Genomic DNA, 144,179 nt, shown 5'->3' on the forward strand with positions numbered 1-144,179 from the left:
AAGTGTTTTTCCAAAGTTATCAACACTTTTATGTTTGGCGTTCCGAAACCCACCTTATCTCAGGCTGAAAAGCGTTTTTGTGCATTGTGCCATAACTTTTCAGGGAAGCTTCAGAACATGAAATTTTAACCTCCCACTATAGCAGAAAGGGTCTTTCTAGTAGGTGCACATCAAATCTAAGCTGTCTGAAGTGTTTTTCAAAAGTTATCAACACTTTTATGTTTGGCGTTCCGAAACCCACCTTATCTCAGGCTGAAAAGCGTTTTTGTGCATTGTGCCATAACTTTTCAGGAAAGCTTCAGAACATGAAATTTTAACCTCCCACTATAGCAGAAAGGGTCTTTCTAGTAGGTGCACATCAAATCTAAGCTCTCTGAAGTGTTTTTCGAAAGTTATCAACACTTTAAAGTTTGGCGTTCCGAAACCCACCTTATCTCAGGCTGAAAAGCGTTTTTGTGCATTGTGCCATAACTTTTCAGGGAAGCTTCAGAACATGAAATTTTAACCTCCCACTATAGCAGAAAGGGTCTTTCTAGTAGTTGCACATCAAATCTAAACTGTCTGAAGTGTTTTTCCAAAGTTATTAACACTTTTATGTTTGGCGTTCCGAAACCCACCTTATCTCAGGCTGAAAAGCGTTTTTGTGCATTGTGCCATAACTTTTCAGGGAAGCTTCAGAACATGAAATTTTAACCTCCCACTATAGCAGAAAGGGTCTTTCTAGTAGTTGCACATCAAATCTAAACTGTCTGAAGTGTTTTTCCAAAGTTATCAACACTTTTATGTTTGGCGTTCCGAAACCCACCTTATCTCAGGCTGAAAAGCGTTTTTGTGCATTGTGCCATAACTTTTCAGGGAAGCTTCAGAACATGAAATTTTAACCTCCCACTATAGCAGAAAGGGTCTTTCTAGTAGTTGCACATCAAATCTAAACTGTCTGAAGTGTTTTTCCAAAGTTATCAACACTTTTATGTTTGGCGTTCCGAAACCCACCTTATCTCAGGCTGAAAAGCGTTTTTGTGCATTGTGCCATAACTTTTCAGGGAAGCTTCAGAACATGAAATTTTAACCTCCCACTATAGCAGAAAGGGTCTTTCTAGTAGTTGCACATCAAATCTAAGCTGTCTGAAGTGTTTTTCAAAAGTTATCAACACTTTTATGTTTGGCGTTCCGAAACCCACCTTATCTCAGGCTGAAAAGCGTTTTTGTGCATTGTGCCATAACTTTTCAGGAAAGCTTCAGAACATGAAATTTTAACCTCCCACTATAGCAGAAAGGGTCTTTCTAGTAGTTGCACATCAAATCTAAACTGTCTGAAGTGTTTTTCCAAAGTTATCAACACTTTTATGTTTGGCGTTCCGAAACCCACCTTATCTCAGGCTGAAAAGCGTTTTTACGCATTGTGCCATAACTTTTCAGGGAAGCTTCAGAACATGAAATTTTAACCTCCCACTATAGCAGAAAGGGTCTTTCTAGTAGGTGCACATCAAATCTAAGCTCTCTGAAGTGTTTTTCGAAAGTTATCAACACTTTTATGTTTGGCGTTCCGAAACCCACCTTATCTCAGGCTGAAAAGCGTTTTTGTGCATTGTGCCATAACTTTTCAGGGAAGCTTCAGAACATGAAATTTTAACCTCCCACTATAGCAGAAAGGGTCTTTCTAGTAGTTGCACATCAAATCTAAACTGTCTGAAGTGTTTTTCCAAAGTTATCAACACTTTTATGTTTGGCGTTCCGAAACCCACCTTATCTCAGGCTGAAAAGCGTTTTTGTGCATTGTGCCATAACTTTTCAGGGAAGCTTCAGAACATGAAATTTTAACCTCCCACTATAGCAGAAAGGGTCTTTCTAGTAGGTGCACATCAAATCTAAGCTCTCTGAAGTGTTTTTCGAAAGTTATCAACACTTTTATGTTTGGCGTTCCGAAACCCACCTTATCTCAGGCTGAAAAGCGTTTTTGTGCATTGTGCCATAACTTTTCAGGGAAGCTTCAGAACATGAAATTTTAACCTCCCACTATAGCAGAAAGGGTCTTTCTAGTAGTTGCACATCAAATCTAAACTCTCTGAAGTGTTTTTCCAAAGTTATCAACACTTTTATGTTTGGCGTTCCGAAACCCACCTTATCTCAGGCTGAAAAGCGTTTTTGTGCATTGTGCCATAACTTTTCAGGGAAGCTTCAGAACATGAAATTTTAACCTCCCACTATAGCAGAAAGGGTCTTTCTAGTAGTTGCACATCAAATCTAAACTGTCTGAAGTGTTTTTCCAAAGTTATCAACACTTTTATGTTTGGCGTTCCGAAACCCACCTTATCTCAGGCTGAAAAGCGTTTTTGTGCATTGTGCCATAACTTTTCAGGGAAGCTTCAGAACATGAAATTTTAACCTCCCACTATAGCAGAAAGGGTCTTTCTAGTAGTTGCACATCAAATCTAAACTGTCTGAAGTGTTTTTCCAAAGTTATCAACACTTTTATGTTTGGCGTTCCGAAACCCACCTTATCTCAGGCTGAAAAGCGTTTTTGTGCATTGTGCCATAACTTTTCAGGGAAGCTTCAGAACATGAAATTTTAACCTCCCACTATAGCAGAAAGGGTCTTTCTAGTAGTTGCACATCAAATCTAAGCTGTCTGAAGTGTTTTTCAAAAGTTATCAACACTTTTATGTTTGGCGTTCCGAAACCCACCTTATCTCAGGCTGAAAAGCGTTTTTGTGCATTGTGCCATAACTTTTCAGGAAAGCTTCAGAACATGAAATTTTAACCTCCCACTATAGCAGAAAGGGTCTTTCTAGTAGTTGCACATCAAATCTAAACTGTCTGAAGTGTTTTTCCAAAGTTATCAACACTTTTATGTTTGGCGTTCCGAAACCCACCTTATCTCAGGCTGAAAAGCGTTTTTACGCATTGTGCCATAACTTTTCAGGGAAGCTTCAGAACATGAAATTTTAACCTCCCACTATAGCAGAAAGGGTCTTTCTAGTAGGTGCACATCAAATCTAAGCTCTCTGAAGTGTTTTTCGAAAGTTATCAACACTTTTATGTTTGGCGTTCCGAAACCCACCTTATCTCAGGCTGAAAAGCGTTTTTGTGCATTGTGCCATAACTTTTCAGGGAAGCTTCAGAACATGAAATTTTAACCTCCCACTATAGCAGAAAGGGTCTTTCTAGTAGGTGCACATCAAATCTAAGCTGTCTGAAGTGTTTTTCGAAAGTTATCAACACTTTTATGTTTGGCGTTCCGAAACCCACCTTATCTCAGGCTGAAAAGCGTTTTTGTGCATTGTGCCATAACTTTTCAGGGAAGCTTCAGAACATGAAATTTTAACCTCCCACTATAGCAGAAAGGGTCTTTCTAGTAGTTGCACATCAAATCTAAGCTGTCTGAAGTGTTTTTCCAAAGTTATCAACACTTTTATGTTTGGCGTTCCGAAACCCACCTTATCTCAGGCTGAAAAGCGTTTTTACGCATTGTGCCATAACTTTTCAGGGAAGCTTCAGAACATGAAATTTTAACCTCCCACTATAGCAGAAAGGGGCTTTCTAGTAGGTGCACATCAAATCTAAGCTCTCTGAAGTGTTTTTCGAAAGTTATCAACACTTTTATGTTTGGCGTTCCGAAACCCACCTTATCTCAGGCTGAAAAGCGTTTTTGTGCATTGTGCCATAACTTTTCAGGAAAGCTTCAGAACATGAAATTTTAACCTCCCACTATAGCAGAAAGGGTCTTTCTAGTAGGTGCACATCAAATCTAAGCTCTCTGAAGTGTTTTTCGAAAGTTATCAACACTTTTATGTTTGGCGTTCCGAAACCCACCTTATCTCAGGCTGAAAAGCGTTTTTGTGCATTGTGCCATAACTTTTCAGGGAAGCTTCAGAACATGAAATTTTAACCTCCCACTATAGCAGAAAGGGTCTTTCTAGTAGTTGCACATCAAATCTAAACTGTCTGAAGTGTTTTTCCAAAGTTATCAACACTTTTATGTTTGGCGTTCCGAAACCCACCTTATCTCAGGCTGAAAAGCGTTTTTGTGCATTGTGCCATAACTTTTCAGGGAAGCTTCAGAACATGAAATTTTAACGTCCCACTATAGCAGAAAGGGTCTTTCTAGTAGTTGCACATCAAATCTAAACTGTCTGAAGTGTTTTTCCAAAGTTATCAACACTTTTATGTTTGGCGTTCCGAAACCCACCTTATCTCAGGCTGAAAAGCGTTTTTACGCATTGTGCCATAACTTTTCAGGGAAGCTTCAGAACATGAAATTTTAACCTCCCACTATAGCAGAAAGGGTCTTTCTAGTAGGTGCACATCAAATCTAAGCTCTCTGAAGTGTTTTTCGAAAGTTATCAACACTTTTATGTTTGGCGTTCCGAAACCCACCTTATCTCAGGCTGAAAAGCGTTTTTGTGCATTGTGCCATAACTTTTCAGGGAAGCTTCAGAACATGAAATTTTAACCTCCCACTATAGCAGAAAGAGTCTTTCTAGTAGTTGCACATCAAATCTAAACTGTCTGAAGTGTTTTTCCAAAGTTATTAACACTTTTATGTTTGGCGTTCCGAAACCCACCTTATCTCAGGCTGAAAAGCGTTTTTGTGCATTGTGCCATAACTTTTCAGGGAAGCTTCAGAACATGAAATTTTAACCTCCCACTATAGCAGAAAGGGTCTTTCTAGTAGTTGCACATCAAATCTAAACTGTCTGAAGTGTTTTTCCAAAGTTATCAACACTTTTATGTTTGGCGTTCCGAAACCCACCTTATCTCAGGCTGAAAAGCGTTTTTGTGCATTGTGCCATAACTTTTCAGGGAAGCTTCAGAACATGAAATTTTAACCTCCCACTATAGCAGAAAGGGTCTTTCTAGTAGTTGCACATCAAATCTAAACTGTCTGAAGTGTTTTTCCAAAGTTATCAACACTTTTATGTTTGGCGTTCCGAAACCCACCTTATCTCAGGCTGAAAAGCGTTTTTGTGCATTGTGCCATAACTTTTCAGGGAAGCTTCAGAACATGAAATTTTAACCTCCCACTATAGCAGAAAGGGTCTTTCTAGTAGTTGCACATCAAATCTAAACTGTCTGAAGTGTTTTTCCAAAGTTATCAACACTTTTATGTTTGGCGTTCCGAAACCCACCTTATCTCAGGCTGAAAAGCGTTTTTGTGCATTGTGCCATAACTTTTCAGGGAAGCTTCAGAACATGAAATTTTAACCTCCCACTATAGCAGAAAGGGTCTTTCTAGTAGTTGCACATCAAATCTAAGCTGTCTGAAGTGTTTTTCAAAAGTTATCAACACTTTTATGTTTGGCGTTCCGAAACCCACCTTATCTCAGGCTGAAAAGCGTTTTTGTGCATTGTGCCATAACTTTTCAGGAAAGCTTCAGAACATGAAATTTTAACCTCCCACTATAGCAGAAAGGGTCTTTCTAGTAGTTGCACATCAAATCTAAACTGTCTGAAGTGTTTTTCCAAAGTTATCAACACTTTTATGTTTGGCGTTCCGAAACCCACCTTATCTCAGGCTGAAAAGCGTTTTTGTGCATTGTGCCATAACTTTTCAGGGAAGCTTCAGAACATGAAATTTTAACCTCCCACTATAGCAGAAAGGGTCTTTCTAGTAGTTGCACATCAAATCTAAGCTGTCTGAAGTGTTTTTCAAAAGTTATCAACACTTTTATGTTTGGCGTTCCGAAACCCACCTTATCTCAGGCTGAAAAGCGTTTTTGTGCATTGTGCCATAACTTTTCAGGAAAGCTTCAGAACATGAAATTTTAACCTCCCACTATAGCAGAAAGGGTCTTTCTAGTAGTTGCACATCAAATCTAAACTGTCTGAAGTGTTTTTCCAAAGTTATCAACACTTTTATGTTTGGCGTTCCGAAACCCACCTTATCTCAGGCTGAAAAGCGTTTTTACGCATTGTGCCATAACGTTTCAGGGAAGCTTCAGAACATGAAATTTTAACCTCCCACTATAGCAGAAAGGGTCTTTCTAGTAGGTGCACATCAAATCTAAGCTCTCTGAAGTGTTTTTCGAAAGTTATCAACACTTTTATGTTTGGCGTTCCGAAACCCACCTTATCTCAGGCTGAAAAGCGTTTTTGTGCATTGTGCCATAACTTTTCAGGGAAGCTTCAGAACATGAAATTTTAACTTCCCACTATAGCAGAAAGGGTCTTTCTAGTAGTTGCACATCAAATCTAAACTGTCTGAAGTGTTTTTCCAAAGTTATTAACACTTTTATGTTTGGCGTTCCGAAACCCACCTTATCTCAGGCTGAAAAGCGTTTTTGTGCATTGTGCCATAACTTTTCAGGGAAGCTTCAGAACATGAAATTTTAACCTCCCACTATAGCAGAAAGGGTCTTTCTAGTAGTTGCACATCAAATCTAAACTGTCTGAAGTGTTTTTCCAAAGTTATCAACACTTTTATGTTTGGCGTTCCGAAACCCACCTTATCTCAGGCTGAAAAGCGTTTTTGTGCATTGTGCCATAACTTTTCAGGGAAGCTTCAGAACATGAAATTTTAACCTCCCACTATAGCAGAAAGGGTCTTTCTAGTAGGTGCACATCAAATCTAAGCTGTCTGAAGTGTTTTTCGAAAGTTATCAACACTTTTATGTTTGGCGTTCCGAAACCCACCTTATCTCAGGCTGAAAAGCGTTTTTGTGCATTGTGCCATAACTTTTCAGGGAAGCTTCAGAACATGAAATTTTAACCTCCCACTATAGCAGAAAGGGACTTTCTAGTAGTTGCACATCAAATCTAAGCTGTCTGAAGTGTTTTTCCAAAGTTATCAACACTTTTATGTTTGGCGTTCCGAAACCCACCTTATCTCAGGCTGAAAAGCGTTTTTACGCATTGTGCCATAACTTTTCAGGGAAGCTTCAGAACATGAAATTTTAACCTCCCACTATAGCAGAAAGGGTCTTTCTAGTAGGTGCACATCAAATCTAAGCTCTCTGAAGTGTTTTTCGAAAGTTATCAACACTTTTATGTTTGGCGTTCCGAAACCCACCTTATCTCAGGCTGAAAAGCGTTTTTGTGCATTGTGCCATAACTTTTCAGGAAAGCTTCAGAACATGAAATTTTAACCTCCCACTATAGCAGAAAGGGTCTTTCTAGTAGGTGCACATCAAATCTAAGCTCTCTGAAGTGTTTTTCGAAAGTTATCAACACTTTTATGTTTGGCGTTCCGAAACCCACCTTATCTCAGGCTGAAAAGCGTTCTTGTGCATTGTGCCATAACTTTTCAGGAAAGCTTCAGAACATGAAATTTTAACCTCCCACTATAGCAGAAAGGGTCTTTCTAGTAGGTGCACATCAAATCTAAGCTCTCTGAAGTGTTTTTCGAAAGTTATCAACACTTTTATGTTTGGCGTTCCGAAACCCACCTTATCTCAGGCTGAAAAGCGTTTTTGTGCATTGTGCCATAACTTTTCAGGGAAGCTTCAGAACATGAAATTTTAACCTCCCACTATAGCAGAAAGGGTCTTTCTAGTAGGTGCACATCAAATCTAAGCTGTCTGAAGTGTTTTTCGAAAGTTATCAACACTTTTATGTTTGGCGTTCCGAAACCCACCTTATCTCAGGCTGAAAAGCGTTTTTGTGCATTGTGCCATAACTTTTCAGGGAAGCTTCAGAACATGAAATTTTAACCTCCCACTATAGCAGAAAGGGTCTTTCTAGTAGTTGCACATCAAATCTAAGCTGTCTGAAGTGTTTTTCCAAAGTTATCAACACTTTTATGTTTGGCGTTCCGAAACCCACCTTATCTCAGGCTGAAAAGCGTTTTTACGCATTGTGCCATAACTTTTCAGGGAAGCTTCAGAACATGAAATTTTAACCTCCGACTATAGCAGAAAGGGGCTTTCTAGTAGGTGCACATCAAATCTAAGCTCTCTGAAGTGTTTTTCGAAAGTTATCAACACTTTTATGTTTGGCGTTCCGAAACCCACCTTATCTCAGGCTGAAAAGCGTTTTTGTGCATTGTGCCATAACTTTTCAGGGAAGCTTCAGAACATGAAATTTTAACCTCCCACTATAGCAGAAAGGGTCTTTCTAGTAGTTGCACATCAAATCTAAGCTGTCTGAAGTGTTTTTCAAAAGTTATCAACACTTTTATGTTTGGCGTTCCGAAACCCACCTTATCTCAGGCTGAAAAGCGTTTTTGTGCATTGTGCCATAACTTTTCAGGAAAGCTTCAGAACATGAAATTTTAACCTCCCACTATAGCAGAAAGGGTCTTTCTAGTAGTTGCACATCAAATCTAAACTGTCTGAAGTGTTTTTCCAAAGTTATCAACACTTTTATGTTTGGCGTTCCGAAACCCACCTTATCTCAGGCTGAAAAGCGTTTTTACGCATTGTGCCATAACTTTTCAGGGAAGCTTCAGAACATGAAATTTTAACCTCCCACTATAGCAGAAAGGGTCTTTCTAGTAGGTGCACATCAAATCTAAGCTCTCTGAAGTGTTTTTCGAAAGTTATCAACACTTTTATGTTTGGCGTTCCGAAACCCACCTTATCTCAGGCTGAAAAGCGTTTTTGTGCATTGTGCCATAACTTTTCAGGGAAGCTTCAGAACATGAAATTTTAACCTCCCACTATAGCAGAAAGGGTCTTTCTAGTAGTTGCACATCAAATCTAAACTGTCTGAAGTGTTTTTCCAAAGTTATTAACACTTTTATGTTTGGCGTTCCGAAACCCACCTTATCTCAGGCTGAAAAGCGTTTTTGTGCATTGTGCCATAACTTTTCAGGGAAGCTTCAGAACATGAAATTTTAACCTCCCACTATAGCAGAAAGGGTCTTTCTAGTAGTTGCACATCAAATCTAAACTGTCTGAAGTGTTTTTCCAAAGTTATCAACACTTTTATGTTTGGCGTTCCGAAACCCACCTTATCTCAGGCTGAAAAGCGTTTTTACGCATTGTGCCATAACTTTTCAGGGAAGCTTCAGAACATGAAATTTTAACCTCCCACTATAGCAGAAAGGGTCTTTCTAGTAGGTGCACATCAAATCTAAGCTGTCTGAAGTGTTTTTCGAAAGTTATCAACACTTTTATGTTTGGCGTTCCGAAACCCACCTTATCTCAGGCTGAAAAGCGTTTTTGTGCATTGTGCCATAACTTTTCAGGGAAGCTTCAGAACATGAAATTTTAACCTCCCACTATAGCAGAAAGGGTCTTTCTAGTAGTTGCACATCAAATCTAAACTGTCTGAAGTGTTTTTCCAAAGTTATTAACACTTTTATGTTTGGCGTTCCGAAACCCACCTTATCTCAGGCTGAAAAGCGTTTTTGTGCATTGTGCCATAACTTTTCAGGGAAGCTTCAGAACATGAAATTTTAACCTCCCACGATAGCAGAAAGGGTCTTTCTAGTAGTTGCACATCAAATCTAAACTGTCTGAAGTGTTTTTCCAAAGTTATCAACACTTTTATGTTTGGCGTTCCGAAACCCACCTTATCTCAGGCTGAAAAGCGTTTTTACGCATTGTGCCATAACTTTTCAGGGAAGCTTCAGAACATGAAATTTTAACCTCCCACTATAGCAGAAAGGGTCTTTCTAGTAGTTGCACATCAAATCTAAACTGTCTGAAGTGTTTTTCCAAAGTTATCAACACTTTTATGTTTGGCGTTCCGAAACCCACCTTATCTCAGGCTGAAAAGCGTTTTTGTGCATTGTGCCATAACTTTTCAGGGAAGCTTCAGAACATGAAATTTTAACCTCCCACTATAGCAGAAAGGGTCTTTCTAGTAGTTGCACATCAAATCTAAACTGTCTGAAGTGTTTTTCCAAAGTTATCAACACTTTTATGTTTGGCGTTCCGAAACCCACCTTATCTCAGGCTGAAAAGCGTTTTTGTGCATTGTGCCATAACTTTTCAGGAAAGCTTCAGAACATGAAATTTTAACCTCCCACTATAGCAGAAAGGGTCTTTCTAGTAGTTGCACATCAAATCTAAACTGTCTGAAGTGTTTTTCCAAAGTTATCAACACTTTTATGTTTGGCGTTCCGAAACCCACCTTATCTCAGGCTGAAAAGCGTTTTTACGCATTGTGCCATAACTTTTCAGGGAAGCTTCAGAACATGAAATTTTAACCTCCCACTATAGCAGAAAGGGTCTTTCTAGTAGGTGCACATCAAATCTAAGCTCTCTGAAGTGTTTTTCGAAAGTTATCAACACTTTTATGTTTGGCGTTCCGAAACCCACCTTATCTCAGGCTGAAAAGCGTTTTTGTGCATTGTGCCATAACTTTTCAGGGAAGCTTCAGAACATGAAATTTTAACCTCCCACTATAGCAGAAAGGGTCTTTCTAGTAGTTGCACATCAAATCTAAACTGTCTGAAGTGTTTTTCCAAAGTTATCAACACTTTTATGTTTGGCGTTCCGAAACCCACCTTATCTCAGGCTGAAAAGCGTTTTTGTGCATTGTGCCATAACTTTTCAGGGAAGCTTCAGAACATGAAATTTTAACCTCCCACTATAGCAGAAAGGGTCTTTCTAGTAGTTGCACATCAAATCTAAACTGTCTGAAGTGTTTTTCCAAAGTTATTAACACTTTTATGTTTGGCGTTCCGAAACCCACCTTATCTCAGGCTGAAAAGCGTTTTTGTGCATTGTGCCATAACTTTTCAGGGAAGCTTCAGAACATGAAATTTTAACCTCCCACTATAGCAGAAAGGGTCTTTCTAGTAGTTGCACATCAAATCTAAACTGTCTGAAGTGTTTTTCCAAAGTTATCAACACTTTTATGTTTGGCGTTCCGAAACCCACCTTATCTCAGGCTGAAAAGCGTTTTTACGCATTGTGCCATAACTTTTCAGGGAAGCTTCAGAACATGAAATTTTAACCTCCCACTATAGCAGAAAGGGTCTTTCTAGTAGTTGCACATCAAATCTAAACTGTCTGAAGTGTTTTTCCAAAGTTATCAACACTTTTATGTTTGGCGTTCCGAAACCCACCTTATCTCAGGCTGAAAAGCGTTTTTGTGCATTGTGCCATAACTTTTCAGGGAAGCTTCAGAACATGAAATTTTAACCTCCCACTATAGCAGAAAGGGTCTTTCTAGTAGTTGCACATCAAATCTAAACTGTCTGAAGTGTTTTTCCAAAGTTATCAACACTTTTATGTTTGGCGTTCCGAAACCCACCTTATCTCAGGCTGAAAAGCGTTTTTGTGCATTGTGCCATAACTTTTCAGGAAAGCTTCAGAACATGAAATTTTAACCTCCCACTATAGCAGAAAGGGTCTTTCTAGTAGTTGCACATCAAATCTAAACTGTCTGAAGTGTTTTTCCAAAGTTATCAACACTTTTATGTTTGGCGTTCCGAAACCCACCTTATCTCAGGCTGAAAAGCGTTTTTACGCATTGTGCCATAACTTTTCAGGGAAGCTTCAGAACATGAAATTTTAACCTCCCACTATAGCAGAAAGGGTCTTTCTAGTAGGTGCACATCAAATCTAAGCTCTCTGAAGTGTTTTTCGAAAGTTATCAACACTTTTATGTTTGGCGTTCCGAAACCCACCTTATCTCAGGCTGAAAAGCGTTTTTGTGCATTGTGCCATAACTTTTCAGGGAAGCTTCAGAACATGAAATTTTAACCTCCCACTATAGCAGAAAGGGTCTTTCTAGTAGTTGCACATCAAATCTAAACTGTCTGAAGTGTTTTTCCAAAGTTATCAACACTTTTATGTTTGGCGTTCCGAAACCCACCTTATCTAAGGCTGAAAAGCGTTTTTGTGCATTGTGCCATAACTTTTCAGGGAAGCTTCAGAACATGAAATTTTAACCTCCCACTATAGCAGAAAGGGTCTTTCTAGTAGTTGCACATCAAATCTAAACTGTCTGAAGTGTTTTTCCAAAGTTATCAACACTTTTATGTTTGGCGTTCCGAAACCCACCTTATCTCAGGCTGAAAAGCGTTTTTGTGCATTGTGCCATAACTTTTCAGGGAAGCTTCAGAACATGAAATTTTAACCTCCCACTATAGCAGAAAGGGTCTTTCTAGTAGTTGCACATCAAATCTAAGCTGTCTGAAGTGTTTTTCAAAAGTTATCAACACTTTTATGTTTGGCGTTCCGAAACCCACCTTATCTCAGGCTGAAAAGCGTTTTTGTGCATTGTGCCATAACTTTTCAGGGAAGCTTCAGAACATGAAATTTTAACCTCCCACTATAGCAGAAAGGGTCTTTCTAGTAGTTGCACATCAAATCTAAGCTGTCTGAAGTGTTTTTCAAAAGTTATCAACACTTTTATGTTTGGCGTTCCGAAACCCACCTTATCTCAGGCTGAAAAGCGTTTTTGTGCATTGTGCCATAACTTTTCAGGAAAGCTTCAGAACATGAAATTTTAACCTCCCACTATAGCAGAAAGGGTCTTTCTAGTAGTTGCACATCAAATCTAAACTGTCTGAAGTGTTTTTCCAAAGTTATCAACACTTTTATGTTTGGCGTTCCGAAACCCACCTTATCTCAGGCTGAAAAGCGTTTTTACGCATTGTGCCATAACTTTTCAGGGAAGCTTCAGAACATGAAATTTTAACCTCCCACTATAGCAGAAAGGGTCTTTCTAGTAGGTGCACATCAAATCTAAGCTCTCTGAAGTGTTTTTTCGAAAGTTATCAACACTTTTATGTTTGGCGTTCCGAAACCCACCTTATCTCAGGCTGAAAAGCGTTTTTGTGCATTGTGCCATAACTTTTCAGGGAAGCTTCAGAACATGAAATTTTAACCTCCCACTATAGCAGAAAGGGTCTTTCTAGTAGTTGCACATCAAATCTAAACTGTCTGAAGTGTTTTTCCAAAGTTATTAACACTTTTATGTTTGGCGTTCCGAAACCCACCTTATCTCAGGCTGAAAAGCGTTTTTGTGCATTGTGCCATAACTTTTCAGGGAAGCTTCAGAACATGAAATTTTAACCTCCCACTATAGCAGAAAGGGTCTTTCTAGTAGTTGCACATCAAATCTAAACTGTCTGAAGTGTTTTTCCAAAGTTATCAACACTTTTATGTTTGGCGTTCCGAAACCCACCTTATCTCAGGCTGAAAAGCGTTTTTACGCATTGTGCCATAACTTTTCAGGGAAGCTTCAGAACATGAAATTTTAACCTCCCACTATAGCAGAAAGGGTCTTTCTAGTAGGTGCACATCAAATCTAAGCTGTCTGCAGTGTTTTTCGAAAGTTATCAACACTTTTATGTTTGGCGTTCCGAAACCCACCTTATCTCAGGCTGAAAAGCGTTTTTGTGCATTGTGCCATAACTTTTCAGGGAAGCTTCAGAACATGAAATTTTAACCTCCCACTATAGCAGAAAGGGTCTTTCTAGTAGGTGCACATCAAATCTAAGCTCTCTGAAGTGTTTTTCGAAAGTTATCAACACTTTTATGTTTGGCGTTCCGAAACCCACCTTATCTCAGGCTGAAAAGCGTTTTTGTGCATTGTGCCATAACTTTTCAGGAAAGCTTCAGAACATGAAATTTTAACCTCCCACGATAGCAGAAAGGGTCTTTCTAGTAGGTGCACATCAAATCTAAGCTCTCTGAAGTGTTTTTCGAAAGTTATCAACACTTTTATGTTTGGCGTTCCGAAACCCACCTTATCTCAGGCTGAAAAGCGTTTTTGTGCATTGTGCCATAACTTTTCAGGGAAGCTTCAGAACATGAAATTTTAACCTCCCACTATAGCAGAAAGGGTCTTTCTAGTAGTTGCACATCAAATCTAAACTGTCTGAAGTGTTTTTCCAAAGTTATCAACACTTTTATGTTTGGCGTTCCGAAACCCACCTTATCTCAGGCTGAAAAGCGTTTTTGTGCATTGTGCCATAACTTTTCAGGGAAGCTTCAGAACATGAAATTTTAACCTCCCACTATAGCAGAAAGGGTCTTTCTAGTAGTTGCACATCAAATCTAAACTGTCTGAAGTGTTTTTCCAAAGTTATTAACACTTTTATGTTTGGCGTTCCGAAACCCACCTTATCTCAGGCTGAAAAGCGTTTTTGTGCATTGTGCCATAACTTTTCAGGGAAGCTTCAGAACATGAAATTTTAACCTCCCACTATAGCAGAAAGGGTCTTTCTAGTAGTTGCACATCAAATCTAAACTGTCTGAAGTGTTTTTCCAAAGTTATCAACACTTTTATGTTTGGCGTTCCGAAACCCACCTTATCTCAGGCTGAAAAGCGTTTTTACGCATTGTGCCATAACTTTTCAGGGAAGCTTCAGAACATGAAATTTTAACCTCCCACTATAGCAGAAAGGGTCTTTCTAGTAGTTGCACATCAAATCTAAACTGTCTGAAGTGTTTTTCCAAAGTTATCAACACTTTTATGTTTGGCGTTCCGAAACCCACCTTATCTCAGGCTGAAAAGCGTTTTTGTGCATTGTGCCATAACTTTTCAGGGAAGCTTCAGAACATGAAATTTTAACCTCCCACTATAGCAGAAAGGGTCTTTCTAGTAGTTGCACATCAAATCTAAACTGTCTGAAGTGTTTTTCCAAAGTTATCAACACTTTTATGTTTGGCGTTCCGAAACCCACCTTATCTCAGGCTGAAAAGCGTTTTTGTGCATTGTGCCATAACTTTTCAGGAAAGCTTCAGAACATGAAATTTTAACCTCCCACTATAGCAGAAAGGGTCTTTCTAGTAGTTGCACATCAAATCTAAACTGTCTGAAGTGTTTTTCCAAAGTTATCAACACTTTTATGTTTGGCGTTCCGAAACCCACCTTATCTCAGGCTGAAAAGCGTTTTTACGCATTGTGCCATAACTTTTCAGGGAAGCTTCAGAACATGAAATTTTAACCTCCCACTATAGCAGAAAGGGTCTTTCTAGTAGGTGCACATCAAATCTAAGCTCTCTGAAGTGTTTTTCGAAAGTTATCAACACTTTTATGTTTGGCGTTCCGAAACCCACCTTATCTCAGGCTGAAAAGCGTTTTTGTGCATTGTGCCATAACTTTTCAGGGAAGCTTCAGAACATGAAATTTTAACCTCCCACTATAGCAGAAAGGGTCTTTCTAGTAGTTGCACATCAAATCTAAACTGTCTGAAGTGTTTTTCCAAAGTTATCAACACTTTTATGTTTGGCGTTCCGAAACCCACCTTATCTCAGGCTGAAAAGCGTTTTTGTGCATTGTGCCATAACTTTTCAGGGAAGCTTCAGAACATGAAATTTTAACCTCCCACTATAGCAGAAAGGGTCTTTCTAGTAGTTGCACATCAAATCTAAACTGTCTGAAGTGTTTTTCCAAAGTTATCAACACTTTTATGTTTGGCGTTCCGAAACCCACCTTATCTCAGGCTGAAAAGCGTTTTTGTGCATTGTGCCATAACTTTTCAGGGAAGCTTCAGAACATGAAATTTTAACCTCCCACTATAGCAGAAAGGGTCTTTCTAGTAGTTGCACATCAAATCTAAGCTGTCTGAAGTGTTTTTCAAAAGTTATCAACACTTTTATGTTTGGCGTTCCGAAACCCACCTTATCTCAGGCTGAAAAGCGTTTTTGTGCATTGTGCCATAACTTTACAGGGAAGCTTCAGAACATGAAATTTTAACCTCCCACTATAGCAGAAAGGGTCTTTCTAGTAGTTGCACATCAAATCTAAGCTGTCTGAAGTGTTTTTCAAAAGTTATCAACACTTTTATGTTTGGCGTTCCGAAACCCACCTTATCTCAGGCTGAAAAGCGTTTTTGTGCATTGTGCCATAACTTTTCAGGAAAGCTTCAGAACATGAAATTTTAACCTCCCACTATAGCAGAAAGGGTCTTTCTAGTAGTTGCACATCAAATCTAAACTGTCTGAAGTGTTTTTCCAAAGTTATCAACACTTTTATGTTTGGCGTTCCGAAACCCACCTTATCTCAGGCTGAAAAGCGTTTTTACGCATTGTGCCATAACTTTTCAGGGAAGCTTCAGAACATGAAATTTTAACCTCCCACTATAGCAGAAAGGGTCTTTCTAGTAGGTGCACATCAAATCTAAGCTCTCTGAAGTGTTTTTCGAAAGTTATCAACACTTTTATGTTTGGCGTTCCGAAACCCACCTTATCTCAGGCTGAAAAGCGTTTTTGTGCATTGTGCCATAACTTTTCAGGGAAGCTTCAGAACATGAAATTTTAACCTCCCACTATAGCAGAAAGGGTCTTTCTAGTAGTTGCACATCAAATCTAAACTGTCTGAAGTGTTTTTCCAAAGTTATTAACACTTTTATGTTTGGCGTTCCGAAACCCACCTTATCTCAGGCTGAAAAGCGTTTTTGTGCATTGTGCCATAACTTTTCAGGGAAGCTTCAGAACATGAAATTTTAACCTCCCACTATAGCAGAAAGGGTCTTTCTAGTAGTTGCACATCAAATCTAAACTGTCTGAAGTGTTTTTCCAAAGTTATCAACACTTTTATGTTTGGCGTTCCGAAACCCACCTTATCTCAGGCTGAAAAGCGTTTTTACGCATTGTGCCATAACTTTTCAGGGAAGCTTCAGAACATGAAATTTTAACCTCCCACTATAGCAGAAAGGGTCTTTCTAGTAGGTGCACATCAAATCTAAGCTGTCTGCAGTGTTTTTCGAAAGTTATCAACACTTTTATGTTTGGCGTTCCGAAACCCACCTTATCTCAGGCTGAAAAGCGTTTTTGTGCATTGTGCCATAACTTTTCAGGGAAGCTTCAGAACATGAAATTTTAACCTCCCACTATAGCAGAAAGGGTCTTTCTAGTAGGTGCACATCAAATCTAAGCTCTCTGAAGTGTTTTTCGAAAGTTATCAACACTTTTATGTTTGGCGTTCCGAAACCCACCTTATCTCAGGCTGAAAAGCGTTTTTGTGCATTGTGCCATAACTTTTCAGGAAAGCTTCAGAACATGAAATTTTAACCTCCCACGATAGCAGAAAGGGTCTTTCTAGTAGTTGCACATCAAATCTAAGCTCTCTGAAGTGTTTTTCGAAAGTTATCAACACTTTTATGTTTGGCGTTCCGAAACCCACCTTATCTCAGGCTGAAAAGCGTTTTTGTGCATTGTGCCATAACTTTTCAGGGAAGCTTCAGAACATGAAATTTTAACCTCCCACTATAGCAGAAAGGGTCTTTCTAGTAGTTGCACATCAAATCTAAACTGTCTGAAGTGTTTTTCCAAAGTTATCAACACTTTTATGTTTGGCGTTCCGAAACCCACCTTATCTCAGGCTGAAAAGCGTTTTTGTGCATTGTGCCATAACTTTTCAGGGAAGCTTCAGAACATGAAATTTTAACCTCCCACTATAGCAGAAAGGGTCTTTCTAGTAGTTGCACATCAAATCTAAACTGTCTGAAGTGTTTTTCCAAAGTTATCAACACTTTTATGTTTGGCGTTCCGAAACCCACCTTATCTCAGGCTGAAAAGCGTTTTTGTGCATTGTGCCATAACTTTTCAGGGAAGCTTCAGAACATGAAATTTTAACCTCCCACTATAGCAGAAAGGGTCTTTCTAGTAGTTGCACATCAAATCTAAACTGTCTGAAGTGTTTTTCCAAAGTTATTAACACTTTTATGTTTGGCGTTCCGAAACCCACCTTATCTCAGGCTGAAAAGCGTTTTTGTGCATTGTGCCATAACTTTTCAGGGAAGCTTCAGAACATGAAATTTTAACCTCCCACTATAGCAGAAAGGGTCTTTCTAGTAGTTGCACATCAAATCTAAACTGTCTGAAGTGTTTTTCCAAAGTTATCAACACTTTTATGTTTGGCGTTCCGAAACCCACCTTATCTCAGGCTGAAAAGCGTTTTTACGCATTGTGCCATAACTTTTCAGGGAAGCTTCAGAACATGAAATTTTAACCTCCCACTATAGCAGAAAGGGTCTTTCTAGTAGTTGCACATCAAATCTAAACTGTCTGAAGTGTTTTTCCAAAGTTATCAACACTTTTATGTTTGGCGTTCCGAAACCCACCTTATCTCAGGCTGAAAAGCGTTTTTGTGCATTGTGCCATAACTTTTCAGGGAAGCTTCAGAACATGAAATTTTAACCTCCCACTATAGCAGAAAGGGTCTTTCTAGTAGTTGCACATCAAATCTAAACTGTCTGAAGTGTTTTTCCAAAGTTATCAACACTTTTATGTTTGGCGTTCCGAAACCCACCTTATCTCAGGCTGAAAAGCGTTTTTGTGCATTGTGCCATAACTTTTCAGGAAAGCTTCAGAACATGAAATTTTAACCTCCCACTATAGCAGAAAGGGTCTTTCTAGTAGTTGCACATCAAATCTAAACTGTCTGAAGTGTTTTTCCAAAGTTATCAACACTTTTATGTTTGGCGTTCCGAAACCCACCTTATCTCAGGCTGAAAAGCGTTTTTACGCATTGTGCCATAACTTTTCAGGGAAGCTTCAGAACATGAAATTTTAACCTCCCACTATAGCAGAAAGGGTCTTTCTAGTAGGTGCACATCAAATCTAAGCTCTCTGAAGTGTTTTTCGAAAGTTATCAACACTTTTATGTTTGGCGTTCCGAAACCCACCTTATCTCAGGCTGAAAAGCGTTTTTGTGCATTGTGCCATAACTTTTCAGGGAAGCTTCAGAACATGAAATTTTAACCTCCCACTATAGCAGAAAGGGTCTTTCTAGTAGTTGCACATCAAATCTAAACTGTCTGAAGTGTTTTTCCAAAGTTATCAACACTTTTATGTTTGGCGTTCCGAAACCCACCTTATCTCAGGCTGAAAAGCGTTTTTGTGCATTGTGCCATAACTTTTCAGGGAAGCTTCAGAACATGAAATTTTAACCTCCCACTATAGCAGAAAGGGTCTTTCTAGTAGTTGCACATCAAATCTAAACTGTCTGAAGTGTTTTTCCAAAGTTATCAACACTTTTATGTTTGGCGTTCCGAAACCCACCTTATCTCAGGCTGAAAAGCGTTTTTGTGCATTGTGCCATAACTTTTCAGGGAAGCTTCAGAACATGAAATTTTAACCTCCCACTATAGCAGAAAGGGTCTTTCTAGTAGTTGCACATCAAATCTAAGCTGTCTGAAGTGTTTTTCAAAAGTTATCAACACTTTTATGTTTGGCGTTCCGAAACCCACCTTATCTCAGGCTGAAAAGCGTTTTTGTGCATTGTGCCATAACTTTTCAGGGAAGCTTCAGAACATGAAATTTTAACCTCCCACTATAGCAGAAAGGGTCTTTCTAGTAGTTGCACATCAAATCTAAGCTGTCTGAAGTGTTTTTCAAAAGTTATCAACACTTTTATGTTTGGCGTTCCGAAACCCACCTTATCTCAGGCTGAAAAGCGTTTTTGTGCATTGTGCCATAACTTTTCAGGAAAGCTTCAGAACATGAAATTTTAACCTCCCACTATAGCAGAAAGGGTCTTTCTAGTAGTTGCACATCAAATCTAAACTGTCTGAAGTGTTTTTCCAAAGTTATCAACACTTTTATGTTTGGCGTTCCGAAACCCACCTTATCTCAGGCTGAAAAGCGTTTTTACGCATTGTGCCATAACTTTTCAGGGAAGCTTCAGAACATGAAATTTTAACCTCCCACTATAGCAGAAAGGGTCTTTCTAGTAGGTGCACATCAAATCTAAGCTCTCTGAAGTGTTTTTCGAAAGTTATCAACACTTTTATGTTTGGCGTTCCGAAACCCACCTTATCTCAGGCTGAAAAGCGTTTTTGTGCATTGTGCCATAACTTTTCAGGGAAGCTTCAGAACATGAAATTTTAACCTCCCACTATAGCAGAAAGGGTCTTTCTAGTAGTTGCACATCAAATCTAAACTGTCTGAAGTGTTTTTCCAAAGTTATCAACACTTTTATGTTTGGCGTTCCGAAACCCACCTTATCTCAGGCTGAAAAGCGTTTTTGTGCATTGTGCCATAACTTTTCAGGGAAGCTTCAGAACATGAAATTTTAACCTCCCACTATAGCAGAAAGGGTCTTTCTAGTAGGTGCACATCAAATCTAAGCTCTCTGAAGTGTTTTTCGAAAGTTATCAACACTTTTATGTTTGGCGTTCCGAAACCCACCTTATCTCAGGCTGAAAAGCGTTTTTGTGCATTGTGCCATAACTTTTCAGGGAAGCTTCAGAACATGAAATTTTAACCTCCCACTATAGCAGAAAGGGTCTTTCTAGTAGTTGCACATCAAATCTAAACTCTCTGAAGTGTTTTTCCAAAGTTATCAACACTTTTATGTTTGGCGTTCCGAAACCCACCTTATCTCAGGCTGAAAAGCGTTTTTGTGCATTGTGCCATAACTTTTCAGGGAAGCTTCAGAACATGAAATTTTAACCTCCCACTATAGCAGAAAGGGTCTTTCTAGTAGTTGCACATCAAATCTAAACTGTCTGAAGTGTTTTTCCAAAGTTATCAACACTTTTATGTTTGGCGTTCCGAAACCCACCTTATCTCAGGCTGAAAAGCGTTTTTGTGCATTGTGCCATAACTTTTCAGGGAAGCTTCAGAACATGAAATTTTAACCTCCCACTATAGCAGAAAGGGTCTTTCTAGTAGTTGCACATCAAATCTAAGCTGTCTGAAGTGTTTTTCAAAAGTTATCAACACTTTTATGTTTGGCGTTCCGAAACCCACCTTATCTCAGGCTGAAAAGCGTTTTTGTGCATTGTGCCATAACTTTTCAGGGAAGCTTCAGAACATGAAATTTTAACCTCCCACTATAGCAGAAAGGGTCTTTCTAGTAGTTGCACATCAAATCTAAGCTGTCTGAAGTGTTTTTCAAAAGTTATCAACACTTTTATGTTTGGCGTTCCGAAACCCACCTTATCTCAGGCTGAAAAGCGTTTTTGTGCATTGTGCCATAACTTTTCAGGAAAGCTTCAGAACATGAAATTTTAACCTCCCACTATAGCAGAAAGGGTCTTTCTAGTAGTTGCACATCAAATCTAAACTGTCTGAAGTGTTTTTCCAAAGTTATCAACACTTTTATGTTTGGCGTTCCGAAACCCACCTTATCTCAGGCTGAAAAGCGTTTTTACGCATTGTGCCATAACTTTTCAGGGAAGCTTCAGAACATGAAATTTTAACCTCCCACTATAGCAGAAAGGGTCTTTCTAGTAGGTGCACATCAAATCTAAGCTCTCTGAAGTGTTTTTCGAAAGTTATCAACACTTTTATGTTTGGCGTTCCGAAACCCACCTTATCTCAGGCTGAAAAGCGTTTTTGTGCATTGTGCCATAACTTTTCAGGGAAGCTTCAGAACATGAAATTTTAACCTCCCACTATAGCAGAAAGGGTCTTTCTAGTAGTTGCACATCAAATCTAAACTGTCTGAAGTGTTTTTCCAAAGTTATCAACACTTTTATGTTTGGCGTTCCGAAACCCACCTTATCTCAGGCTGAAAAGCGTTTTTGTGCATTGTGCCATAACTTTTCAGGGAAGCTTCAGAACATGAAATTTTAACCTCCCACTATAGCAGAAAGGGTCTTTCTAGTAGTTGCACATCAAATCTAAACTGTCTGAAGTGTTTTTCCAAAGTTATCAACACTTTTATGTTTGGCGTTCCGAAACCCACCTTATCTCAGGCTGAAAAGCGTTTTTGTGCATTGTGCCATAACTTTTCAGGGAAGCTTCAGAACATGAAATTTTAACCTCCCACTATAGCAGAAAGGGTCTTTCTAGTAGTTGCACATCAAATCTAAGCTGTCTGAAGTGTTTTTCAAAAGTTATCAACACTTTTATGTTTGGCGTTCCGAAACCCACCTTATCTCAGGCTGAAAAGCGTTTTTGTGCATTGTGCCATAACTTTTCAGGAAAGCTTCAGAACATGAAATTTTAACCTCCCACTATAGCAGAAAGGGTCTTTCTAGTAGTTGCACATCAAATCTAAACTGTCTGAAGTGTTTTTCCAAAGTTATCAACACTTTTATGTTTGGCGTTCCGAAACCCACCTTATCTCAGGCTGAAAAGCGTTTTTACGCATTGTGCCATAACTTTTCAGGGAAGCTTCAGAACATGAAATTTTAACCTCCCACTATAGCAGAAAGGGTCTTTCTAGTAGGTGCACATCAAATCTAAGCTCTCTGAAGTGTTTTTCGAAAGTTATCAACACTTTTATGTTTGGCGTTCCGAAACCCACCTTATCTCAGGCTGAAAAGCGTTTTTGTGCATTGTGCCATAACTTTTCAGGGAAGCTTCAGAACATGAAATTTTAACCTCCCACTATAGCAGAAAGGGTCTTTCTAGTAGTTGCACATCAAATCTAAACTGTCTGAAGTGTTTTTCCAAAGTTATCAACACTTTTATGTTTGGCGTTCCGAAACCCACCTTATCTCAGGCTGAAAAGCGTTTTTGTGCATTGTGCCATAACTTTTCAGGGAAGCTTCAGAACATGAAATTTTAACCTCCCACTATAGCAGAAAGGGTCTTTCTAGTAGTTGCACATCAAATCTAAGCTGTCTGAAGTGTTTTTCAAAAGTTATCAACACTTTTATGTTTGGCGTTCCGAAACCCACCTTATCTCAGGCTGAAAAGCGTTTTTGTGCATTGTGCCATAACTTTTCAGGAAAGCTTCAGAACATGAAATTTTAACCTCCCACTATAGCAGAAAGGGTCTTTCTAGTAGTTGCACATCAAATCTAAACTGTCTGAAGTGTTTTTCCAAAGTTATCAACACTTTTATGTTTGGCGTTCCGAAACCCACCTTATCTCAGGCTGAAAAGCGTTTTTACGCATTGTGCCATAACTTTTCAGGGAAGCTTCAGAACATGAAATTTTAACCTCCCACTATAGCAGAAAGGGTCTTTCTAGTAGGTGCACATCAAATCTAAGCTCTCTGAAGTGTTTTTCGAAAGTTATCAACACTTTTATGTTTGGCGTTCCGAAACCCACCTTATCTCAGGCTGAAAAGCGTTTTTGTGCATTGTGCCATAACTTTTCAGGGAAGCTTCAGAACATGAAATTTTAACCTCCCACTATAGCAGAAAGGGTCTTTCTAGTAGTTGCACATCAAATCTAAACTGTCTGAAGTGTTTTTCCAAAGTTATTAACACTTTTATGTTTGGCGTTCCGAAACCCACCTTATCTCAGGCTGAAAAGCGTTTTTGTGCATTGTGCCATAACTTTTCAGGGAAGCTTCAGAACATGAAATTTTAACCTCCCACTATAGCAGAAAGGGTCTTTCTAGTAGTTGCACATCAAATCTAAACTGTCTGAAGTGTTTTTCCAAAGTTATCAACACTTTTATGTTTGGCGTTCCGAAACCCACCTTATCTCAGGCTGAAAAGCGTTTTTACGCATTGTGCCATAACTTTTCAGGGAAGCTTCAGAACATGAAATTTTAACCTCCCACTATAGCAGAAAGGGTCTTTCTAGTAGGTGCACATCAAATCTAAGCTGTCTGAAGTGTTTTTCGAAAGTTATCAACACTTTTATGTTTGGCGTTCCGAAACCCACCTTATCTCAGGCTGAAAAGCGTTTTTGTGCATTGTGCCATAACTTTTCAGGGAAGCTTCAGAACATGAAATTTTAACCTCCCACTATAGCAGAAAGGGTCTTTCTAGTAGTTGCACATCAAATCTAAACTGTCTGAAGTGTTTTTCCAAAGTTATTAACACTTTTATGTTTGGCGTTCCGAAACCCACCTTATCTCAGGCTGAAAAGCGTTTTTGTGCATTGTGCCATAACTTTTCAGGGAAGCTTCAGAACATGAAATTTTAACCTCCCACTATAGCAGAAAGGGTCTTTCTAGTAGTTGCACATCAAATCTAAACTGTCTGAAGTGTTTTTCCAAAGTTATCAACACTTTTATGTTTGGCGTTCCGAAACCCACCTTATCTCAGGCTGAAAAGCGTTTTTACGCATTGTGCCATAACTTTTCAGGGAAGCTTCAGAACATGAAATTTTAACCTCCCACTATAGCAGAAAGGGACTTTCTAGTAGTTGCACATCAAATCTAAACTGTCTGAAGTGTTTTTCCAAAGTTATCAACACTTTTATGTTTGGCGTTCCGAAACCCACCTTATCTCAGGCTGAAAAGCGTTTTTACGCATTGTGCCATAACTTTTCAGGGAAGCTTCAGAACATGAAATTTTAACCTCCCACTATAGCAGAAAGGGTCTTTCTAGTAGGTGCACATCAAATCTAAGCTCTCTGAAGTGTTTTTCGAAAGTTATCAACACTTTTATGTTTGGCGTTCCGAAACCCACCTTATCTCAGGCTGAAAAGCGTTTTTGTGCATTGTGCCATAACTTTTCAGGGAAGCTTCAGAACATGAAATTTTAACCTCCCATTATAGCAGAAAGGGTCTTTCTAGTAGTTGCACATCAAATCTAAACTGTCTGAAGTGTTTTTCCAAAGTTATTAACACTTTTATGTTTGGCGTTCCGAAACCCACCTTATCTCAGGCTGAAAAGCGTTTTTGTGCATTGTGCCATAACTTTTCAGGGAAGCTTCAGAACATGAAATTTTAACCTCCCACTATAGCAGAAAGGGTCTTTCTAGTAGTTGCACATCAAATCTAAACTGTCTGAAGTGTTTTTCGAAAGTTATCAACACTTTTATGTTTGGCGTTCCGAAACCCACCTTATCTCAGGCTGAAAAGCGTTTTTACGCATTGTGCCATAACTTTTCAGGGAAGCTTCAGAACATGAAATTTTAACCTCCCACTATAGCAGAAAGGGTCTTTCTAGTAGGTGCACATCAAATCTAAGCTGTCTGAAGTGTTTTTCCAAAGTTATCAACACTTTTATGTTTGGCGTTCCGAAACCCACCTTATCTCAGGCTGAAAAGCGTTTTTGTGCATTGTGCCATAACTTTTCAGGGAAGCTTCAGAACATGAAATTTTAACCTCCCACTATAGCAGAAAGGGTCTTTCTAGTAGTTGCACATCAAATCTAAGCTGTCTGAAGTGTTTTTCAAAAGTTATCAACACTTTTATGTTTGGCGTTCCGAAACCCACCTTATCTCAGGCTGAAAAGCGTTTTTGTGCATTGTGCCATAACTTTTCAGGAAAGCTTCAGAACATGAAATTTTAACCTCCCACTATAGCAGAAAGGGTCTTTCTAGTAGGTGCACATCAAATCTAAGCTCTCTGAAGTGTTTTTCGAAAGTTATCAACACTTTAAAGTTTGGCGTTCCGAAACCCACCTTATCTCAGGCTGAAAAGCGTTTTTGTGCATTGTGCCATAACTTTTCAGGGAAGCTTCAGAACATGAAATTTTAACCTCCCACTATAGCAGAAAGGGTCTTTCTAGTAGTTGCACATCAAATCTAAACTGTCTGAAGTGTTTTTCCAAAGTTATTAACACTTTTATGTTTGGCGTTCCGAAACCCACCTTATCTCAGGCTGAAAAGCGTTTTTGTGCATTGTGCCATAACTTTTCAGGGAAGCTTCAGAACATGAAATTTTAACCTCCCACTATAGCAGAAAGGGTCTTTCTAGTAGTTGCACATCAAATCTAAACTGTCTGAAGTGTTTTTCCAAAGTTATCAACACTTTTATGTTTGGCGTTCCGAAACCCACCTTATCTCAGGCTGAAAAGCGTTTTTGTGCATTGTGCCATAACTTTTCAGGGAAGCTTCAGAACATGAAATTTTAACCTCCCACTATAGCAGAAAGGGTCTTTCTAGTAGTTGCACATCAAATCTAAACTGTCTGAAGTGTTTTTCCAAAGTTATCAACACTTTTATGTTTGGCGTTCCGAAACCCACCTTATCTCAGGCTGAAAAGCGTTTTTGTGCATTGTGCCATAACTTTTCAGGGAAGCTTCAGAACATGAAATTTTAACCTCCCACTATAGCAGAAAGGGTCTTTCTAGTAGTTGCACATCAAATCTAAGCTGTCTGAAGTGTTTTTCAAAAGTTATCAACACTTTTATGTTTGGCGTTCCGAAACCCACCTTATCTCAGGCTGAAAAGCGTTTTAGTGCATTGTGCCATAACTTTTCAGGAAAGCTTCAGAACATGAAATTTTAACCTCCCACTATAGCAGAAAGGGTCTTTCTAGTAGTTGCACATCAAATCTAAACTGTCTGAAGTGTTTTTCCAAAGTTATCAACACTTTTATGTTTGGCGTTCCGAAACCCACCTTATCTCAGGCTGAAAAGCGTTTTTACGCATTGTGCCATAACTTTTCAGAGAAGCTTCAGAACATGAAATTTTAACCTCCCACTATAGCAGAAAGGGTCTTTCTAGTAGGTGCACATCAAATCTAAGCTCTCTGAAGTGTTTTTCGAAAGTTATCAACACTTTTATGTTTGGCGTTCCGAAACCCACCTTATCTCAGGCTGAAAAGCGTTTTTGTGCATTGTGCCATAACTTTTCAGGGAAGCTTCAGAACATGAAATTTTAACCTCCCACTATAGCAGAAAGGGTCTTTCTAGTAGTTGCACATCAAATCTAAACTGTCTGAAGTGTTTTTCCAAAGTTATCAACACTTTTATGTTTGGCGTTCCGAAACCCACCTTATCTCAGGCTGAAAAGCGTTTTTGTGCATTGTGCCATAACTTTTCAGGGAAGCTTCAGAACATGAAATTTTAACCTCCCACTATAGCAGAAAGGGTCTTTCTAGTAGTTGCACATCAAATCTAAGCTGTCTGAAGTGTTTTTCAAAAGTTATCAACACTTTTATGTTTGGCGTTCCGAAACCCACCTTATCTCAGGCTGAAAAGCGTTTTTGTGCATTGTGCCATAACTTTTCAGGAAAGCTTCAGAACATGAAATTTTAACCTCCCACTATAGCAGAAAGGGTCTTTCTAGTAGTTGCACATCAAATATAAACTGTCTGAAGTGTTTTTCCAAAGTTATCAACACTTTTATGTTTGGCGTTCCGAAACCCACCTTATCTCAGGCTGAAAAGCGTTTTTACGCATTGTGCCATAACTTTTCAGGGAAGCTTCAGAACATGAAATTTTAACCTCCCACTATAGCAGAAAGGGTCTTTCTAGTAGGTGCACATCAAATCTAAGCTCTCTGAAGTGTTTTTCGAAAGTTATCAACACTTTTATGTTTGGCGTTCCGAAACCCACCTTATCTCAGGCTGAAAAGCGTTTTTGTGCATTGTGCCATAACTTTTCAGGGAAGCTTCAGAACATGAAATTTTAACCTCCCACTATAGCAGAAAGGGTCTTTCTAGTAGTTGCACATCAAATCTAAACTGTCTGAAGTGTTTTTCCAAAGTTATTAACACTTTTATGTTTGGCGTTCCGAAACCCACCTTATCTCAGGCTGAAAAGCGTTTTTGTGCATTGTGCCATAACTTTTCAGGGAAGCTTCAGAACATGAAATTTTAACCTCCCACTATAGCAGAAAGGGTCTTTCTAGTAGTTGCACATCAAATCTAAACTGTCTGAAGTGTTTTTCCAAAGTTATCAACACTTTTATGTTTGGCGTTCCGAAACCCACCTTATCTCAGGCTGAAAAGCGTTTTTACGCATTGTGCCATAACTTTTCAGGGAAGCTTCAGAACATGAAATTTTAACCTCCCACTATAGCAGAAAGGGTCTTTCTAGTAGGTGCACATCAAATCTAAGCTGTCTGAAGTGTTTTTCGAAAGTTATCAACACTTTTATGTTTGGCGTTCCGAAACCCACCTTATCTCAGGCTGAAAAGCGTTTTTGTGCATTGTGCCATAACTTTTCAGGGAAGCTTCAGAACATGAAATTTTAACCTCCCACTATAGCAGAAAGGGTCTTTCTAGTAGTTGCACATCAAATCTAAGCTGTCTGAAGTGTTTTTCCAAAGTTATCAACACTTTTATGTTTGGCGTTCCGAAACCCACCTTATCTCAGGCTGAAAAGCGTTTTTACGCATTGTGCCATAACTTTTCAGGGAAGCTTCAGAACATGAAATTTTAACCTCCCACTATAGCAGAAAGGGTCTTTCTAGTAGGTGCACATCAAATCTAAGCTCTCTGAAGTGTTTTTCGAAAGTTATCAACACTTTTATGTTTGGCGTTCCGAAACCCACCTTATCTCAGGCTGAAAAGCGTTTTTGTGCATTGTGCCATAACTTTTCAGGAAAGCTTCAGAACATGAAATTTTAACCTCCCACTATAGCAGAAAGGGTCTTTCTAGTAGGTGCACATCAAATCTAAGCTCTCTGAAGTGTTTTTCGAAAGTTATCAACACTTTTATGTTTGGCGTTCCGAAACCCACCTTATCTCAGGCTGAAAAGCGTTCTTGTGCATTGTGCCATAACTTTTCAGGAAAGCTTCAGAACATGAAATTTTAACCTCCCACTATAGCAGAAAGGGTCTTTCTAGTAGGTGCACATCAAATCTAAGCTCTCTGAAGTGTTTTTCGAAAGTTATCAACACTTTTATGTTTGGCGTTCCGAAACCCACCTTATCTCAGGCTGAAAAGCGTTTTTGTGCATTGTGCCATAACTTTTCAGGGAAGCTTCAGAACATGAAATTTTAACCTCCCACTATAGCAGAAAGGGTCTTTCTAGTAGGTGCACATCAAATCTAAGCTGTCTGAAGTGTTTTTCGAAAGTTATCAACACTTTTATGTTTGGCGTTCCGAAACCCACCTTATCTCAGGCTGAAAAGCGTTTTTGTGCATTGTGCCATAACTTTTCAGGGAAGCTTCAGAACATGAAATTTTAACCTCCCACTATAGCAGAAAGGGTCTTTCTAGTAGTTGCACATCAAATCTAAGCTGTCTGAAGTGTTTTTCCAAAGTTATCAACACTTTTATGTTTGGCGTTCCGAAACCCACCTTATCTCAGGCTGAAAAGCGTTTTTACGCATTGTGCCATAACTTTTCAGGGAAGCTTCAGAACATGAAATTTTAACCTCCCACTATAGCAGAAAGGGGCTTTCTAGTAGGTGCACATCAAATCTAAGCTCTCTGAAGTGTTTTTCGAAAGTTATCAACACTTTTATGTTTGGCGTTCCGAAACCCACCTTATCTCAGGCTGAAAAGCGTTTTTGTGCATTGTGCCATAACTTTTCAGGAAAGCTTCAGAACATGAAATTTTAACCTCCCACTATAGCAGAAAGGGTCTTTCTAGTAGGTGCACATCAAATCTAAGCTCTCTGAAGTGTTTTTCGAAAGTTATCAACACTTTTATGTTTGGCGTTCCGAAACCCACCTTATCTCAGGCTGAAAAGCGTTTTTGTGCATTGTGCCATAACTTTTCAGGGAAGCTTCAGAACATGAAATTTTAACCTCCCACTATAGCAGAAAGGGTCTTTCTAGTAGTTGCACATCAAATCTAAACTGTCTGAAGTGTTTTTCCAAAGTTATCAACACTTTTATGTTTGGCGTTCCGAAACCCACCTTATCTCAGGCTGAAAAGCGTTTTTGTGCATTGTGCCATAACTTTTCAGGGAAGCTTCAGAACATGAAATTTTAACGTCCCACTATAGCAGAAAGGGTCTTTCTAGTAGTTGCACATCAAATCTAAACTGTCTGAAGTGTTTTTCCAAAGTTATCAACACTTTTATGTTTGGCGTTCCGAAACCCACCTTATCTCAGGCTGAAAAGCGTTTTTACGCATTGTGCCATAACTTTTCAGGGAAGCTTCAGAACATGAAATTTTAACCTCCCACTATAGCAGAAAGGGTCTTTCTAGTAGGTGCACATCAAATCTAAGCTCTCTGAAGTGTTTTTCGAAAGTTATCAACACTTTTATGTTTGGCGTTCCGAAACCCACCTTATCTCAGGCTGAAAAGCGTTTTTGTGCATTGTGCCATAACTTTTCAGGGAAGCTTCAGAACATGAAATTTTAACCTCCCACTATAGCAGAAAGAGTCTTTCTAGTAGTTGCACATCAAATCTAAACTGTCTGAAGTGTTTTTCCAAAGTTATTAACACTTTTATGTTTGGCGTTCCGAAACCCACCTTATCTCAGGCTGAAAAGCGTTTTTGTGCATTGTGCCATAACTTTTCAGGGAAGCTTCAGAACATGAAATTTTAACCTCCCACTATAGCAGAAAGGGTCTTTCTAGTAGTTGCACATCAAATCTAAACTGTCTGAAGTGTTTTTCCAAAGTTATCAACACTTTTATGTTTGGCGTTCCGAAACCCACCTTATCTCAGGCTGAAAAGCGTTTTTGTGCATTGTGCCATAACTTTTCAGGGAAGCTTCAGAACATGAAATTTTAACCTCCCACTATAGCAGAAAGGGTCTTTCTAGTAGTTGCACATCAAATCTAAACTGTCTGAAGTGTTTTTCCAAAGTTATCAACACTTTTATGTTTGGCGTTCCGAAACCCACCTTATCTCAGGCTGAAAAGCGTTTTTGTGCATTGTGCCATAACTTTTCAGGGAAGCTTCAGAACATGAAATTTTAACCTCCCACTATAGCAGAAAGGGTCTTTCTAGTAGTTGCACATCAAATCTAAACTGTCTGAAGTGTTTTTCCAAAGTTATCAACACTTTTATGTTTGGCGTTCCGAAACCCACCTTATCTCAGGCTGAAAAGCGTTTTTGTGCATTGTGCCATAACTTTTCAGGGAAGCTTCAGAACATGAAATTTTAACCTCCCACTATAGCAGAAAGGGTCTTTCTAGTAGTTGCACATCAAATCTAAGCTGTCTGAAGTGTTTTTCAAAAGTTATCAACACTTTTATGTTTGGCGTTCCGAAACCCACCTTATCTCAGGCTGAAAAGCGTTTTTGTGCATTGTGCCATAACTTTTCAGGAAAGCTTCAGAACATGAAATTTTAACCTCCCACTATAGCAGAAAGGGTCTTTCTAGTAGTTGCACATCAAATCTAAACTGTCTGAAGTGTTTTTCCAAAGTTATCAACACTTTTATGTTTGGCGTTCCGAAACCCACCTTATCTCAGGCTGAAAAGCGTTTTTGTGCATTGTGCCATAACTTTTCAGGGAAGCTTCAGAACATGAAATTTTAACCTCCCACTATAGCAGAAAGGGTCTTTCTAGTAGTTGCACATCAAATCTAAGCTGTCTGAAGTGTTTTTCAAAAGTTATCAACACTTTTATGTTTGGCGTTCCGAAACCCACCTTATCTCAGGCTGAAAAGCGTTTTTGTGCATTGTGCCATAACTTTTCAGGAAAGCTTCAGAACATGAAATTTTAACCTCCCACTATAGCAGAAAGGGTCTTTCTAGTAGTTGCACATCAAATCTAAACTGTCTGAAGTGTTTTTCCAAAGTTATCAACACTTTTATGTTTGGCGTTCCGAAACCCACCTTATCTCAGGCTGAAAAGCGTTTTTACGCATTGTGCCATAACGTTTCAGGGAAGCTTCAGAACATGAAATTTTAACCTCCCACTATAGCAGAAAGGGTCTTTCTAGTAGGTGCACATCAAATCTAAGCTCTCTGAAGTGTTTTTCGAAAGTTATCAACACTTTTATGTTTGGCGTTCCGAAACCCACCTTATCTCAGGCTGAAAAGCGTTTTTGTGCATTGTGCCATAACTTTTCAGGGAAGCTTCAGAACATGAAATTTTAACTTCCCACTATAGCAGAAAGGGTCTTTCTAGTAGTTGCACATCAAATCTAAACTGTCTGAAGTGTTTTTCCAAAGTTATTAACACTTTTATGTTTGGCGTTCCGAAACCCACCTTATCTCAGGCTGAAAAGCGTTTTTGTGCATTGTGCCATAACTTTTCAGGGAAGCTTCAGAACATGAAATTTTAACCTCCCACTATAGCAGAAAGGGTCTTTCTAGTAGTTGCACATCAAATCTAAACTGTCTGAAGTGTTTTTCCAAAGTTATCAACACTTTTATGTTTGGCGTTCCGAAACCCACCTTATCTCAGGCTGAAAAGCGTTTTTGTGCATTGTGCCATAACTTTTCAGGGAAGCTTCAGAACATGAAATTTTAACCTCCCACTATAGCAGAAAGGGTCTTTCTAGTAGGTGCACATCAAATCTAAGCTGTCTGAAGTGTTTTTCGAAAGTTATCAACACTTTTATGTTTGGCGTTCCGAAACCCACCTTATCTCAGGCTGAAAAGCGTTTTTGTGCATTGTGCCATAACTTTTCAGGGAAGCTTCAGAACATGAAATTTTAACCTCCCACTATAGCAGAAAGGGACTTTCTAGTAGTTGCACATCAAATCTAAGCTGTCTGAAGTGTTTTTCCAAAGTTATCAACACTTTTATGTTTGGCGTTCCGAAACCCACCTTATCTCAGGCTGAAAAGCGTTTTTACGCATTGTGCCATAACTTTTCAGGGAAGCTTCAGAACATGAAATTTTAACCTCCCACTATAGCAGAAAGGGTCTTTCTAGTAGGTGCACATCAAATCTAAGCTCTCTGAAGTGTTTTTCGAAAGTTATCAACACTTTTATGTTTGGCGTTCCGAAACCCACCTTATCTCAGGCTGAAAAGCGTTTTTGTGCATTGTGCCATAACTTTTCAGGAAAGCTTCAGAACATGAAATTTTAACCTCCCACTATAGCAGAAAGGGTCTTTCTAGTAGGTGCACATCAAATCTAAGCTCTCTGAAGTGTTTTTCGAAAGTTATCAACACTTTTATGTTTGGCGTTCCGAAACCCACCTTATCTCAGGCTGAAAAGCGTTCTTGTGCATTGTGCCATAACTTTTCAGGAAAGCTTCAGAACATGAAATTTTAACCTCCCACTATAGCAGAAAGGGTCTTTCTAGTAGGTGCACATCAAATCTAAGCTCTCTGAAGTGTTTTTCGAAAGTTATCAACACTTTTATGTTTGGCGTTCCGAAACCCACCTTATCTCAGGCTGAAAAGCGTTTTTGTGCATTGTGCCATAACTTTTCAGGGAAGCTTCAGAACATGAAATTTTAACCTCCCACTATAGCAGAAAGGGTCTTTCTAGTAGGTGCACATCAAATCTAAGCTGTCTGAAGTGTTTTTCGAAAGTTATCAACACTTTTATGTTTGGCGTTCCGAAACCCACCTTATCTCAGGCTGAAAAGCGTTTTTGTGCATTGTGCCATAACTTTTCAGGGAAGCTTCAGAACATGAAATTTTAACCTCCCACTATAGCAGAAAGGGTCTTTCTAGTAGTTGCACATCAAATCTAAGCTGTCTGAAGTGTTTTTCCAAAGTTATCAACACTTTTATGTTTGGCGTTCCGAAACCCACCTTATCTCAGGCTGAAAAGCGTTTTTACGCATTGTGCCATAACTTTTCAGGGAAGCTTCAGAACATGAAATTTTAACCTCCGACTATAGCAGAAAGGGGCTTTCTAGTAGGTGCACATCAAATCTAAGCTCTCTGAAGTGTTTTTCGAAAGTTATCAACACTTTTATGTTTGGCGTTCCGAAACCCACCTTATCTCAGGCTGAAAAGCGTTTTTGTGCATTGTGCCATAACTTTTCAGGGAAGCTTCAGAACATGAAATTTTAACCTCCCACTATAGCAGAAAGGGTCTTTCTAGTAGTTGCACATCAAATCTAAGCTGTCTGAAGTGTTTTTCAAAAGTTATCAACACTTTTATGTTTGGCGTTCCGAAACCCACCTTATCTCAGGCTGAAAAGCGTTTTTGTGCATTGTGCCATAACTTTTCAGGAAAGCTTCAGAACATGAAATTTTAACCTCCCACTATAGCAGAAAGGGTCTTTCTAGTAGTTGCACATCAAATCTAAACTGTCTGAAGTGTTTTTCCAAAGTTATCAACACTTTTATGTTTGGCGTTCCGAAACCCACCTTATCTCAGGCTGAAAAGCGTTTTTACGCATTGTGCCATAACTTTTCAGGGAAGCTTCAGAACATGAAATTTTAACCTCCCACTATAGCAGAAAGGGTCTTTCTAGTAGGTGCACATCAAATCTAAGCTCTCTGAAGTGTTTTTCGAAAGTTATCAACACTTTTATGTTTGGCGTTCCGAAACCCACCTTATCTCAGGCTGAAAAGCGTTTTTGTGCATTGTGCCATAACTTTTCAGGGAAGCTTCAGAACATGAAATTTTAACCTCCCACTATAGCAGAAAGGGTCTTTCTAGTAGTTGCACATCAAATCTAAACTGTCTGAAGTGTTTTTCCAAAGTTATTAACACTTTTATGTTTGGCGTTCCGAAACCCACCTTATCTCAGGCTGAAAAGCGTTTTTGTGCATTGTGCCATAACTTTTCAGGGAAGCTTCAGAACATGAAATTTTAACCTCCCACTATAGCAGAAAGGGTCTTTCTAGTAGTTGCACATCAAATCTAAACTGTCTGAAGTGTTTTTCCAAAGTTATCAACACTTTTATGTTTGGCGTTCCGAAACCCACCTTATCTCAGGCTGAAAAGCGTTTTTGTGCATTGTGACATAACTTTTCAGGAAAGCTTCAGAACATGAAATTTTAACCTCCCACTATAGCAGAAAGGGTCTTTCTAGTAGTTGCACATCAAATCTAAACTGTCTGAAGTGTTTTTCCAAAGTTATCAACACTTTTATGTTTGGCGTTCCGAAACCCACCTTATCTCAGGCTGAAAAGCGTTTTTACGCATTGTGCCATAACTTTTCAGGGAAGCTTCAGAACATGAAATTTTAACCTCCCACTATAGCAGAAAGGGTCTTTCTAGTAGGTGCACATCAAATCTAAGCTCTCTGAAGTGTTTTTCGAAAGTTATCAACACTTTTATGTTTGGCGTTCCGAAACCCACCTTATCTCAGGCTGAAAAGCGTTTTTGTGCATTGTGCCATAACTTTTCAGGGAAGCTTCAGAACATGAAATTTTAACCTCCCACTATAGCAGAAAGGGTCTTTCTAGTAGTTGCACATCAAATCTAAACTGTCTGAAGTGTTTTTCCAAAGTTATCAACACTTTTATGTTTGGCGTTCCGAAACCCACCTTATCTCAGGCTGAAAAGCGTTTTTGTGCATTGTGCCATAACTTTTCAGGGAAGCTTCAGAACATGAAATTTTAACCTCCCACTATAGCAGAAAGGGTCTTTCTAGTAGTTGCACATCAAATCTAAACTGTCTGAAGTGTTTTTCCAAAGTTATCAACACTTTTATGTTTGGCGTTCCGAAACCCACCTTATCTCAGGCTGAAAAGCGTTTTTACGCATTGTGCCATAACTTTTCAGGGAAGCTTCAGAACATGAAATATTAACCTCCCACTATAGCAGAAAGGGTCTTTCTAGTAGGTGCACATCAAATCTAAACTGTCTGAAGTGTTTTTCAAAAGTTATCAACACTTTTATGTTTGGCGTTCCGAAACCCACCTTATCTCAGGCTGAAAAGCGTTTTTGTGCATTGTGCCATAACTTTTCAGGAAAGCTTCAGAACATGAAATTTTAACCTCCCACTATAGCAGAAAGGGTCTTTCTAGTAGTTGCACATCAAATCTAAACTGTCTGAAGTGTTTTTCCAAAGTTATTAACACTTTTATGTTTGGCGTTCCGAAACCCACCTTATCTCAGGCTGAAAAGCGTTTTTGTGCATTGTGCCATAACTTTTCAGGGAAGCTTCAGAACATGAAATTTTAACCTCCCACTATAGCAGAACGGGTCTTTCTAGTAGTTGCCCATCAAATCTAAACTGTCTGAAGTGTTTTTCCAAAGTTATCAACACTTTTATGTTTGGCGTTCCGAAACCCACCTTATCTCAGGCTGAAAAGCGTTTTTGTGCATTGTGCCATAACTTTTCAGGGAAGCTTCAGAACATGAAATTTTAACCTCCCACTATAGCAGAAAGGGTCTTTCTAGTAGGTGCACATCAAATCTAAGCTCTCTGAAGTGTTTTTCGAAAGTTATCAACACTTTTATGTTTGGCGTTCCGAAACCCACCTTATCTCAGGCTGAAAAGCGTTTTTGTGCATTGTGCCATAACTTTTCAGGGAAGCTTCAGAACATGAAATTTTAACCTCCCACTATAGCAGAAAGGGTCTTTCTAGTAGTTGCACATCAAATCTAAACTGTCTGAAGTGTTTTTCCAAAGTTATCAACACTTTTATGTTTGGCGTTCCGAAACCCACCTTATCTCAGGCTGAAAAGCGTTTTTGTGCATTGTGCCATAACTTTTCAGGGAAGCTTCAGAACATGAAATTTTAACCTCCCACTATAGCAGAAAGGGTCTTTCTAGTAGTTGCACATCAAATCTAAACTGTCTGAAGTGTTTTTCCAAAGTTATCAACACTTTTATGTTTGGCGTTCCGAAACCCACCTTATCTCAGGCTGAAAAGCGTTTTTGTGCATTGTGCCATAACTTTTCAGGGAAGCTTCAGAACATGAAATTTTAACCTCCCACTATAGCAGAAAGGGTCTTTCTAGTAGTTGCACATCAAATCTAAGCTGTCTGAAGTGTTTTTCAAAAGTTATCAACACTTTTATGTTTGGCGTTCCGAAACCCACCTTATCTCAGGCTGAAAAGCGTTTTTGTGCATTGTGACATAACTTTTCAGGAAAGCTTCAGAACATGAAATTTTAACCTCCCACTATAGCAGAAAGGGTCTTTCTAGTAGTTGCACATCAAATCTAAACTGTCTGAAGTGTTTTTCCAAAGTTATCAACACTTTTATGTTTGGCGTTCCGAAACCCACCTTATCTCAGGCTGAAAAGCGTTTTTACGCATTGTGCCATAACTTTTCAGGGAAGCTTCAGAACATGAAATTTTAACCTCCCACTATAGCAGAAAGGGTCTTTCTAGTAGGTGCACATCAAATCTAAGCTCTCTGAAGTGTTTTTCGAAAGTTATCAACACTTTTATGTTTGGCGTTCCGAAACCCACCTTATCTCAGGCTGAAAAGCGTTTTTGTGCATTGTGCCATAACTTTTCAGGAAAGCTTCAGAACATGAAATTTTAACCTCCCACTATAGCAGAAAGGGTCTTTCTAGTAGTTGCACATCAAATCTAAACTGTCTGAAGTGTTTTTCCAAAGTTATTAACACTTTTATGTTTGGCGTTCCGAAACCCACCTTATCTCAGGCTGAAAAGCGTTTTTGTGCATTGTGCCATAACTTTTCAGGGAAGCTTCAGAACATGAAATTTTAACCTCCCACTATAGCAGAAAGGGTCTTTCTAGTAGTTGCCCATCAAATCTAAACTGTCTGAAGTGTTTTTCCAAAGTTATCAACACTTTTATGTTTGGCGTTCCGAAACCCACCTTATCTCAGGCTGAAAAGCGTTTTTGTGCATTGTGCCATAACTTTTCAGGGAAGCTTCAGAACATGAAATTTTAACCTCCCACTATAGCAGAAAGGGTCTTTCTAGTAGTTGCACATCAAATCTAAGCTGTCTGAAGTGTTTTTCAAAAGTTATCAACACTTTTATGTTTGGCGTTCCGAAACCCACCTTATCTCAGGCTGAAAAGCGTTTTTGTGCATTGTGCCATAACTTTTCAGGAAAGCTTCAGAACATGAAATTTTAACCTCCCACTATAGCAGAAAGGGTCTTTCTAGTAGTTGCACATCAAATCTAAACTGTCTGAAGTGTTTTTCCAAAGTTATCAACACTTTTATGTTTGGCGTTCCGAAACCCACCTTATCTCAGGCTGAAAAGCGTTTTTACGCATTGTGCCATAACTTTTCAGGGAAGCTTCAGAACATGAAATTTTAACCTCCCACTATAGCAGAAAGGGTCTTTCTAGTAGGTGCACATCAAATCTAAGCTCTCTGAAGTGTTTTTCGAAAGTTATCAACACTTTTATGTTTGGCGTTCCGAAACCCACCTTATCTCAGGCTGAAAAGCGTTTTTGTGCATTGTGCCATAACTTTTCAGGGAAGCTTCAGAACATGAAATTTTAACCTCCCACTATAGCAGAAAGGGTCTTTCTAGTAGTTGCACATCAAATCTAAGCTGTCTGAAGTGTTTTTCCAAAGTTATCAACACTTTTATGTTTGGCGTTCCGAAACCCACCTTATCTCAGGCTGAAAAGCGTTTTTACGCATTGTGCCATAACTTTTCAGGGAAGCTTCAGAACATGAAATTTTAACCTCCCACTATAGCAGAAAGGGTCTTTCTAGTAGGTGCACATCAAATCTAAGCTCTCTGAAGTGTTTTTCGAAAGTTATCAACACTTTTATGTTTGGCGTTCCGAAACCCACCTTATCTCAGGCTGAAAAGCGTTTTTGTGCATTGTGCCATAACTTTTCAGGAAAGCTTCAGAACATGAAATTTTAACCTCCCACTATAGCAGAAAGGGTCTTTCTAGTAGGTGCACATCAAATCTAAGCTCTCTGAAGTGTTTTTCGAAAGTTATCAACACTTTTATGTTTGGCGTTCCGAAACCCACCTTATCTCAGGCTGAAAAGCGTTTTTGTGCATTGTGCCATAACTTTTCAGGGAAGCTTCAGAACATGAAATTTTAACCTCCCACTATAGTAGAAAGGGTCTTTCTAGTAGTTGCACATCAAATCTAAACTGTCTGAAGTGTTTTTCCAAAGTTATCAACACTTTTATGTTTGGCGTTCCGAAACCCACCTTATCTCAGGCTGAAAAGCGTTTTTGTGCATTGTGCCATAACTTTTCAGGGAAGCTTCAGAACATGAAATTTTAACCTCCCACTATAGCAGAAAGGGTCTTTCTAGTAGTTGCACATCAAATCTAAACTGTCTGAAGTGTTTTTCCTAAGTTATCAACACTTTTATGTTTGGCGTTCCGAAACCCACCTTATCTCAGGCTGAAAAGCGTTTTTGTGCATTGTGCCATAACTTTTCAGGGAAGCTTCAGAACATGAAATTTTAACCTCCCACTATAGCAGAAAGGGTCTTTCTAGTAGTTGCACATCAAATCTAAGCTGTCTGAAGTGTTTTTCAAAAGTTATCAACACTTTTATGTTTGGCGTTCCGAAACCCACCTTATCTCAGGCTGAAAAGCGTTTTTGTGCATTGTGCCATAACTTTTCAGGAAAGCTTCAGAACATGAAATTTTAACCTCCCACTATAGCAGAAAGGGTCTTTCTAGTAGTTGCACATCAAATCTAAACTGTCTGAAGTGTTTTTCCAAAGTTATCAACACTTTTATGTTTGGCGTTCCGAAACCCACCTTATCTCAGGCTGAAAAGCGTTTTTACGCATTGTGCCATAACTTTTCAGGGAAGCTTCAGAACATGAAATTTTAACCTCCCACTATAGCAGAAAGGGTCTTTCTAGTAGGTGCACATCAAATCTAAGCTCTCTGAAGTGTTTTTCGAAAGTTATCAACACTTTTATGTTTGGCGTTCCGAAACCCACCTTATCTCAGGCTGAAAAGCGTTTTTGTGCATTGTGCCATAACTTTTCAGGGAAGCTTCAGAACATGAAATTTTAACCTCCCACTATAGCAGAAAGGGTCTTTCTAGTAGTTGCACATCAAATCTAAACTGTCTGAAGTGTTTTTCCAAAGTTATCAACACTTTTATGTTTGGCGTTCCGAAACCCACCTTATCTCAGGCTGAAAAGCGTTTTTGTGCATTGTGCCATAACTTTTCAGGGAAGCTTCAGAACATGAAATTTTAACCTCGCACTATAGCAGAAAGGGTCTTTCTAGTAGTTGCACATCAAATCTAAGCTGTCTGAAGTGTTTTTCAAAAGTTATCAACACTTTTATGTTTGGCGTTCCGAAACCCACCTTATCTCAGGCTGAAAAGCGTTTTTGTGCATTGTGCCATAACTTTTCAGGAAAGCTTCAGAACATGAAATTTTAACCTCCCACTATAGCAGAAAGGGTCTTTCTAGTAGTTGCACATCAAATCTAAACTGTCTGAAGTGTTTTTCCAAAGTTATCAACACTTTTATGTTTGGCGTTCCGAAACCCACCTTATCTCAGGCTGAAAAGCGTTTTTACGCATTGTGCCATAACGTTTCAGGGAAGCTTCAGAACATGAAATTTTAACCTCCCACTATAGCAGAAAGGGTCTTTCTAGTAGGTGCACATCAAATCTAAGCTCTCTGAAGTGTTTTTCAAAAGTTATCAACACTTTTATGTTTGGCGTTCCGAAACCCACCTTATCTCAGGCTGAAAAGCGTTTTTGTGCATTGTGCCATAACTTTTCAGGGAAGCTTCAGAACATGAAATTTTAACCTCCCACTATAGCAGAAAGGGTCTTTCTAGTAGTTGCACATCAAATCTAAACTGTCTGAAGTGTTTTTCCAAAGTTATTAACACTTTTATGTTTGGCGTTCCGAAACCCACCTTATCTCAGGCTGAAAAGCGTTTTTGTGCATTGTGCCATAACTTTTCAGGGAAGCTTCAGAACATGAAATTTTAACCTCCCACTATAGCAGAAAGGGTCTTTCTAGTAGTTGCACATCAAATCTAAACTGTCTGAAGTGTTTTTCCAAAGTTATCAACACTTTTATGTTTGGCGTTCCGAAACCCACCTTATCTCAGGCTGAAAAGCGTTTTTACGCATTGTGCCATAACTTTTCAGGGAAGCTTCAGAACATGAAATTTTAACCTCCCACTATAGCAGAAAGGGTCTTTCTAGTAGGTGCACATCAAATCTAAGCTGTCTGAAGTGTTTTTCGAAAGTTATCAACACTTTTATGTTTGGCGTTCCGAAACCCACCTTATCTCAGGCTGAAAAGCGTTTTTGTGCATTGTGCCATAACTTTTCAGGGAAGCTTCAGAACATGAAATTTTAACCTCCCACTATAGCAGAAAGGGTCTTTCTAGTAGTTGCACATCAAATCTAAACTGTCTGAAGTGTTTTTCCAAAGTTATTAACACTTTTATGTTTGGCGTTCCGAAACCCACCTTATCTCAGGCTGAAAAGCGTTTTTGTGCATTGTGACATAACTTTTCAGGAAAGCTTCAGAACATGAAATTTTAACCTCCCACTATAGCAGAAAGGGTCTTTCTAGTAGTTGCACATCAAATCTAAACTGTCTGAAGTGTTTTTCCAAAGTTATCAACACTTTTATGTTTGGCGTTCCGAAACCCACCTTATCTCAGGCTGAAAAGCGTTTTTACGCATTGTGCCATAACTTTTCAGGGAAGCTTCAGAACATGAAATTTTAACCTCCCACTATAGCAGAAAGGGTCTTTCTAGTAGGTGCACATCAAATCTAAGCTCTCTGAAGTGTTTTTCGAAAGTTATCAACACTTTTATGTTTGGCGTTCCGAAACCCACCTTATCTCAGGCTGAAAAGCGTTTTTGTGCATTGTGCCATAACTTTTCAGGAAAGCTTCAGAACATGAAATTTTAACCTCCCACTATAGCAGAAAGGGTCTTTCTAGTAGTTGCACATCAAATCTAAACTGTCTGAAGTGTTTTTCCAAAGTTATTAACACTTTTATGTTTGGCGTTCCGAAACCCACCTTATCTCAGGCTGAAAAGCGTTTTTGTGCATTGTGCCATAACTTTTCAGGGAAGCTTCAGAACATGAAATTTTAACCTCCCACTATAGCAGAAAGGGTCTTTCTAGTAGTTGCCCATCAAATCTAAACTGTCTGAAGTGTTTTTCCAAAGTTATCAACACTTTTATGTTTGGCGTTCCGAAACCCACCTTATCTCAGGCTGAAAAGCGTTTTTGTGCATTGTGCCAAAACTTTTCAGGGAAGCTTCAGAACATGAAATTTTAACCTCCCACTATAGCAGAAAGGGTCTTTCTAGTAGTTGCACATCAAATCTAAGCTGTCTGAAGTGTTTTTCAAAAGTTATCAACACTTTTATGTTTGGCGTTCCGAAACCCACCTTATCTCAGGCTGAAAAGCGTTTTTGTGCATTGTGCCATAACTTTTCAGGAAAGCTTCAGAACATGAAATTTTAACCTCCCACTATAGCAGAAAGGGTCTTTCTAGTAGTTGCACATCAAATCTAAACTGTCTGAAGTGTTTTTCCAAAGTTATCAACACTTTTATGTTTGGCGTTCCGAAACCCACCTTATCTCAGGCTGAAAAGCGTTTTTACGCATTGTGCCATAACTTTTCAGGGAAGCTTCAGAACATGAAATTTTAACCTCCCACTATAGCAGAAAGGGTCTTTCTAGTAGGTGCACATCAAATCTAAGCTCTCTGAAGTGTTTTTCGAAAGTTATCAACACTTTTATGTTTGGCGTTCCGAAACCCACCTTATCTCAGGCTGAAAAGCGTTTTTGTGCATTGTGCCATAACTTTTCAGGGAAGCTTCAGAACATGAAATTTTAACCTCCCACTATAGCAGAAAGGGTCTTTCTAGTAGTTGCACATCAAATCTAAGCTGTCTGAAGTGTTTTTCCAAAGTTATCAACACTTTTATGTTTGGCGTTCCGAAACCCACCTTATCTCAGGCTGAAAAGCGTTTTTACGCATTGTGCCATAACTTTTCAGGGAAGCTTCAGAACATGAAATTTTAACCTCCCACTATAGCAGAAAGGGTCTTTCTAGTAGGTGCACATCAAATCTAAGCTCTCTGAAGTGTTTTTCGAAAGTTATCAACACTTTTATGTTTGGCGTTCCGAAACCCACCTTTTCTCAGGCTGAAAAGCGTTTTTGTGCATTGTGCCATAACTTTTCAGGAAAGCTTCAGAACATGAAATTTTAACCTCCCACTATAGCAGAAAGGGTCTTTCTAGTAGGTGCACATCAAATCTAAGCTCTCTGAAGTGTTTTTCGAAAGTTATCAACACTTTTATGTTTGGCGTTCCGAAACCCACCTTATCTCAGGCTGAAAAGCGTTTTTGTGCATTGTGCCATAACTTTTCAGGGAAGCTTCAGAACATGAAATTTTAACCTCCCACTATAGTAGAAAGGGTCTTTCTAGTAGTTGCACATCAAATCTAAACTGTCTGAAGTGTTTTTCCAAAGTTATCAACACTTTTATGTTTGGCGTTCCGAAACCCACCTTATCTCAGGCTGAAAAGCGTTTTTGTGCATTGTGCCATAACTTTTCAGGGAAGCTTCAGAACATGAAATTTTAACCTCCCACTATAGCAGAAAGGGTCTTTCTAGTAGTTGCACATCAAATCTAAACTGTCTGAAGTGTTTTTCCAAAGTTATCAACACTTTTATGTTTGGCGTTCCGAAACCCACCTTATCTCAGGCTGAAAAGCGTTTTTGTGCATTGTGCCATAACTTTTCAGGGAAGCTTCAGAACATGAAATTTTAACCTCCCACTATAGCAGAAAGGGTCTTTCTAGTAGTTGCACATCAAATCTAAGCTGTCTGAAGTGTTTTTCAAAAGTTATCAACACTTTTATGTTTGGCGTTCCGAAACCCACCTTATCTCAGGCTGAAAAGCGTTTTTGTGCATTGTGCCATAACTTTTCAGGAAAGCTTCAGAACATGAAATTTTAACCTCCCACTATAGCAGAAAGGGTCTTTCTAGTAGTTGCACATCAAATCTAAACTGTCTGAAGTGTTTTTCCAAAGTTATCAACACTTTTATGTTTGGCGTTCCGAAACCCACCTTATCTCAGGCTGAAAAGCGTTTTTACGCATTGTGCCATAACTTTTCAGGGAAGCTTCAGAACATGAAATTTTAACCTCCCACTATAGCAGAAAGGGTCTTTCTAGTAGGTGCACATCAAATCTAAGCTCTCTGAAGTGTTTTTCGAAAGTTATCAACACTTTTATGTTTGGCGTTCCGAAACCCACCTTATCTCAGGCTGAAAAGCGTTTTTGTGCATTGTGCCATAACTTTTCAGGGAAGCTTCAGAACATGAAATTTTAACCTCCCACTATAGCAGAAAGGGTCTTTCTAGTAGTTGCACATCAAATCTAAACTGTCTGAAGTGTTTTTCCAAAGTTATCAACACTTTTATGTTTGGCGTTCCGAAACCCACCTTATCTCAGGCTGAAAAGCGTTTTTGTGCATTGTGCCATAACTTTTCAGGGAAGCTTCAGAACATGAAATTTTAACCTCCCACTATAGCAGAAAGGGTCTTTCTAGTAGTTGCACATCAAATCTAAGCTGTCTGAAGTGTTTTTCAAAAGTTATCAACACTTTTATGTTTGGCGTTCCGAAACCCACCTTATCTCAGGCTGAAAAGCGTTTTTGTGCATTGTGCCATAACTTTTCAGGAAAGCTTCAGAACATGAAATTTTAACCTCCCACTATAGCAGAAAGGGTCTTTCTAGTAGTTGCACATCAAATCTAAACTGTCTGAAGTGTTTTTCCAAAGTTATCAACACTTTTATGTTTGGCGTTCCGAAACCCACCTTATCTCAGGCTGAAAAGCGTTTTTACGCATTGTGCCATAACGTTTCAGGGAAGCTTCAGAACATGAAATTTTAACCTCCCACTATAGCAGAAAGGGTCTTTCTAGTAGGTGCACATCAAATCTAAGCTCTCTGAAGTGTTTTTCAAAAGTTATCAACACTTTTATGTTTGGCGTTCCGAAACCCACCTTATCTCAGGCTGAAAAGCGTTTTTGTGCATTGTGCCATAACTTTTCAGGGAAGCTTCAGAACATGAAATTTTAACCTCTCACTATAGCAGAAAGGGTCTTTCTAGTAGTTGCACATCAAATCTAAACTGTCTGAAGTGTTTTTCCAAAGTTATTAACACTTTTATGTTTGGCGTTCCGAAACCCACCTTATCTCAGGCTGAAAAGCGTTTTTGTGCATTGTGCCATAACTTTTCAGGGAAGCTTCAGAACATGAAATTTTAACCTCCCACTATAGCAGAAAGGGTCTTTCTAGTAGTTGCACATCAAATCTAAACTGTCTGAAGTGTTTTTCCAAAGTTATCAACACTTTTATGTTTGGCGTTCCGAAACCCACCTTATCTCAGGCTGAAAAGCGTTTTTACGCATTGTGCCATAACTTTTCAGGGAAGCTTCAGAACATGAAATTTTAACCTCCCACTATAGCAGAAAGGGTCTTTCTAGTAGGTGCACATCAAATCTAAGCTGTCTGAAGTGTTTTTCGAAAGTTATCAACACTTTTATGTTTGGCGTTCCGAAACCCACCTTATCTCAGGCTGAAAAGCGTTTTTGTGCATTGTGCCATAACTTTTCAGGGAAGCTTCAGAACATGAAATTTTAACCTCCCACTATAGCAGAAAGGGTCTTTCTAGTAGTTGCACATCAAATCTAAACTGTCTGAAGTGTTTTTCCAAAGTTATTAACACTTTTATGTTTGGCGTTCCGAAACCCACCTTATCTCAGGCTGAAAAGCGTTTTTGTGCATTGTGCCATAACTTTTCAGGGAAGCTTCAGAACATGAAATTTTAACCTCCCACTATAGCAAAAAGGGTCTTTCTAGTAGTTGCACATCAAATCTAAACTGTCTGAAGTGTTTTTCCAAAGTTATCAACACTTTTATGTTTGGCGTTCCGAAACCCACCTTATCTCAGGCTGAAAAGCGTTTTTACGCATTGTGCCATAACTTTTCAGGGAAGCCTCAGAACATGAAATTTTAACCTCCCACTATAGCAGAAAGGGTCTTTCTAGTAGTTGCACATCAAATCTAAACTGTCTGAAGTGTTTTTCCAAAGTTATCAACACTTTTATGTTTGGCGTTCCGAAACCCACCTTATCTCAGGCTGAAAAGCGTTTTTGTGCATTGTGCCATAACTTTTCAGGGAAGCTTCAGAACATGAAATTTTAACCTCCCACTATAGCAGAAAGGGTCTTTCTAGTAGTTGCACATCAAATCTAAGCTGTCTGAAGTGTTTTTCAAAAGTTATCAACACTTTTATGTTTGGCGTTCCGAAACCCACCTTATCTCAGGCTGAAAAGCGTTTTTGTGCATTGTGCCATAACTTTTCAGGAAAGCTTCAGAACATGAAATTTTAACCTCCCACTATAGCAGAAAGGGTCTTTCTAGTAGTTGCACATCAAATCTAAACTGTCTGAAGTGTTTTTCCAAAGTGATCAACACTTTTATGTTTGGCGTTCCGAAACCCACCTTATCTCAGGCTGAAAAGCGTTTTTGTGCATTGTGCCATAACTTTTCAGGAAAGCTTCAGAACATGAAATTTTAACCTCCCACTATAGCAGAAAGGGTCTTTCTAGTAGTTGCACATCAAATCTAAACTGTCTGAAGTGTTTTTCCAAAGTTATCAACACTTTTATGTTTGGCGTTCCGAAACCCACCTTATCTCAGGCTGAAAAGCGTTTTTACGCATTGTGCCATAACTTTTCAGGGAAGCTTCAGAACATGAAATTTTAACCTCCCACTATAGCAGAAAGGGTCTTTCTAGTAGGTGCACATCAAATCTAAGCTCTCTGAAGTGTTTTTCGAAAGCCATCAACACTTTTATGTTTGGCGTTCCGAAACCCACCTTATCTCAGGCTGAAAAGCGTTTTTGTGCATTGTGCCATAACTTTTCAGGGAAGCTTCAGAACATGAAATTTTAACCTCCCACTATAGCAGAAAGGGTCTTTCTAGTAGTTGCACATCAAATCTAAACTGTCTGAAGTGTTTTTCCAAAGTTATCAACACTTTTATGTTTGGCGTTCCGAAACCCACCTTATCTCAGGCTGAAAAGCGTTTTTGTGCATTGTGCCATAACTTTTCAGGGAAGCTTCAGAACATGAAATTTTAACCTCCCACTATAGCAGAAAGGGTCTTTCTAGTAGTTGCACATCAAATCTAAACTGTCTGAAGTGTTTTTCCAAAGTTATCAACACTTTTATGTTTGGCGTTCCGAAACCCACCTTATCTCAGGCTGAAAAGCGTTTTTGTGCATTGTGCCATAACTTTTCAGGGAAGCTTCAGAACATGAAATTTTAACCTCCCACTATAGCAGAAAGGGTCTTTCTAGTAGTTGCACATCAAATCTAAGCTGTCTGAAGTGTTTTTCAAAAGTTATCAACACTTTTATGTTTGGCGTTCCGAAACCCACCTTATCTCAGGCTGAAAAGCGTTTTTGTGCATTGTGCCATAACTTTTCAGGAAAGCTTCAGAACATGAAATTTTAACCTCCCACTATAGCAGAAAGGGTCTTTCTAGTAGTTGCACATCAAATCTAAACTGTCTGAAGTGTTTTTCCAAAGTTATCAACACTTTTATGTTTGGCGTTCCGAAACCCACCTTATCTCAGGCTGAAAAGCGTTTTTACGCATTGTGCCATAACTTTTCAGGGAAGCTTCAGAACATGAAATTTTAACCTCCCACTATAGCAGAAAGGGTCTTTCTAGTAGTTGCACATCAAATGTAAGCTGTCTGAAGTGTTTTTCAAAAGTTATCAACACTTTTATGTTTGGCGTTCCGAAACCCACCTTATCTCAGGCTGAAAAGCGTTTTTGTGCATTGTGCCATAACTTTTCAGGAAAGCTTCAGAACATGAAATTTTAACCTCCCACTATAGCAGAAAGGGTCTTTCTAGTAGGTGCACATCAAATCTAAGCTCTCTGAAGTGTTTTTCGAAAGTTATCAACACTTTTATGTTTGGCGTTCCGAAACCCACCTTATCTCAGGCTGAAAAGCGTTTTTGTGCATTGTGCCATAACTTTTCAGGGAAGCTTCAGAACATGAAATTTTAACCTCCCACTATAGCAGAAAGGGTCTTTCTAGTAGTTGCACATCAAATCTAAGCTGTCTGAAGTGTTTCTCAAAAGTTATCAACACTTTTATGTTTGGCGTTCCGAAACCCACCTTATCTCAGGCTGAAAAGCGTTTTTGTGCATTGTGACATAACTTTTCAGGAAAGCTTCAGAACATGAAATTTTAACCTCCCACTATAGCAGAAAGGGTCTTTCTAGTAGTTGCACATCAAATCTAAACTGTCTGAAGTGTTTTTCCAAAGTTATCAACACTTTTATGTTTGGCGTTCCGAAACCCACCTTATCTCAGGCTGAAAAGCGTTTTTACGCATTGTGCCATAACTTTTCAGGGAAGCTTCAGAACATGAAATTTTAACCTCCCACTATAGCAGAAAGGGTCTTTCTAGTAGGTGCACATCAAATCTAAGCTCTCTGAAGTGTTTTTCGAAAGTTATCAACACTTTTATGTTTGGCGTTCCGAAACCCACCTTATCTCAGGCTGAAAAGCGTTTTTGTGCATTGTGCCATAACTTTTCAGGAAAGCTTCAGAACATGAAATTTTAACCTCCCACTATAGCAGAAAGGGTCTTTCTAGTAGTTGCACATCAAATCTAAACTGTCTGAAGTGTTTTTCCAAAGTTATTAACACTTTTATGTTTGGCGTTCCGAAACCCACCTTATCTCAGGCTGAAAAGCGTTTTTGTGCATTGTGCCATAACTTTTCAGGGAAGCTTCAGAACATGAAATTTTAACCTCCCACTATAGCAGAAAGGGTCTTTCTAGTAGTTGCACATCAAATCTAAACTGTCTGAAGTGTTTTTCCAAAGTTATCAACACTTTTATGTTTGGCGTTCCGAAACCCACCTTATCTCAGGATGAAAAGCGTTTTTACGCATTGTGCCATAACTTTTCAGGGAAGCTTCAGAACATGAAATTTTAACCTCCCACTATAGCAGAAAGGGTCTTTCTAGTAGTTGCACATCAAATCTAAACTGTCTGAAGTGTTTTTCCAAAGTTATCAACACTTTTATGTTTGGCGTTCCGAAACCCACCTTATCTCAGGCTGAAAAGCGTTTTTGTGCATTGTGCCATAACTTTTCAGGAAAGCTTCAGAACATGAAATTTTAACCTCCCACTATAGCAGAAAGGGTCTTTCTAGTAGTTGCACATCAAATCTAAACTGTCTGAAGTGTTTTTCCAAAGTTATCAACACTTTTATGTTTGGCGTTCCGAAACCCACCTTATCTCAGGCTGAAAAGCGTTTTTGTGCATTGTGCCATAACTTTTCAGGGAAGCTTCAGAACATGAAATTTTAACCTCCCACTAAAGCAGAAAGGGTCTTTCTAGTAGTTGCACATCAAATCTAAACTGTCTGAAGTGTTTTTCCAAAGTTATCAACACTTTTATGTTTGGCGTTCCGAAACCCACCTTATCTCAGGCTGAAAAGCGTTTTTGTGCATTGTGCCATAACTTTTCAGGGAAGCTTCAGAACATGAAATTTTAACCTCCCACTATAGCAGAAAGGGTCTTTCTAGTAGTTGCACATCAAATCTAAACTGTCTGAAGTGTTTTTCCAAAGTTATCAACACTTTTATGTTTGGCGTTCCGAAACCCACCTTATCTCAGGCTGAAAAGCGTTTTTGTGCATTGTGCCATAACTTTTCAGGGAAGCTTCAGAACATGAAATTTTAACCTCCCACTATAGCAGAAAGGGTCTTTCTAGTAGTTGCACATCAAATCTAAGCTGTCTGAAGTGTTTTTCAAAAGTTATTAACACTTTTATGTTTGGCGTTCCGAAACCCACCTTATCTCAGGCTGAAAAGCGTTTTTGTGCATTGTGCCATAACTTTTCAGGAAAGCTTCAGAACATGAAATTTTAACCTCCCACTATAGCAGAAAGGGTCTTTCTAGTAGTTGCACATCAAATCTAAACTGTCTGAAGTGTTTTTCAAAAGTTATCAACACTTTTATGTTTGGCGTTCCGAAACCCACCTTATCTCAGGCTGAAAAGCGTTTTTACGCATTGTGCCATAACTTTTCAGGGAAGCTTCAGAACATGAAATTTTAACCTCCCACTATAGCAGAAAGGGTCTTTCTAGTAGTTGCACATCAAATCTAAGCTGTCTGAAGTGTTTTTCAAAAGTTATCAACACTTTTATGTTTGGCGTTCCGAAACCCACCTTATCTCAGGCTGAAAAGCGTTTTTGTGCATTGTGACATAACTTTTCAGGGAAGCTTCAGAACATGAAATTTTAACCTCCCACTATAGCAGAAAGGGTCTTTCTAGTAGTTGCACATCAAATCTAAACTGTCTGAAGTGTTTTTCGAAAGTTATCAACACTTTTATGTTTGGCGTTCCGAAACCCACCTTATCTCAGGCTGAAAAGCGTTTTTGTGCATTGTGCCATAACTTTTCAGGGAAGCTTCAGAACATGAAATTTTAACCTCCCACTATAGCAGAAAGGGTCTTTCTAGTAGTTGCACATCAAATCTAAGCTGTCTGAAGTGTTTTTCCAAAGTTATCAACACTTTTATGTTTGGCGTTCCGAAACCCACCTTATCTCAGGCTGAAAAGCGTTTTTACGCATTGTGACATAACTTTTCAGGGAAGCTTCAGAACATGAAATTTTAACCTCCCACTATAGCAGAAAGGGTCTTTCTAGTAGTTGCACATCAAATCTAAGCTGTCTGAAGTGTTTTTCAAAAGTTATCAACACTTTTATGTTTGGCGTTCCGAAACCCACCTTATCTCAGGCTGAAAAGCGTTTTTGTGCATTGTGCCATAACTTTTCAGGAAAGCTTCAGAACATGAAATTTTAACCTCCCACTATAGCAGAAAGGGTCTTTCTAGTAGTTGCACATCAAATCTAAACTGTCTGAAGTGTTTTTCCAAAGTTATCAACACTTTTATGTTTGGCGTTCCGAAACCCACCTTATCTCAGGCTGAAAAGCGTTTTTACGCATTGTGCCATAACTTTTCAGGGAAGCTTCAGAACATGAAATTTTAACCTCCCACTATAGCAGAAAGGGTCTTTCTAGTAGGTGCACATCAAATCTAAGCTCTCTGAAGTGTTTTTCGAAAGTTATCAACACTTTCATGTTTGGCGTTCCGAAACCCACCTTATCTCAGGCTGAAAAGCGTTTTTGTGCATTGTGCCATAACTTTTCAGGGAAGCTTCAGAACATGAAATTTTAACCTCCCACTATAGCAGAAAGGGTCTTTCTAGTAGTTGCACATCAAATCTAAGCTGTCTGAAGTGTTTTTCCAAAGTTATCAACACTTTTATGTTTGGCGTTCCGAAACCCACCTTATCTCAGGCTGAAAAGCGTTTTTACGCATTGTGCCATAACTTTTCAGGGAAGCTTCAGAACATGAAATTTTAACCTCCCACTATAGCAGAAAGGGTCTTTCTAGTAGTTGCACATCAAATCTAAGCTCTCTGAAGTGTTTTTCAAAAGTTATCAACACTTTTATGTTTGGCGTTCCGAAACCCACCTTATCTCAGGCTGAAAAGCGTTTTTGTGCATTGTGCCATAACTTTTCAGGAAAGCTTCAGAACAGGAAATTTTAACCTCCCACTATAGCAGAAAGGGTCTTTCTAGTAGTTGCACATCAAATCTAAACTGTCTGAAGTGTTTTTCCAAAGTTATCAACACTTTTATGTTTGGCGTTCCGAAACCCACCTTATCTCAGGCTGAAAAGCGTTTTTACGCATTGTGCCATAACTTTTCAGGGAAGCTTCAGAACATGAAATTTTAACCTCCCACTATAGCAGAAAGGGCCTTTCTAGTAGTTGCACATCAAATCTAAACTGTCTGAAGTGTTTTTCCAAAGTTATCAACACTTTTATGTTTGGCGTTCCGAAACCCACCTTATCTCAGGCTGAAAAGCGTTTTTGTGCATTGTGCCATAACTTTTCAGGGAAGCTTCAGAACATGAAATTTTAACCTCCCACTATAGCAGAAAGGGTCTTTCTAGTAGTTGCACATCAAATCTAAACTGTCTGAAGTGTTTTTCCAAAGTTATCAACACTTTTATGTTTGGCGTTCCGAAACCCACCTTATCTCAGGCTGAAAAGCGTTTTTACGCATTGTGCCATAACTTTTCAGGGAAGCTTCAGAACATGAAATTTTAACCTCCCACTATAGCAGAAAGGGTCTTTCTAGTAGGTGCACATCAAATCTAAGCTGTCTGAAGTGTTTTTCGAAAGTTATCAACACTTTTATGTTTGGCGTTCCGAAACCCACCTTATCTCAGGCTGAAAAGCGTTTTTGTGCATTGTGCCATAACTTTTCAGGGAAGCTTCAGAACATGAAATTTTAACCTCCCACTATAGCAGAAAGGGTCTTTCTAGTAGTTGCACATCAAATCTAAAGTGTCTGAATTGTTTTTCCAAAGTTATTAACACTTTTATGTTTGGCGTTCCGAAACCCACATTATCTCAGGCTGAAAAGCGTTTTTGTGCATTGTGCCATAACTTTTCAGGGAAGCTTCAGAACATGAAATTTTAACCTCCCACTATAGCAGAAAGGGTCTTTCTAGTAGTTGCACATCAAATCTAAACTGTCTGAAGTGTTTTTCCAAAGTTATTAACACTTTTATGTTTGGCGTTCCGAAACCCACCTTATCTCAGGCTGAAAAGCGTTTTTGTGCATTGTGCCATAACTTTTCAGGGAAGCTTCAGAACATGAAATTTTAACCTCCCACTATAGCAGAAAGGGTCTTTCTAGTAGTTGCACATCAAATCTAAACTGTCTGAAGTGTTTTTCCAAAGTTATCAACACTTTTATGCTTGGCGTTCCGAAACCCACCTTATCTCAGGCTGAAAAGCGTTTTTGTGCATTGTGCCATAACTTTTCAGGGAAGCTTCAGAACATGAAATTTTAACCTCCCACTATAGCAGAAAGGGTCTTTCTAGTAGGTGCACATCAAATCTAAGCTGTCTGAAGTGTTTTTCGAAAGTTATCAACACTTTTATGTTTGGCGTTCCGAAACCCACCTTATCTCAGGCTGAAAAGCGTTTTTGTGCATTGTGCCATAACTTTTCAGGGAAGCTTCAGAACATGAAATTTTAACCTCCCACTATAGCAGAAAGGGTCTTTCTAGTAGTTGCACATCAAATCTAAGCTGTCTGAAGTGTTTTTCAAAAGTTATCAACACTTTTATGTTTGGCGTTCCGAAACCCACCTTATCTCAGGCTGAAAAGCGTTTTTGTGCATTGTGCCATAACTTTTCAAAGAAGCTTCAGAACATGAAATTTTAACCTCCCACTATAGCAGAAAGGGTCTTTCTAGTAGTTGCACATCAAATCTAAGCTGTCTGAAGTGTTTTTCAAAAGTTATCAACACTTTTATGTTTGGCGTTCCGAAACCCACCTTATCTCAGGCTGAAAAGCGTTTTTGTGCATTGTGCCATAACTTTTCAGGAAAGCTTCAGAACATGAAATTTTAACCTCCCACTATAGCAGAAAGGGTCTTTCTAGTAGGTGCACATCAAATCTAAGCTCTCTGAAGTGTTTTTCGAAAGTTATCAACACTTTTATGTTTGGCGTTCCGAAACCCACCTTATCTCAGGCTGAAAAGCGTTTTTGTGCATTGTGCCATAACTTTTCAGGGAAGCTTCAGAACATGAAATTTTAACCTCCCACTATAGCAGAAAGGGTCTTTCTAGTAGTTGCACATCAAATCTAAACTGTCTGAAGTGTTTTTCCAAAGTTATTAACACTTTTATGTTTGGCGTTCCGAAACCCACCTTATCTCAGGCTGAAAAGCGTTTTTGTGCATTGTGCCATAACTTTTCAGGGAAGCTTCAGAACATGAAATTTTAACCTCCCACTATAGCAGAAAGGGTCTTTCTAGTAGTTGCACATCAAATCTAAACTGTCTGAAGTGTTTTTCCAAAGTTATCAACACTTTTATGTTTGGCGTTCCGAAACCCACCTTATCTCAGGCTGAAAAGCGTTTTTGTGCATTGTGCCATAACTTTTCAGGGAAGCTTCAGAACATGAAATTTTAACCTCCCACTATAGCAGAAAGGGTCTTTCTAGTAGTTGCACATCAAATCTAAACTGTCTGAAGTGTTTTTCCAAAGTTATCAACACTTTTATGTTTGGCGTTCCGAAACCCACCTTATCTCAGGCTGAAAAGCGTTTTTACGCCTTGTGCCATAACTTTTCAGGGAAGCTTCAGAACATGAAATTTTAACCTCCCACTATAGCAGAAAGGGTCTTTCTAGTAGGTGCACATCAAATCTAAGCTGTCTGAAGTGTTTTTCGAAAGTTATCAACACTTTTATGTTTGGCGTTCCGAAACCCACCTTATCTCAGGCTGAAAAGCGTTTTTGTGCATTGTGCCATAACTTTTCAGGGAAGCTTCAGAACATGAAATTTTAACCTCCCACTATAGCAGAAAGGGTCTTTCTAGTAGTTGCACATCAAATCTAAGCTGTCTGAAGTGTTTTTCAAAAGTTATCAACACTTTTATGTTTGGCGTTCCGAAACCCACCTTATCTCAGGCTGAAAAGCGTTTTTGTGCATTGTGCCATAACTTTTCAGGAAAGCTTCAGAACATGAAATTTTAACCTCCCACTATAGCAGAAAGGGTCTTTCTAGTAGGTGCACATCAAATCTAAGCTTTCTGAAGTGTTTTTCGAAAGTTATCAACACTTTTATGTTTGGCGTTCCGAAACCCACCTTATCTCAGGCTGAAAAGCGTTTTTGTGCATTGTGCCATAACTTTTCAGGGAAGCTTCAGAACATGAAATTTTAACCTCCCACTATAGCAGAAAGGGTCTTTCTAGTAGTTGCACATCAAATCTAAACTGTCTGAAGTGTTTTTCCAAAGTTATTAACACTTTTATGTTTGGCGTTCCGAAACCCACCTTATCTCAGGCTGAAAAGCGTTTTTGTGCATTGTGCCATAACTTTTCAGGGAAGCTTCAGAACATGAAATTTTAACCTCCCACTATAGCAGAAAGGGTCTTTCTAGTAGTTGCACATCAAATCTAAGCTGTCTGAAGTGTTTTTCCAAAGTTATCAACACTTTTATGTTTGGCGTTCCGAAACCCACCTTATCTCAGGCTGAAAAGCGTTTTTACGCATTGTGCCATAACTTTTCAGGAAAGCTTTAGAACATGAAATTTTAACCTCCCACTATAGCAGAAAGGGTCTTTCTAGTAGTTGCACATCAAATCTAAGCTGTCTGAAGTGTTTTTCCAAAGTTATTAACACTTTTATGTTTGGCGTTCCGAAACCCACCTTATGTCAGGCTGAAAAGCGTTTTTGTGCATTGTGCCATAACTTTTCAGGGAAGCTTCAGAACATGAAATTTTAACCTCCCACTATAGCAGAAAGGGTCTTTCTAGTAGTTGCACATCAAATCTAAACTGTCTGAAGTGTTTTTCCAAAGTTATCAACACTTTTATGTTTGGCGTTCCGAAACCCACCTTATCTCAGGCTGAAAAGCGTTTTTACGCATTGTGCCATAACTTTTCAGGGAAGCTTCAGAACATGAAATTTTAACCTCCCACTATAGCAGAAAGGGTCTTTCTAGTAGGTGCACATCAAATCTAAGCTCTCTGAAGTGTTTTTCGAAAGTTATCAACACTTTTATGTTTGGCGTTCCGAAACCCACCTTATCTCAGGCTGAAAAGCGTTTTTGTGCATTGTGCCATAACTTTTCAGGAAAGCTTCAGAACATGAAATTTTAACCTCCCACTATAGCAGAAAGGGTCTTTCTAGTAGTTGCACATCAAATCTAAACTGTCTGAAGTGTTTTTCCAAAGTTATTAACACTTTTATGTTTGGCCTTCCGAAACCCACCTTATCTCAGGCTGAAAAGCGTTTTTGTGCATTGTGCCATAACTTTTCAGGGAAGCTTCAGAACATGAAATTTTAACCTCCCACTATAGCAGAAAGGGTCTTTCTAGTAGGTGCACATCAAATCTAAGCTGTCTGAAGTGTTTTTCGAAAGTTATCAACACTTTTATGTTTGGCGTTCCGAAACCCACCTTATCTCAGGCTGAAAAGCGTTTTTGTGCATTGTGCCATAACTTTTCAGGAAAGCTTCAGAACATGAAATTTTAACCTCCCACTATAGCAGAAAGGGTCTTTCTAGTAGTTGCACATCAAATCTAAACTGTCTGAAGTGTTTTTCCAAAGTTATTAACACTTTTATGTTTGGCGTTCCGAAACCCACCTTATCTCAGGCTGAAAAGCGTTTTTGTGCATTGTGGCATAACTTTTCAGGGAAGCTTCAGAACATGAAATTTTAACCTCCCACTATAGCAGAAAGGGTCTTTCTAGTAGGTGCACATCAAATCTAAGCTCTCTGAAGTGTTTTTCGAAAGTTATCAACACTTTTATGTTTGGCGTTCCGAAACCCACCTTATCTCAGGCTGAAAAGCGTTTTTGTGCATTGTGCCATAACTTTTCAGGGAAGCTTCAGAACATGAAATTTTAACCTCCCACTAAAGCAGAAAGGGTCTTTCTAGTAGTTGCACATCAAATCTAAGCTGTCTGAAGTGTTTTTCAAAAGTTATCAACACTTTTATGTTTGGCGTTCCGAAACCCACCTTATCTCAGGCTGAAAAGCGTTTTTGTGCATTGTGCCATAACTTTTCAGGAAAGCTTCAGAACATGAAATTTTAACCTCCCACTATAGCAGAAAGGGTCTTTCTAGTAGTTGCACATCAAATCTAAACTGTCTGAAGTGTTTTTCCAAAGTTATCAACACTTTTATGTTTGGCGTTCCGAAACCCACCTTATCTCAGGCTGAAAAGCGTTTTTGTGCATTGTGCCATAACTTTTCAGGGAAGCTTCAGAACATGAAATTTTAACCTCCCACTATAGCAGAAAGGGTCTTTCTAGTAGTTGCACATCAAATCTAAGCTGTCTGAAGTGTTTTTCAAAAGTTATCAACACTTTTATGTTTGGCGTTCCGAAACCCACCTTATCTCAGGCTGAAAAGCGTTTTTGTGCATTGTGCCATAACTTTTCAGGAAAGCTTCAGAACATGAAATTTTAACCTCCCACTATAGCAGAAAGGGTCTTTCTAGTAGGTGCACATCAAATCTAAGCTCTCTGAAGTGTTTTTCGAAAGTTATCAACACTTTTATGTTTGGCGTTCCGAAACCCACCTTATCTCAGGCTGAAAAGCGTTTTTGTGCATTGTGCCATAACTTTTCAGGGAAGCTTCAGAACATGAAATTTTAACCTCCCACTATAGCAGAAAGGGTCTTTCTAGTAGTTGCACATCAAATCTAAACTGTCTGAAGTGTTTTTCCAAAGTTATTAACACTTTTATGTTTGGCGTTCCGAAACCCACCTTATCTCAGGCTGAAAAGCGTTTTTGTGCATTGTGCCATAACTTTTCAGGGAAGCTTCAGAACATGAAATTTTAACCTCCCACTATAGCAGAAAGGGTCTTTCTAGTAGTTGCACATCAAATCTAAACTGTCTGAAGTGTTTTTCCAAAGTTATCAACACTTTTATGTTTGGCGTTCTGAAACCCACCTTATCTCAGGCTGAAAAGCGTTTTTGTGCATTGTGCCATAACTTTTCAGGGAAGCTTCAGAACATGAAATTTTAACCTCCCACTATAGCAGAAAGGGTCTTTCTAGTAGTTGCACATCAAATCTAAGCTGTCTGAAGTGTTTTTCCAAAGTTATCAACACTTTTATGTTTGGCGTTCCGAAACCCACCTTATCTCAGGCTGAAAAGCGTTTTTGTGCATTGTGCCATAACTTTTCAGGAAAGCTTCAGAACATGAAATTTTAACCTCCCACTATAGCAGAAAGGGTCTTTCTAGTAGTTGCACATCAAATCTAAACTGTCTGAAGTGTTTTTCCAAAGTTATTAACACTTTTATGTTTGGCGTTCCGAAACCCACCTTATCTCAGGCTGAAAAGCGTTTTTGTGCATTGTGCCATAACTTTTCAGGGAAGCTTCAGAACATGAAATTTTAACCTCCCACTATAGCAGAAAGGGTCTTTCTAGTAGGTGCACATCAAATCTAAGCTGTCTGAAGTGTTTTTCGAAAGTTATCAACACTTTTATGTTTGGCGTTCCGAAACCCACCTTATCTCAGGCTGAAAAGCGTTTTTGTGCATTGTGCCATAACTTTTCAGGGAAGCTTCAGAACATGAAATTTTAACCTCCCACTATAGCAGAAAGGGTCTTTCTAGTAGTTGCACATCAAATCTAAGCTGTCTGAAGTGTTTTTCAAAAGTTATCAACACTTTTATGTTTGGCGTTCCGAAACCCACCTTATCTCAGGCTGAAAAGCGTTTTTGTGCATTGTGCCATAACTTTTCAGGAAAGCTTCAGAACATGAAATTTTAACCTCCCACTATAGCAGAAAGGGTCTTTCTAGTAGTTGCACATCAAATCTAAACTGTCTGAAGTGTTTTTCCAAAGTTATCAACACTTTTATGTTTGGCGTTCCGAAACCCACCTTATCTCAGGCTGAAAAGCGTTTTTGTGCATTGTGCCATAACTTTTCAGGGAAGCTTCAGAACATGAAATTTTAACCTCCCACTATAGCAGAAAGGGTCTTTCTAGTAGTTGCACATCAAATCTAAGCTGTCTGAAGTGTTTTTCAAAAGTTATCAACACTTTTATGTTTGGCGTTCCGAAACCCACCTTATCTCAGGCTGAAAAGCGTTTTTGTGCATTGTGCCATAACTTTTCAGGAAAGCTTCAGAACATGAAATTTTAACCTCCCACTATAGCAGAAAGGGTCTTTCTAGTAGGTGCACATCAAATCTAAGCTCTCTGAAGTGTTTTTCGAAAGTTATCAACACTTTTATGTTTGGCGTTCCGAAACCCACCTTATCTCAGGCTGAAAAGCGTTTTTGTGCATTGTGCCATAACTTTTCAGGGAAGCTTCAGAACATGAAATTTTAACCTCCCACTATAGCAGAAAGGGTCTTTCTAGTAGTTGCACATCAAATCTAAACTGTCTGAAGTGTTTTTCCAAAGTTATTAACACTTTTATGTTTGGCGTTCCGAAACCCACCTTATCTCAGGCTGAAAAGCGTTTTTGTGCATTGTGCCATAACTTTTCAGGGAAGCTTCAGAACATGAAATTTTAACCTCCCACTATAGCAGAAAGGGTCTTTCTAGTAGTTGCACATCAAATCTAAACTGTCTGAAGTGTTTTTCCAAAGTTATCAACACTTTTATGTTTGGCGTTCCGAAACCCACCTTATCTCAGGCTGAAAAGCGTTTTTGTGCATTGTGCCATAACTTTTCAGGGAAGCTTCAGAACATGAAATTTTAACCTCCCACTATAGCAGAAAGGGTCTTTCTAGTAGTTGCACATCAAATCTAAACTGTCTGAAGTGTTTTTCCAAAGTTATCAACACTTTTATGTTTGGCGTTCCGAAACCCACCTTATCTCAGGCTGAAAAGCGTTTTTACGCCTTGTGCCATAACTTTTCAGGGAAGCTTCAGAACATGAAATTTTAACCTCCCACTATAGCAGAAAGGGTCTTTCTAGTAGGTGCACATCAAATCTAAGCTGTCTGAAGTGTTTTTCGAAAGTTATCAACACTTTTATGTTTGGCGTTCCGAAACCCACCTTATCTCAGGCTGAAAAGCGTTTTTGTGCATTGTGCCATAACTTTTCAGGGAAGCTTCAGAACATGAAATTTTAACCTCCCACTATAGCAGAAAGGGTCTTTCTAGTAGTTGCACATCAAATCTAAGCTGTCTGAAGTGTTTTTCAAAAGTTATCAACACTTTTATGTTTGGCGTTCCGAAACCCACCTTATCTCAGGCTGAAAAGCGTTTTTGTGCATTGTGCCATAACTTTTCAGGAAAGCTTCAGAACATGAAATTTTAACCTCCCACTATAGCAGAAAGGGTCTTTCTAGTAGGTGCACATCAAATCTAAGCTTTCTGAAGTGTTTTTCGAAAGTTATCAACACTTTTATGTTTGGCGTTCCGAAACCCACCTTATCTCAGGCTGAAAAGCGTTTTTGTGCATTGTGCCATAACTTTTCAGGGAAGCTTCAGAACATGAAATTTTAACCTCCCACTATAGCAGAAAGGGTCTTTCTAGTAGTTGCACATCAAATCTAAACTGTCTGAAGTGTTTTTCCAAAGTTATTAACACTTTTATGTTTGGCGTTCCGAAACCCACCTTATCTCAGGCTGAAAAGCGTTTTTGTGCATTGTGCCATAACTTTTCAGGGAAGCTTCAGAACATGAAATTTTAACCTCCCACTATAGCAGAAAGGGTCTTTCTAGTAGTTGCACATCAAATCTAAGCTGTCTGAAGTGTTTTTCCAAAGTTATCAACACTTTTATGTTTGGCGTTCCGAAACCCACCTTATCTCAGGCTGAAAAGCGTTTTTACGCATTGTGCCATAACTTTTCTGGAAAGCTTTAGAACATGAAATTTTAACCTCCCACTATAGCAGAAAGGGTCTTTCTAGTAGTTGCACATCAAATCTAAGCTGTCTGAAGTGTTTTTCCAAAGTTATTAACACTTTTATGTTTGGCGTTCCGAAACCCACCTTATGTCAGGCTGAAAAGCGTTTTTGTGCATTGTGCCATAACTTTTCAGGGAAGCTTCAGAACATGAAATTTTAACCTCCCACTATAGCAGAAAGGGTCTTTCTAGTAGTTGCACATCAAATCTAAACTGTCTGAAGTGTTTTTCCAAAGTTATCAACACTTTTATGTTTGGCGTTCCGAAACCCACCTTATCTCAGGCTGAATAGCGTTTTTACGCATTGTGCCATAACTTTTCAGGGAAGCTTCAGAACATGAAATTTTAACCTCCCACTATAGCAGAAAGGGTCTTTCTAGTAGGTGCACATCAAATCTAAGCTCTCTGAAGTGTTTTTCGAAAGTTATCAACACTTTTATGTTTGGCGTTCCGAAACCCACCTTATCTCAGGCTGAAAAGCGTTTTTGTGCATTGTGCCATAACTTTTCAGGAAAGCTTCAGAACATGAAATTTTAACCTCCCACTATAGCAGAAAGGGTCTTTCTAGTAGTTGCACATCAAATCTAAACTGTCTGAAGTGTTTTTCCAAAGTTATTAACACTTTTATGTTTGGCCTTCCGAAACCCACCTTATCTCAGGCTGAAAAGCGTTTTTGTGCATTGTGCCATAACTTTTCAGGGAAGCTTCAGAACATGAAATTTTAACCTCCCACTATAGCAGAAAGGGTCTTTCTAGTAGTTGCACATCAAATCTAAACTGTCTGAAGTGTTTTTCCAAAGTTATCAACACTTTTATGTTTGGCGTTCCGAAACCCACCTTATCTCAGGCTGAAAAGCGTTTTTACGCATTGTGCCATAACTTTTCAGGGAAGCTTCAGAACATTAAATTTTAACCTCCCACTATAGCAGAAAGGGTCTTTCTAGTAGGTGCACATCAAATCTAAGCTGTCTGAAGTGTTTTTCGAAAGTTATCAACACTTTTATGTTTGGCGTTCCGAAACCCACCTTATCTCAGGCTGAAAAGCGTTTTTGTGCATTGTGCCATAACTTTTCAGGAAAGCTTCAGAACATGAAATTTTAACCTCCCACTATAGCAGAAAGGGTCTTTCTAGTAGTTGCACATCAAATCTAAACTGTCTGAAGTGTTTTTCCAAAGTTATTAACACTTTTATGTTTGGCGTTCCGAAACCCACCTTATCTCAGGCTGAAAAGCGTTTTTGTGCATTGTGCCATAACTTTTCAGGGAAGCTTCAGAACATGAAATTTTAACCTCCCACTATAGCAGAAAGGGTCTTTCTAGTAGTTGCACATCAAATCTAAACTGTCTGAAGTGTTTTTCCAAAGTTATTAACACTTTTATGTTTGGCGTTCCGAAACCCACCTTATCTCAGGCTGAAAAGCGTTTTTGTGCATTGTGCCATAACTTTTCAGGGAAGCTTCAGAACATGAAATTTTAACCTCCCACTATAGCAGAAAGGGTCTTTCTAGTAGTTGCACATCAAATCTAAGCTGTCTGAAGTGTTTTTCCAAAGTTATCAACACTTTTATGTTTGGCGTTCCGAAACCCACCTTATCTCAGGCTGAAAAGCGTTTTTACGCATTGTGCCATAACTTTTCAGGAAAGCTTTAGAACATGAAATTTTAACCTCCCACTATAGCAGAAAGGGTCTTTCTAGTAGTTGCACATCAAATCTAAGCTGTCTGAAGTGTTTTTCCAAAGTTATTAACACTTTTATGTTTGGCGTTCCGAAACCCACCTTATGTCAGGCTGAAAAGCGTTTTTGTGCATTGTGCCATAACTTTTCAGGGAAGCTTCAGAACATGAAATTTTAACCTCCCACTATAGCAGAAAGGGTCTTTCTAGTAGTTGCACATCAAATCTAAACTGTCTGAAGTGATTTTCCAAAGTTATCAACACTTTTATGTTTGGCGTTCCGAAACCCACCTTATCTCAGGCTGAAAAGCGTTTTTACGCATTGTGCCATAACTTTTCAGGGAAGCTTCAGAACATGAAATTTTAACCTCCCACTATAGCAGAAAGGGTCTTTCTAGTAGGTGCACATCAAATCTAAGCTCTCTGAAGTGTTTTTCGAAAGTTATCAACACTTTTATGTTTGGCGTTCCGAAACCCACCTTATCTCAGGCTGAAAAGCGTTTTTGTGCATTGTGCCATAACTTTTCAGGAAAGCTTCAGAACATGAAATTTTAACCTCCCACTATAGCAGAAAGGGTCTTTCTAGTAGTTGCACATCAAATCTAAACTGTCTGAAGTGTTTTTCCAAAGTTATTAACACTTTTATGTTTGGCCTTCCGAAACCCACCTTATCTCAGGCTGAAAAGCGTTTTTGTGCATTGTGCCATAACTTTTCAGGGAAGCTTCAGAACATGAAATTTTAACCTCCCACTATAGCAGAAAGGGTCTTTCTAGTAGTTGCACATCAAATCTAAACTGTCTGAAGTGTTTTTCCAAAGTTATCAACACTTTTATGTTTGGCGTTCCGAAACCCACCTTATCTCAGGCTGAAAAGCGTTTTTACGCATTGTGCCATAACTTTTCAGGGAAGCTTCAGAACATTAAATTTTAACCTCCCACTATAGCAGAAAGGGTCTTTCTAGTAGGTGCACATCAAATCTAAGCTCTCTGAAGTGTTTTTCGAAAGTTATCAACACTTTTATGTTTGGCGTTCCGAAACCCACCTTATCTCAGGCTGAAAAGCGTTTTTGTGCATTGTGCCATAACTTTTCAGGAAAGCTTCAGAACATGAAATTTTAACCTCCCACTATAGCAGAAAGGGTCTTTCTAGTAGTTGCACATCAAATCTAAACTGTCTGAAGTGTTTTTCCAAAGTTATTAACACTTTTATGTTTGGCCTTCCGAAACCCACCTTATCTCAGGCTGAAAAGCGTTTTTGTGCATTGTGCCATAACTTTTCAGGGAAGCTTCAGAAAATGAAATTTTAACCTCCCACTATAGCAGAAAGGGTCTTTCTAGTAGGTGCACATCAAATCTAAGCTGTCTGAAGTGTTTTTCGAAAGTTATCAACACTTTTATGTTTGGCGTTCCGAAACCCACCTTATCTCAGGCTGAAAAGCGTTTTTGTGCATTGTGCCATAACTTTTCAGGAAAGCTTCAGAACATGAAATTTTAACCTCCCACTATAGCAGAAAGGGTCTTTCTAGTAGTTGCACATCAAATCTAAACTGTCTGAAGTGTTTTTCCAAAGTTATTAACACTTTTATGTTTGGCGTTCCGAAACCCACCTTATCTCAGGCTGAAAAGCGTTTTTGTGCATTGTGGCATAACTTTTCAGGGAAGCTTCAGAACATGAAATTTTAACCTCCCACTATAGCAGAAAGGGTCTTTCTAGTAGGTGCACATCAAATCTAAGCTGTCTGAAGTGTTTTTCGAAAGTTATCAACACTTTTATGTTTGGCGTTCCGAAACCCACCTTATCTCAGGCTGAAAAGCGTTTTTGTGCATTGTGCCATAACTTTTCAGGGAAGCTTCAGAACATGAAATTTTAACCTCCCACTAAAGCAGAAAGGGTCTTTCTAGTAGTTGCACATCAAATCTAAGCTGTCTGAAGTGTTTTTCAAAAGTTATCAACACTTTTATGTTTGGCGTTCCGAAACCCACCTTATCTCAGGCTGAAAAGCGTTTTTGTGCATTGTGCCATAACTTTTCAGGAAAGCTTCAGAACATGAAATTTTAACCTCCCACTATAGCAGAAAGGGTCTTTCTAGTAGTTGCACATCAAATCTAAACTGTCTGAAGTGTTTTTCCAAAGTTATCAACACTTTTATGTTTGGCGTTCCGAAACCCACCTTATCTCAGGCTGAAAAGCGTTTTTGTGCATTGTGCCATAACTTTTCAGGGAAGCTTCAGAACATGAAATTTTAACCTCCCACTATAGCAGAAAGGGTCTTTCTAGTAGTTGCACATCAAATCTAAGCTGTCTGAAGTGTTTTTCAAAAGTTATCAACACTTTTATGTTTGGCGTTCCGAAACCCACCTTATCTCAGGCTGAAAAGCGTTTTTGTGCATTGTGCCATAACTTTTCAGGAAAGCTTCAGAACATGAAATTTTAACCTCCCACTATAACAGAAAGGGTCTTTCTAGTAGGTGCACATCAAATCTAAGCTCTCTGAAGTGTTTTTCGAAAGTTATCAACACTTTTATGTTTGGCGTTCCGAAACCCACCTTATCTCAGGCTGAAAAGCGTTTTTGTGCATTGTGCCATAACTTTTCAGGGAAGCTTCAGAACATGAAATTTTAACCTCCCACTATAGCAGAAAGGGTCTTTCTAGTAGTTGCACATCAAATCTAAACTGTCTGAAGTGTTTTTCCAAAGTTATTAACACTTTTATGTTTGGCGTTCCGAAACCCACCTTATCTCAGGCTGAAAAGCGTTTTTGTGCATTGTGCCATAACTTTTCAGGGAAGCTTCAGAACATGAAATTTTAACCTCCCACTATAGCAGAAAGGGTCTTTCTAGTAGTTGCACATCAAATCTAAACTGTCTGAAGTGTTTTTCCAAAGTTATCAACACTTTTATGTTTGGCGTTCTGAAACCCACCTTATCTCAGGCTGAAAAGCGTTTTTGTGCATTGTGCCATAACTTTTCAGGGAAGCTTCAGAACATGAAATTTTAACCTCCCACTATAGCAGAAAGGGTCTTTCTAGTAGTTGCACATCAAATCTAAGCTGTCTGAAGTGTTTTTCCAAAGTTATCAACACTTTTATGTTTGGCGTTCCGAAACCCACCTTATCTCAGGCTGAAAAGCGTTTTTGTGCATTGTGCCATAACTTTTCAGGAAAGCTTCAGAACATGAAATTTTAACCTCCCACTATAGCAGAAAGGGTCTTTCTAGTAGTTGCACATCAAATCTAAACTGTCTGAAGTGTTTTTCCAAAGTTATTAACACTTTTATGTTTGGCGTTCCGAAACCCACCTTATCTCAGGCTGAAAAGCGTTTTTGTGCATTGTGCCATAACTTTTCAGGGAAGCTTCAGAACATGAAATTTTAACCTCCCACTATAGCAGAAAGGGTCTTTCTAGTAGGTGCACATCAAATCTAAGCTGTCTGAAGTGTTTTTCGAAAGTTATCAACACTTTTATGTTTGGCGTTCCGAAACCCACCTTATCTCAGGCTGAAAAGCGTTTTTGTGCATTGTGCCATAACTTTTCAGGGAAGCTTCAGAACATGAAATTTTAACCTCCCACTATAGCAGAAAGGGTCTTTCTAGTAGTTGCACATCAAATCTAAGCTGTCTGAAGTGTTTTTCAAAAGTTATCAACACTTTTATGTTTGGCGTTCCGAAACCCACCTTATCTCAGGCTGAAAAGCGTTTTTGTGCATTGTGCCATAACTTTTCAGGAAAGCTTCAGAACATGAAATTTTAACCTCCCACTATAGCAGAAAGGGTCTTTCTAGTAGTTGCACATCAAATCTAAACTGTCTGAAGTGTTTTTCCAAAGTTATCAACACTTTTATGTTTGGCGTTCCGAAACCCACCTTATCTCAGGCTGAAAAGCGTTTTTGTGCATTGTGCCATAACTTTTCAGGGAAGCTTCAGAACATGAAATTTTAACCTCCCACTATAGCAGAAAGGGTCTTTCTAGTAGTTGCACATCAAATCTAAGCTGTCTGAAGTGTTTTTCAAAAGTTATCAACACTTTTATGTTTGGCGTTCCGAAACCCACCTTATCTCAGGCTGAAAAGCGTTTTTGTGCATTGTGCCATAACTTTTCAGGAAAGCTTCAGAACATGAAATTTTAACCTCCCACTATAGCAGAAAGGGTCTTTCTAGTAGGTGCACATCAAATCTAAGCTCTCTGAAGTGTTTTTCGAAAGTTATCAACACTTTTATGTTTGGCGTTCCGAAACCCACCTTATCTCAGGCTGAAAAGCGTTTTTGTGCATTGTGCCATAACTTTTCAGGGAAGCTTCAGAACATGAAATTTTAACCTCCCACTAAAGCAGAAAGGGTCTTTCTAGTAGTTGCACATCAAATCTAAGCTGTCTGAAGTGTTTTTCAAAAGTTATCAACACTTTTATGTTTGGCGTTCCGAAACCCACCTTATCTCAGGCTGAAAAGCGTTTTTGTGCATTGTGCCATAACTTTTCAGGAAAGCTTCAGAACATGAAATTTTAACCTCCCACTATAGCAGAAAGGGTCTTTCTAGTAGTTGCACATCAAATCTAAACTGTCTGAAGTGTTTTTCCAAAGTTATTAACACTTTTATGTTTGGCGTTCCGAAACCCACCTTATCTCAGGCTGAAAAGCGTTTTTGTGCATTGTGCCATAACTTTTCAGGGAAGCTTCAGAACATGAAATTTTAACCTCCCACTATAGCAGAAAGGGTCTTTCTAGTAGGTGCACATCAAATCTAAGCTGTCTGAAGTGTTTTTCGAAAGTTATCAACACTTTTATGTTTGGCGTTCCGAAACCCACCTTATCTCAGGCTGAAAAGCGTTTTTGTGCATTGTGCCATAACTTTTCAGGGAAGCTTCAGAACATGAAATTTTAACCTCCCACTATAGCAGAAAGGGTCTTTCTAGTAGTTGCACATCAAATCTAAGCTGTCTGAAGTGTTTTTCAAAAGTTATCAACACTTTTATGTTTGGCGTTCCGAAACCCACCTTATCTCAGGCTGAAAAGCGTTTTTGTGCATTGTGCCATAACTTTTCAGGAAAGCTTCAGAACATGAAATTTTAACCTCCCACTATAGCAGAAAGGGTCTTTCTAGTAGTTGCACATCAAATCTAAACTGTCTGAAGTGTTTTTCCAAAGTTATCAACACTTTTATGTTTGGCGTTCCGAAACCCACCTTATCTCAGGCTGAAAAGCGTTTTTGTGCATTGTGCCATAACTTTTCAGGGAAGCTTCAGAACATGAAATTTTAACCTCCCACTATAGCAGAAAGGGTCTTTCTAGTAGTTGCACATCAAATCTAAGCTGTCTGAAGTGTTTTTCAAAAGTTATCAACACTTTTATGTTTGGCGTTCCGAAACCCACCTTATCTCAGGCTGAAAAGCGTTTTTGTGCATTGTGCCATAACTTTTCAGGAAAGCTTCAGAACATGAAATTTTAACCTCCCACTATAGCAGAAAGGGTCTTTCTAGTAGGTGCACATCAAATCTAAGCTCTCTGAAGTGTTTTTCGAAAGTTATCAACACTTTTATGTTTGGCGTTCCGAAACCCACCTTATCTCAGGCTGAAAAGCGTTTTTGTGCATTGTGCCATAACTTTTCAGGGAAGCTTCAGAACATGAAATTTTAACCTCCCACTAAAGCAGAAAGGGTCTTTCTAGTAGTTGCACATCAAATCTAAGCTGTCTGAAGTGTTTTTCAAAAGTTATCAACACTTTTATGTTTGGCGTTCCGAAACCCACCTTATCTCAGGCTGAAAAGCGTTTTTGTGCATTGTGCCATAACTTTTCAGGAAAGCTTCAGAACATGAAATTTTAACCTCCCACTATAGCAGAAAGGGTCTTTCTAGTAGTTGCACATCAAATCTAAACTGTCTGAAGTGTTTTTCCAAAGTTATCAACACTTTTATGTTTGGCGTTCCGAAACCCACCTTATCTCAGGCTGAAAAGCGTTTTTGTGCATTGTGCCATAACTTTTCAGGGAAGCTTCAGAACATGAAATTTTAACCTCCCACTATAGCAGAAAGGGTCTTTCTAGTAGTTGCACATCAAATCTAAGCTGTCTGAAGTGTTTTTCAAAAGTTATCAACACTTTTATGTTTGGCGTTCCGAAACCCACCTTATCTCAGGCTGAAAAGCGTTTTTGTGCATTGTGCCATAACTTTTCAGGAAAGCTTCAGAACATGAAATTTTAACCTCCCACTATAACAGAAAGGGTCTTTCTAGTAGGTGCACATCAAATCTAAGCTCTCTGAAGTGTTTTTCGAAAGTTATCAACACTTTTATGTTTGGCGTTCCGAAACCCACCTTATCTCAGGCTGAAAAGCGTTTTTGTGCATTGTGCCATAACTTTTCAGGGAAGCTTCAGAACATGAAATTTTAACCTCCCACTATAGCAGAAAGGGTCTTTCTAGTAGTTGCACATCAAATCTAAACTGTCTGAAGTGTTTTTCCAAAGTTATTAACACTTTTATGTTTGGCGTTCCGAAACCCACCTTATCTCAGGCTGAAAAGCGTTTTTGTGCATTGTGCCATAACTTTTCAGGGAAGCTTCAGAACATGAAATTTTAACCTCCCACTATAGCAGAAAGGGTCTTTCTAGTAGTTGCACATCAAATCTAAACTGTCTGAAGTGTTTTTCCAAAGTTATCAACACTTTTATGTTTGGCGTTCTGAAACCCACCTTATCTCAGGCTGAAAAGCGTTTTTGTGCATTGTGCCATAACTTTTCAGGGAAGCTTCAGAACATGAAATTTTAACCTCCCACTATAGCAGAAAGGGTCTTTCTAGTAGTTGCACATCAAATCTAAGCTGTCTGAAGTGTTTTTCCAAAGTTATCAACACTTTTATGTTTGGCGTTCCGAAACCCACCTTATCTCAGGCTGAAAAGCGTTTTTGTGCATTGTGCCATAACTTTTCAGGAAAGCTTCAGAACATGAAATTTTAACCTCCCACTATAGCAGAAAGGGTCTTTCTAGTAGTTGCACATCAAATCTAAACTGTCTGAAGTGTTTTTCCAAAGTTATTAACACTTTTATGTTTGGCGTTCCGAAACCCACCTTATCTCAGGCTGAAAAGCGTTTTTGTGCATTGTGCCATAACTTTTCAGGGAAGCTTCAGAACATGAAATTTTAACCTCCCACTATAGCAGAAAGGGTCTTTCTAGTAGGTGCACATCAAATCTAAGCTGTCTGAAGTGTTTTTCGAAAGTTATCAACACTTTTATGTTTGGCGTTCCGAAACCCACCTTATCTCAGGCTGAAAAGCGTTTTTGTGCATTGTGCCATAACTTTTCAGGGAAGCTTCAGAACATGAAATTTTAACCTCCCACTATAGCAGAAAGGGTCTTTCTAGTAGTTGCACATCAAATCTAAACTGTCTGAAGTGTTTTTCCAAAGTTATCAACACTTTTATGTTTGGCGTTCCGAAACCCACCTTATCTCAGGCTGAAAAGCGTTTTTGTGCATTGTGCCATAACTTTTCAGGGAAGCTTCAGAACATGAAATTTTAACCTCCCACTATAGCAGAAAGGGTCTTTCTAGTAGTTGCACATCAAATCTAAGCTGTCTGAAGTGTTTTTCAAAAGTTATCAACACTTTTATGTTTGGCGTTCCGAAACCCACCTTATCTCAGGCTGAAAAGCGTTTTTGTGCATTGTGCCATAACTTTTCAGGAAAGCTTCAGAACATGAAATTTTAACCTCCCACTATAGCAGAAAGGGTCTTTCTAGTAGGTGCACATCAAATCTAAGCTCTCTGAAGTGTTTTTCGAAAGTTATCAACACTTTTATGTTTGGCGTTCCGAAACCCACCTTATCTCAGGCTGAAAAGCGTTTTTGTGCATTGTGCCATAACTTTTCAGGGAAGCTTCAGAACATGAAATTTTAACCTCCCACTATAGCAGAAAGGGTCTTTCTAGTAGTTGCACATCAAATCTAAACTGTCTGAAGTGTTTTTCCAAAGTTATTAACACTTTTATGTTTGGCGTTCCGAAACCCACCTTATCTCAGGCTGAAAAGCGTTTTTGTGCATTGTGCCATAACTTTTCAGGGAAGCTTCAGAAAATGAAATTTTAACCTCCCACTATAGCAGAAAGGGTCTTTCTAGTAGTTGCACATCAAATCTAAACTGTCTGAAGTGTTTTTCCAAAGTTATCAACACTTTTATGTTTGGCGTTCCGAAACCCACCTTATCTCAGGCTGAAAAGCGTTTTTGTGCATTGTGCCATAACTTTTCAGGGAAGCTTCAGAACATGAAATTTTAACCTCCCACTATAGCAGAAAGGGTCTTTCTAGTAGTTGCACATCAAATCTAAACTGTCTGAAGTGTTTTTCCAAAGTTATCAACACTTTTATGTTTGGCGTTCCGAAACCCACCTTATCTCAGGCTGAAAAGCGTTTTTACGCATTGTGCCATAACTTTTCAGGGAAGCTTCAGAACATGAAATTTTAACCTCCCACTATAGCAGAAAGGGTCTTTCTAGTAGGTGCACATCAAATCTAAGCTGTCTGAAGTGTTTTTCGAAAGTTATCAACACTTTTATGTTTGGCGTTCCGAAACCCACCTTATCTCAGGCTGAAAAGCGTTTTTGTGCATTGTGCCATAACTTTTCAGGGAAGCTTCAGAACATGAAATTTTAACCTCCCACTATAGCAGAAAGGGTCTTTCTAGTAGTTGCACATCAAATCTAAGCTGTCTGAAGTGTTTTTCAAAAGTTATCAACACTTTTATGTTTGGCGTTCCGAAACCCACCTTATCTCAGGCTGAAAAGCGTTTTTGTGCATTGTGCCATAACTTTTCAGGAAAGCTTCAGAACATGAAATTTTAACCTCCCACTATAGCAGAAAGGGTCTTTCTAGTAGGTGCACATCAAATCTAAGCTTTCTGAAGTGTTTTTCGAAAGTTATCAACACTTTTATGTTTGGCGTTCCGAAACCCACCTTATCTCAGGCTGAAAAGCGTTTTTGTGCATTGTGCCATAACTTTTCAGGGAAGCTTCAGAACATGAAATTTTAACCTCCCACTATAGCAGAAAGGGTCTTTCTAGTAGTTGCACATCAAATCTAAACTGTCTGAAGTGTTTTTCCAAAGTTATTAACACTTTTATGTTTGGCGTTCCGAAACCCACCTTATCTCAGGCTGAAAAGCGTTTTTGTGCATTGTGCCATAAGTTTTCAGGGAAGCTTCAGAACATGAAATTTTAACCTCCCACTATAGCAGAAAGGGTCTTTCTAGTAGTTGCACATCAAATCTAAGCTGTCTGAAGTGTTTTTCCAAAGTTATCAACACTTTTATGTTTGGCGTTCCGAAACCCACCTTATCTCAGGCTGAAAAGCGTTTTTACGCATTGTGCCATAACTTTTCTGGAAAGCTTTAGAACATGAAATTTTAACCTCCCACTATAGCAGAAAGGGTCTTTCTAGTAGTTGCACATCAAATCTAAGCTGTCTGAAGTGTTTTTCCAAAGTTATTAACACTTTTATGTTTGGCGTTCCGAAACCCACCATATGTCAGGCTGAAAAGCGTTTTTGTGCATTGTGCCATAACTTTTCAGGGAAGCTTCAGAACATGAAATTTTAACCTCCCACTATAGCAGAAAGGGTCTTTCTAGTAGTTGCACATCAAATCTAAACTGTCTGAAGTGTTTTTCCAAAGTTATCAACACTTTTATGTTTGGCGTTCCGAAACCCACCTTATCTCAGGCTGAAAAGCGTTTTTACGCATTGTGCCATAACTTTTCAGGGAAGCTTCAGAACATGAAATTTTAACCTCCCACTATAGCAGAAAGGGTCTTTCTAGTAGGTGCACATCAAATCTAATCTCTCTGAAGTGTTTTTCGAAAGTTATCAACACTTTTATGTTTGGCGTTCCGAAACCCACCTTATCTCAGGCTGAAAAGCGTTTTTGTGCATTGTGCCATAACTTTTCAGGAAAGCTTCAGAACATGAAATTTTAACCTCCCACTATAGCAGAAAGGGTCTTTCTAGTAGTTGCACATCAAATCTAAACTGTCTGAAGTGTTTTTCCAAAGTTATTAACACTTTTATGTTTGGCCTTCCGAAACCCACCTTATCTCAGGCTGAAAAGCGTTTTTGTGCATTGTGCCATAACTTTTCAGGGAAGCTTCAGAACATGAAATTTTAACCTCCCACTATAGCAGAAAGGGTCTTTCTAGTAGTTGCACATCAAATCTAAACTGTCTGAAGTGTTTTTCCAAAGTTATCAACACTTTTATGTTTGGCGTTCCGAAACCCACCTTATCTCAGGCTGAAAAGCGTTTTTACGCATTGTGCCATAACTTTTCAGGGAAGCTTCAGAACATTAAATTTTAACCTCCCACTATAGCAGAAAGGGTCTTTCTAGTAGGTGCACATCAAATCTAAGCTGTCTGAAGTGTTTTTCGAAAGTTATCAACACTTTTATGTTTGGCGTTCCGAAACCCACCTTATCTCAGGCTGAAAAGCGTTTTTGTGCATTGTGCCATAACTTTTCAGGAAAGCTTCAGAACATGAAATTTTAACCTCCCACTATAGCAGAAAGGGTCTTTCTAGTAGTTGCACATCAAATCTAAACTGTCTGAAGTGTTTTTCCAAAGTTATTAACACTTTTATGTTTGGCGTTCCGAAACCCACCTTATCTCAGGCTGAAAAGCGTTTTTGTGCATTGTGCCATAACTTTTCAGGGAAGCTTCAGAACATGAAATTTTAACCTCCCACTATAGCAGAAAGGGTCTTTCTAGTAGTTGCACATCAAATCTAAACTGTCTGAAGTGTTTTTCCAAAGTTATTAACACTTTTATGTTTGGCGTTCCGAAACCCACCTTATCTCAGGCTGAAAAGCGTTTTTGTGCATTGTGCCATAACTTTTCAGGGAAGCTTCAGAACATGAAATTTTAACCTCCCACTATAGCAGAAAGGGTCTTTCTAGTAGTTGCACATCAAATCTAAGCTGTCTGAAGTGTTTTTCCAAAGTTATCAACACTTTTATGTTTGGCGTTCCGAAACCCACCTTATCTCAGGCTGAAAAGCGTTTTTACGCATTGTGCCATAACTTTTCAGGAAAGCTTTAGAACATGAAATTTTAACCTCCCACTATAGCAGAAAGGGTCTTTCTAGTAGTTGCACATCAAATCTAAGCTGTCTGAAGTGTTTTTCCAAAGTTATTAACACTTTTATGTTTGGCGTTCCGAAACCCACCTTATGTCAGGCTGAAAAGCGTTTTTGTGCATTGTGCCATAACTTTTCAGGGAAGCTTCAGAACATGAAATTTTAACCTCCCACTATAGCAGAAAGGGTCTTTCTAGTAGTTGCACATCAAATCTAAACTGTCTGAAGTGTTTTTCCAAAGTTATCAACACTTTTATGTTTGGCGTTCCGAAACCCACCTTATCTCAGGCTGAAAAGCGTTTTTACGCATTGTGCCATAACTTTTCAGGGAAGCTTCAGAACATGAAATTTTAACCTCCCACTATAGCAGAAAGGGTCTTTCTAGTAGGTGCACATCAAATCTAAGCTCTCTGAAGTGTTTTTCGAAAGTTATCAACACTTTTATGTTTGGCGTTCCGAAACCCACCTTATCTCAGGCTGAAAAGCGTTTTTGTGCATTGTGCCATAACTTTTCAGGAAAGCTTCAGAACATGAAATTTTAACCTCCCACTATAGCAGAAAGGGTCTTTCTAGTAGTTGCACATCAAATCTAAACTGTCTGAAGTGTTTTTCCAAAGTTATTAACACTTTTATGTTTGGCCTTCCGAAACCCACCTTATCTCAGGCTGAAAAGCGTTTTTGTGCATTGTGCCATAACTTTTCAGGGAAGCTTCAGAACATGAAATTTTAACCTCCCACTATAGCAGAAAGGGTCTTTCTAGTAGTTGCACATCAAATCTAAACTGTCTGAAGTGTTTTTCCAAAGTTATCAACACTTTTATGTTTGGCGTTCCGAAACCCACCTTATCTCAGGCTGAAAAGCGTTTTTACGCATTGTGCCATAACTTTTCAGGGAAGCTTCAGAACATTAAATTTTAACCTCCCACTATAGCAGAAAGGGTCTTTCTAGTAGGTGCACATCAAATCTAAGCTGTCTGAAGTGTTTTTCGAAAGTTATCAACACTTTTATGTTTGGCGTTCCGAAACCCACCTTATCTCAGGCTGAAAAGCGTTTTTGTGCATTGTGCCATAACTTTTCAGGAAAGCTTCAGAACATGAAATTTTAACCTCCCACTATAGCAGAAAGGGTCTTTCTAGTAGTTGCACATCAAATCTAAACTGTCTGAAGTGTTTTTCCAAAGTTATTAACACTTTTATGTTTGGCGTTCCGAAACCCACCTTATCTCAGGCTGAAAAGCGTTTTTGTGCATTGTGCCATAACTTTTCAGGGAAGCTTCAGAACATGAAATTTTAACCTCCCACTATAGCAGAAAGGGTCTTTCTAGTAGGTGCACATCAAATCTAAGCTGTCTGAAGTGTTTTTCGAAAGTTATCAACACTTTTATGTTTGGCGTTCCGAAACCCACCTTATCTCAGGCTGAAAAGCGTTTTTGTGCATTGTGCCATAACTTTTCAGGGAAGCTTCAGAACATGAAATTTTAACCTCCCACTATAGCAGAAAGGGTCTTTCTAGTAGTTGCACATCAAATCTAAGCTGTCTGAAGTGTTTTTCAAAAGTTATCAACACTTTTATGTTTGGCGTTCCGAAACCCACCTTATCTCAGGCTGAAAAGCGTTTTTGTGCATTGTGCCATAACTTTTCAGGAAAGCTTCAGAACATGAAATTTTAACCTCCCACTATAGCAGAAAGGGTCTTTCTAGTAGTTGCACATCAAATCTAAACTGTCTGAAGTGTTTTTCCAAAGTTATCAACACTTTTATGTTTGGCGTTCCGAAACCCACCTTATCTCAGGCTGAAAAGCGTTTTTGTGCATTGTGCCATAACTTTTCAGGGAAGCTTCAGAACATGAAATTTTAACCTCCCACTATAGCAGAAAGGGTCTTTCTAGTAGTTGCACATCAAATCTAAGCTGTCTGAAGTGTTTTTCAAAAGTTATCAACACTTTTATGTTTGGCGTTCCGAAACCCACCTTATCTCAGGCTGAAAAGCGTTTTTGTGCATTGTGCCATAACTTTTCAGGAAAGCTTCAGAACATGAAATTTTAACCTCCCACTATAGCAGAAAGGGTCTTTCTAGTAGGTGCACATCAAATCTAAGCTCTCTGAAGTGTTTTTCGAAAGTTATCAACACTTTTATGTTTGGCGTTCCGAAACCCACCTTATCTCAGGCTGAAAAGCGTTTTTGTGCATTGTGCCATAACTTTTCAGGGAAGCTTCAGAACATGAAATTTTAACCTCCCACTATAGCAGAAAGGGTCTTTCTAGTAGTTGCACATCAAATCTAAACTGTCTGAAGTGTTTTTCCAAAGTTATTAACACTTTTATGTTTGGCGTTCCGAAACCCACCTTATCTCAGGCTGAAAAGCGTTTTTGTGCATTGTGCCATAACTTTTCAGGGAAGCTTCAGAACATGAAATTTTAACCTCCCACTATAGCAGAAAGGGTCTTTCTAGTAGTTGCACATCAAATCTAAACTGTCTGAAGTGTTTTTCCAAAGTTATCAACACTTTTATGTTTGGCGTTCCGAAACCCACCTTATCTCAGGCTGAAAAGCGTTTTTGTGCATTGTGCCATAACTTTTCAGGGAAGCTTCAGAACATGAAATTTTAACCTCCCACTATAGCAGAAAGGGTCTTTCTAGTAGTTGCACATCAAATCTAAGCTGTCTGAAGTGTTTTTCCAAAGTTATCAACACTTTTATGTTTGGCGTTCCGAAACCCACCTTATCTCAGGCTGAAAAGCGTTTTTACGCATTGTGCCATAACTTTTCAGGGAAGCTTCAGAACATGAAATTTTAACCTCCCACTATAGCAGAAAGGGTCTTTCTAGTAGTTGCACATCAAATCTAAGCTGTCTGAAGTGTTTTTCCAAAGTTATTAACACTTTTATGTTTGGCGTTCCGAAACCCACCTTATCTCAGGCTGAAAAGCGTTTTTACGCATTGTGCCATAACTTTTCAGGGAAGCTTCAGAACATGAAATTTTAACCTCCCACTATAGCAGAAAGGGTCTTTCTAGTAGTTGCACATCAAATCTAAGCTGTCTGAAGTGTTTTTCCAAAGTTATTAACACTTTTATGTTTGGCGTTCCGAAACCCACCTTATGTCAGGCTGAAAAGCGTTTTTGTGCATTGTGCCATAACTTTTCAGGGAAGCTTCAGAACATGAAATTTTAACCTCCCACTATAGCAGAAAGGGTCTTTCTAGTAGTTGCACATCAAATCTAAACTGTCTGAAGTGTTTTTCCAAAGTTATCAACACTTTTATGTTTGGCGTTCCGAAACCCACCTTATCTCAGGCTGAAAAGCGTTTTTACGCATTGTGCCATAACTTTTCAGGGAAGCTTCAGAACATGAAATTTTAACCTCCCACTATAGCAGAAAGGGTCTTTCTAGTAGGTGCACATCAAATCTAAGCTCTCTGAAGTGTTTTTCGAAAGTTATCAACACTTTTATGTTTGGCGTTCCGAAACCCACCTTATCTCAGGCTGAAAAGCGTTTTTGTGCATTGTGCCATAACTTTTCAGGAAAGCTTCAGAACATGAAATTTTAACCTCCCACTATAGCAGAAAGGGTCTTTCTAGTAGTTGCACATCAAATCTATACTGTCTGAAGTGTTTTTCCAAAGTTATTAACACTTTTATGTTTGGCCTTCCGAAACCCACCTTATCTCAGGCTGAAAAGCGTTTTTGTGCATTGTGCCATAACTTTTCAGGGAAGCTTCAGAACATGAAATTTTAACCTCCCACTATAGCAGAAAGGGTCTTTCTAGTAGTTGCACATCAAATCTAAACTGTCTGAAGTGTTTTTCCAAAGTTATCAACACTTTTATGTTTGGCGTTCCGAAACCCACCTTATCTCAGGCTGAAAAGCGTTTTTACGCATTGTGCCATAACTTTTCAGGGAAGCTTCAGAACATTAAATTTTAACCTCCCACTATAGCAGAAAGGGTCTTTCTAGTAGGTGCACATCAAATCTAAGCTGTCTGAAGTGTTTTTCGAAAGTTATCAACACTTTTATGTTTGGCGTTCCGAAACCCACCTTATCTCAGGCTGAAAAGCGTTTTTGTGCATTGTGCCATAACTTTTCAGGAAAGCTTCAGAACATGAAATTTTAACCTCCCACTATAGCAGAAAGGGTCTTTCTAGTAGTTGCACATCAAATCTAAACTGTCTGAAGTGTTTTTCCAAAGTTATTAACACTTTTATGTTTGGCGTTCCGAAACCCACCTTATCTCAGGCTGAAAAGCGTTTTTGTGCATTGTGCCATAACTTTTCAGGGAAGCTTCAGAACATGAAATTTTAACCTCCCACTATAGCAGAAAGGGTCTTTCTAGTAGGTGCACATCAAATCTAAGCTGTCTGAAGTGTTTTTCGAAAGTTATCAACACTTTTATGTTTGGCGTTCCGAAACCCACCTTATCTCAGGCTGAAAAGCGTTTTTGTGCATTGTGCCATAACTTTTCAGGGAAGCTTCAGAACATGAAATTTTAACCTCCCACTATAGCAGAAAGGGTCTTTCTAGTAGTTGCACATCAAATCTAAGCTGTCTGAAGTGTTTTTCAAAAGTTATCAACACTTTTATGTTTGGCGTTCCGAAACCCACCTTATCTCAGGCTGAAAAGCGTTTTTGTGCATTGTGCCATAACTTTTCAGGAAAGCTTCAGAACATGAAATTTTAACCTCCCACTATAGCAGAAAGGGTCTTTCTAGTAGTTGCACATCAAATCTAAACTGTCTGAAGTGTTTTTCCAAAGTTATCAACACTTTTATGTTTGGCGTTCCGAAACCCACCTTATCTCAGGCTGAAAAGCGTTTTTGTGCATTGTGCCATAACTTTTCAGGGAAGCTTCAGAACATGAAATTTTAACCTCCCACTATAGCAGAAAGGGTCTTTCTAGTAGTTGCACATCAAATCTAAGCTGTCTGAAGTGTTTTTCAAAAGTTATCAACACTTTTATGTTTGGCGTTCCGAAACCCACCTTATCTCAGGCTGAAAAGCGTTTTTGTGCATTGTGCCATAACTTTTCAGGAAAGCTTCAGAACATGAAATTTTAACCTCCCACTATAGCAGAAAGGGTCTTTCTAGTAGGTGCACATCAAATCTAAGCTCTCTGAAGTGTTTTTCGAAAGTTATCAACACTTTTATGTTTGGCGTTCCGAAACCCACCTTATCTCAGGCTGAAAAGCGTTTTTGTGCATTGTGCCATAACTTTTCAGGGAAGCTTCAGAACATGAAATTTTAACCTCCCACTATAGCAGAAAGGGTCTTTCTAGTAGTTGCACATCAAATCTAAACTGTCTGAAGTGTTTTTCCAAAGTTATTAACACTTTTATGTTTGGCGTTCCGAAACCCACCTTATCTCAGGCTGAAAAGCGTTTTTGTGCATTGTGCCATAACTTTTCAGGGAAGCTTCAGAACATGAAATTTTAACCTCCCACTATAGCAGAAAGGGTCTTTCTAGTAGTTGCACATCAAATCTAAACTGTCTGAAGTGTTTTTCCAAAGTTATCAACACTTTTATGTTTGGCGTTCCGAAACCCACCTTATCTCAGGCTGAAAAGCGTTTTTGTGCATTGTGCCATAACTTTTCAGGGAAGCTTCAGAACATGAAATTTTAACCTCCCACTATAGCAGAAAGGGTCTTTCTAGTAGTTGCACATCAAATCTAAGCTGTCTGAAGTGTTTTTCCAAAGTTATCAACACTTTTATGTTTGGCGTTCCGAAACCCACCTTATCTCAGGCTGAAAAGCGTTTTTACGCATTGTGCCATAACTTTTCAGGGAAGCTTCAGAACATGAAATTTTAACCTCCCACTATAGCAGAAAGGGTCTTTCTAGTAGTTGCACATCAAATCTAAGCTGTCTGAAGTGTTTTTCCAAAGTTATTAACACTTTTATGTTTGGCGTTCCGAAACCCACCTTATCTCAGGCTGAAAAGCGTTTTTACGCATTGTGCCATAACTTTTCAGGGAAGCTTCAGAACATGAAATTTTAACCTCCCACTATAGCAGAAAGGGTCTTTCTAGTAGGTGCACATCAAATCTAAGCTGTCTGAAGTGTTTTTCGAAAGTTATCAACACTTTTATGTTTGGCGTTCCGAAACCCACCTTATCTCAGGCTGAAAAGCGTTTTTGTGCATTGTGCCATAACTTTTCAGGAAAGCTTCAGAACATGAAATTTTAACCTCCCACTATAGCAGAAAGGGTCTTTCTAGTAGTTGCACATCAAATCTAAACTGTCTGAAGTGTTTTTCCAAAGTTATGAACACTTTTATGTTTGGCGTTCCGAAACCCACCTTATCTCAGGCTGAAAAGCGTTTTTGTGCATTGTGCCATAACTTTTAAGGGAAGCTTCAGAACATGAAATTTTAACCTCCCACTATAGCAGAAAGGGTCTTTCTAGTAGTTGCACATCAAATCTAAACTGTCTGAAGTGTTTTTCCAAAGTTATCAACACTTTTATGTTTGGCGTTCCGAAACCCACCTTATCTCAGGCTGAAAAGCGTTTTTACGCATTGTGCCATAACTTTTCAGGGAAGCTTCAGAACATTAAATTTTAACCTCCCACTATAGCAGAAAGGGTCTTTCTAGTAGGTGCACATCAAATCTAAGCTGTCTGAAGTGTTTTTCGAAAGTTATCAACACTTTTATGTTTGGCGTTCCGAAACCCACCTTATCTCAGGCTGAAAAGCGTTTTTGTGCATTGTGCCATAACTTTTCAGGAAAGCTTCAGAACATGAAATTTTAACCTCCCACTATAGCAGAAAGGGTCTTTCTAGTAGTTGCACATCAAATCTAAACTGTCTGAAGTGTTTTTCCAAAGTTATTAACACTTTTATGTTTGGCGTTCCGAAACCCACCTTATCTCAGGCTGAAAAGCGTTTTTGTGCATTGTGCCATAACTTTTCAGGGAAGCTTCAGAACATGAAATTTTAACCTCCCACTATAGCAGAAAGGGTCTTTCTAGTAGGTGCACATCAAATCTAAGCTGTCTGAAGTGTTTTTCGAAAGTTATCAACACTTTTATGTTTGGCGTTCCGAAACCCACCTTATCTCAGGCTGAAAAGCGTTTTTGTGCATTGTGCCATAACTTTTCAGGGAAGCTTCAGAACATGAAATTTTAACCTCCCACTATAGCAGAAAGGGTCTTTCTAGTAGTTGCACATCAAATCTAAACTGTCTGAAGTGTTTTTCCAAAGTTATCAACACTTTTATGTTTGGCGTTCCGAAACCCACCTTATCTCAGGCTGAAAAGCGTTTTTGTGCATTGTGCCATAACTTTTCAGGGAAGCTTCAGAACATGAAATTTTAACCTCCCACTATAGCAGAAAGGGTCTTTCTAGTAGTTGCACATCAAATCTAAACTGTCTGAAGTGTTTTTCCAAAGTTATTAACACTTTTATGTTTGGCGTTCCGAAACCCACCTTATCTCAGGCTGAAAAGCGTTTTTGTGCATTGTGCCATAACTTTTCAGGGAAGCTTCAGAACATGAAATTTTAACCTCCCACTATAGCAGAAAGGGTCTTTCTAGTAGTTGCACATCAAATCTAAACTGTCTGAAGTGTTTTTCCAAAGTTATCAACACTTTTATGTTTGGCGTTCCGAAACCCACCTTATCTCAGGCTGAAAAGCGTTTTTACGCATTGTGCCATAACTTTTCAGGGAAGCTTCAGAACATGAAATTTTAACCTCCCACTATAGCAGAAAGGGTCTTTCTAGTAGGTGCACATCAAATCTAAGCTGTCTGAAGTGTTTTTCGAAAGTTATCAACACTTTTATGTTTGGCGTTCCGAAACCCACCTTATCTCAGGCTGAAAAGCGTTTTTGTGCATTGTGCCATAACTTTTCAGGGAAGCTTCAGAACATGAAATTTTAACCTCCCACTATAGCAGAAAGGGTCTTTCTAGTAGTTGCACATCAAATCTAAGCTGTCTGAAGTGTTTTTCAAAAGTTATCAACACTTTTATGTTTGGCGTTCCGAAACCCACCTTATCTCAGGCTGAAAAGCGTTTTTGTGCATTGTGCCATAACTTTTCAGGAAAGCTTCAGAACATGAAATTTTAAGCTCCCACTACAGCAGAAAGGGTCTTTCTAGTAGGTGCACATCAAATCTAAGCTCTCTGAAGTGTTTTTCGAAAGTTATCAACACTTTTATGTTTGGCGTTCCGAAACCCACCTTATCTCAGGCTGAAAAGCGTTTTTGTGCATTGTGCCATAACTTTTCAGGGAAGCTTCAGAACATGAAATTTTAACCTCCCACTATAGCAGAAAAGGTCTTTCTAGTAGTTGCACATCAAATCTAAACTGTCTGAAATGTTTTTCCAAAGTTATTTACACTTTTATGTTTGGCGTTCCGAAACCCACCTTATCTCAGGCTGAAAAGCGTTTTTGTGCATTGTGCCATAACTTTTCAGGGAAGCTTCAGAACATGAAATTTTAACCTCCCACTATAGCAGAAAGGGTCTTTCTAGTAGTTGCACATCAAATCTAAACTGTCTGAAGTGTTTTTCCAAAGTTATTAACACTTTTATGTTTGGCGTTCCGAAACCCACCTTATCTCAGGCTGAAAAGCGTTTTTGTGCATTGTGCCATAACTTTTCAGGGAAGCTTCAGAACATGAAATTTTAACCTCCCACTATAGCAGAAAGGGTCTTTCTAGTAGTTGCACATCAAATCTAAACTGTCTGAAGTGTTTTTCCAAAGTTATCAACACTTTTATGTTTGGCGTTCCGAAACCCACCTTATCTCAGGCTGAAAAGCGTTTTTACGCATTGTGCCATAACTTTTCAGGGAAGCTTCAGAACATGAAATTTTAACCTCCCACTATAGCAGAAAGGGTCTTTCTAGTAGGTGCACATCAAATCTAAGCTGTCTGAAGTGTTTTTCGAAAGTTATCAACACTTTTATGTTTGGCGTTCCGAAACCCACCTTATCTCAGGCTGAAAAGCGTTTTTGTGCATTGTGCCATAACTTTTCAGGAAAGCTTCAGAACATGAAATTTTAACCTCCCACTATAGCAGAAAGGGTCTTTCTAGTAGTTGCACATCAAATCTAAACTGTCTGAAGTGTTTTTCCAAAGTTATCAACACTTTTATGTTTGGCGTTCCGAAACCCACCTTATCTCAGGCTGAAAAGCGTTTTTGTGCATTGTGCCATAACTTTTCAGGGAAGCTTCAGAACATGAAATTTTAACCTCCCACTATAGCAGAAAGGGTCTTTCTAGTAGTTGCACATCAAATCTAAGCTGTCTGAAGTGTTTTTCAAAAGTTATCAACACTTTTATGTTTGGCGTTCCGAAACCCACCTTATCTCAGGCTGAAAAGCGTTTTTACGCATTGTGCCATAACTTTTCAGGGAAGCTTCAGAACATGAAATTTTAACCTCCCACTATAGCAGAAAGGGTCTTTCTAGTAGGTGCACATCAAATCTAAGCTCTCTGAAGTGTTTTTCGAAAGTTATCAACACTTTTATGTTTGGCGTTCCGAAACCCACCTTATCTCAGGCTGAAAAGCGTTTTTGTGCATTGTGCCATAACTTTTCAGGGAAGCTTCAGAACATGAAATTTTAACCTCCCACTATAGCAGAAAGGGTCTTTCTAGTAGTTGCACATCAAATCTAAGCTGTCTGAAGTGTTTTTCAAAAGTTATCAACACTTTTATGTTTGGCGTTCCGAAACCCACCTTATCTCAGGCTGAAAAGCGTTTTTGTGCATTGTGCCATAACTTTTCAGGAAAGCTTCAGAACATGAAATTTTAACCTCCCACTATAGCAGAAAGGGTCTTTCTAGTAGGTGCACATCAAATCTAAGCTCTCTGAAGTGTTTTTCGAAAGTTATCAACACTTTTATGTTTGGCGTTCCGAAACCCACCTTATCTCAGGCTGAAAAGCGTTTTTGTGCATTGTGCCATAACTTTTCAGGGAAGCTTCAGAACATGAAATTTTAACCTCCCACTATAGCAGAAAGGGTCTTTCTAGTAGTTGCACATCAAATCTAAACTGTCTGAAGTGTTTTTCCAAAGTTATTAACACTTTTATGTTTGGCGTTCCGAAACCCACCTTATCTCAGGCTGAAAAGCGTTTTTGTGCATTGTGCCATAACTTTTCAGGGAAGCTTCAGAACATGAAATTTTAACCTCCCACTATAGCAGAAAGGGTCTTTCTAGTAGTTGCACATCAAATCTAAACTGTCTGAAGTGTTTTTCCAAAGTTATTAACACTTTTATGTTTGGCGTTCCGAAACCCACCTTATCTCAGGCTGAAAAGCGTTTTTGTGCATTGTGCCATAACTTTTCAGGGAAGCTTCAGAACATGAAATTTTAACCTCCCACTATAGCAGAAAGGGTCTTTCTAGTAGTTGCACATCAAATCTAAACTGTCTGAAGTGTTTTTCCAAAGTTATCAACACTTTTATGTTTGGCGTTCCGAAACCCACCTTATCTCAGGCTGAAAAGCGTTTTTACGCATTGTGCCATAACTTTTCAGGGAAGCTTCAGAACATGAAATTTTAACCTCCCACTATAGCAGAAAGGGTCTTTCTAGTAGGTGCACATCAAATCTAAGCTGTCTGAAGTGTTTTTCGAAAGTTATCAACACTTTTATGTTTGGCGTTCCGAAACCCACCTTATCTCAGGCTGAAAAGCGTTTTTGTGCATTGTGCCATAACTTTTCAGGGAAGCTTCAGAACATGAAATTTTAACCTCCCACTATAGCAGAAAGGGTCTTTCTAGTAGTTGCACATCAAATCTAAACTGTCTGAAGTGTTTTTCCAAAGTTATTAACACTTTTATGTTTGGCGTTCCGAAACCCACCTTATCTCAGGCTGAAAAGCGTTTTTGTGCATTGTGCCATAACTTTTCAGGGAAGCTTCAGAACATGAAATTTTAACCTCCCACTATAGCAGAAAGGGTCTTTCTAGTAGTTGCACATCAAATCTAAACTGTCTGAAGTGTTTTTCCAAAGTTATCAACACTTTTATGTTTGGCGTTCCGAAACCCACCTTATCTCAGGCTGAAAAGCGTTTTTGTGCATTGTGCCATAACTTTTCAGGGAAGCTTCAGAACATGAAATTTTAACCTCCCACTATAGCAGAAAGGGTCTTTCTAGTAGTTGCACATCAAATCTAAACTGTCTGAAGTGTTTTTCCAAAGTTATCAACACTTTTATGTTTGGCGTTCCGAAACCCACCTTATCTCAGGCTGAAAAGCGTTTTTACGCATTGTGCCATAACTTTTCAGGGAAGCTTCAGAACATGAAATTTTAACCTCCCACTATAGCAGAAAGGGTCTTTCTAGTAGGTGCACATCAAATCTAAGCTGTCTGAAGTGTTTTTCGAAAGTTATCAACACTTTTATGTTTGGCGTTCCGAAACCCACCTTATCTCAGGCTGAAAAGCGTTTTTGTGCATTGTGCCATAACTTTTCAGGGAAGCTTCAGAACATGAAATTTTAACCTCCCACTATAGCAGAAAGGGTCTTTCTAGTAGTTGCACATCAAATCTAAGCTGTCTGAAGTGTTTTTCAAAAGTTATCAACACTTTTATGTTTGGCGTTCCGAAACCCACCTTATCTCAGGCTGAAAAGCGTTTTTGTGCATTGTGCCATAACTTTTCAGGAAAGCTTCAGAACATGAAATTTTAACCTCCCACTATAGCAGAAAGGGTCTTTCTAGTAGGTGCACATCAAATCTAAGCTCTCTGAAGTGTTTTTCGAAAGTTATCAACACTTTTATGTTTGGCGTTCCGAAACCCACCTTATCTCAGGCTGAAAAGCGTTTTTGTGCATTGTGCCATAACTTTTCAGGGAAGCTTCAGAACATGAAATTTTAACCTCCCACTATAGCAGAAAGGGTCTTTCTAGTAGTTGCACATCAAATCTACACTGTCTGAAGTGTTTTTCGAAAGTTATCAACACTTTTATGTTTGGCGTTCCGAAACCCACCTTATCTCAGGCTGAAAAGCGTTTTTGTGCATTGTGCCATAACTTTTCAGGGAAGCTTCAGAACATGAAATTTTAACCTCCCACTATAGCAGAAAGGGTCTTTCTAGTAGTTGCACATCAAATCTAAACTGTCTGAATTGTTTTTCCAAAGTTATTAACACTTTTATGTTTGGCGTTCCGAAACCCACCTTATCTCAGGCTGAAAAGCGTTTTTGTGCATTGTGCCATAACTTTTCAGGGAAGCTTCAGAACATGAAATTTTAACCTCCCACTATAGCAGAAAGGGTCTTTCTAGTAGTTGCACATCAAATCTAAACTGTCTGAAGTGTTTTTCCAAAGTTATCAACACTTTTATGTTTGGCGTTCCGAAACCCACCTTATCTCAGGCTGAAAAGCGTTTTTGTGCATTGTGCCATAACTTTTCAGGAAAGCTTCAGAACATGAAATTTTAACCTCCCATTATAGCAGAAATGGTCTTTCTAGTAGTTGCACATCAAATCTAAGCTGTCTGAAGTGTTTTTCCAAAGTTATTAACACTTTTATGTTTGGCGTTCCGAAACCCACCTTATGTCAGGCTGAAAAGCGTTTTTGTGCATTGTGCCATAACTTTTCAGGGAAGCTTCAGAACATGAAATTTTAACCTCCCACTATAGCAGAAAGGGTCTTTCTAGTAGTTGCACATCAAATCTAAACTGTCTGAAGTGTTTTTCCAAAGTTATCAACACTTTTATGTTTGGCGTTCCGAAACCCACCTTATCTCAGGCTGAAAAGCGTTTTTACGCATTGTGCCATAACTTTTCAGGGAAGCTTCAGAACATGAAATTTTAACCTCCCACTATAGCAGAAAGGGTCTTTCTAGTAGGTGCACATCAAATCTAAGCTCTCTGAAGTGTTTTTCGAAAGTTATCAACACTTTTATGTTTGGCGTTCCGAAACCCACCTTATCTCAGGCTGAAAAGCGTTTTTGTGCATTGTGCCATAACTTTTCAGGAAAGCTTCAGAACATGAAATTTGAACCTCCCACTATAGCAGAAAGGGTCTTTCTAGTAGTTGCACATCAAATCTAAACTGTCTGAAGTGTTTTTCCAAAGTTATTAACACTTTTATGTTTGGCGTTCCGAAACCCACCTTGTCTCAGGCTGAAAAGCGTTTTTGTGCATTGTGCCATAACTTTTCAGGGAAGCTTCAGAACATGAAATTTTAACCTCCCACTATAGCAGAAAGGGTCTTTCTAGTAGTTGCACATCAAATCTAAACTGTCTGAAGTGTTTTTCCAAAGTTATCAACACTTTTATGTTTGGCGTTCCGAAACCCACCTTATCTCAGGCTGAAAAGCGTTTTTACGCATTGTGCCATAACTTTTCAGGGAAGCTTCAGAACATGAAATTTTAACCTCCCACTATAGCAGAAAGGGTCTTTCTAGTAGGTGCACATCAAATCTAAGCTGTCTGAAGTGTTTTTCGAAAGTTATCAACACTTTTATGTTTGGCGTTCCGAAACCCACCTTATCTCAGGCTGAAAAGCGTTTTTGTGCATTGTGCCATAACTTTTCAGGGAAGCTTCAGAACATGAAATTTTAACCTCCCACTATAGCAGAAAGGATCTTTCTAGTAGTTGCACATCAAATCTAAGCTGTCTGAAGTGTTTTTCAAAAGTTATCAACACTTTTATGTTTGGCGTTCCGAAACCCACCTTATCTCAGGCTGAAAAGCGTTTTTGTGCATTGTGCCATAACTTTTCAGGGAAGCTTCAGAACATGAAATTTTAACCTCCCACTATAGCAGAAAGGGTCTTTCTAGTAGTTGCACATCAAATCTAAACTGTCTGAAGTGTTTTTCCAAAGTTATCAACACTTTTATGTTTGGCGTTCCGAAACCCACCTTATCTCAGGCTGAAAAGCGTTTTTACGCATTGTGCCATAACTTTTCAGGGAAGCTTCAGAACATGAAATTTTAACCTCCCACTATAGCAGAAAGGGTCTTTCTAGTAGGTGCACATCAAAACTAAGCTGTCTGAAGTGTTTTTCGAAAGTTATCAACACTTTTATGTTTGGCGTTCCGAAACCCACCTTATCTCAGGCTGAAAAGCGTTTTTGTGCATTGTGCCATAACTTTTCAGGGAAGCTTCAGAACATGAAATTTTAACCTCCCACTATAGCAGAAAGGGTCTTTCTAGTAGTTGCACATCAAATCTAAACTGTCTGAAGTGTTTTTCCAAAGTTATTAACACTTTTATGTTTGGCGTTCCGAAACCCACCTTATCTCAGGCTGAAAAGCGTTTTTGTGCATTGTGCCATAACTTTTCAGGGAAGCTTCAGAACATGAAATTTTAACCTCCCACTATAGCAGAAAGGGTCTTTCTAGTAGTTGCACATCAAATCTAAACTGTCTGAAGTGTTTTTCCAAAGTTATCAACACTTTTATGTTTGGCGTTCCGAAACCCACCTTATCTCAGGCTGAAAAGCGTTTTTGTGCATTGTGCCATAACTTTTCAGGGAAGCTTCAGAACATGAAATTTTAACCTCCCACTATAGCAGAAAGGGTCTTTCTAGTAGTTGCACATCAAATCTAAACTGTCTGAAGTGTTTTTCCAAAGTTATCAACACTTTTATGTTTGGCGTTCCGAAACCCACCTTATCTCAGGCTGAAAAGCGTTTTTACGCATTGTGCCATAACTTTTCAGGGAAGCTTCAGAACATGAAATTTTAACCTCCCACTATAGCAGAAAGGGTCTTTCTAGTAGGTGCACATCAAATCTAAGCTGTCTGAAGTGTTTTTCGAAAGTTATCAACACTTTTATGTTTGGCGTTCCGAAACCCACCTTATCTCAGGCTGAAAAGCGTTTTTGTGCATTGTGCCATAACTTTTCAGGGAAGCTTCAGAACATGAAATTTTAACCTCCCACTATAGCAGAAAGGGTCTTTCTAGTAGTTGCACATCAAATCTAAACTGTCTGAAGTGTTTTTCCAAAGTTATTAACACTTTTATGTTTGGCGTTCCGAAACCCACCTTATCTCAGGCTGAAAAGCGTTTTTGTGCATTGTGCCATAACTTTTCAGGGAAGCTTCAGAACATGAAATTTTAACCTCCCACTATAGCAGAAAGGGTCTTTCTAGTAGTTGCACATCAAATCTAAACTGTCTGAAGTGTTTTTCCAAAGTTATCAACACTTTTATGTTTGGCGTTCCGAAACCCACCTTATCTCAGGCTGAAAAGCGTTTTTGTGCATTGTGCCATAACTTTTCAGGGAAGCTTCAGAACATGAAATTTTAACCTCCCACTATAGCAGAAAGGGTCTTTCTAGTAGTTGCACATCAAATCTAAACTGTCTGAAGTGTTTTTCCAAAGTTATCAACACTTTTATGTTTGGCGTTCCGAAACCCACCTTATCTCAGGCTGAAAAGCGTTTTTGTGCATTGTGCCATAACTTTTCAGGGAAGCTTCAGAACATGAAATTTTAACCTCCCACTATAGCAGAAAGGGTCTTTCTAGTAGTTGCACATCAAATCTAAGCTGTCTGAAGTGTTTTTCAAAAGTTATCAACACTTTTATGTTTGGCGTTCCGAAACCCACCTTATCTCAGGCTGAAAAGCGTTTTTGTGCATTGTGCCATAACTTTTCAGGAAAGCTTCAGAACATGAAATTTTAACCTCCCACTATAGCAGAAAGGGTCTTTCTAGTAGGTGCACATCAAATCTAAGCTCTCTGAAGTGTTTTTCGAAAGTTATCAACACTTTTATGTTTGGCGTTCCGAAACCCACCTTATCTCAGGCTGAAAAGCGTTTTTGTGCATTGTGCCATAACTTTTCAGGGAAGCTTCAGAACATGAAATTTTAACCTCCCACTATAGCAGAAAGGGTCTTTCTAGTAGTTGCACATCAAATCTAAACTGTCTGAAGTGTTTTTCCAAAGTTATCAACACTTTTATGTTTGGCGTTCCGAAACCCACCTTATCTCAGGCTGAAAAGCGTTTTTACGCATTGTGCCATAACTTTTCAGGGAAGCTTCAGAACATGAAATTTTAACCTCCCACTATAGCAGAAAGGGTCTTTCTAGTAGGTGCACATCAAATCTAAGCTGTCTGAAGTGTTTTTCGAAAGTTATCAACACTTTTATGTTTGGCGTTCCGAAACCCACCTTATCTCAGGCTGAAAAGCGTTTTTGTGCATTGTGCCATAACTTTTCAGGGAAGCTTCAGAACATGAAATTTTAACCTCCCACTATAGCAGAAAGGGTCTTTCTAGTAGTTGCACATCAAATCTAAACTGTCTGAATTGTTTTTCCAAAGTTATTAACACTTTTATGTTTGGCGTTCCGAAACCCACCTTATCTCAGGCTGAAAAGCGTTTTTGTGCATTGTGCCATAACTTTTCAGGGAAGCTTCAGAACATGAAATTTTAACCTCCCACTATAGCAGAAAGGGTCTTTCTAGTAGTTGCACATCAAATCTAAACTGTCTGAAGTGTTTTTCCAAAGTTATTAACACTTTTATGTTTGGCGTTCCGAAACCCACCTTATCTCAGGCTGAAAAGCGTTTTTGTGCATTGTGCCATAACTTTTCAGGGAAGCTTCAGAACATGAAATTTTAACCTCCCACTATAGCAGAAAGGGTCTTTCTAGTAGTTGCACATCAAATCTAAACTGTCTGAAGTGTTTTTCCAAAGTTATCAACACTTTTATGTTTGGCGTTCCGAAACCCACCTTATCTCAGGCTGAAAAGCGTTTTTACGCATTGTGCCATAACTTTTCAGGAAAGCTTCAGAACATGAAATTTTAACCTCCCACTATAGCAGAAAGGGTCTTTCTAGTAGTTGCACATCAAATCTAAGCTGTCTGAAGTGTTTTTCCAAAGTTATTAACACTTTTATGTTTGGCGTTCCGAAACCCACCTTATGTCAGGCTGAAAAGCGTTTTTGTGCATTGTGCCATAACTTTTCAGGGAAGCTTCAGAACATGAAATTTTAACCTCCCACTATAGCAGAAAGGGTCTTTCTAGTAGTTGCACATCAAATCTAAACTGTCTGAAGTGTTTTTCCAAAGTTATCAACACTTTTATGTTTGGCGTTCCGAAACCCACCTTATCTCAGGCTGAAAAGCGTTTTTACGCATTGTGCCATAACTTTTCAGGGAAGCTTCAGAACATGAAATTTTAACCTCCCACTATAGCAGAAAGGGTCTTTCTAGTAGGTGCACATCAAATCTAAGCTCTCTGAAGTGTTTTTCGAAAGTTATCAACACTTTTATGTTTGGCGTTCCGAAACCCACCTTATCTCAGGCTGAAAAGCGTTTTTGTGCATTGTGCCATAACTTTTCAGGGAAGCTTCAGAACATGAAATTTTAACCTCCCACTATAGCAGAAAGGGTCTTTCTAGTAGTTGCACATCAAATCTAAACTGTCTGAAGTGTTTTTCCAAAGTTATCAACACTTTTATGTTTGGCGTTCCGAAACCCACCTTATCTCAGGCTGGAAAGCGTTTTTACGCATTGTGCCATAACTTTTCAGGGAAGCTTCAGAACATGAAATTTTAACCTCCCACTATAGCAGAAAGGGTCTTTCTAGTAGGTGCACATCAAATCTAAGCTGTCTGAAGTGTTTTTCGAAAGTTATCAACACTTTTATGTTTGGCGTTCCGAAACCCACCTTATCTCAGGCTGAAAAGCGTTTTTGTGCATTGTGCCATAACTTTTCAGGGAAGCTTCAGAACATGAAATTTTAACCTCCCACTATAGCAGAAAGGGTCTTTCTAGTAGTTGCACATCAAATCTAAACTGTCTGAAGTGTTTTTCCAAAGTTATCAACACTTTTATGTTTGGCGTTCCGAAACCCACCTTATCTCAGGCTGAAAAGCGTTTTTGTGCATTGTGCCATAACTTTTCAGGGAAGCTTCAGAACATGAAATTTTAACCTCCCACTATAGCAGAAAGGGTCTTTCTAGTAGTTGCACATCAAATCTAAACTGTCTGAAGTGTTTTTCCAAAGTTATTAACACTTTTATGTTTGGCGTTCCGAAACCCACCTTATCTCAGGCTGAAAAGCGTTTTTGTGCATTGTGCCATAACTTTTCAGGGAAGCTTCAGAACATGAAATTTTAACCTCCCACTATAGCAGAAAGGGTCTTTCTAGTAGTTGCACATCAAATCCAAACTGTCTGAAGTGTTTTTCCAAAGTTATCAACACTTTTATGTTTGGCGTTCCGAAACCCACCTTATCTCAGGCTGAAAAGCGTTTTTACGCATTGTGCCATAACTTTTCAGGGAAGCTTCAGAACATGAAATTTTAACCTCCCACTATAGCAGAAAGGGTCTTTCTAGTAGGTGCATATCAAATCTAAGCTGTCTGAAGTGTTTTTCGAAAGTTATCAACACTTTTATGTTTGGCGTTCCGAAACCCACCTTATCTCAGGCTGAAAAGCGTTTTTGTGCATTGTGCCATAACTTTTCAGGGAAGCTTCAGAACATGAAATTTTAACCTCCCACTATAGCAGAAAGGGTCTTTCTAGTAGTTGCACATCAAATCTAAGCTGTCTGAAGTGTTTTTCCAAAGTTATCAACACTTTTATGTTTGGCGTTCCGAAACCCACCTTATCTCAGGCTGAAAAGCGTTTTTGTGCATTGTGCCATAACTTTTCAGGGAAGCTTCAGAACATGAAATTTTAACCTCCCACTATAGCAGAAAGGGTCTTTCTAGTAGTTGCACATCAAATCTAAACTGTCTGAAGTGTTTTTCCAAAGTTATTAACACTTTTATGTTTGGCGTTCCGAAACCCACCTTATCTCAGGCTGAAAAGCGTTTTTGTGCATTGTGCCATAACTTTTCAGGGAAGCTTCAGAACATGAAATTTTAACCTCCCACTATAGCAGAAAGGGTCTTTCTAGTAGTTGCACATCAAATCTAAACTGTCTGAAGTGTTTTTCCAAAGTTATCAACACTTTTATGTTTGGCGTTCCGAAACCCACCTTATCTCAGGCTGATAAGCGTTTTTACGCATTGTGCCATAACTTTTCAGGGAAGCTTCAGAACATGAAATTTTAACCTCCCACTATAGCAGAAAGGGTCTTTCTAGTAGGTGCACATCAAATCTAAGCTGTCTGAAGTGTTTTTCGAAAGTTATCAACACTTTTATGTTTGGCGTTCCGAAACCCACCTTATCTCAGGCTGAAAAGCGTTTTTGTGCATTGTGCCATAACTTTTCAGGGAAGCTTCAGAACATGAAATTTTAACCTCCCACTATAGCAGAAAGGATCTTTCTAGTAGTTGCACATCAAATCTAAGCTGTCTGAAGTGTTTTTCAAAAGTTATCAACACTTTTATGTTTGGCGTTCCGAAACCCACCTTATCTCAGGCTGAAAAGCGTTTTTGTGCATTGTGCCATAACTTTTCAGGGAAGCTTCAGAACATGAAATTTTAACCTCCCACTATAGCAGAAAGGGTCTTTCTAGTAGGTGCACATCAAATCTAAGCTGTCTGAAGTGTTTTTCGAAAGTTATCAACACTTTTATGTTTGGCGTTCCGAAACCCACCTTATCTCAGGCTGAAAAGCGTTTTTGTGCATTGTGCCATAACTTTTCAGGGAAGCTTCAGAACATGAAATTTTAACCTCCCACTATAGCAGAAAGGGTCTTTCTAGTAGTTGCACATCAAATCTAAACTGTCTGAAGTGTTTTTCCAAAGTTATTAACACTTTTATGTTTGGCGTTCCGAAACCCACCTTATCTCAGGCTGAAAAGCGTTTTTGTGCATTGTGCCATAACTTTTCAGGGAAGCTTCAGAACATGAAATTTTAACCTCCCACTATAGCAGAAAGGGTCTTTCTAGTAGTTGCACATCAAATCTAAACTGTCTGAAGTGTTTTTCCAAAGTTATCAACACTTTTATGTTTGGCGTTCCGAAACCCACCTTATCTCAGGCTGAAAAGCGTTTTTGTGCATTGTGCCATAACTTTTCAGGGAAGCTTCAGAACATGAAATTTTAACCTCCCACTATAGCAGAAAGGGTCTTTCTAGTAGTTGCACATCAAATCTAAACTGTCTGAAGTGTTTTTCGAAAGTTATCAACACTTTTATGTTTGGCGTTCCGAAACCCACCTTATCTCAGGCTGAAAAGCGTTTTTGTGCATTGTGCCATAACTTTTCAGGGAAGCTTCAGAACATGAAATTTTAACCTCCCACTATAGCAGAAAGGGTCTTTCTAGTAGTTGCACATCAAATCTAAGCTGTCTGAAGTGTTTTTCAAAAGTTATCAACACTTTTATGTTTGGCGTTCCGAAACCCACCTTATCTCAGGCTGAAAAGCGTTTTTGTGCATTGTGCCATAACTTTTCAGGAAAGCTTCAGAACATGAAATTTTAACCTCCCACTATAGCAGAAAGGGTCTTTCTAGTAGGTGCACATCAAATCTAAGCTCTCTGAAGTGTTTTTCGAAAGTTATCAACACTTTTATGTTTGGCGTTCCGAAACCCACCTTATCTCAGGCTGAAAAGCGTTTTTGTGCATTGTGCCATAACTTTTCAGGGAAGCTTCAGAACATGAAATTTTAACCTCCCACTATAGCAGAAAGGGTCTTTCTAGTAGTTGCACATCAAATCTAAACTGTCTGAAGTGTTTTTCCAAAGTTATCAACACTTTTATGTTTGGCGTTCCGAAACCCACCTTATCTCAGGCTGAAAAGCGTTTTTACGCATTGTGCCATAACTTTTCAGGGAAGCTTCAGAACATGAAATTTTAACCTCCCACTATAGCAGAAAGGGTCTTTCTAGTAGGTGCACATCAAATCTAAGCTCTCTGAAGTGTTTTTCGAAAGTTATCAACACTTTTATGTTTGGCGTTCCGAAACCCACCTTATCTCAGGCTGAAAAGCGTTTTTGTGCATTGTGCCATAACTTTTCAGGAAAGCTTCAGAACATGAAATTTTAACCTCCCACTATAGCAGAAAGGGTCTTTCTAGTAGTTGCACATCAAATCTAAACTGTCTGAAGTGTTTTTCCAAAGTTATTAACACTTTTATGTTTGGCGTTCCGAAACCCACCTTATCTCAGGCTGAAAAGCGTTTTTGTGCATTGTGCCATAACTTTTCAGGGAAGCTTCAGAACATGAAATTTTAACCTCCCACTATAGCAGAAAGGGTCTTTCTAGTAGTTGCACATCAAATCTAAACTGTCTGAAGTGTTTTTCCAAAGTTATCAACACTTTTATGTTTGGCGTTCCGAAACCCACCTTATCTCAGGCTGAAAAGCGTTTTTACGCATTGTGCCATAACTTTTCAGGGAAGCTTCAGAACATGAAATTTTAACCTCCCACTATAGCAGAAAGGGTCTTTCTAGTAGGTGCACATCAAATCTAAGCTGTCTGAAGTGTTTTTCGAAAGTTATCAACACTTTTATGTTTGGCGTTCCGAAACCCACCTTATCTCAGGCTGAAAAGCGTTTTTGTGCATTGTGCCATAACTTTTCAGGGAAGCTTCAGAACATGAAATTTTAACCTCCCACTATAGCAGAAAGGATCTTTCTAGTAGTTGCACATCAAGTCTAAGCTGTCTGAAGTGTTTTTCAAAAGTTATCAACACTTTTATGTTTGGCGTTCCGAAACCCACCTTATCTCAGGCTGAAAAGCGTTTTTGTGCATTGTGCCATAACTTTTCAGGAAAGCTTCAGAACATGAAATTTTAACCTCCCACTATAGCAGAAAGGGTCTTTCTAATAGTTGCACATCAAATCTAAACTGTCTGAAGTGTTTTTCCAAAGTTATTAACACTTTTATGTTTGGCGTTCCGAAACCCACCTTATCTCAGGCTGAAAAGCGTTTTTGTGCATTGTGCCATAACTTTTCAGGGAAGCTTCAGAACATGAAATTTTAACCTCCCACTATAGCAGAAAGGGTCTTTCTAGTAGTTGCACATCAAATCTAAACTGTCTGAAGTGTTTTTCCAAAGTTATCAACACTTTTATGTTTGGCGTTCCGAAAACCACCTTATCTCAGGCTGAAAAGCGTTTTTACGCATTGTGCCATAACTTTTCAGGGAAGCTTCAGAACATGAAATTTTAACCTCCCACTATAGCAGAAAGGGTCTTTCTAGTAGGTGCACATCAAATCTAAGCTGTCTGAAGTGTTTTTCGAAAGTTATCAACACTTTTATGTTTGGCGTTCCGAAACCCACCTTATCTCAGGCTGAAAAGCGTTTTTGTGCATTGTGCCATAACTTTTCAGGGAAGCTTCAGAACATGAAATTTTAACCTCCCACTATAGCAGAAAGGGTCTTTCTAGTAGTTGCACATCAAATCTAAACTGTCTGAAGTGTTTTTCCAAAGTTATCAACACTTTTATGTTTGGCGTTCCGAAACCCACCTTATCTCAGGCTGAAAAGCGTTTTTGTGCATTGTGCCATAACTTTTCAGGGAAGCTTCAGAACATGAAATTTTAACCTCCCACTATAGCAGAAAGGGTCTTTCTAGTAGTTGCACATCAAATCTAAACTGTCTGAAGTGTTTTTCCAAAGTTATTAACACTTTTATGTTTGGCGTTCCGAAACCCACCTTATCTCAGGCTGAAAAGCGTTTTTGTGCATTGTGCCATAACTTTTCAGGGAAGCTTCAGAACATGAAATTTTAACCTCCCACTATAGCAGAAAGGGTCTTTCTAGTAGTTGCACATCAAATCTAAACTGTCTGAAGTGTTTTTCCAAAGTTATCAACACTTTTATGTTTGGCGTTCCGAAACCCACCTTATCTCAGGCTGAAAAGCGTTTTTACGCATTGTGCCATAACTTTTCAGGGAAGCTTCAGAACATGAAATTTTAACCTCCCACTATAGCAGAAAGGGTCTTTCTAGTAGGTGCACATCAAATCTAAGCTGTCTGAAGTGTTTTTCGAAAGTTATCAACACTTTTATGTTTGGCGTTCCGAAACCCACCTTATCTCAGGCTGAAAAGCGTTTTTGTGCATTGTGCCATAAATTTTCAGGGAAGCTTCAGAACATGAAATTTTAACCTCCCACTATAGCAGAAAGGGTCTTTCTAGTAGTTGCACATCAAATCTAAACTGTCTGAAGTGTTTTTCCAAAGTTATCAACACTTTTATGTTTGGCGTTCCGAAACCCACCTTATCTCAGGCTGATAAGCGTTTTTACGCATTGTGCCATAACTTTTCAGGGAAGCTTCAGAACATGAAATTTTAACCTCCCACTATAGCAGAAAGGGTCTTTCTAGTAGGTGCACATCAAATCTAAGCTGTCTGAAGTGTTTTTCGAAAGTTATCAACACTTTTATGTTTGGCGTTCCGAAACCCACCTTATCTCAGGCTGAAAAGCGTTTTTGTGCATTGTGCCATAACTTTTCAGGGAAGCTTCAGAACATGAAATTTTAACCTCCCACTATAGCAGAAAGGATCTTTCTAGTAGTTGCACATCAAATCTAAGCTGTCTGAAGTGTTTTTCAAAAGTTATCAACACTTTTATGTTTGGCGTTCCGAAACCCACCTTATCTCAGGCTGAAAAGCGTTTTTGTGCATTGTGCCATAACTTTTCAGGGAAGCTTCAGAACATGAAATTTTAACCTCCCACTATAGCAGAAAGGGTCTTTCTAGTAGGTGCACATCAAATCTAAACTGTCTGAAGTGTTTTTCCAAAGTTATCAACACTTTTATGTTTGGCGTTCCGAAACCCACCTTATCTCAGGCTGAAAAGCGTTTTTGTGCATTGTGCCATAACTTTTCAGGGAAGCTTCAGAACATGAAATTTTAACCTCCCACTATAGCAGAAAGGGTCTTTCTAGTAGTTGCACATCAAATCTAAACTGTCTGAAGTGTTTTTCCAAAGTTATTAACACTTTTATGTTTGGCGTTCCGAAACCCACCTTATCTCAGGCTGAAAAGCGTTTTTGTGCATTGTGCCATAACTTTTCAGGGAAGCTTCAGAACATGAAATTTTAACCTCCCACTATAGCAGAAAGGGTCTTTCTAGTAGTTGCACATCAAATCTAAACTGTCTGAAGTGTTTTTCCAAAGTTATCAACACTTTTATGTTTGGCGTTCCGAAACCCACCTTATCTCAGGCTGAAAAGCGTTTTTGTGCATTGTGCCATAACTTTTCAGGGAAGCTTCAGAACATGAAATTTTAACCTCCCACTATAGCAGAAAGGGTCTTTCTAGTAGTTGCACATCAAATCTAAACTGTCTGAAGTGTTTTTCGAAAGTTATCAACACTTTTATGTTTGGCGTTCCGAAACCCACCTTATCTCAGGCTGAAAAGCGTTTTTGTGCATTGTGCCATAACTTTTCAGGGAAGCTTCAGAACATGAAATTTTAACCTCCCACTATAGCAGAAAGGGTCTTTCTAGTAGTTGCACATCAAATCTAAGCTGTCTGAAGTGTTTTTCAAAAGTTATCAACACTTTTATGTTTGGCGTTCCGAAACCCACCTTATCTCAGGCTGAAAAGCGTTTTTGTGCATTGTGCCATAACTTTTCAGGAAAGCTTCAGAACATGAAATTTTAACCTCCCACTATAGCAGAAAGGGTCTTTCTAGTAGGTGCACATCAAATCTAAGCTCTCTGAAGTGTTTTTCGAAAGTTATCAACACTTTTATGTTTGGCGTTCCGAAACCCACCTTATCTCAGGCTGAAAAGCGTTTTTGTGCATTGTGCCATAACTTTTCAGGGAAGCTTCAGAACATGAAATTTTAACCTCCCACTATAGCAGAAAGGGTCTTTCTAGTAGTTGCACATCAAATCTAAACTGTCTGAAGTGTTTTTCCAAAGTTATCAACACTTTTATGTTTGGCGTTCCGAAACCCACCTTATCTCAGGCTGAAAAGCGTTTTTACGCATTGTGCCATAACTTTTCAGGGAAGCTTCAGAACATGAAATTTTAACCTCCCACTATAGCAGAAAGGGTCTTTCTAGTAGGTGCACATCAAATCTAAGCTCTCTGAAGTGTTTTTCGAAAGTTATCAACACTTTTATGTTTGGCGTTCCGAAACCCACCTTATCTCAGGCTGAAAAGCGTTTTTGTGCATTGTGCCATAACTTTTCAGGAAAGCTTCAGAACATGAAATTTTAACCTCCCACTATAGCAGAAAGGGTCTTTCTAGTAGTTGCACATCAAATCTAAACTGTCTGAAGTGTTTTTCCAAAGTTATTAACACTTTTATGTTTGGCGTTCCGAAACCCACCTTATCTCAGGCTGAAAAGCGTTTTTGTGCATTGTGCCATAACTTTTCAGGGAAGCTTCAGAACATGAAATTTTAACCTCCCACTATAGCAGAAAGGGTCTTTCTAGTAGTTGCACATCAAATCTAAACTGTCTGAAGTGTTTTTCCAAAGTTATCAACACTTTTATGTTTGGCGTTCCGAAACCCACCTTATCTCAGGCTGAAAAGCGTTTTTACGCATTGTGCCATAACTTTTCAGGGAAGCTTCAGAACATGAAATTTTAACCTCCCACTATAGCAGAAAGGGTCTTTCTAGTAGGTGCACATCAAATCTAAGCTGTCTGAAGTGTTTTTCGAAAGTTATCAACACTTTTATGTTTGGCGTTCCGAAACCCACCTTATCTCAGGCTGAAAAGCGTTTTTGTGCATTGTGCCATAACTTTTCAGGGAAGCTTCAGAACATGAAATTTTAACCTCCCACTATAGCAGAAAGGATCTTTCTAGTAGTTGCACATCAAGTCTAAGCTGTCTGAAGTGTTTTTCAAAAGTTATCAACACTTTTATGTTTGGCGTTCCGAAACCCACCTTATCTCAGGCTGAAAAGCGTTTTTGTGCATTGTGCCATAACTTTTCAGGAAAGCTTCAGAACATGAAATTTTAACCTCCCACTATAGCAGAAAGGGTCTTTCTAATAGTTGCACATCAAATCTAAACTGTCTGAAGTGTTTTTCCAAAGTTATTAACACTTTTATGTTTGGCGTTCCGAAACCCACCTTATCTCAGGCTGAAAAGCGTTTTTGTGCATTGTGCCATAACTTTTCAGGGAAGCTTCAGAACATGAAATTTTAACCTCCCACTATAGCAGAAAGGGTCTTTCTAGTAGTTGCACATCAAATCTAAACTGTCTGAAGTGTTTTTCCAAAGTTATCAACACTTTTATGTTTGGCGTTCCGAAAACCACCTTATCTCAGGCTGAAAAGCGTTTTTACGCATTGTGCCATAACTTTTCAGGGAAGCTTCAGAACATGAAATTTTAACCTCCCACTATAGCAGAAAGGGTCTTTCTAGTAGGTGCACATCAAATCTAAGCTGTCTGAAGTGTTTTTCCAAAGTTATCAACACTTTTATGTTTGGCGTTCCGAAACCCACCTTATCTCAGGCTGAAAAGCGTTTTTGTGCATTGTGCCATAACTTTTCAGGGAAGCTTCAGAACATGAAATTTTAACCTCCCACTATAGCAGAAAGGGTCTTTCTAGTAGTTGCACATCAAATCTAAACTGTCTGAAGTGTTTTTCCAAAGTTATCAACACTTTTATGTTTGGCGTTCCGAAACCCACCTTATCTCAGGCTGAAAAGCGTTTTTGTGCATTGTGCCATAACTTTTCAGGGAAGCTTCAGAACATGAAATTTTAACCTCCCACTATAGCAGAAAGGGTCTTTCTAGTAGTTGCACATCAAATCTAAACTGTCTGAAGTGTTTTTCCAAAGTTATTAACACTTTTATGTTTGGCGTTCCGAAACCCACCTTATCTCAGGCTGAAAAGCGTTTTTGTGCATTGTGCCATAACTTTTCAGGGAAGCTTCAGAACATGAAATTTTAACCTCCCACTATAGCAGAAAGGGTCTTTCTAGTAGTTGCACATCAAATCTAAACTGTCTGAAGTGTTTTTCCAAAGTTATCAACACTTTTATGTTTGGCGTTCCGAAACCCACCTTATCTCAGGCTGAAAAGCGTTTTTACGCATTGTGCCATAACTTTTCAGGGAAGCTTCAGAACATGAAATTTTAACCTCCCACTATAGCAGAAAGGGTCTTTCTAGTAGGTGCACATCAAATCTAAGCTGTCTGAAGTGTTTTTCGAAAGTTATCAACACTTTTATGTTTGGCGTTCCGAAACCCACCTTATCTCAGGCTGAAAAGCGTTTTTGTGCATTGTGCCATAAATTTTCAGGGAAGCTTCAGAACATGAAATTTTAACCTCCCACTATAGCAGAAAGGGTCTTTCTAGTAGTTGCACATCAAATCTAAGCTGTCTGAAGTGTTTTTCAAAAGTTATCAACACTTTTATGTTTGGCGTTCCGAAACCCACCTTATCTCAGGCTGAAAAGCGTTTTTGTGCATTGTGCCATAACTTTTCAGGAAAGCTTCAGAACATGAAATTTTAACCTCCCACTATAGCAGAAAGGGTCTTTCTAGTAGGTGCACATCAAATCTAAGCTCTCTGAAGTGTTTTTCGAAAGTTATCAACACTTTTATGTTTGGCGTTCCGAAACCCACCTTATCTCAGGCTGAAAAGCGTTTTTGTGCATTGTGCCATAACTTTTCAGGGAAGCTTCAGAACATGAAATTTTAACCTCCCACTATAGCAGAAAGGGTCTTTCTAGTAGTTGCACATCAAATCTAAACTGTCTGAAGTGTTTTTCCAAAGTTATTAACACTTTTATGTTTGGCGTTCCGAAACCCACCTTATCTCAGGCTGATAAGCGTTTTTACGCATTGTGCTATAACTTTTCAGGGAAGCTTCAGAACATGAAATTTTAACCTCCCACTATAGCAGAAAGGGTCTTTCTAGTAGTTGCACATCAAATCTAAGCTGTCTGAAGTGTTTTTCAAAAGTTATCAACACTTTTATGTTTGGCGTTCCGAAACCCACCTTATCTCAGGCTGAAAAGCGTTTTTGTGCATTGTGCCATAACTTTTCAGGAAAGCTTCAGAACATGAAATTTTAACCTCCCACTATAGCAGAAAGGGTCTTTCTAGTAGTTGCACATCAAATCTAAACTGTCTGAAGTGTTTTTCCAAAGTTATCAACACTTTTATGTTTGGCGTTCCGAAACCCACCTTATCTCAGGCTGAAAAGCGTTTTTGTGCATTGTGCCATAACTTTTCAGGGAAGCTTCAGAACATGAAATTTTAACCTCCCACTATAGCAGAAAGTGTCTTTCTAGTAGTTGCACATCAAATCTAAACTGTCTGAAGTGTTTTTCCAAAGTTATCAACACTTTTATGTTTGGCGTTCCGAAACCCACCTTATCTCAGGCTGAAAAGCGTTTTTACGCATTGTGCCATAACTTTTCAGGGAAGCTTCAGAACATGAAATTTTAACCTCCCACTATAGCAGAAAGGGTCTTTCTAGTAGGTGCACATCAAATCTAAGCTGTCTGAAGTGTTTTTCGAAAGTTATCAACACTTTTATGTTTGGCGTTCCGAAACCCACCTTATCTCAGGCTGAAAAGCGTTTTTGTGCATTGTGCCATAACTTTTCAGGGAAGCTTCAGAACATGAAATTTTAACCTCCCACTATAGCAGAAAGGGTCTTTCTAGTAGTTGCACATCAAATCTAAGCTGTCTGAAGTGTTTTTCAAAAGTTATCAACACTTTTATGTTTGGCGTTCCGAAACCCACCTTATCTCAGGCTGAAAAGCGTTTTTGTGCATTGTGCCATAACTTTTCAGGAAAGCTTCAGAACATGAAATTTTAACCTCCCACTATAGCAGAAAGGGTCTTTCTAGTAGGTGCACATCAAATCTAAGCTTTCTGAAGTGTTTTTCGAAAGTTATCAACACTTTTATGTTTGGCGTTCCGAAACCCACCTTATCTCAGGCTGAAAAGCGTTTTTGTGCATTGTGCCATAACTTTTCAGGGAAGCTTCAGAACATGAAATTTTAACCTCCCACTATAGCAGAAAGGGTCTTTCTAGTAGTTGCACATCAAATCTAAACTGTCTGAAGTGTTTTTCCAAAGTTATTAACACTTTTATGTTTGGCGTTCCGAAACCCACCTTATCTCAGGCTGAAAAGCGTTTTTGTGCATTGTGCCATAACTTTTCAGGGAAGCTTCAGAACATGAAATTTTAACCTCCCACTATAGCAGAAAGGGTCTTTCTAGTAGTTGCACATCAAATCTAAACTGTCTGAAGTGTTTTTCCAAAGTTATTAACACTTTTATGTTTGGCGTTCCGAAACCCACCTTATCTCAGGCTGAAAAGCGTTTTTGTGCATTGTGCCATAACTTTTCAGGGAAGCTTCAGAACATGAAATTTTAACCTCCCACTATAGCAGAAAGGGTCTTTCTAGTAGTTGCACATCAAATCTAAACTGTCTGAAGTGTTTTTCCAAAGTTATTAACACTTTTATGTTTGGCGTTCCGAAACCCACCTTATCTCAGGCTGAAAAGCGTTTTTGTGCATTGTGCCATAACTTTTCAGGGAAGCTTCAGAACATGAAATTTTAACCTCCCACTATAGCAGAAAGGGTCTTTCTAGTAGTTGCACATCAAATCTAAACTGTCTGAAGTGTTTTTCCAAAGTTATCAACACTTTTATGTTTGGCGTTCCGAAACCCACCTTATCTCAGGCTGAAAAGCGTTTTTACGCATTGTGCCATAACTTTTCAGGGAAGCTTCAGAACATGAAATTTTAACCTCCCACTATAGCAGAAAGGGTCTTTCTAGTAGGTGCACATCAAATCTAAGCTGTCTGAAGTGTTTTTCGAAAGTTATCAACACTTTTATGTTTGGCGTTCCGAAACCCACCTTATCTCAGGCTGAAAAGCGTTTTTGTGCATTGTGCCATAACTTTTCAGGGAAGCTTCAGAACATGAAATTTTAACCTCCCACTATAGCAGAAAGGGTCTTTCTAGTAGTTGCACATCAAATCTAAGCTGTCTGAAGTGTTTTTCAAAAGTTATCAACACTTTTATGTTTGGCGTTCCGAAACCCACCTTATCTCAGGCTGAAAAGCGTTTTTGTGCATTGTGCCATAACTTTTCAGGAAAGCTTCAGAACATGAAATTTTAACCTCCCACTATAGCAGAAAGGGTCTTTCTAGTAGGTGCACATCAAATCTAAGCTTTCTGAAGTGTTTTTCGAAAGTTATCAACACTTTTATGTTTGGCGTTCCGAAACCCACCTTATCTCAGGCTGAAAAGCGTTTTTGTGCATTGTGCCATAACTTTTCAGGGAAGCTTCAGAACATGAAATTTTAACCTCCCACTATAGCAGAAAGGGTCTTTCTAGTAGTTGCACATCAAATCTAAACTGTCTGAAGTGTTTTTCCAAAGTTATTAACACTTTTATGTTTGGCGTTCCGAAACCCACCTTATCTCAGGCTGAAAAGCGTTTTTGTGCATTGTGCCATAACTTTTCAGGGAAGCTTCAGAACATGAAATTTTAACCTCCCACTATAGCAGAAAGGGTCTTTCTAGTAGTTGCACATCAAATCTAAACTGTCTGAAGTGTTTTTCCAAAGTTATTAACACTTTTATGTTTGGCGTTCCGAAACCCACCTTATCTCAGGCAGAAAAGCGTTTTTGTGCATTGTGCCATAACTTTTCAGGGAAGCTTCAGAACATGAAATTTTAACCTCCCACTATAGCAGAAAGGGTCTTTCTAGTAGTTGCACATCAAATCTAAACTGTCTGAAGTGTTTTTCCAAAGTTATCAACACTTTTATGTTTGGCGTTCCGAAACCCACCTTATCTCAGGCTGAAAAGCGTTTTTGTGCATTGTGCCATAACTTTTCAGGGAAGCTTCAGAACATGAAATTTTAACCTCCCACTATAGCAGAAAGGGTCTTTCTAGTAGTTGCACATCAAATCTAAACTGTCTGAAGTGTTTTTCCAAAGTTATCAACACTTTTATGTTTGGCGTTCCGAAACCCACCTTATCTCAGGCTGAAAAGCGTTTTTACGCATTGTGCCATAACTTTTCAGGGAAGCTTCAGAACATGAAATTTTAACCTTCCACTATAGCAGAAAGGGTCTTTCTAGTAGGTGCACATCAAATCTAAGCTCTCTGAAGTGTTTTTCGAAAGTTATCAACACTTTTATGTTTGGCGTTCCGAAACCCACCTTATCTCAGGCTGAAAAGCGTTTTTGTGCATTGTGCCATAACTTTTCAGGGAAGCTTCAGAACATGAAATTTTAACCTCCCACTATAGCAGAAAGGGTCTTTCTAGTAGTTGCACATCAAATCTAAACTGTCTGAAGTGTTTTTCCAAAGTTATTAACACTTTTATGTTTGGCGTTCCGAAACCCACCTTATCTCAGGCTGAAAAGCGTTTTTGTGCATTGTGCCATAACTTTTCAGGGAAGCTTCAGAACATGAAATTTTAACCTCCCACTATAGCAGAAAGGGTCTTTCTAGTAGTTGCACATCAAATCTAAACTGTCTGAAGTGTTTTTCCAAAGTTATCAACACTTTTATGTTTGGCGTTCCGAAACCCACCTTATCTCAGGCTGAAAAGCGTTTTTACGCATTGTGCCATAACTTTTCAGGGAAGCTTCAGAACATGAAATTTTAACCTCCCACTATAGCAGAAAGGGTCTTTCTAGTAGGTGCACATCAAATCTAAGCTGTCTGAAGTGTTTTTCGAAAGTTATCAACACTTTTATGTTTGGCGTTCCGAAACCCACCTTATCTCAGGCTGAAAAGCGTTTTTGTGCATTGTGCCATAACTTTTCAGGGAAGCTTCAGAACATGAAATTTTAACCTCCCACTATAGCAGAAAGGGTCTTTCTAGTAGTTGCACATCAAATCTAAGCTGTCTGAAGTGTTTTTCAAAAGTTATCAACACTTTTATGTTTGGCGTTCCGAAACCCACCTTATCTCAGGCTGAAAAGCGTTTTTGTGCATTGTGCCATAACTTTTCAGGAAAGCTTCAGAACATGAAATTTTAACCTCCCACTATAGCAGAAAGGGTCTTTCTAGTAGGTGCACATCAAATCTAAGCTCTCTGAAGTGTTTTTCGAAAGTTATCAACACTTTTATGTTTGGCGTTCCGAAACCCACCTTATCTCAGGCTGAAAAGCGTTTTTGTGCATTGTGCCATAACTTTTCAGGGAAGCTTCAGAACATGAAATTTTAACCTCCCACTATAGCAGAAAGGGTCTTTCTAGTAGTTGCACATCAAATCTAAACTGTCTGAAGTGTTTTTCCAAAGTTATCAACACTTTTATGTTTGGCGTTCCGAAACCCACCTTATCTCAGGCTGAAAAGCGTTTTTACGCATTGTGCCATAACTTTTCAGGGAAGCTTCAGAACATGAAATTTTAACCTCCCACTATAGCAGAAAGGGTCTTTCTAGTAGGTGCACATCAAATCTAAGCTCTCTGAAGTGTTTTTCGAAAGTTATCAACACTTTTATGTTTGGCGTTCCGAAACCCACCTTATCTCAGGCTGAAAAGCGTTTTTGTGCATTGTGCCATAACTTTTCAGGGAAGCTTCAGAACATGAAATTTTAACCTCCCACTATAGCAGAAAGGGTCTTTCTAGTAGTTGCACATCAAATCTAAACTGTCTGAAGTGTTTTTCCAAAGTTATTAACACTTTTATGTTTGGCGTTCCGAAACCCACCTTATCTCAGGCTGAAAAGCGTTTTTGTGCATTGTGCCATAACTTTTCAGGGAAGCTTCAGAACATGAAATTTTAACCTCCCACTATAGCAGAAAGGGTCTTTCTAGTAGTTGCACATCAAATCTAAACTGTCTGAAGTGTTTTTCCAAAGTTATCAACACTTTTATGTTTGGCGTTCCGAAACCCACCTTATCTCAGGCTGAAAAGCGTTTTTGTGCATTGTGCCATAACTTTTCAGGGAAGCTTCAGAACATGAAATTTTAACCTCCCACTATAGCAGAAAGGGTCTTTCTAGTAGTTGCACATCAAATCTAAACTGTCTGAAGTGTTTTTCCAAAGTTATCAACACTTTTATGTTTGGCGTTCCGAAACCCACCTTATCTCAGGCTGAAAAGCGTTTTTGTGCATTGTGCCATAACTTTTGAGGGAAGCTTCAGAACATGAAATTTTAACCTCCCACTATAGCAGAAAGGGTCTTTCTAGTAGTTGCACATCAAATCTAAGCTGTCTGAAGTGTTTTTCAAAAGTTATCAACACTTTTATGTTTGGCGTTCCGAAACCCACCTTATCTCAGGCTGAAAAGCGTTTTTGTGCATTGTGCCATAACTTTTCAGGAAAGCTTCAGAACATGAAATTTTAACCTCCCACTATAGCAGAAAGGGTCTTTCTAGTAGGTGCACATCAAATCTAAGCTCTCTGAAGTGTTTTTCGAAAGTTATCAACACTTTTATGTTTGGCGTTCCGAAACCCACCTTATCTCAGGCTGAAAAGCGTTTTTACGCATTGTGCCATAACTTTTCAGGGAAGCTTCAGAACATGAAATTTTAACCTCCCACTATAGCAGAAAGGGTCTTTCTAGTAGGTGCACATCAAATCTAAGCTCTCTGAAGTGTTTTTCGAAAGTTATCAACACTTTTATGTTTGGCGTTCCGAAACCCACCTTATCTCAGGCTGAAAAGCGTTTTTGTGCATTGTGCCATAACTTTTCCGGGAAGCTTCAGAACATGAAATTTTAACCTCCCACTATAGCAGAAAGGGTCTTTCTAGTAGTTGCACATCAAATCTAAACTGTCTGAAGTGTTTTTCCAAAGTTATTAAAACTTTTATGTTTGGCGTTCCGAAACCCACCTTATCTCAGGCTGAAAAGCGTTTTTGTGCATTGTGCCATAACTTTTCAGGGAAGCTTCAGAACATGAAATTTTAACCTCCCACTATAGCAGAAAGGGTCTTTCTAGTAGTTGCACATCAAATCTAAGATGTCTGAAGTGTTTTTCAAAAGTTATCAACACTTTTATGTTTGGCGTTCCGAAACCCACCTTATCTCACGCTGAAAAGCGTTTTTGTGCATTGTGCCATAACTTTTCAGGAAAGCTTCAGAACATGAAATTTTAACCTCCCACTATAGCAGAAAGGGTCTTTCTAGTAGTTGCACATCAAATCTAAACTGTCTGAAGTGTTTTTCCAAAGTTATCAACACTTTTATGTTTGGCGTTCCGAAACCCACCTTATCTCAGGCTGAAAAGCGTTTTTGTGCATTGTGCCATAACTTTTCAGGAAAGCTTCAGAACATGAAATTTTAACCTCCCACTATAGCAGAAAGGGTCTTTCTAGTAGTTGCACATCAAATCTAAACTGTCTGAAGTGTTTTTCCAAAGTTATCAACACTTTTATGTTTGGCGTTCCGAAACCCACCTTATCTCAGGCTGAAAAGCGTTTTTACGCATTGTGCCATAACTTTTCAGGGAAGCTTCAGAACATGAAATTTTAACCTCCCACTATAGCAGAAAGGGTCTTTCTAGTAGGTGCACATCAAATCTAAGCTCTCTGAAGTGTTTTTCGAAAGTTATCAACACTTTTATGTTTGGCGTTCCGAAACCCACCTTATCTCAGGCTGAAAAGCGTTTTTGTGCATTGTGCCATAACTTTTCAGGAAAGCTTCAGAACATGAAATTTTAACCTCCCACTATAGCAGAAAGGGTCTTTCTAGTAGTTGCACATCAAATCTAAACTGTCTGAAGTGTTTTTCCAAAGTTATTAACACTTTTATGTTTGGCGTTCCGAAACCCACCTTATCTCAGGCTGAAAAGCGTTTTTGTGCATTGTGCCATAACTTTTCAGGGAAGCTTCAGACCATGAAATTTTAACCTCCCACTATAGCAGAAAGGGTCTTTCTAGTAGTTGCACATCAAATCTAAACTGTCTGAAGTGTTTTTCCAAAGTTATCAACACTTTTATGTTTGGCGTTCCGAAACCCACCTTATTTCAGGCTGAAAAGCGTTTTTACGCATTGTGCCATAACTTTTCAGGGAAGCTTCAGAACATGAAATTTTAACCTCCCACTATAGCAGAAAGGGTCTTTCTAGTAGTTGCACATCAAATCTAAACTGTCTGAAGTGTTTTTCCAAAGTTATCAACACTTTTATGTTTGGCGTTCCGAAACCCACCTTATCTCAGGCTGAAAAGCGTTTTTGTGCATTGTGCCATAACTTTTCAGGGAAGCTTCAGAACATGAAATTTTAACCTCCCACTATAGCAGAAAGGGTCTTTCTAGTAGTTGCACATCAAATCTAAGCTGTCTGAAGTGTTTTTCAAAAGTTATCAACACTTTTATGTTTGGCGTTCCGAAACCCACCTTATCTCAGGCTGAAAAGCGTTTTTGTGCATTGTGCCATAACTTTTCAGGAAAGCTTCAGAACATGAAATTTTAACCTCCCACTATAGCAGAAAGGGTCTTTCTAGTAGTTGCACATCAAATCTAAACTGTCTGAAGTGTTTTTCCAAAGTTATCAACACTTTTATGTTTGGCGTTCCGAAACCCACCTTATCTCAGGCTGAATAGCGTTTTTGTGCATTGTGCCATAACTTTTCAGGAAAGCTTCAGAACATGAAATTTTAACCTCCCACTATAGCAGAAAGGGTCTTTCTAGTAGTTGCACATCAAATCTAAACTGTCTGAAGTGTTTTTCCAAAGTTATCAACACTTTTATGTTTGGCGTTCCGAAACCCACCTTATCTCAGGCTGAAAAGCGTTTTTACGCATTGTGCCATAACTTTTCAGGGAAGCTTCAGAACATGAAATTTTAACCTCCCACTATAGCAGAAAGGGTCTTTCTAGTAGGTGCACATCAAATCTAAGCTCTCTGAAGTGTTTTTCGAAAGTTATCAACACTTTTATGTTTGGCGTTCCGAAACCCACCTTATCTCAGGCTGAAAAGCGTTTTTGTGCATTGTGCCATAACTTTTCAGGGAAGCTTCAGAACATGAAATTTTAACCTCCCACTATAGCAGAAAGGGTCTTTCTAGTAGTTGCACATCAAATCTAAACTGTCAAGTGTTTTTCCAAAGTTATCAACACTTTTATGTTTGGCGTTCCGAAACCCACCTTATCTCAGGCTGAAAAGCGTTTTTGTGCATTGTGCCATAACTTTTCAGGGAAGCTTCAGAACATGAAATTTTAACCTCCCACTATAGCAGAAAGGGTCTTTCTAGTAGTTGCACATCAAATCTAAACTGTCTGAAGTGTTTTTCCAAAGTTATCAACACTTTTATGTTTGGCGTTCCGAAACCCACCTTATCTCAGGCTGAAAAGCGTTTTTGTGCATTGTGCCATAACTTTTCAGGGAAGCTTCAGAACATGAAATTTTAACCTCCCACTATAGCAGAAAGGGTCTTTCTAGTAGGTGCATATCAAATCTAAGCTGTCTGAATATTTTTCAAAAGTTATCAACACTTTTATGTTTGGCGTTCCGAAACCCACCTTATCTCAGGCTGAAAAGCGTTTTTGTGCATTGTGCCATAACTTTTCAGGAAAGCTTCAGAACATGAAATTTTAACCTCCCACTATAGCAGAAAGGGTCTTTCTAGTAGTTGCACATCAAATCTAAACTGTCTGAAGTGTTTTTCCAAAGTTATCAACACTTTTATGTTTGGCGTTCCGAAACCCACCTTATCTCAGGCTGAAAAGCGTTTTTGTGCATTGTGCCATAACTTTTCAGGGAAGCTTCAGAACATAAAATTTTAACCTCCCACTATAGCAGAAAGGGTCTTTCTAGTAGTTGCACATCAAATCTAAACTGTCTGAAGTGTTTTTCCAAAGTTATCAACACTTTTATGTTTGGCGTTCCGAAACCCACCTTATCTCAGGCTGAAAAGCGTTTTTGTGCATTGTGCCATAACTTTTCAGGGAAGCTTCAGAACATGAAATTTTAACCTCCCACTATAGCAGAAAGGGACTTTCTAGTAGTTGCACATCAAATCTAAGCTGTCTGAAGTGTTTTTCAAAAGTTATCAACACTTTTATGTTTGGCGTTCCGAAACCCACCTTATCTCAGGCTGAAAAGCGTTTTTGTGCATTGTGCCATAACTTTTCAGGAAAGCTTCAGAAGATGAAATTTTAACCTCCCACTATAGCAGAAAGGGTCTTTCTAGTAGTTGCACATCAAATCTAAACTGTCTGAAGTGTTTTTCCAAAGTTATCAACACTTTTATGTTTGGCGTTCCGAAACCCACCTTATCTCAGGCTGAAAAGCGTTTTTACGCATTGTGCCATAACTTTTCAGGGAAGCTTCAGAACATGAAATTTTAACCTCCCACTATAGCAGAAAGGGTCTTTCTAGTAGGTGCACATCAAATCTAAGCTCTCTGAAGTGTTTTTCGAAAGTTATCAACACTTTTATGTTTGGCGTTCCGAAACCCACCTTATCTCAGGCTGAAAAGCGTTTTTGTGCATTGTGCCATAACTTTTCAGGGAAGCTTCAGAACATGAAATTTTAACCTCCCACTATAGCAGAAAGGGTCTTTCTAGTAGTTGCACATCAAATCTAAACTGTCTGAAGTGTTTTTCCAAAGTTATTAACACTTTTATGTTTGGCGTTCCGAAACCCACCTTATCTCAGGCTGAAAAGCGTTTTTGTGCATTGTGCCATAACTTTTCAGGAAAGCTTCAGAACATGAAATTTTAACCTCCCACTATAGCAGAAAGGGTCTTTCTAGTAGTTGCACATCAAATCTAAACTGTCTGAAGTGTTTTTCCAAAGTTATTAACACTTTTATGTTTGGCGTTCCGAAACCCACCTTATCTCAGGCTGAAAAGCGTTTTTGTGCATTGTGCCATAACTTTTCAGGGAAGCTTCAGAACATGAAATTTTAACCTCCCACTATAGCAGAAAGGGTCTTTCTAGTAGTTGCACATCAAATCTAAACTGTCTGAAGTGTTTTTCCAAAGTTATCAACACTTTTATGTTTGGCGTTCCGAAACCCACCTTATCTCAGGCTGAAAAGCGTTTTTACGCATTGTGCCATAACTTTTCAGGGAAGCTTCAGAACATGAAATTTTAACCTCCCACTATAGCAGAAAGGGTCTTTCTAGTAGGTGCACATCAAATCTAAGCTGTCTGAAGTGTTTTTCGAAAGTTATCAACACTTTTATGTTTGGCGTTCCGAAACCCACCTTATCTCAGGCTGAAAAGCGTTTTTGTGCATTGTGCCATAACTTTTCAGGGAAGCTTCAGAACATGAAATTTTAACCTCCCACTATAGCAGAAAGGGTCTTTCTAGTAGTTGCACATCAAATCTAAACTGTCTGAAGTGTTTTTCCAAAGTTATTAACACTTTTATGTTTGGCGTTCCGAAACCCACCTTATCTCAGGCTGAAAAGCGTTTTTGTGCATTGTGCCATAACTTTTCAGGGAAGCTTCAGAACATGAAATTTTAACTTCCCACTATAGCAGAAAGGGTCTTTCTAGTAGTTGCACATCAAATCTAAACTGTCTGAAGTGTTTTTCCAAAGTTATCAACACTTTTATGTTTGGCGTTCCGAAACCCACCTTATCTCAGGCTGAAAAGCGTTTTTACGCATTGTGCCATAACTTTTCAGGGAAGCTTCAGAACATGAAATTTTAACCTCCCACTATAGCAGAAAGGGTCTTTCTAGTAGGTGCACATCAAATCTAAGCTGTCTGAAGTGTTTTTCGAAAGTTATCAACACTTTTATGTTTGGCGTTCCGAAACCCACCTTATCTCAGGCTGAAAAGCGTTTTTGTGCATTGTGCCATAACTTTTCAGGGAAGCTTCAGAACATGAAATTTTAACCTCCCACTATAGCAGAAAGGGTCTTTCTAGTAGTTGCACATCAAATCTAAGCTGTCTGAAGTGTTTTTCAAAAGTTATCAACACTTTTATGTTTGGCGTTCCGAAACCCACCTTATCTCAGGCTGAAAAGCGTTTTTGTGCATTGTGCCATAACTTTTCAGGAAAGCTTCAGAACATGAAATTTTAACCTCCCACTATAGCAGAAAGGGTCTTTCTAGTAGGTGCACATCAAATCTAAGCTCTCTGAAGTGTTTTTCGAAAGTTATCAACACTTTTATGTTTGGCGTTCCGAAACCCACCTTATCTCAGGCTGAAAAGCGTTTTTGTGCATTGTGCCATAACTTTTCAGGGAAGCTTCAGAACATGAAATTTTAACCTCCCACTATAGCAGAAAGGGTCTTTCTAGTAGTTGCACATCAAATCTAAACTGTCTGAAGTGTTTTTCCAAAGTTATTAACACTTTTATGTTTGGCGTTCCGAAACCCACCTTATCTCAGGCTGAAAAGCGTTTTTGTGCATTGTGCCATAACTTTTCAGGGAAGCTTCAGAACATGAAATTTTAACCTCCCACTATAGCAGAAAGGGTCTTTCTAGTAGTTGCACATCAAATCTAAACTGTCTGAAGTGTTTTTCCAAAGTTATCAACACTTTTATGTTTGGCGTTCCGAAACCCACCTTATCTCAGGCTGAAAAGCGTTTTTACGCATTGTGCCATAACTTTTCAGGGAAGCTTCAGAACATGAAATTTTAACCTCCCACTATAGCAGAAAGGGTCTTTCTAGTAGGTGCACATCAAATCTAAGCTCTCTGAAGTGTTTTTCGAAAGTTATCAACACTTTTATGTTTGGCGTTCCGAAACCCACCTTATCTCAGGCTGAAAAGCGTTTTTGTGCATTGTGCCATAACTTTTCAGGGAAGCTTCAGAACATGAAATTTTAACCTCCCACTATAGCAGAAAGGGTCTTTCTAGTAGTTGCACATCAAATCTAAACTGTCTGAAGTGTTTTTCCAAAGTTATTAACACTTTTATGTTTGGCGTTCCGAAACCCACCTTATCTCAGGCTGAAAAGCGTTTTTGTGCATTGTGCCATAACTTTTCAGGGAAGCTTCAGAACATGAAATTTTAACCTCCCACTATAGCAGAAAGGGTCTTTCTAGTAGTTGCACATCAAATCTAAACTGTCTGAAGTGTTTTTCCAAAGTTATCAACACTTTTATGTTTGGCGTTCCGAAACCCACCTTATCTCAGGCTGAAAAGCGTTTTTACGCATTGTGCCATAACTTTTCAGGGAAGCTTCAGAACATGAAATTTTAACCTCCCACTATAGCAGAAAGGGTCTTTCTAGTAGGTGCACATCAAATCTAAGCTGTCTGAAGTGTTTTTCGAAAGTTATCAACACTTTTATGTTTGGCGTTCCGAAACCCACCTTATCTCAGGCTGAAAAGCGTTTTTGTGCATTGTGCCATAACTTTTCAGGGAAGCTTCAGAACATGAAATTTTAACCTCCCACTATAGCAGAAAGGGTTTTTCTAGTAGTTGCACATCAAATCTAAGCTGTCTGAAGTGTTTTTCAAAAGTTATCAACACTTTTATGTTTGGCGTTCCGAAACCCACCTTATCTCAGGCTGAAAAGCGTTTTTGTGCATTGTGCCATAACTTTTCTGGAAAGCTTCAGAACATGAAATTTTAACCTCCCACTATAGCAGAAAGGGTCTTTCTAGTAGTTGCACATCAAATCTAAACTGTCTGAAGTGTTTTTCCAAAGTTATCAACACTTTTATATTTGGCGTTCCGAAACCCACCTTATCTCAGGCTGAAAAGCGTTTTTACGCATTGTGCCATAACTTTTCAGGGAAGCTTCAGAACATGAAATTTTAACCTCCCACTATAGCAGAAAGGGTCTTTCTAGTAGGTGCACATCAAATCTAAGCTCTCTGAAGTGTTTTTCGAAAGTTATCAACACTTTTATGTTTGGCGTTCCGAAACCCACCTTATCTCAGGCTGAAAAGCGTTTTTGTGCATTGTGCCATAACTTTTCAGGAAAGCTTCAGAACATGAAATTTTAACCTCCCACTATAGCAGAAAGGGTCTTTCTAGTAGTTGCACATCAAATCTAAACTGTCTGAAGTGTTTTTCCAAAGTTATTAACACTTTTATGTTTGGCGTTCCGAAACCCACCTTATCTCAGGCTGAAAAGCGTTTTTGTGCATTGTGCCATAACTTTTCAGGGAAGCTTCAGAACATGAAATTTTAACCTCCCACTATAGCAGAAAGGGTCTTTCTAGTAGTTGCACATCAAATCTAAACTGTCTGAAGTGTTTTTCCAAAGTTATCAACACTTTTATGTTTGGCGTTCCGAAACCCACCTTATCTCATGCTGAAAAGCGTTTTTACGCATTGTGCCATAACTTTTCAGGGAAGCTTCAGAACATGAAATTTTAACCTCCCACTATAGCAGAAAGGGTCTTTCTAGTAGGTGCACATCAAATCTAAGCTCTCTGAAGTGTTTTTCGAAAGTTATCAACACTTTTATGTTTGGCGTTCCGACACCCACCTTATCTCAGGCTGAAAAGCGTTTTTGTGCATTGTGCCATAACTTTTCAGGGAAGCTTCAGAACATGAAATTTTAACCTCCCACTATAGCAGAAAGGGTCTTTCTAGTAGTTGCACATCAAATCTAAACTGTCTGAAGTGTTTTTCCAAAGTTATTAACACTTTTATGTTTGGCGTTCCGAAACCCACCTTATCTCAGGCTGAAAAGCGTTTTTGTGCATTGTGCCATAACTTTTCAGGGAAGCTTCAGAACATGAAATTTTAACCTCCCACTATAGCAGAAAGGGTCTTTCTAGTAGTTGCACATCAAATCTAAACTGTCTGAAGTGTTTTTCCAAAGTTATCAACACTTTTATGTTTGGCGTTCCGAAACCCACCTTATCTCAGGCTGAAAAGCGTTTTTGTGCATTGTGCCATAACTTTTCAGGGAAGCTTCAGAACATGAAATTTTAACCTCCCACTATAGCAGAAAGGGTCTTTCTAGTAGTTGCACATCAAATCTAAACTGTCTGAAGTGTTTTTCCAAAGTTATCAACACTTTTATGTTTGGCGTTCCGAAACCCACCTTATCTCAGGCTGAAAAGCGTTTTTACGCATTGTGCCATAACTTTTCAGGGAAGCTTCAGAACATGAAATTTTAACCTCCCACTATAGCAGAAAGGGTCTTTCTAGTAGGTGCACATCAAATCTAAGCTGTCTGAAGTGTTTTTCGAAAGTTATCAACACTTTTATGTTTGGCGTTCCGAAACCCACCTTATCTCAGGCTGAAAAGCGTTTTTGTGCATTGTGCCATAACTTTTCAGGGAAGCTTCAGAACATGAAATTTTAACCTCCCAATATAGCAGAAAGGGTCTTTCTAGTAGTTGCACATCAAATCTAAACTGTCTGAAGTGTTTTTCCAAAGTTATTAACACTTTTATGTTTGGCGTTCCGAAACCCACCTTATCTCAGGCTGAAAAGCGTTTTTGTGCATTGTGCCATAACTTTTCAGGGAAGCATCAGAACATGAAATTTTAACCTCCCACTATAGCAGAAAGGGTCTTTCTAGTAGTTGCACATCAAATCTAAACTGTCTGAAGTGTTTTTCCAAAGTTATCAACACTTTTATGTTTGGCGTTCCGAAACCCACCTTATCTCAGGCTGAAAAGCGTTTTTACGCATTGTGCCATAACTTTTCAGGGAAGCTTCAGAACATGAAATTTTAACCTCCCACTATAGCAGAAAGGGTCTTTCTAGTAGTTGCACATCAAATCTAAGCTGTCTGAAGTGTTTTTCGAAAGTTATCTACACTTTTATGTTTGGCGTTCCGAAACCCACCTTATCTCAGGCTGAAAAGCGTTTTTGTGCATTGTGCCATAACTTTTCAGGGAAGCTTCAGAACATGAAATTTTAACCTCCCACTATAGCAGAAAGGGTCTTTCTAGTAGTTGCACATCAAATCTCAGCTGTCTGAAGTGTTTTTCAAAAGTTATCAACACTTTTATGTTTGGCGTTCCGAAACCCACCTTATCTCAGGCTGAAAAGCGTTTTTGTGCATTGTGCCATAACTTTTCAGGAAAGCTTCAGAACATGAAATTTTAACCTCCCACTATAGCAGAAAGGGTCTTTCTAGTAGTTGCACATCAAATCTAAACTGTCTGAAGTGTTTTTCCAAAGTTATCAACACTTTTATGTTTGGCGTTCCGAAACCCACCTTATCTCAGGCTGAAAAGCGTTTTTACGCATTGTGCCATAACTTTTCAGGGAAGCTTCAGAACATGAAATTTTAACCTCCCACTATAGCAGAAAGGGTCTTTCTAGTAGGTGCACATCAAATCTAAGCTCTCTGAAGTGTTTTTCGAAAGTTATCAACACTTTTATGTTTGGCGTTCCGAAACCCACCTTATCTCAGGCTGAAAAGCGTTTTTGTGCATTGTGCCATAACTTTTCAGGAAAGCTTCAGAACATGAAATTTTAACCTCCCACTATAGCAGAAAGGGTCTTTCTAGTAGTTGCACATCAAATCTAAACTGAAGTGTTTTTCCAAAGTTATTAACACTTTTATGTTTGGCGTTCCGAAACCCACCTTATCTCAGGCTGAAAAGCGTTTTTGTGCATTGTGCCATAACTTTTCAGGGAAGCTTCAGAACATGAAATTTTAACCTCCCACTATAGCAGAAAGGGTCTTTCTAGTAGTTGCACATCAAATCTAAACTGTCTGAAGTGTTTTTCCAAAGTTATCAACACTTTTATGTTTGGCGTTCCGAAACCCACCTTATCTCATGCTGAAAAGCGTTTTTACGCATTGTGCCATAACTTTTCAGGGAAGCTTCAGAACATGAAATTTTAACCTCCCACTATAGCAGAAAGGGTCTTTCTAGTAGGTGCACATCAAATCTAAGCTCTCTGAAGTGTTTTTCGAAAGTTATCAACACTTTTATGTTTGGCGTTCCGAAACCCACCTTATCTCAGGCTGAAAAGCGTTTTTGTGCATTGTGCCATAACTTTTCAGGGAAGCTTCAGAACATGAAATTTTAACCTCCCACTATAGCAAAAAGGGTCTTTCTAGTAGTTGCACATCAAATCTAAACTGTCTGAAGTGTTTTTCCAAAGTTATTAACACTTTTATGTTTGGCGTTCCGAAACCCACCTTATCTCAGGCTGAAAAGCGTTTTTGTGCATTGTGCCATAACTTTTCAGGGAAGCTTCAGAACATGAAATTTTAACCTCCCACTATAGCAGAAAGGGTCTTTCTAGTAGTTGCACATCAAATCTAAACTGTCTGAAGTGTTTTTCCAAAGTTATCAACACTTTTATGTTTGGCGTTCCGAAACCCACCTTATCTCAGGCTGAAAAGCGTTTTTGTGCATTGTGCCATAACTTTTCAGGGAAGCTTCAGAACATGAAATTTTAACCTCCCACTATAGCAGAAAGGGTCTTTCTAGTAGTTGCACATCAAATCTAAACTGTCTGAAGTGTTTTTCCAAAGTTATCAACACTTTTATGTTTGGCGTTCCGAAACCCACCTTATCTCAGGCTGAAAAGCGTTTTTACGCATTGTGCCATAACTTTTCAGGGAAGCTTCAGAACATGAAATTTTAACCTCCCACTATAGCAGAAAGGGTCTTTCTAGTAGGTGCACATCAAATCTAAGCTGTCTGAAGTGTTTTTCGAAAGTTATCAACACTTTTATGTTTGGCGTTCCGAAACCCACCTTATCTCAGGCTGAAAAGCGTTTTTGTGCATTGTGCCATAACTTTTCAGGGAAGCTTCAGAACATGAAATTTTAACCTCCCACTATAGCAGAAAGGGTCTTTCTAGTAGTTGCACATCAAATCTAAGCTGTCTGAAGTGTTTTTCAAAAGTTATCAACACTTTTATGTTTGGCGTTCCGAAACCCACCTTATCTCAGGCTGAAAAGCGTTTTTGTGCATTGTGCCATAACTTTTCAGGAAAGCTTCAGAACATGAAATTTTAACCTCCCACTATAGCAGAAAGGGTCTTTCTAGTAGGTGCACATCAAATCTAAGCTCTCTGAAGTGTTTTTCGAAAGTTATCAACACTTTTATGTTTGGCGTTCCGAAACCCACCTCATCTCAGGCTGAAAAGCGTTTTTGTGCATTGTGCCATAACTTTTCAGGGAAGCTTCAGAACATGAAATTTTAACCTCCCACTATAGCAGAAAGGGTCTTTCTAGTAGTTGCACATCAAATCTAAACTGTCTGAAGTGTTTTTCCAAAGTTATTAACACTTTTATGTTTGGCGTTCCGAAACCCACCTTATCTCAGGCTGAAAAGCGTTTTTACGCATTGTGCCATAACTTTTCAGGGAAGCTTCAGAACATGAAATTTTAACCTCCCACTATAGCAGAAAGGGTCTTTCTAGTAGGTGCACATCAAATCTAAGCTGTCTGAAGTGTTTTTCGAAAGTTATCAACACTTTTATGTTTGGCGTTCCGAAACCCACCTTATCTCAGGCTGAAAAGCGTTTTTGTGCATTGTGCCATAACTTTTCAGGGAAGCTTCAGAACATGAAATTTTAACCTCCCACTATAGCAGAAAGGGTCTTTCTAGTAGTTGCACATCAAATCTAAACTGTCTGAATTGTTTTTCCAAAGTTATAAACACTTTTATGTTTGGCGTTCCGAAACCCACCTTATCTCAGGCTGAAAAGCGTTTTTGTGCATTGTGCCATAACTTTTCAGGGAAGCTTCAGAACATGAAATTTTAACCTCCCACTATAGCAGAAAGGGTCTTTCTAGTATTTGCACATCAAATCTAAACTGTCTGAAGTGTTTTTCCAAAGTTATTAACACTTTTATGTTTGGCGTTCCGAAACCCACCTTATCTCAGGCTGAAAAGCGTTTTTGTGCATTGTGCCATAACTTTTCATGGAAGTTTCAGAACATGAAATTTTAACCTCCCACTATAGCAGAAAGGGTCTTTCTAGTAGTTGCGCATCAAATCTAAACTGTCTGAAGTGTTTTTCCAAAGTTATCAACACTTTTATGTTTGGCGTTCCGAAACCCACCTTATCTCAGGCTGAAAAGCGTTTTTACGCATTGTGCCATAACTTTTCAGGGAAGCTTCAGAACATGAAATTTTAACCTCCCACTATAGCAGAAAGGGTCTTTCTAGTAGGTGCACATCAAATCTAAGCTGTCTGAAGTGTTTTTCGAAAGTTATCAACACTTTTATGTTTGGCGTTCCGAAACCCACCTTATCTCAGGCTGAAAAGCGTTTTTGTGCATTGTGCCATAACTTTTCAGGGAAGCTTCAGAACATGAAATTTTAACCTCCCACTATAGCAGAAAGGGTCTTTCTAGTAGTTGCACATCAAATCTAAGCTGTCTGAAGTGTTTTTCCAAAGTTATCAACACTTTTATGTTTGGCGTTCCGAAACCCACCTTATCTCAGGCTGAAAAGCGTTTTTGTGCATTGTGCCATAACTTTTCAGGAAAGCTTCAGAACATGAAATTTTAACCTCCCACTATAGCAGAAAGGGTCTTTCTAGTAGTTGCACATCAAATCTAAACTGTCTGAAGTGTTTTTCCAAAGTTATCAACACTTTTATGTTTGGCGTTCCGAAACCCACCTTATCTCAGGCTGAAAAGCGTTTTTGTGCATTGTGCCATAACTTTTCAGGGAAGCTTCAGAACATGAAATTTTAACCTCCCACTATAGCAGAAAGGGTCTTTCTAGTAGTTGCACATCAAATCTAAGCTGTCTGAAGTGTTTTTCAAAAGTTATCAACACTTTTATGTTTGGCGTTCCGAAACCCACCTTATCTCAGGCTGAAAAGCGTTTTTGTGCATTGTGCCATAACTTTTCAGGAAAGCTTCAGAACATGAAATTTTACCCTCCCACTATAGCAGAAAGGGTCTTTCTAGTAGGTGCACATCAAATCTAAGCTCTCTGAAGTGTTTTTCGAAAGTTATCAACACTTTTATGTTTGGCGTTCCGAAACCCACCTTATCTCAGGCTGAAAAGCGTTTTTGTGCATTGTGCCATAACTTTTCAGGGAAGCTTCAGAACATGAAATTTTAACCTCCCACTATAGCAGAAAGGGTCTTTCTAGTAGTTGCACATCAAATCTAAACTGTCTGAAGTGTTTTTCCAAAGTTATCAACACTTTTATGTTTGGCGTTCCGAAACCCACCTTATCTCAGGCTGAAAAGCGTTTTTACGCATTGTGCCATAACTTTTCAGGGAAGCTTCAGAACATGAAATTTTAACCTCCCACTATAGCAGAAAGGGTCTTTCTAGTAGGTGCACATCAAATCTAAGCTGTCTGAAGTGTTTTTCGAAAGTTATCAACACTTTTATGTTTGGCGTTCCGAAACCCACCTTATCTCAGGCTGAAAAGCGTTTTTGTGCATTGTGCCATAACTTTTCAGGGAAGCTTCAGAACATGAAATTTTAACCTCCCACTATAGCAGAAAGGGTCTTTCTAGAGGTTGCACATCAAATCTAAACTGTCTGAAGTGTTTTTCCAAAGTTATTAACACTTTTATGTTTGGCGTTCCAAAACCCACCTTATCTCAGGCTGAAAAGCGTTTTTGTGCATTGTGCCATAACTTTTCAGGGAAGCTTCAGAACATGAAATTTTAACCTCCCACTAAAGCAGAAAGGGTCTTTCTAGTAGTTGCAGATCAAATCTAAACTGTCTGAAGTGTTTTTCCAAAGTTATTAACACTTTTATGTTTGGCGTTCCGAAACCCACCTTATCTCAGGCTGAAAAGCGTTTTTACGCATTGTGCCATAACTTTTCAGGGAAGCTTCAGAACATGAAATTTTAACCTCCCACTATAGCAGAAAGGGTCTTTCTAGTAGGTGCACATCAAATCTAAGCTGTCTGAAGTGTTTTTCGAAAGTTATCAACACTTTTATGTTTGGCGTTCCGAAACCCACCTTATCTCAGGCTGAAAAGCGTTTTTGTGCATTGTGCCATAACTTTTCAGGGAAGCTTCAGAACATGAAATTTTAACCTCCCACTATAGCAGAAAGGGTCTTTCTAGTAGTTGCACATCAAATCTAAACTGTCTGAATTGTTTTTCCAAAGTTATAAACACTTTTATGTTTGGCGTTCCGAAACCCACCTTATCTCAGGCTGAAAAGCGTTTTTGTGCATTGTGCCATAACTTTTCAGGGAAGCTTCAGAACATGAAATTTTAACCTCCCACTATAGCAGAAAGGGTCTTTCTAGTATTTGCACATCAAATCTAAACTGTCTGAAGTGTTTTTCCAAAGTTATTAACACTTTTATGTTTGGCGTTCCGAAACCCACCTTATCTCAGGCTGAAAAGCGTTTTTGTGCATTGTGCCATAACTTTTCAGGGAAGCTTCAGAACATGAAATTTTAACCTCCCACTATAGCAGAAAGGGTCTTTCTAGTAGTTGCGCATCAAATCTAAACTGTCTGAAGTGTTTTTCCAAAGTTATCAACACTTTTATGTTTGGCGTTCCGAAACCCACCTTATCTCAGGCTGAAAAGCGTTTTTACGCATTGTGCCATAACTTTTCAGGGAAGCTTCAGAACATGAAATTTTAACATCCCACTATAGCAGAAAGGGTCTTTCTAGTAGGTGCACATCAAATCTAAGCTGTCTGAAGTGTTTTTCGAAAGTTATCAACATTTTTATGTTTGGCGTTCCGAAACCCACCTTATCTCAGGCTGAAAAGCGTTTTTGTGCATTGTGCCATAACTTTTCAGGGAAGCTTCAGAACATGAAATTTTAACCTCCCACTATAGCAGAAAGGGTCTTTCTAGTAGTTGCACATCAAATCTAAGCTGTCTGAAGTGTTTTTCCCAAGTTATCAACACTTTTAAGTTTGGCGTTCCGAAACCCACCTTATCTCAGGCTGAAAAGCGTTTTTGTGCATTGTGCCATAACTTTTCAGGAAAGCTTCAGAACATGAAATTTTAACCTCCCACTATAGCAGAGAGGGTCTTTCTCGTAGTTGCACATCAAATCTAAACTGTCTGAAGTGTTTTTCCAAAGTTATCAACACTTTTATGTTTGGCGTTCCGAAACCCACCTTATCTCAGGCTGAAAAGCGTTTTTACGCATTGTGCCATAACTTTTCAGGGAAGCTTCAGAACATGAAATTTTAACCTCCCACTATAGCAGAAAGGGTCTTTCTAGTAGGTGCACATCAAATCTAAGCTGTCTGAAGTGTTTTTCGAAAGTTATCAACACTTTTATGTTTGGCGTTCCGAAACCCACCTTATCTCAGGCTGAAAAGCGTTTTTGTGCATTGTGCCATAACTTTTCAGGGAAGCTTCAGAACATGAAATTTTAACCTCCCACTATAGCAGAAAGGGTCTTTCTAGAGGTTGCACATCAAATCTAAACTGTCTGAAGTGTTTTTCCAAAGTTATTAACACTTTTATGTTTGGCGTTCCAAAACCCACCTTATCTCAGGCTGAAAAGCGTTTTTGTGCATTGTGCCATAACTTTTCAGGGAAGCTTCAGAACATGAAATTTTAACCTCCCACTAAAGCAGAAAGGGTCTTTCTAGTAGTTGCACATCAAATCTAAACTGTCTGAAGTGTTTTTCCAAAGTTATTAACACTTTTATGTTTGGCGTTCCGAAACCCACCTTATCTCAGGCTGAAAAGCGTTTTTGTGCATTGTGCCATAACTTTTCAGGGAAGCTTCAGAACATGAAATTTTAACCTCCCACTATAGCAGAAAGGGTCTTTCTAGTAGTTGCACATCAAATCTAAACTGTCTGAAGTGTTTTTCCAAAGTTATCAACACTTTTATGTTTGGCGTTCCGAAACCCACCTTATCTCAGGCTGAAAAGCGTTTTTACGCATTGTGCCATAACTTTTCAGGGACGCTTCAGAACATGAAATTTTAACCTCCCACTATAGCAGAAAGGGTCTTTCTAGTAGGTGCACATCAAATCTAAGCTGTCTGAAGTGTTTTTCCAAAGTTATCAACACTTTTATGTTTGGCGTTCCGAAACCCACCTTATCTCAGGCTGAAAAGCGTTTTTGTGCATTGTGCCATAACTTTTCAGGGAAGCTTCAGAACATGAAATTTTAACCTCCCACTATAGCAGAAAGGGTCTTTCTAGTAGTTGCACATCAAATCTAAGCTGTCTGAAGTGTTTTTCCAAAGTTATCAACACTTTTATGTTTGGCGTTCCGAAACCCACCTTATCTCAGGCTGAAAAGCGTTTTTGTGCATTGTGCCATAACTTTTCAGGAAAGCTTCAGAACATGAAATTTTAACCTCCCACTATAGCAGAAAGGGTCTTTCTAGTAGTTGCACATCAAATCTAAACTGTCTGAAGTGTTTTTCCAAAGTTATCAACACTTTTATGTTTGGCGTTCCGAAACCCACCTTATCTCAGGCTGAAAAGCGTTTTTGTGCATTGTGCCATAACTTTTCAGGGAAGCTTCAGAACATGAAATTTTAACCTCCCACTATAGCAGAAAGGGTCTTTCTAGTAGTTGCACATCAAATCTAAGCTGTCTGAAGTGTTTTTCAAAAGTTATCAACACTTTTATGTTTGGCGTTCCGAAACCCACCTTATCTCAGGCTGAAAAGCGTTTTTGTGCATTGTGCCATAACTTTTCAGGAAAGCTTCAGAACATGAAATTTTAACCTCCCACTATAGCAGAAAGGGTCTTTCTAGTAGGTGCACATCAAATCTAAGCTCTCTGAAGTGTTTTTCGAAAGTTATCAACACTTTTATGTTTGGCGTTCCGAAACCCACCTTATCTCAGGCTGAAAAGCGTTTTTGTGCATTGTGCCATAACTTTTCAGGGAAGCTTCAGAACATGAAATTTTAACCTCCCACTATAGCAGAAAGGGTCTTTCTAGTAGTTGCACATCAAATCTAAACTGTCTGAAGTGTTTTTCCAAAGTTATTAACACTTTTATGTTTGGCGTTCCGAAACCCACCTTATCTCAGGCTGAAAAGCGTTTTTGTGCATTGTGCCATAACTTTTCAGGGAAGCTTCAGAACATGAAATTTTAACCTCCCACTATAGCAGAAAGGGTCTTTCTAGTAGTTGCACATCAAATCTAAACTGTCTGAAGTGTTTTTCCAAAGTTATCAACACTTTTATGTTTGGCGTTCCGAAACCCACCTTATCTCAGGCTGAAAAGCGTTTTTACGCATTGTGCCATAACTTTTCAGGGAAGCTTCAGAACATGAAATTTTAACCTCCCACTATAGCAGAAAGGGTCTTTCTAGTAGTTGCACATCAAATCTAAACTGTCTGAAGTGTTTTTCCAAAGTTATTAACACTTTTATGTTTGGCGTTCCGAAACCCACCTTATCTCAGGCTGAAAAGCGTTTTTGTGCATTGTGCCATAACTTTTCAGGGAAGCTTCAGAACATGAAATTTTAACCTCCCACTATAGCAGAAAGGGTCTTTCTAGTAGTTGCACATCAAATCTAAACTGTCTGAAGTGTTTTTCCAAAGTTATTAACACTTTTATGTTTGGCGTTCCGAAACCCACCTTATCTCAGGCTGAAAAGCGTTTTTGTGCATTGTGCCATAACTTTTCAGGGAAGCTTCAGAACATGAAATTTTAACCTCCCACTATAGCAGAAAGGGTCTTTCTAGTAGTTGCACATCAAATCTAAACTGTCTGAAGTGTTTTTCCAAAGTTATTAACACTTTTATGTTTGGCGTTCCGAAACCCACCTTATCTCAGGCTGAAAAGCGTTTTTGTGCATTGTGCCATAACTTTTCAGGGAAGCTTCAGAACATGAAATTTTAACCTCCCACTATAGCAGAAAGGGTCTTTCTAGTAGTTGCACATCAAATCTAAACTGTCTGAAGTGTTTTTCCAAAGTTATCAACACTTTTATGTTTGGCGTTCCGAAACCCACCTTATCTCAGGCTGAAAAGCGTTTTTACGCATTGTGCCATAACTTTTCAGGGAAGCTTCAGAACATGAAATTTTAACCTCCCACTATAGCAGAAAGGGTCTTTCTAGTAGGTGCACATCAAATCTAAGCTGTCTGAAGTGTTTTTCGAAAGTTATCAACACTTTTATGTTTGGCGTTCCGAAACCCACCTTATCTCAGGCTGAAAAGCGTTTTTGTGCATTGTGCCATAACTTTTCAGGGAAGCTTCAGAACATGAAATTTTAACCTCCCACTATAGCAGAAAGGGTCTTTCTAGTAGTTGCACATCAAATCTAAGCTGTCTGAAGTGTTTTTCAAAAGTTATCAACACTTTTATGTTTGGCGTTCCGAAACCCACCTTATCTCAGGCTGAAAAGCGTTTTTGTGCATTGTGCCATAACTTTTCAGGAAAGCTTCAGAACATGAAATTTTAACCTCCCACTATAGCAGAAAGGGTCTTTCTAGTAGGTGCACATCAAATCTAAGCTCTCTGAAGTGTTTTTCGAAAGTTATCAACACTTTTATGTTTGGCGTTCCGAAACCCACCTTATCTCAGGCTGAAAAGCGTTTTTGTGCATTGTGCCATAACTTTTCAGGAAAGCTTCAGAACATGAAATTTTAACCTCCCACTATAGCAGAAAGGGTCTTTCTAGTAGTTGCACATCAAATCTAAACTGTCTGAAGTGTTTTTCCAAAGTTATCAACACTTTTATGTTTGGCGTTCCGAAACCCACCTTATCTCAGGCTGAAAAGCGTTTTTGTGCATTGTGCCATAACTTTTCAGGGAAGCTTCAGAACATGAAATTTTAACCTCCCACTAGAGCAGAAAGGGTCTTTCTAGTAGGTGCACATCAAATCTAAGCTCTCTGAAGTGTTTTTCGAAAGTTATCAACACTTTTATGTTTGGCGTTCCGAAACCCACCTTATCTCAGGCTGAAAAGCGTTTTTGTGCATTGTGCCATAACTTTTCAGGGAAGCTTCAGAACATGAAATTTTAACCTCCCACTATAGCAGAAAGGGTCTTTCTAGTAGTTGCACATCAAATCTAAACTGTCTGAAGTGTTTTTCCAAAGTTATTAACACTTTTATGTTTGGCGTTCCGAAACCCACCTTATCTCAGGCTGAAAAGCGTTTTTGTGCATTGTGCCATAACTTTTCAGGGAAGCTTCAGAACATGAAATTTTAACCTCCCACTATAGCAGAAAGGGTCTTTCTAGTAGTTGCACATCAAATCTAAGCTGTCTGAAGTGTTTTTCAAAAGTTATCAACACTTTTATGTTTGGCGTTCCGAAACCCACCTTATCTCAGGCTGAAAAGCGTTTTTGTGCATTGTGCCATAACTTTTCAGGAAAGCTTCAGAACATGAAATTTTAACCTCCCACTATAGCAGAAAGGGTCTTTCTAGTAGGTGCACATCAAATCTAAGCTCTCTGAAGTGTTTTTCGAAAGTTATCAACACTTTTATGTTTGGCGTTCCGAAACCCACCTTATCTCAGGCTGAAAAGCGTTTTTGTGCATTGTGCCATAACTTTTCAGGGAAGCTTCAGAACATGAAATTTTAACCTCCCACTATAGCAGAAAGGGTCTTTCTAGTAGTTGCACATCAAATCTAAACTGTCTGAAGTGTTTTTCCAAAGTTATTAACACTTTTATGTTTGGCGTTCCGAAACCCACCTTATCTCAGGCTGAAAAGCGTTTTTGTGCATTGTGCCATAACTTTTCAGGGAAGCTTCAGAACATGAAATTTTAACCTCCCACTATAGCAGAAAGGGTCTTTCTAGTAGTTGCACATCAAATCTAAACTGTCTGAAGTGTTTTTCCAAAGTTATCAACACTTTTATGTTTGGCGTTCCGAAACCCACCTTATCTCAGGCTGAAAAGCGTTTTTACGCATTGTGCCATAACTTTTCAGGGAAGCTTCAGAACATGAAATTTTAACCTCCCACTATAGCAGAAAGGGTCTTTCTAGTAGGTGCACATCAAATCTAAGCTGTCTGAAGTGTTTTTCGAAAGTTATCAACACTTTTATGTTTGGCGTTCCGAAACCCACCTTATCTCAGGCTGAAAAGCGTTTTTGTGCATTGTGCCATAACTTTTCAGGGAAGCTTCAGAACATGAAATTTTAACCTCCCACTATAGCAGAAAGGGTCTTTCTAGAGGTTGCACATCAAATCTAAACTGTCTGAAGTGTTTTTCCAAAGTTATTAACACTTTTATGTTTGGCGTTCCAAAACCCACCTTATCTCAGGCTGAAAAGCGTTTTTGTGCATTGTGCCATAACTTTTCAGGGAAGCTTCAGAACATGAAATTTTAACCTCCCACTAAAGCAGAAAGGGTCTTTCTAGTAGTTGCACATCAAATCTAAACTGTCTGAAGTGTTTTTCCAAAGTTATTAACACTTTTATGTTTGGCGTTCCGAAACCCACCTTATCTCAGACTGAAAAGCGTTTTTGTGCATTGTGCCATAACTTTTCAGGGAAGCTTCAGAACATGAAATTTTAACCTCCCACTATCGCAGAAAGGGTCTTTCTAGTAGTTGCACATCAAATCTAAGCTGTCTGAAGTGTTTTTCAAAAGTTATCAACACTTTTATGTTTGGCGTTCCGAAACCCACCTTATCTCAGGCTGAAAAGCGTTTTTGTGCATTGTGCCATAACTTTTCAGGAAAGCTTCAGAACATGAAATTTTAACCTCCCACTATAGCAGAAAGGGTCTTTCTAGTAGTTGCACATCAAATCTAAACTGTCTGAAGTGTTTTTCCAAAGTTATCAACACTTTTATGTTTGGCGTTCCGAAACCCACCTTATCTCAGGCTGAAAAGCGTTTTTACGCATTGTGCCATAACTTTTCAGGGAAGCTTCAGAACATGAAATTTTAACCTCCCACTATAGCAGAAAGGGTCTTTCTAGTAGGTGCACATCAAATCTAAGCTGTCTGAAGTGTTTTTCGAAAGTTATCAACACTTTTATGTTTGGCGTTCCGAAACCCACCTTATCTCAGGCTGAAAAGCGTTTTTGTGCATTGAGCCATAACTTTTCAGGGAAGCTTCAGAACATGAAATTTTAACCTCCCACTATAGCAGAAAGGGTCTTTCTAGAGGTTGCACATCAAATCTAAACTGTCTGAAGTGTTTTTCCAAAGTTATTAACACTTTTATGTTTGGCGTTCCGAAACCCACCTTATCTCAGGCTGAAAAGCGTTTTTGTGCATTGTGCCATAACTTTTCAGGGAAGCTTCAGAACATGAAATTTTAACCTCCCACTATAGCAGAAAGGGTCTTTCTAGTAGTTGCACATCAAATCTAAACTGTCTGAAGTGTTTTTCCAAAGTTATTAACACTTTTATGTTTGGCGTTCCGAAACCCACCTTATCTCAGGCTGAAAAGCGTTTTTGTGCATTGTGCCATAACTTTTCAGGGAAGCTTCAGAACATGAAATTTTAACCTCCCACTATAGCAGAAAGGGTCTTTCTAGTAGTTGCACATCAAATCTAAACTGTCTGAAGTGTTTTTCCAAAGTTATCAACACTTTTATGTTTGGCGTTCCGAAACCCACCTTATCTCAGGCTGAAAAGCGTTTTTACGCATTGTGCCATAACTTTTCAGGGAAGCTTCAGAACATGAAATTTTAACCTCCCACTATAGCAGAAAGGGTCTTTCTAGTAGGTGCACATCAAATCTAAGCTGTCTGAAGTGTTTTTCGAAAGTTATCAACACTTTTATGTTTGGCGTTCCGAAACCCACCTTATCTCAGGCTGAAAAGCGTTTTTGTGCATTGTGCCATAACTTTTCAGGGAAGCTTCAGAACATGAAATTTTAACCTCCCACTATAGCAGAAAGGGTCTTTCTAGTAGTTGCACATCAAATCTAAACTGTCTGAAGTGTTTTTCCAAAGTTATTAACACTTTTATGTTTGGCGTTCCGAAACCCACCTTATCTCAGGCTGAAAAGCGTTTTTGTGCATTGTGCCATAACTTTTCAGGGAAGCTTCAGAACATGAAATTTTAACCTCCCACTATAGCAGAAAGGGTCTTTCTAGTAGTTGCACATCAAATCTAAACTGTCTGAAGTGTTTTTCCAAAGTTATTAACACTTTTATGTTTGGCGTTCCGAAACCCACCTTATCTCAGGCTGAAAAGCGTTTTTGTGCATTGTGCCATAACTTTTCAGGGAAGCTTCAGAACATGAAATTTTAACCTCCCACTATAGCAGAAAGGGTCTTTCTAGTAGTTGCACATCAAATCTAAACTGTCTGAAGTGTTTTTCCAAAGTTATTAACACTTTTATGTTTGGCGTTCCGAAACCCACCTTATCTCAGGCTGAAAAGCGTTTTTGTGCATTGTGCCATAACTTTTCAGGGAAGCTTCAGAACATGAAATTTTAACCTCCCACTATAGCAGAAAGGGTCTTTCTAGTAGTTGCACATCAAGTCTAAACTGTCTGAAGTGTTTTTCCAAAGTTATTAACACTTTTATGTTTGGCGTTCCGAAACCCACCTTATCTCAGGCTGAAAAGCGTTTTTGTGCATTGTGCCATAACTTATCAGGGAAGCTTCAGAACATGAAATTTTAACCTCCCACTATAGCAGAAAGGGTCTTTCTAGTAGTTGCACATCAAATCTAAACTGTCTGAAGTGTTTTTCCAAAGTTATCAACACTTTTATGTTTGGCGTTCCGAAACCCACCTTATCTCAGGCTGAAAAGCGTTTTTACGCATTGTGCCATAACTTTTCAGGGAAGCTTCAGAACATGAAATTTTAACCTCCCACTATAGCAGAAAGGGTCTTTCTAGTAGATGCACATCAAATCTAAGCTGTCTGAAGTGTTTTTCGAAAGTTATCAACACTTTTATGTTTGGCGTTCCGAAACCCACCTTATCTCAGGCTGAAAAGCGTTTTTGTGCATTGTGCCATAACTTTTCAGGGAAGCTTCAGAACATGAAATTTTAACCTCCCACTATAGCAGAAAGGGTCTTTCTAGTAGTTGCACATCAAATCTAAGCTGTCTGAAGTGTTTTTCAAAAGTTATCAACACTTTTATGTTTGGCGTTCCGAAACCCACCTTATCTCAGGCTGAAAAGCGTTTTTGTGCATTGTGCCATAACTTTTCAGGAAAGCTTCAGAACATGAAATTTTAACCTCCCACTATAGCAGAAAGGGTCTTTCTAGTAGGTGCACATCAAATCTAAGCTCTCTGAAGTGTTTTTCGAAAGTTATCAACACTTTTATGTTTGGCGTTCCGATACCCACCTTATCTCAGGCTGAAAAGCGTTTTTGTGCATTGTGCCATAACTTTTCAGGAAAGCTTCAGAACATGAAATTTTAACCTCCCACTATAGCAGAAAGGGTCTTTCTAGTAGTTGCACATCAAATCTAAACTGTCTGAAGTGTTTTTCCAAAGTTATCAACACTTTTATGTTTGGCGTTCCGAAACCCACCTTATCTCAGGCTGAAAAGCGTTTTTGTGCATTGTGCCATAACTTTTCAGGGAAGCTTCAGAACATGAAATTTTAACCTCCCACTATAGCAGAAAGGGTCTTTCTAGTAGGTGCACATCAAATCTAAGCTGTCTGAAGTGTTTTTCGAAAGTTATCAACACTTTTATGTTTGGCGTTCCGAAACCCACCTTATCTCAGGCTGAAAAGCGTTTTTGTGCATTGTGCCATAACTTTTCAGGGAAGCTTCAGAACATGAAATTTTAACCTCCCACTATAGCAGAAAGGGTCTTTCTAGTAGTTGCACATCAAATCTAAACTGTCTGAAGTGTTTTTCCAAAGTTATTAACACTTTTATGTTTGGCGTTCCGAAACCCACCTTATCTCAGGCTGAAAAGCGTTTTTGTGCATTGTGCCATAACTTTTCAGGGAAGCTTCAGAACATGAAATTTTAACCTCCCACTATAGCAGAAAGGGTCTTTCTAGTAGTTGCACATCAAATCTAAACTGTCTGAAGTGTTTTTCCAAAGTTATTAACACTTTTATGTTTGGCGTTCCGAAACCCACCTTATCTCAGGCTGAAAAGCGTTTTTGTGCATTGTGCCATAACTTTTCAGGGAAGCTTCAGAACATGAAATTTTAACCTCCCACTATAGCAGAAAGGGTCTTTCTAGTAGTTGCACATCAAATCTAAACTGTCTGAAGTGTTTTTCCAAAGTTATTAACACTTTTATGTTTGGCGTTCCGAAACCCACCTTATCTCAGGCTGAAAAGCGTTTTTGTGCATTGTGCCATAACTTTTCAGGGAAGCTTCAGAACATGAAATTTTAACCTCCCACTATAGCAGAAAGGGTCTTTCTAGTAGTTGCACATCAAGTCTAAACTGTCTGAAGTGTTTTTCCAAAGTTATTAACACTTTTATGTTTGGCGTTCCGAAACCCACCTTATCTCAGGCTGAAAAGCGTTTTTGTGCATTGTGCCATAACTTATCAGGGAAGCTTCAGAACATGAAATTTTAACCTCCCACTATAGCAGAAAGGGTCTTTCTAGTAGTTGCACATCAAATCTAAACTGTCTGAAGTGTTTTTCCAAAGTTATCAACACTTTTATGTTTGGCGTTCCGAAACCCACCTTATCTCAGGCTGAAAAGCGTTTTTACGCATTGTGCCATAACTTTTCAGGGAAGCTTCAGAACATGAAATTTTAACCTCCCACTATAGCAGAAAGGGTCTTTCTAGTAGGTGCACATCAAATCTAAGCTGTCTGAAGTGTTTTTCGAAAGTTATCAACACTTTTATGTTTGGCGTTCCGAAACCCACCTTATCTCAGGCTGAAAAGCGTTTTTGTGCATTGTGCCATAACTTTTCAGGAAAGCTTCAGAACATGAAATTTTAACCTCCCACTATAGCAGAAAGGGTCTTTCTAGTAGTTGCACATCAAATCTAAACTGTCTGAAGTGTTTTTCCAAAGTTATCAACACTTTTATGTTTGGCGTTCCGAAACCCACCTTATCTCAGGCTGAAAAGCGTTTTTGTGCATTGTGCCATAACTTTTCAGGGAAGCTTCAGAACATGAAATTTTAACCTCCCACTATAGCAGAAAGGGTCTTTCTAGTAGGTGCACATCAAATCTAAGCTCTCTGAAGTGTTTTTCGAAAGTTATCAACACTTTTATGTTTGGCGTTCCGAAACCCACCTTATCTCAGGCTGAAAAGCGTTTTTGTGCATTGTGCCATAACTTTTCAGGGAAGCTTCAGAACATGAAATTTTAACCTCCCACTATAGCAGAAAGGGTCTTTCTAGTAGTTGCACATCAAATCTAAACTGTCTGAAGTGTTTTTCCAAAGTTATTAACACTTTTATGTTTGGCGTTCCGAAACCCACCTTATCTCAGGCTGAAAAGCGTTTTTGTGCATTGTGCCATAACTTTTCAGGGAAGCTTCAGAACATGAAATTTTAACCTCCCACTATAGCAGAAAGGGTCTTTCTAGTAGTTGCACATCAAATCTAAGCTGTCTGAAGTGTTTTTCAAAAGTTATCAACACTTTTATGTTTGGCGTTCCGAAACCCACCTTATCTCAGGCTGAAAAGCGTTTTTGTGCATTGTGCCATAACTTTTCAGGAAAGCTTCAGAACATGAAATTTTAACCTCCCACTATAGCAGAAAGGGTCTTTCTAGTAGGTGCACATCAAATCTAAGCTCTCTGAAGTGTTTTTCGAAAGTTATCAACACTTTTATGTTTGGCGTTCCGAAACCCACCTTATCTCAGGCTGAAAAGCGTTTTTGTGCATTGTGCCATAACTTTTCAGGGAAGCTTCAGAACATGAAATTTTAACCTCCCACTATAGCAGAAAGGGTCTTTCTAGTAGTTGCACATCAAATCTAAACTGTCTGAAGTGTTTTTCCAAAGTTATTAACACTTTTATGTTTGGCGTTCCGAAACCCACCTTATCTCAGGCTGAAAAGCGTTTTTGTGCATTGTGCCATAACTTTTCAGGGAAGCTTCAGAACATGAAATTTTAACCTCCCACTATAGCAGAAAGGGTCTTTCTAGTAGTTGCACATCAAATCTAAACTGTCTGAAGTGTTTTTCCAAAGTTATCAACACTTTTATGTTTGGCGTTCCGAAACCCACCTTATCTCAGGCTGAAAAGCGTTTTTACGCATTGTGCCATAACTTTTCAGGGAAGCTTCAGAACATGAAATTTTAACCTCCCACTATAGCAGAAAGGGTCTTTCTAGTAGGTGCACATCAAATCTCAGCTGTCTGAAGTGTTTTTCGAAAGTTATCAACACTTTTATGTTTGGCGTTCCGAAACCCACCTTATCTCAGGCTGAAAAGCGTTTTTGTGCATTGTGCCATAACTTTTCAGGGAAGCTTCAGAACATGAAATTTTAACCTCCCACTATAGCAGAAAGGGTCTTTCTAGAGGTTGCACATCAAATCTAAACTGTCTGAAGTGTTTTTCCAAAGTTATTAACACTTTTATGTTTGGCGTTCCAAAACCCACCTTATCTCAGGCTGAAAAGCGTTTTTGTGCATTGTGCCATAACTTTTCAGGGAAGCTTCAGAACATGAAATTTTAACCTCCCACTAAAGCAGAAAGGGTCTTTCTAGTAGTTGCACATCAAATCTAAACTGTCTGAAGTGTTTTTCCAAAGTTATTAACACTTTTATGTTTGGCGTTCCGAAACCCACCTTATCTCAGGCTGAAAAGCGTTTTTGTGCTTTGTGCCATAACTTTTCAGGGAAGCTTCAGAACATGAAATTTTAACCTCCCACTATAGCAGAAAGGGTCTTTCTAGTAGTTGCACATCAAATCTAAACTGTCTGAAGTGTTTTTCCAAAGTTATCAACACTTTTATGTTTGGCGTTCCGAAACCCACCTTATCTCAGGCTGAAAAGCGTTTTTACGCATTGTGCCATAACTTTTCAGGGAAGCTTCAGAACATGAAATTTTAACCTCCCACTATAGCAGAAAGGGTCTTTCTAGTAGGTGCACATCAAATCTAAGCTGTCTGAAGTGTTTTTCGAAAGTTATCAACACTTTTATGTTTGGCGTTCCGAAACCCACCTTATCTCAGGCTGAAAAGCGTTTTTGTGCATTGTGCATTAACTTTTCAGGGAAGCTTCAGAACATGAAATTTTAACCTCCCACTATAGCAGAAAGGGTCTTTCTAGTAGTTGCACATCAAATCTAAACTGTCTGAAGTGTTTTTCCAAAGTTATTAACACTTTTATGTTTGGCGTTCCGAAACCCACCTTATCTCAGGCTGAAAAGCGTTTTTGTGCATTGTGCCATAACTTTTCAGGGAAGCTTCAGAACATGAAATTTTAACCTCCCACTATAGCAGAAAGGGTCTTTCTAGTAGTTGCACATCAAATCTAAACTGTCTGAAGTGTTTTTCGAAAGTTATCAACACTTTTATGTTTGGCGTTCCGAAACCCACCTTATCTCAGGCTGAAAAGCGTTTTTGTGCATTGTGCCATAACTTTTCAGGGAAGCTTCAGAACATGAAATTTTAACCTCCCACTATAGCAGAAAGGGTCTTTCTAGTAGTTGCACATCAAATCTAAGCTGTCTGAAGTGTTTTTCAAAAGTTATCAACACTTTTATGTTTGGCGTTCCGAAACCCACCTTATCTCAGGCTGAAAAGCGTTTTTGTGCATTGTGCCATAACTTTTCAGGAAAGCTTCAGAATATGAAATTTTAACCTCCCACTATAGCAGAAAGGGTCTTTCTAGTAGGTGCACATCAAATCTAAGCTCTCTGAAGTGTTTTTCGAAAGTTATCAACACTTTTATGTTTGGCGTTCCGAAACCCACCTTATCTCAGGCTGAAAAGCGTTTTTGTGCATTGTGCCATAACTTTTCAGGAAAGCTTCAGAACATGAAATTTTAACCTCCCACTATAGCAGAAAGGGTCTTTCTAGTAGTTGCACATCAAATCTAAACTGTCTGAAGTGTTTTTCCAAAGTTATCAACACTTTTATGTTTGGCGTTCCGAAACCCACCTTATCTCAGGCTGAAAAGCGTTTTTGTGCATTGTGCCATAACTTTTCAGGGAAGCTTCAGAACATGAAATTTTAACCTCCCACTATAGCAGAAAGGGTCTTTCTAGTAGGTGCACATCAAATCTAAGCTCTCTGAAGTGTTTTTCGAAAGTTATCAACACTTTTATGTTTGGCGTTCCGAAACCCACCTTATCTCAGGCTGAAAAGCGTTTTTGTGCATTGTGCCATAACTTTTCAGGGAAGCTTCAGAACATGAAATTTTAACCTCCCACTATAGCAGAAAGGGTCTTTCTAGTAGTTGCACATCAAATCTAAACTGTCTGAAGTGTTTTTCCAAAGTTATTAACACTTTTATGTTTGGCGTTCCGAAACCCACCTTATCTCAGGCTGAAAAGCGTTTTTGTGCATTGTGCCATAACTTTTCAGGGAAGCTTCAGAACATGAAATTTTAACCTCCCACTATAGCAGAAAGGGTCTTTCTAGTAGTTGCACATCAAATCTAAACTGTCTGAAGTGTTTTTCCAAAGTTATCAACACTTTTATGTTTGGCGTTCCGAAACCCACCTTATCTCAGGCTGAAAAGCGTTTTTACGCATTGTGCCATAACTTTTCAGGGAAGCTTCAGAACATGAAATTTTAACCTCCCACTATAGCAGAAAGGGTCTTTCTAGTAGGTGCACATCAAATCTAAGCTGTCTGAAGTGTTTTTCGAAAGTTATCAACACTTTTATGTTTGGCGTTCCGAAACCCACCTTATCTCAGGCTGAAAAGCGTTTTTGTGCATTGTGCCATAACTTTTCAGGGAAGCTTCAGAACATGAAATTTTAACCTCCCACTATAGCAGAAAGGGTCTTTCTAGTAGGTGCACATCAAATCTAAGCTCTCTGAAGTGTTTTTCCAAAGTTATCAACACTTTTATGTTTGGCGTTCCGAAACCCACCTTATCTCAGGCTGAAAAGCGTTTTTGTGCATTGTGCCATAACTTTTCAGGAAAGCTTCAGAACAAGAAATTTTAACCTCCCACTATAGCAGAAAGGGTCTTTCTAGTAGTTGCACATCAAATCTAAACTGTCTGAAGTGTTTTTCCAAAGTTATTAACACTTTTATGTTTGGCGTTCCGAAACCCACCTTATCTCAGGCTGAAAAGCGTTTTTGTGCATTGTGCCATAACTTTTCAGGGAAGCTTCAGAACATGAAATTTTAACCTCCCACTATAGCAGAAAGGGTCTTTCTAGTAGTTGCACATCAAATCTAAACTGTCTGAAGTGTTTTTCCAAAGTTATCAACACTTTTATGTTTGGCGTTCCGAAACCCACCTTATCTCAGGCTGAAAAGCGTTTTTACGCATTGTGCCATAACTTTTCAGGGAAGCTTCAGAACATGAAATTTTAACCTCCCACTATAGCAGAAAGGGTCTTTCTAGTAGGTGCACATCAAATCTAAGCTGTCTGAAGTGTTTTTCGAAAGTTATCAACACTTTTATGTTTGGCGTTCCGAAACCCACCTTATCTCAGGCTGAAAAGCGTTTTTGTGCATTGTGCCATAACTTTTCAGGGAAGCTTCAGAACATGAAATTTTAACCTCCCACTATAGCAGAAAGGGTCTTTCTAGTAGGTGCACATCAAATCTAAGCTCTCTGAAGTGTTTTTCCAAAGTTATCAACACTTTTATGTTTGGCGTTCCGAAACCCACCTTATCTCAGGCTGAAAAGCGTTTTTGTGCATTGTGCCATAACTTTTCAGGAAAGCTTCAGAACAAGAAATTTTAACCTCCCACTATAGCAGAAAGGGTCTTTCTAGTAGTTGCACATCAAATCTAAACTGTCTGAAGTGTTTTTCCAAAGTTATTAACACTTTTATGTTTGGCGTTCCGAAACCCACCTTATCTCAGGCTGAAAAGCGTTTTTGTGCATTGTGCCATAACTTTTCAGGGAAGCTTCAGAACATGAAATTTTAACCTCCCACTATAGCAGAAAGGGTCTTTCTAGTAGTTGCACATCAAATCTAAACTGTCTGAAGTGTTTTTCCAAAGTTATCAACACTTTTATGTTTGGCGTTCCGAAACCCACCTTATCTCAGGCTGAAAAGCGTTTTTACGCATTGTGCCATAACTTTTCAGGGAAGCTTCAGAACATGAAATTTTAACCTCCCACTATAGCAGAAAGGGTCTTTCTAGTAGGTGCACATCAAATCTAAGCTCTCTGAAGTGTTTTTCGAAAGTTATCAACACTTTTATGTTTGGCGTTCCGAAACCCACCTTATCTCAGGCTGAAAAGCGTTTTTGTGCATTGTGCCATAACTTTTCAGGGAAGCTTCAGAACATGAAATTTTAACCTCCCACTATAGCAGAAAGGGTCTTTCTAGTAGTTGCACATCAAATCTAAACTGTCTGAAGTGTTTTTCCAAAGTTATTAACAATTTTATGTTTGGCGTTCCAAAACCCACCTTGTCTCAGGCTGAAAAGCGTTTTTGTGCATTGTGCCATAACTTTTCAGGGAAGCTTCAGAACATGAAATTTTAACCTCCCACTATAGCAAAAAGGGTCTTTCTAGTAGTTGCACATCAAATCTAAACTGTCTGAAGTGTTTTTCCAAAGTTATCAACACTTTTATGTTTGGCGTTCCGAAACCCACCTTATCTCAGGCTGAAAAGCGTTTTTGTGCATTGTGCCATAACTTTTCAGGGAAGCTTCAGAACATGAAATTTTAACCTCCCACTATAGCAGAAAGGGTCTTTCTAGTAGTTGCACATCAAATCTAAGCTGTCTGAAGTGTTTTTCAAAAGTTATCAACACTTTTATGTTTGGCGTTCCGAAACCCACCTTATCTCAGGCTGAAAAGCGTTTTTGTGCATTGTGCCATAACTTTTCAGGAAAGCTTCAGAACATGAAATTTTAACCTCCCACTATAGCAGAAAGGGTCTTTCTAGTAGTTGCACATCAAATCTAAACTGTCTGAAGTGTTTTTCCAAAGTTATCAACACTTTTATGTTTGGCGTTCCGAAACCCACCTTATCTCAGGCTGAAAAGCGTTTTTACGCATTGTGCCATAACTTTTCAGGGAAGCTTCAGAACATGAAATTTTAACCTCCCACTATAGCAGAAAGGGTCTTTCTAGTAGGTGCACATCAAATCTAAGCTCTCTGAAGTGTTTTTTGAAAGTTATCAACACTTTTATGTTTGGCGTTCCGAAACCCACCTTATCTCAGGCTGAAAAGCGTTTTTGTGCATTGTGCCATAACTTTTCAGGAAAGCTTCAGAACATGAAATTTTAACCTCCCACTATAGCAGAAAGGTTCTTTCTAGTAGGTGCACATCAAATCTAAGCTGTCTGAAGTGTTTTTCGAAAGTTATCAACACTTTTATGTTTGGCGTTCCGAAACCCACCTTATCTCAGGCTGAAAAGCGTTTTTGTGCATTGTGCCATAACTTTTCAGGGAAGCTTCAGAACATGAAATTTTAACCTCCCACTATAGCAGAAAGGGTCTTTCTAGTAGGTGCACATCAAATCTAAGCTCTCTGAAGTGTTTTTCGAAAGTTATCAACACTTTTATGTTTGGCGTTCCGAAACCCACCTTATCTCAGGCTGAAAAGCGTTTTTGTGCATTGTGCCATAACTTTTCAGGGAAGCTTCAGAACATGAAATTTTAACCTCCCACTATAGCAGAAAGGGTCTTTCTAGTAGTTGCACATCAAATCTAAACTGTCTGAAGTGTTTTTCCAAAGTCATTAACACTTTTATGTTTGGCGTTCCGAAACCCACCTTATCTCAGGCTGAAAAGCGTTTTTGTGCATTGTGCCATAACTTTTCAGGGAAGCTTCAGAACATGAAATTTTAACCTCCCACTATAGCAGAAAGGGTCTTTCTAGTAGTTGCACATCAAATCTAAACTGTCTGAAGTGTTTTTCCAAAGTTATCAACACTTTTATGTTTGGCGTTCCGAAACCCACCTTATCTCAGGCTGAAAAGCGTTTTTGTGCATTGTGCCATAACTTTTCAGGGAAGCTTCAGAACATGAAATTTTAACCTCCCACTATAGCAGAAAGGGTCTTTCTAGTAGTTGCACATCAAATCTAAGCTGTCTGAAGTGTTTTTCAAAAGTTATCAACACTTTTATGTTTGGCGTTCCGAAACCCACCTTATCTCAGGCTGAAAAGCGTTTTTGTGCATTGTGCCATAACTTTTCAGGAAAGCTTCAGAACATGAAATTTTAACCTCCCACTATAGCAGAAAGGGTCTTTCTAGTAGTTGCACATCACATCTAAACTGTCTGAAGTGTTTTTCCAAAGTTATCAACACTTTTATGTTTGGCGTTCCGAAACCCACCTTATCTCAGGCTGAAAAGCGTTTTTACGCATTGTGCCATAACTTTTCAGGGAAGCTTCAGAACATGAAATTTTAACCTCCCACTATAGCAGAAAGGGTCTTTCTAGTAGGTGCACATCAAATCTAAGCTCTCTGAAGTGTTTTTTGAAAGTTATCAACACTTTTATGTTTGGCGTTCCGAAACCCACCTTATCTCAGGCTGAAAAGCGTTTTTGTGCATTGTGCCATAACTTTTCAGGAAAGCTTCAGAACATGAAATTTTAACCTCCAACTATAGCAGAAAGGGTCTTTCTAGTAGTTGCACATCAAATCTAAACTGTCTGAAGTGTTTTTCCAAAGTTATTAACACTTTTATGTTTGGCGTTCCGAAACCCACCTTATCTCAGGCTGAAAAGCGTTTTTGTGCATTGTGCCATAACTTTTCAGGGAAGCTTCAGAACATGAAATTTTAACCTCCCACTATAGCAGAAAAGGTCTTTCTAGTAGTTGCACATCAAATCTAAACTGTCTGAAGTGTTTTTCCAAAGTTATCAACACTTTTATGTTTGGCGTTCCGAAACCCACCTTATCTCAGGCTGAAAAGCGTTTTTACGCATTGTGCCATAACTTTTCAGGGAAGCTTCAGAACATGAAATTTTAACCTCCCACTATAGCAGAAAGGGTTTTTCTAGTAGGTGCACATCAAATCTAAGCTGTCTGAAGTGTTTTTCGAAAGTTATCAACACTTTTATGTTTGGCGTTCCGAAACCCACCTTATCTCAGGCTGAAAAGCGTTTTTGTGCATTGTGCCATAACTTTTCAGGAAAGCTTCAGAACATGAAATTTTAACCTCCCACTATAGCAGAAAGGGTCTTTCTAGTAGTTGCACATCAAATCTAAGCTGTCTGAAGTGTTTTTCAAAAGTTATCAACACTTTTATGTTTGGCGTTCCGAAACCCACCTTATCTCAGGCTGAAAAGCGTTTTTGTGCATTGTGCCATAACTTTTCAGGAAAGCTTCAGAACATGAAATTTTAACCTCCCACTATAGCAGAAAGGGTCTTTCTAGTAGGTGCACATCAAATCTAAGCTCTCTGAAGTGTTTTTCGAAAGTTATCAACACTTTTATGTTTGGCGTTCCGAAACCCACCTTATCTCAGGCTGAAAAGCGTTTTTGTGCATTGTGCCATAACTTTTCAGGGAAGCTTCAGAACATGAAATTTTAACCTCCCACTATAGCAGAAAGGGTCTTTCTAGTAGTTGCACATCAAATCTAAACTGTCTGAAGTGTTTTTCCAAAGTTATTAACACTTTTATGTTTGGCGTTCCGAAACCCACCTTATCTCAGGCTGAAAAGCGTTTTTGTGCATTGTGCCATAACTTTTCAGGGAAGCTTCAGAACATGAAATTTTAACCTCCCACTATAGCAGAAAGGGTCTTTCTAGTAGTTGCACATCAAATCTAAACTGTCTGAAGTGTTTTTCCAAAGTTATCAACACTTTTATGTTTGGCGTTCCGAAACCCACCTTATCTCAGGCTGAAAAGCGTTTTTACGCATTGTGCCATAACTTTTCAGGGAAGCTTCAGAACATGAAATTTTAACCTCCCACTATAGCAGAAAGGGTCTTTCTAGTAGGTGCACATCAAATCTAAGCTGTCTGAAGTGTTTTTCGAAAGTTATCAACACTTTTATGTTTGGCGTTCCGAAACCCACCTTATCTCAGGCTGAAAAGCGTTTTTGTGCATTGTGCCATAACTTTTCAGGGAAGCTTCAGAACATGAAATTTTAACCTCCCACTATAGCAGAAAGGGTCTTTCTAGTAGTTGCACATCAAATCTAAACTGTCTGAAGTGTTTTTCCAAAGTTATTAACACTTTTATGTTTGGCGTTCCGAAACCCACCTTATCTCAGGCTGAAAAGCGTTTTTGTGCATTGTGCCATAACTTTTCAGGGAAGCTTCAGAACATGAAATTTTAACCTCCCAATATAGCAGAAAGGGTCTTTCTAGTAGTTGCACATCAAATCTAAACTGTCTGAAGTGTTTTTCCAAAGTTATTAACACTTTTATGTTTGGCGTTCCGAAACCCACCTTATCTCAGGCTGAAAAGCGTTTTTGTGCATTGTGCCATAACTTTTCAGGGAAGCTTCAGAACATTAAATTTTAACCTCCCACTATAGCAGAAAGGGTCTTTCTAGTAGTTGCACATCAAATCTAAACTGTCTGAAGTGTTTTTCCAAAGTTATCAACACTTTTATGTTTGGCGTTCCGAAACCCACCTTATCTCAGGCTGAAAAGCGTTTTTACGCATTGTGCCATAACTTTTCAGGGAAGCTTCAGAACATGAAATTTTAACCTCCCACTATAGCAGAAAGGGTCTTTCTAGTAGGTGCACATCAAATCTAAGCTGTCTGAAGTGTTTTTCGAAAGTTATCAACACTTTTATGTTTGGCGTTCCGAAACCCACCTTATCTCAGGCTGAAAAGCGTTTTTGTGCATTGTGCCATAACTTTTCAGGGAAGCTTCAGAACATGAAATTTTAACCTCCCACTATAGCAGAAAGGGTCTTTCTAGTAGTTGCACATCAAATCTAAGCTGTCTGAAGTGTTTTTCAAAAGTTATCAACACTTTTATGTTTGGCGTTCCGAAACCCACCTTATCTCAGGCTGAAAAGCGTTTTTGTGCATTGTGCCATAACTTTTCAGGAAAGCTTCAGAACATGAAATTTTAACCTCCCACTATAGCAGAAAGGGTCTTTCTAGTAGGTGCACATCAAATCTAAGCTCTCTGAAGTGTTTTTCGAAAGTTATCAACACTTTTATGTTTGGCGTTCCGAAACCCACCTTATCTCAGGCTGAAAAGCGTTTTTGTGCATTGTGCCATAACTTTTCAGGGAAGCTTCAGAACATGAAATTTTAACCTCCCACTATAGCAGAAAGGGTCTTTCTAGTAGTTGCACATCAAATCTAAACTGTCTGAAGTGTTTTTCCAAAGTTATTAACACTTTTATGTTTGGCGTTCCGAAACCCACCTTATCTCAGGCTGAAAAGCGTTTTTGTGCATTGTGCCATAACTTTTCAGGGAAGCTTCAGAACATGAAATTTTAACCTCCCACTATAGCAGAAAGGGTCTTTCTAGTAGTTGCACATCAAATCTAAACTGTCTGAAGTGTTTTTCCAAAGTTATCAACACTTTTATGTTTGGCGTTCCGAAACCCACCTTATCTCAGGCTGAAAAGCGTTTTTACGCATTGTGCCATAACTTTTCAGGGAAGCTTCAGAACATGAAATTTTAACCTCCCACTATAGCAGAAAGGGTCTTTCTAGTAGGTGCACATCAAATCTAAGCTGTCTGAAGTGTTTTTCGAAAGTTATCAACACTTTTATGTTTGGCGTTCCGAAACCCACCTTATCTCAGGCTGAAAAGCGTTTTTGTGCATTGTGCCATAACTTTTCAGGGAAGCTTCAGAACATGAAATTTTAACCTCCCACTATAGCAGAAAGGGTCTTTCTAGTAGTTGCACATCGAATCTAAACTGTCTGAAGTGTTTTTCCAAAGTTATTAACACTTTTATGTTTGGCGTTCCGAAACCCACCTTATCTCAGGCTGAAAAGCGTTTTTGTGCATTGTGCCATAACTTTTCAGGGAAGCTTCAGAACATGAAATTTTAACCTCCCACTATAGCAGAAAGGGTCTTTCTAGTAGTTGCACATCAAATCTAAACTGTCTGAAGTGTTTTTCAAAAGTTATCAACACTTTTATGTTTGGCGTTCCGAAACCCACCTTATCTCAGGCTGAAAAGCGTTTTTGTGCATTGTGCCATAACTTTTCAGGAAAGCTTCAGAACATGAAATTTTAACCTCCCACTATAGCAGAAAGGGTCTTTCTAGTAGTTGCACATCAAATCTAAACTGTCTGAAGTGTTTTTCCAAAGTTATCAACACTTTTATGTTTGGCGTTCCGAAACCCACCTTATCTCAGGCTGAAAAGCGTTTTTACGCATTGTGCCATAACTTTTCAGGGAAGCTTCAGAACATGAAATTTTAACCTCCCACTATAGCAGAAAGGGTCTTTCTAGTAGGTGCACATCAAATCTAAGCTCTCTGAAGTGTTTTTCGAAAGTTATCAACACTTTTATGTTTGGCGTTCCGAAACCCACCTTATCTCAGGCTGAAAAGCGTTTTTGTGCATTGTGCCATAACTTTTCAGGAAAGCTTCAGAACATGAAATTTTAACCTCCCACTATAGCAGAAAGGGTCTTTCTAGTAGTTGCACATCAAATCTAAACTGTCTGAAGTGTTTTTCCAAAGTTATTAACACTTTTATGTTTGGCGTTCCGAAACCCACCTTATCTCAGGCTGAAAAGCGTTTTTGTGCATTGTGCCATAACTTTTCAGGGAAGCTTCAGAACATGAAATTTTAACCTCCCACTATAGCAGAAAGGGTCTTTCTAGTAGTTGCACATCAAATCTAAACTGTCTGAAGTGTTTTTCCAAAGTTATCAACACTTTTATGTTTGGCGTTCCGAAACCCACCTTATCTCAGGCTGAAAAGCGTTTTTACGCATTGTGCCATAACTTTTCAGGGAAGCTTCAGAACATGAAATTTTAACCTCCCACTATAGCAGAAAGGGTCTTTCTAGTAGGTGCACATCAAATCTAAGCTCTCTGAAGTGTTTTTCGAAAGTTATCAACACTTTTATGTTTGGCGTTCCGAAACCCACCTTATCTCAGGCTGAAAAGCGTTTTTGTGCATTGTGCCATAACTTTTCAGGGAAGCTTCAGAACATGAAATTTTAACCTCCCACTATAGCAGAAAGGGTCTTTCTAGTAGTTGCACATCAAATCTAAACTGTCTGAAGTGTTTTTCCAAAGTTATTAACACTTTTATGTTTGGCGTTCCGAAACCCACCTTATCTCAGGCTGAAAAGCGTTTTTGTGCATTGTGCCATAACTTTTCAGGGAAGCTTCAGAACATGAAATTTTAACCTCCCACTATAGCAGAAAGGGTCTTTCTAGTAGTTGCACATCAAATCTAAACTGTCTGAAGTGTTTTTCCAAAGTTATTAACACTTTTATGTTTGGCGTTCCGAAACCCACCTTATCTCAGGCTGAAAAGCGTTTTTGTGCATTGTGCCATAACTTTTCAGGGAAGCTTCAGAACATGAAATTTTAACCTCCCACTATAGCAGAAAGGGTCTTTCTAGTAGTTGCACATCAAATCTAAGCTGTCTGAAGTGTTTTTCAAAAGTTATCAACACTTTTATGTTTGGCGTTCCGAAACCCACCTTATCTCAGGCTGAAAAGCGTTTTTGTGCATTGTGCCATAACTTTTCAGGAAAGCTTCAGAACATGAAATTTTAACCTCCCACTATAGCAGAAAGGGTCTTTCTAGTAGTTGCACATCAAATCTAAACTGTCTGAAGTGTTTTTCCAAAGTTATCAACACTTTTATGTTTGGCGTTCCGAAACCCACCTTATCTCAGGCTGAAAAGCGTTTTTACGCATTGTGCCATAACTTTTCAGGGAAGCTTCAGAACATGAAATTTTAACCTCCCACTATAGCAGAAAGGGTCTTTCTAGTAGGTGCACATCAAATCTAAGCTCTCTGAAGTGTTTTTCGAAAGTTATCAACACTTTTATGTTTGGCGTTCCGAAACCCACCTTATCTCAGGCTGAAAAGCGTTTTTGTGCATTGTGCCATAACTTTTCAGGAAAGCTTCAGAACATGAAATTTTAACCTCCCACTATAGCAGAAAGGGTCTTTCTAGTAGTTGCACATCAAATCTAAACTGTCTGAAGTGTTTTTCCAAAGTTATTAACACTTTTATGTTTGGCGTTCCGAAACCCACCTTATCTCAGGCTGAAAAGCGTTTTTGTGCATTGTGCCATAACTTTTCAGGGAAGCTTCAGAACATGAAATTTTAACCTCCCACTATAGCAGAAAGGGTCTTTCTAGTAGTTGCACATCAAATCTAAACTGTCTGAAGTGTTTTTCCAAAGTTATCAACACTTTTATGTTTGGCGTTCCGAAACCCACCTTATCTCAGGCTGAAAAGCGTTTTTACGCATTGTGCCATAACTTTTCAGGGAAGCTTCAGAACATGAAATTTTAACCTCCCACTATAGCAGAAAGGGTCTTTCTAGTAGTTGCACATCAAATC

The sequence above is a fragment of the Synchiropus splendidus genome, chromosome 5 (genome assembly GCF_027744825.2).
Source record: "Synchiropus splendidus isolate RoL2022-P1 chromosome 5, RoL_Sspl_1.0, whole genome shotgun sequence".
Lineage (NCBI taxonomy): Eukaryota > Metazoa > Chordata > Actinopteri > Syngnathiformes > Callionymidae > Synchiropus > Synchiropus splendidus.